Source organism: Rana temporaria, chromosome 12 (genome assembly GCF_905171775.1).
Source record: "Rana temporaria chromosome 12, aRanTem1.1, whole genome shotgun sequence".
NCBI lineage: Eukaryota > Metazoa > Chordata > Amphibia > Anura > Ranidae > Rana > Rana temporaria.
This window is the reverse complement of record NC_053500.1, coordinates 15413245-15557423: the sequence shown is the minus strand read 5'-3', so window position 1 is coordinate 15557423 and position 144179 is coordinate 15413245. Positions and strand designations below refer to the sequence as shown.

The 144179-nt window shown below is 46.6% G+C and overlaps 1 protein-coding gene across 1 annotated transcript; it reads right to left on the bottom strand.

Annotated features, from left to right (window-relative positions):
• Window positions 1-35709: 35709 nt before the first annotated feature.
• On the bottom strand, window positions 35710-117750 carry OPRL1 (opioid related nociceptin receptor 1). The gene is made up of 4 exons (XM_040330336.1): window positions 117479-117750; window positions 98788-99000; window positions 53960-54315; window positions 35710-37713 (listed from the first exon to the last, which is right to left on the bottom strand). Exons 1-4 carry the CDS (start codon window positions 117703-117705, stop codon window positions 37190-37192), a joined length of 1320 nt encoding a protein of 439 aa, XP_040186270.1. The 5' UTR covers window positions 117706-117750; the 3' UTR covers window positions 35710-37189.
• Between the last annotated feature and the right edge of the window lie 26429 nt (window positions 117751-144179).

The following is a 144179-nucleotide window of genomic DNA, read 5'->3' as shown; positions in this document are numbered from 1 at the left end:
TGGGTAAAAGGTCTTTCAAAGGACCACTTACTACTCTCCTCTCCATCTTCTCATAGAAGAAGCCTATGCTCAAAGAGAACACTCCCTTGGTGATCTCCAGTATATTGCTTCCCCAAAAAAATGGCTTGCCTAACACTGACCCGCCTCTCAGCCAATCAGGTGTACGGGTCTGGTTACCCTGTCACCTGATTGTTTGAAGCGACAGGTGCTGTGATTGGACGCCTATCAGGAGGGAAGAGGACGGGAGAAGACATGGAGGACTCGGAGAGTGGAGGACAGCGCCAAGACAGGTAAGTGCCAGGCGGGGGGGGCACACTGGCAGCATTTGATGGGGCACAGTAGCGGCAATTGATGGGGCACACTGGCGGTATTTGATGGGGCACACTTGCGGCAATTGGTGGGGCACACTGGCGGCAATTGATGGGGCCCACTGGCGGCAATTGTGGGGGACACTGGCAGCAATTGATGGGCACAGTGGCGGCAATTGATAGGCACAGTGGCAGCAATTGATGGGTACAGTAGCTGCGTTTGATGGCACAGTGACGGCAATTTATGGGTACAGTGGCTGCGTTTGATGGGCACAGTGGCTGCGCTTGATGTGGTTTTTTTTTCAGTTTGTTATGGGGGGTTTTTTTCAGTTTGGTAGCGCCCCCCCCCAAAATAAATTGAGCACCAGCCGCCACTGCTTTTGGGATAAAGGTTTGACATTAATAAATGAAAGCTGATCGTTGTAAGCACCCCCTGTGTCAGTGGTAAGTGATTTATCTCAACCTTCTAGCTGCCACTTTTGCTGGACAGCTTGGTCTGTTACAGGAAAAAATAAAGGAAAAAAAAGCCTAAAAACGAATGCAACCACCACATCTAGGAATTGGTAAGCGGCAATGTAATAAATGTTTGTTTTTGGGTTTAATACTGCTTTCAACTGTAAACTCCTTTAAGGGCAATGATTAATGCAAACAATTCAGTGTTCTTCTGATCTGCAGGGGCTCTAATAGAGTACAGTAACATGGAAATAAAGCAGAGATTTTACAGGCAGGAAAGGATATAAAGGGGAACTTTTACTTCATACAAAGCCTTTACGTGCAGCGTGGGCTAAGTCAATACCATCAGCATGTGATTAATCAACTAAGGCTGGAACATTGTCCTTTTATGATCAATTTCTTCAAGCCTTGCTCTGACAGTCAATGGCGCTCCACCCGCTGGGGAATGCGGGCAACTTGGACGCATTGCAGTAATGAAACACAATAGGGTAATGTATCTGTGATGGTAATGGTTAGGGAGGGGGAGGAGGACTCTGATTAAAGACCAAGGCACATAGGAAAGTATTGTTTCCAGCAAAATGCACAGGTCTGTAACCAAAAGAAACGTAACAACATTTGTTACCCTCGTTCGCTTTAAATCCTGTCAATAAAGCTATGTGCTTGAAGGTTTGCATGGTTATTAAAGAAGTTCAATTCATTTATTTTTTTACAGTATTCAGTTCCCATTGGGACAAAGTTTATATAGTACGGGGAGACTGCTGCTTTGCTAGCGAGCACCTGACGATTCACCACGTTCTGCATTCCTCTTGCTGATGCCTGCCTTTGCATTCCTCTTGCTGATGCTTGCCTCGGCATTCCTCTTGCTGATGCTTGCCTCTGCATTCCTCTTGCTGATGTTTGCCTCTGCATTCCTCTTGCTGATGATTGCCTTTGCATTCCTCTTGCTGATGCTTGCCTCTGCATTCCTCTTGCTGATGCTTGCCTCTGCATTCCTCTTGCTGATGCTTGCCTCTGCATTCCTCTTCCTGATGCTTGCCTCTGCATTCCTCTTCCTGATGCTTGCCTCTGCATTCCTCTTGCCTCTGCATTCATCTTGCTGATGCTTGCCTCTGCATTCCTCTTCCTGATGCTAGCCTCTACATTCCTCGTGCCGATGTTTGCCTCTGCATTCCTCTTGCCGATGCTTGCTGGGAGCCTGGCTCCATGCTCCCAGCTGACACGATTCACCACGTTCTGCATTCCTCTTGCTGATGCTTGCCTCTGAATTATTCTTGACTCTGCATTCCTCTTGCCGATGCTTACTTTTGCATTCCTCTTGCTGATGCTTGCCTTTGCATTCCTCTTGCTGATGCTTGCCTCGGCATTCCTCTTGCTGATGTTTGCCTCTGCATTCCTCTTGCTGATGCATTCCTCTTGCTGATGCTTGCTGATGCATTCCTCTTGCTGATGTTTGCCTTTGCATTCCTCTTGCTGATGCTTGCCTCTGCATTCCTCTTGCTGATGCTTGCCTCTGCATTCCTCTTGCTGATGCTTGCCTCTGCATTCCTCTTGCTGATGCTTGCCTCTGCATTCCTCTTGCTGATGCTTGCCTCTGCATTCCTCTTGCTGATGCTTGCCTCTGCATTCCTCTTCCTGATGCTTGCCTCTGCATTCCTCTTGCCTCTGCATTCATCTTGCTGATGCTAGCCTCTGCATTCCTCTTCCTGATGCTTGCCTCTGCATTCCTCTTGCCTCTGCATTCATCTTGCTGATGCTTGCCTCTGCATTCCTCTTCCTGATGCTAGCCTCTGCATTCCTCGTGCCGATGTTTGCCTCTGCATTCCTCTTGCCAATGCTTTCTGGGATGTGGAGACAGTCGAATACTATCAAAACAGCCATCTCTTTGTTAGCTGCAGTGTTGGGAGACCCTACTCCAAGGACAGGCCCCCCTGTCCAACATGGCAGTTACCATTACAGGTCCCCCGGAGAGATTAGATAAAGTACTAAATGCACTTATTCCCAATGGGAACTGAATGTCGTAAGAAAAAATGATAGTGGGTGATAGTGGTTCTTCTCCGTTGAATTTCAGCAACTAAGAAGACAACATGGGAAGAATTGGAGCCCACCCCAATAGGGAAGGTGACATGAATAAAAGAAACAAAAAAACAAACAATTGGTTCATAGTCCTTGTAAATGTACTTAGTCCCAATGGAAACTGAATGCCCTAAAAAAGTGATAGTGGTTCTTCTCTGTTGGATTTTGGCCACTCAGAAGACAACATGGGAGATGGTCTCACAGAACTGGAGCCCACCCCACTTGGGAAGGTGTTGTGAACAAAATAAATAGAAAACCAAAGTCCATGTAAATATACTTAGCCCCAATGGAAACTGAATTCCGTAAAAAGAAAAAAAAAGTGATAGTGGTTCTTCTAACTTGGGAAGGTGTTGTGAACAAAAAATACTGGAGCCCACCCCACTTGGGAAGGTGTTGTGAACAACAAAAAATAGAAGACCAAACGATTGCTTTAAAGTCCATATATTTTTGACAATGTAATTACAACCAATGGTAAAATGGTGACCAATGCACGTTGGTAGGCAAAGGGTCTCCCTTCATCAGAGTTTAGAAATGGTTGCTGAATTCCTAAAATGTACTGTAATTGAACCTCCTGGTATACTGTGGAGTTCCTTTGAACACCACTACACAGCTGTTATGCTCCACATAGCCTCGGTTTCCATTTATGATACCCGTTCAGCAAGTTTGATCACGGAACATTTTGGAACTCTAGCAACCATTTCTGAGCTGTGATGTCGTTTGGCTACCCTTTTCCCATTGGTTGGGATTTTACTGACAAGAATTAAAAATACATGGACTTTTGAACCAATTATTTGGCACTTTGTTTCTTCTACTCATGTTATTGTAATCTAATGTGGCCTTAGATCTGCTTGAAAGAAAGAACATACACCTACCTTCACGAGACAAAGTAAATCTTAACAACCAAATGAGAATTTTGATTTTCCAGGTTTAATGGAACCAAATTGATACGATAGTCAGCTTTTCAACGTTTTCATAAACCTGATATAGTTAGCAAAGTGGTTGTTATGATCACATTGTGCCTAACTCCTAGCATTTGCAAAATCGTAAAATTGTACCCCCAACCCCCTTCAAATGATAAAGGGTCTATTTCTCCTTCTGCCTAGGTATGAGATAAGGTAAGAGCAATACAAACCTTAACCCGCAGTCCTGCAACAGCTGGCAGTCCAGTCCTCTTCACCCCAGTGCTGGAATTTGGATGAGCACTCCTGTGTTACCATGTACAATCCAGGACCGGTGTTGGCCTCTTGTCCAGCCTTGTAAATTATGACATCAGAGAGAGGATCAGTAACAATACCAGTCAGAGACAGACATGGGGAGGAAGAGTCATGGGACTGTTCTTTTATTACTCTGTGTATCCCACCCCCAAAAAGAAGAAATAGCCCCTTTATCAGCTAAGAGGGGCCATGTCAGTACCTGGATCACCTGCTGGTGGCACTATGGTTCACAGAGCAGAAGGTTGTAGTTTTGGTGTCCACCAGCAGGTGTCTTCCAGCAGATCCTAGTAATCAGTCTCCACCTGATGCTGGCTGCTGGAAGGGTATTTAGTCCCTCCTCTACGTTTCCCTCTGGTTTATGGTTCACTTATATCTTCATGTTGGCTGTGTATTCTGTTTGCTGATGTTTGTATGTATTTTATTTTACAGTGGATAAACTTATTTTAGTTATACACAGTCTGGTTTCAGTTTCCAGGCCTGGTCATCTCTGCTGCTGGATATCTTGGTATCCCGGACAGGCCGGGCTAATGAATTTGGAACTGTGCAAAGATGGGCTTTATTCGGCTGTTACCATTACTGCCTATATACACTGGGCAGCGTAGTCTGATGTCTGTTGGATTGCAGTCGTATTTACAATCAGTGTAGCTGAGGAAATGGAGGTAAGAATTTTAGAAATACCACTTGTCTGAATGAATATCTATTTCTGTGACTTCAATGGGGCTTTAAATTACATTGTGAACAAATTCATTTTGGGGGGGTTGCCCTCAGCAACCAGCCATCCTTATTCTTGAATTTATTCATTAATGTATAGAGTTTGTTCTGAAGTTCAAGTTACAGAGGATGCAGCTGGAGGAATAATAGAAACGCACAGTCTCCAATACGCATCATCTGCAGCTGCAGTCCATTGTCACCGCTGCCCCCCCTGCTCTCCAGTTTGTTAGAGACACATCCTGAAACTGGAGGAGACTCCAGAGGATCAACAGGAGGTTGGAGCTTATGGGGTGTTCGGTGTGAGTTTCATAGCCGCAATACTCTCTGGTATCTTTGTCAAGGTCAGGCTGGAGGCTTTAGCGCACAGCATGAAGAATATGAGTTTTATGTTTGAAAGGATGATGCAAAAAATCCCAACCTCAGCTGCTTAAAAGGTACATCGCCCAAGAAGACCTTTCCTGTACCCAAGCTGGTCACGTTGCCTAACTGCCAACACTTGGGCCCGGATTCGCGTACAGCGGCGTATCTTTGAGCGGGCATAACGTATCCTATTTACGTTACGCCTCCGCAACTTAGACGGGTAAGTGCAGTATTCTCAAAGCACTTGCTCCGTAAGTTGCGGCGGCGTAGCGCAAATAGGCCGGCGTAAGCCCGCCTAATTCAAATGTGGAACAGGGGGGCGTGTTTTATGTAAATAACTTGTGACCCGACGTGATTGACGTTTTTAACGAACGGCGCATGCGCCGTCCGTGGACATATCCCAGTGTGCATTGCTCCAAAGTACGCCGCAAGGACGTATTGGTTTCGACGTGAACGTAAATTACGTCCAGCCCCATTCACGGACGACATACGCAAACAACGTAAATTTTTTAAATTTCGACGCGGGAACGACGTCCATACTTAACATTGGTACGCCGCATGTACGCCTCATATAGCAGGGGTAACTTTACGCCGGGAAAAGTCTAACGTAAACGGCGTATCTGTACTGCGTCGGCCGGGCGTACGTTCGTGAATTCGCGTATATAGCTGATTTACATATTTCTAGGCGTAAATCAGCGTACATGCCCCTAGCGGCCAGCGTAAATATGCAGTTAAGATCCGACAGCGTAAGAGACTTACGCCGGTCGGATCTATTACAAATCTATGCGTAACTGATTCTAAGAATCAGGCGCATAGATACGACGGCTCAGACTCAGAGATACGACGGCGTATCTGGAGATACGCCGTCGTATCTCCTTTGAGAATCTGGGCCAAGGACTTTAAATTCTTTATACTTTCTCATTGCTCCCCAAACCCAGGGAGCCATGTTTTTCAGGCACTGCACTGATGATGGCCAACCAGCTTCGGTGCTGGAAGCCAGTGGTTCTGGATGCACCAGGGGAAAAAATAAATGGACCCATCCACTATCCTAAAATAAGGAGTTTGTGATGGAAACACCACCCACTGATCTAAGAATTCTCCATTGTGCTTCAAAGTCTTTGTGATAAATGCAAGTCCTAAGGACAGTGGAACTTTCATAGGGGACCATGAAGTCAAATGTGCTGGTACCCTCCCTTAGCTAATCCATACCAACAAAGTGTGTCCCATGCAGGGCTGCTGTTAGAAACCGTGGGGTCCCATCAGGGCCGCCATCAGGGGGGTACAGGCAGTACACCTGTAAGGGGTCCCCCTTTTTTTTTTTAGGGATCCATAGGTTCCCAGAGGTTCCACTCCCCCCCCCCCAAAAAAAAATGATGTGGCATGTAAGGGGGCGAGGAGTGGATTAAGCGGAACTTCCACTTTTGGGTGGAACTCCGCTTTAAGGCCTGGCTAGTAGCCCAGGACTTGAACTTTTGAGCCCTACTTTAATGATTTTTTTTTTTTCAACTAGATTTCTGTAAGTTAGGTCTTTGCAGGAGTTGATCGTCATCAAAATAGTCTTTACAATCTAGGAATGAACATTGCCCATGTATACTTATCCTAAGCACACGTGACTGTTTAGATGAAAATCATCCATGGGCCTAAAATTCAGGTAGCTTGCTGCAATCCTCAGAAGCCCAGGGATCCAGGATACACTTCCCAGAGTCATTTGCAAAGTTATTGGGGTAGATTCACGTAGATCGGCGTTTCTTTGTGCGGGCGTAACGTATCCTATTTACCTTACGCCTCCGCAACTTTTACAGGCAAGTGCCGTATGCTTAAAAGAAAGTTGCGGCGGCGTAGCGTAAATAGGCCGGCGTAAGCCTGCCTAATTCAAATTGTGAAGAGGTGGGCGTGTGTTATGTAAATCAGGCTTGACCCGACGTGATTGACGTTTTCCCGAATGGCGCATGCGCCATCCGTGGAATTTCCCAGTGTGCATTGCTCCAAAGTACGCCGCAAGGACGTCATTGGTTTCGACGTGAACGTAAACGACGTCCAGCCCCATTCACGGACGAATTACGCAAACGACGTCAAAAATTCAAAATTCAACACTGGAACGACGGCCATACTTAACATTGGTACGCCGCACTTACGCCACCATATAGCAGGGGTAACTTTACGCCGGGAAAAGCCTAACGTAAACAGCGTAAATGTACTGCGTCGGACGGGCGTACGTTCGTGAATTTGCGTATCTAGCTGATTTACATATTCTAGGCGTAAATCAGCGTACACGCCCCTAGCGGCCAGCGTAAATATGCAGTTAAGATCCGACGGCGTAAGAGACTTACGCCGGTCGGATCTAATAGAAATCTATGCGTAACTGATTCCATGAATCAGGCGCATAGATACGACCGGCCGGACTCAGAGATACACCGTTGTATCTTGTCTGTGAATCTACCCCATTCTGTAAATACCATTTATTTTTGCACTGTATTGTTTGGAGCAAAGTGACAGCGATAAAATAAAAGACGGTTTATGCAAAAAAAAAAACATAAAAGTTCAGTGTATTTTTTTGGCATATTTTGAGTGCAATTTACAATGACTGTAAAAAAAAAACAACACGACTTTAATGCGGCGTAATTACAGTATAAATTAAAAGCTGCCACTTGCTGTCGCTACACATATTTAATCCATGTTCCTATTATTTACCGTCCCCCTGGGCTTGACGGCTAAATAAATAAACAGGAGCCGGATGATTTATATTCTCCAATGGCATATTAGTTTGATGCACGAGCTTGTTTATGAGGCTTCATTCCCTCGGATCAGACAGCTCTCGCTTGTCTCCTGCGTCTGCCGCACTACAAGTACCAGCAAGCCCCTCAGATGGCCTCCTGGATTACAACAAGGAGCTCGTAAAAAAAAAAAAATCAGACAGTTAAATCTCCAGGCAGATCTAAAGCCCCGTACACACGGCCCCGTACACACGGTCGGATTTTCGGCCAACCAACTTCAAAATCCGGCACTTTTCAAATTTCTCCGACCTTGTGTACGTTCCATCGGACCAACTTTTTTGGCTTACATCGGACAAAAAGTTGGGTCTGTGAACGGACCATAAGAAAGATTTTTCTTTTCTCTTGGGGGCACCTCAGGGGACTATAAGTGGACCCTTAACGGGGGACCCCATTGGTGGTGTTTGTTCAAGCTGGTGACCCCGCAAAAAGATGTGTGTTATCCCTTTCACGCCGACAGGAACGCATATATGCGTCCTCGGCTTTCTGGGGTTATACCGGGATGATGACTGCAGCCGCAGGCATCATCCCGGTACCGTTTAGAGCCGGCGATCGGCTATCCAAACATAACAACCGGTTGTTATGCCGGAGGAGCGGGAGGGGACATCCCCCCCTCCCGTCGCTTCTCGCCGCTCTGACCGGGCCTCCCGTCCCACCGGGAGAGCCGATCCATGATCCTGAGCCTCCATCGTACAGGCGTGCTCTGAAGTTCAGAGAACTTTTGTGTGACCGTCAGGACCGTCTTTAAGGCAGGGCAAAAGTGTCATTGTTGTGGGGCTCAAAGCAGCTGCCTCATACTTGCCAACTATCCCAGTTTAAATTCCCTTGTCCCTTGAAGTTTTATGCCGCGTACACACGACCGTTTTTCGGGTTGTAAAAAATTACGTTTTTTTAAAATGTCATTAAAAACGATGGTGTGTGGGCTCCAGAGCATTTTTCACGATGTAAAAAATGGGCATTACAAATTCGAACATGCTCAAATTTTTCACGTCGTTTTTAACGTCGTAAAAAATGGTCGTGTGTGGGCTTTAACCAACGTGAAAAAAACGCACATGCTCAGAAGCAAGTTATGAGACGGGAGCGCTCGTTCTGGTAAAACTAGCGTTTGTAATGGAGATAGCACATTCATCACGTTGTAACAGACAGAAAAGCGTGAATCATCTTTTACTAACACAAAATCAGCTAAAGCAGCCCCAAGGGTGGCGCCATCCGCATGGAACTTCCCCTTTATAGTGCCGTTGTGCGTGTTGTACGTCACCACGCTTTGCTAGAGCATTTTTTTTTTCACGATCGTGTGTGGGCAAGGCCGGTTTAACGGTCGGGTTGAAAAAAACAACGTTTTTTCTAGACCAGTGTCTCTCAACCTTTCTAGTGCCGTGACCCCTTGATAAAACTTCCCAGGTTGTGGGGACCCCTAACAGTACAATTATTTTTGTAGCGTGGGTTGTCGGCACCCAAGGCAAGACAAGTGATTTGCACCCCAAACCCACGGACATTTAGCGCTCCCTGAGTCCCTTCACAGTATTAAAACCCCTTATGGTACACTTTAGGGTGTACCACTCTTTCTTTGTTCTTCTTTTATCTCTCTCTGTTCTAATTTCTTGTCCCCCCCCCCCCCCCCCCATCCATCCCTCTTTCTAGTTCTTTCTCTCCCTTTTTCTTTGAGATCGGTGTGGGCTTCAGGAACAGCCCAGGATTCAGTGACCCCTGGCAAATAGTCATTTGACCCCCGAGTGGGTCCCGACCCCCAGGTTGAGAACCACTGTTCTAGACCATTAAACATTTCATATTTTACATCCCGAAAAAACGTTTGTGTGTACGCGGCATTAGTCCTGTGCAGTGTCCTGATATCTCAGTGTGAAGTGCTGCTACTAATGCTGCCCAGCTCTGCCCTATTGTTGTGTACAGATGACTCACCTGCAGACCCTGTGTTTACATGTAAATAACCGTCATTCATATGTAAATAATAGGAGCATTCATATGTAAATAAAGGCGGCATTCATATGTATATCATGCCCCTCTGCAGTGAAGAGATGATGTGCTGTAACCTCTAGCAACCAATCAGTGATCAGTATTACTGTACAGTAATCTCTAGCAACCAATCAACAAAATCATGTGCTGTAACCTCTAGCAACTAATCAGTGAGCCGTAATGTGTGCTGTAACCTCTGGCATCCAATCGCAATCACCGCCTGATCTGATACAGTAAACACATTTTAAGTCTAGCTGATATTTATTGTATGTCTCAGAGCAGGTGGAGAGCAAAATTGCATGGGGGGGCCCAAGAACATGTTTGCCCCGGGTCCAATCAACATTAAAGATGGCCCTGGTGACCATGGCCTGGATTCACGTAGCACTTACGCCGACGTATCTCGAGATACGCCGCGTAAGTGTAAATGTGTGCGCCGTGCCCACAGAACTAGATACGCCTGAAAATAGGCTTCCTCCGACCGACGTAACTTTCCTACGCCGGTGTTTCTTGGGCGCATATTTACGCTGGCTGCAAGGGGCTCTCCCATTGAGTTACGCGTCGAATATGCAAATGGCTGAGATACGCCGATTCACGAACGTACTTGCGCCCGTCGCAGTAATATACGCCGTTTACGTAAGGCGTATGTCCGGCGTAAAGTTATTCCACATATAGGGAGGCGCAACCCATGCAAAGGTATGGACCACGTATTTCACGTCGTTTACGTAGTCCTACGTGAATAGGGCTGGGCGTAGGATTCAACGTATCTTAGGCGTTCTTTCCGACGTGATTCTGAGCATGCGCACTGGGAAGCGTCCACGGGACGGCGCATGCGCCGTTCGTTCGGCCCATCATTTGCATGGGGTCACGGTTCATTTAAATGTATCACGCCCACTTCCACCTACTTTGAATTAGGCCAGCGTACGCCTAGGAATTTACGTTACGCCGGCGCAACGTTGGGAGCAAGTGCTTTGTGAATACTGTGCTTGCCTCTCTGTGTTACTTCGGCGTAGCGTATATGAGATGCGCTACGTCAGCATAAAGATGCGCTCAGGTATGTGAATCCGGGCCATTGTGTATGCAAGCCAAGCTTGAGCGGAATTTGTCGGAAAAACCATCCAAGTTTTTTCCGACGGAAAATCCGATTGTGTGTACGTGGCATTAGAACGTTGTTGTCCAGCAATGGTCCCACGCGGCAGACTGGCCGTCCTATAACTGTTACATTTTTTCCTCCTTGAGTTCTAATCATTCCAGGGTGTTTGTATCTGTGTAATATGGTGTGAATGTTATGCAGCATGCTAAGACACTTTATAAATAAATCATCACAACCAGAAGAGTGTTTCGGAGCGACATTTCTTGGAAGCCACGTGCCGTTTCCTCATCACTCTAGAAGCGGCGAAATGTCATGGTGCCTATGTGCCCCTGCATTAGGGCCCCCCGTTAATTGCGTTATTCAGTCACGTGGCTGCGAGAGACGGGAGACAGAAAAGGTCAGAGAAAATCGCACGGCTGTACAATTCGTCCAGAACCATTACATGTTTATTACATATTTAACAGAACGATACAGGAGGGTGCCCCCCGACTGGCACAGCCAGTGGCACCCCCATATTCATCCACGTACAGAACAATGCACCTGCATAGCAAGGAGAAAATAAGACAGCCCTTAGAATCACATAAGTGCAGTTTAGTAGATGTAGGATGAGCGAGAGATGGGATCTGCTTCCAGACTGAAGGGGTTATAAGGACCCTTTGGATACAAAGGTTGAAGAGAGGGCATTGATCTTTAAAGGTCATCCCATTCAAAACGAATAATGCAATTAGGAATGGATGCAGCGTAGCACCAATCACCACCCGATCCTTATATTTCTTGATGAATTTTGTCCCTCCTAGTTTTTTTTTTTCTACCAGATTGAAGAGTAAATGGAAAATCCAAAGGACAGTTGGTGTTTAAATGGGCAAGCTATGTGGGAGGAGCATGGGACTGAAATGCAGAGATGTCGGGCCAGATTCACGTAGGTCGCCGCATCTTTGAGGCGGCGTAGCGTATCCTATTTACGCTGCCTTAAGTCAGAGAGGCAAGTGCTGTATTCTCAAAGCACTTGCCTCCTAAGTTACGGCGGCGTATCAAAAAAGGGGGCCGGCGTAAGCGCGTAATTCAAATGAGGATGTTTTATTTAAATGAATGGTGACCCGACGTGATTGACATTTTTTACGAACGGCGCATGCGCCGTCCGTGTACATATCCTACTGTGCATTGCGGCAAAGTACACCGCAAGGACGTATTGGTTTCGACAAATACGTCCAGCCCCATTCACGGACGACTTACGCAAACGGCGTAAAATTTCAAAATTTCGACGGCCATACTTAACATTGGCTACGCCACCTAGGGGGCCGCTTTATCTTTACGCCGGCATACCTCTTACGGAAACGGCGTATCTTTACTGCGATGGGCAAGCGTACGTTCGTGAATCGGCGTATCTACTCATTTGCTTATTCTACGCTGAACTCAATTGAAGCACCACATATCGGCCAGCGGAAATATTGCACCCTAAGATACGACGACGCAGGCCGTCGTATCTTAGGTAGGTTTAAGTGTATCTCAGTTTGAGCATACACTTAAACATACGACGGGCTTAGATTCCGAGTTACGTCGGCGTATCTACTGATACGCCGGCGTAACTCTTTGTGAATCTGGCCCGTCATTTCCAGGGTTCCCACAAGTTGGTGGATGGTTTAACCGGCAAAAAACATTTTGGGGGTCAACTGACCTCAACTAACCTCGTCTCAGTCATGCATTATTGCAGCCTTTCTCAACTTTTTTACCCCAGAGGAACCCTTGAAATAATTTTCAGACCTTGAGGATCCCTGTTAATACTAATTCATTGTTGTTCTGTGGGCCACAGGCCCCTTGCATTGGTGGTTAATGGGAAGAATGCCTCCCTTACAGTGGTGGTCAGAATGCAACCTCTACAGACAGCTAAAAGGATCATTAGTCTCATGCAGTTGGATCTGCCAAGTGGCATCGGCCCCCAGAACTATAATGGCACCATCAAATGGGAGGTCAATCAACCACAGCACAAGGAACCCCTGGAGAAGTCTAGGGTTCCACAGAACCCCATTTGAGAATGGCTGTATTATTGGATTCACTACCATGTCGAAAAAAATGGTCTTCAGTCCTATAATAGTATGTATCCAGTCCTTTAAGTGCAGTCAGGCAAATTACAGCCACACTTTGGTCAGGATCATTATACTGACCATAGTCTTCAAATACAGTCATGGCAAGTACAGTCACACCAGTCAGAACAGTCATTCAGCCCTGCAACTATAATCAGTCTCAGTATATCTACACTATATGATTATTACAGGCAGGCCTCTAACAGTCGTAAAATTCTACAATTGTAGCCAGGCACAGTAGTCACACAGCCCCCTCACACACTGTGGGCCAGATTCACGTAGGGCAGCGGCGGCGTAACGTATCGTAATTTTTCATCGCAAGTGCCTGATTCACCAAGCACTTGCGATGAAAACCTACGCCGGCGGCCTCCGGCGCAAGGCGGGCCAATTTAAATGGGCGTGTGCCATTTAAATTAAGCGCGCTCCCGCGCCTGACCTACCACGCATGCTCCGTTTCCGAACTCCCGCCTTGGTTTGCGCGCCGTGACGTCATTTTTTCGAACGGCGACGCTTGTAGCGTAATTCCGTATTCCCGGACGACTTACGCAAACAACGTTATTTTTTAAATTTCGACGCGGGAACGACGGCCATACTTTATACAGCAATACGATTGCTGTGTAAAGTTAAGGCACCAAAAAAAAGACTAACTTTGCGACGGGAAACTAGACTAGCGGCGACGTAGCGAACGCGAAAAATCGTCGGGAATCGCCGTAACTCCTAATTTGCATTCCCGACGCTGGTTTACGACGCAAACTCCCCCCAGCGGCGGCCGCGGTATTGCATCTTAAGATCCGACAGTGTAAAACACTGTCGGATCTTATGGCTATCTATGCGTAACTGATTCTATGAATCAGCCGCATAGATAGAAACAGAGATACGACGGCGTATCAGGAGATACGCCGTTGTATCTGCTCTGTGAATCTGGCCCTTTGTGTGTTCCAGTAACTGCGTCGGAATCAGAAAAAAAGTCCTATAAATACCAAAAGTACTTTTAAGTACTACAGTCGCATAGCCCTTTGTCAACTGTGATTGTAGTAAGAAACCAATACTTGTATACAGTACAGTGATTGAGTCAGTACAGTTCTACAAGTCAGGCACCCTGACTACAGCCAATCACGCAGTCCTGTGATTACAGTTAGAATTAGTACAGTCACAGAGCAGTTTATCTGTAGTCAGTGTCAGGAAACTAACACATTCGTGTCCGCAGATGCAGTGACCTGAGGCTGGCCACTGGCCTGTGGCCAGAATGCAGGTGCATGAGCGCAAGCACATGTGAAAACGCACATTGGCACCAGAAGGGGTATTTAAACTGCACTAGTGCATTGTGTCAGTGCTGTTTGGTCTACTACATTTCCGTGTTCTTGTTACCAGTGCCTGTTTATCTTCTGTTGTCGACCTTCTGTTGAAAAAGACAGTCTGCATAGTCCTGAAACTACAGTCGTACTCAGTACAGGACGAGTATAACCACACAGACCTATAACTACAATCAGGCTCAGGAAAAGGTCAGTAAAGTCGCACAGTCCTACAACTTCAGTCAGAGTAGGTTCAGTCACACAGCCCTTTGACAAGTATGATAGCGGCATTTAAACTCAAACCACACAGCCTAACAACTACAGCCAGGTATAGAACAATTATACAGTCCTGTGACCACTATCTGCAGTCAGGCTCAGCACAGTCCATAAATTACAGTCAGCGTCAGTACAGTCACATAGCATGAAAACTACAGTCTTGAAACTACAGTCGTATCTTAGTACAGGATGAATATAATCACACAGTCCTGAGACTGCAATTATGATTATTTTAGTCATAGAGCCCTTTATCGGCAGTCAGGCTCAGCACAGTCCACCAATTGCAGTCAACGTCAGTACAGTCACATAGCATGAAAACGACAGTCTGGATAGTCCTAAAACTACAGTCATACTCAGTACAGGACGAGTATAACCACACAGACCTAAAACTACAATCAGGCTCAGTAAAAGGTCAGTAAAGCCACACAGTCCTAGAACTTAGGCCAGAGCAGGTTCAATCACACAGCCCTTTGACAAGTATGATAGCAGTATTTGAGCTCACCCCGCACAGCCCAACAACTACAGTCAGTTATAGAACAATCACACAGTCCTAAAACTACAATCAGGCTCAGTAAAAGGTCAGTAAAGCCACACAGTCCTAGAACTTCAGGCAAAGTAAGTAGAGTCATACAGTCCTGAAACTACAGTCACACAGCCCTTTGACAAGTTATGATAGCGGCATTTAAGCTCAAACCACACAGCCCAACAACTACAGCCAGGTATAAAACAACTATACAGTCCTGTGACCACTATCTGCAGTCAGGCTCAGCACAGTCCACAAATTACAGTCAGCGTCTGTACAGTCACATAGCATGAAAATGACAGTCTGGATAGTCCTAAAATTACAGTTGTACTCAGTACAGGACGAGTATAACCACAAAGACCTATAACTACAATCAGGCTCAGTAAAAGGTCAGTAAAGCCACACAGTCCTAGAACTTAGGCCAGAGCAGGTTCAATCACACAGCCCTTTGACAAGTATGATAGCGGTATTTGAGCTCACCCCGCACAGCCCAGCAACTACAGTCAGTTATAGAACAATCACACAGTCCTAAAACTACAATCAGGCTCAGTAAAAGGTCAGTAAAGCCACACCGTCCTAGAACTTCAGGCAAAGTAAGTAGAGTCATACAGTCCTGAAACTACAGTCACACAGCCCTTTGACAAGTTATGATAGCGGCATTTAAGCTCAAACCACACAGCCCAACAAATATAGCCAAGTTCAGAGCAATTATACAGTCCTGTGACCACTATCTGCAGTCAGGCTCAGCACAGTCCACAAACTACAGTCAGCATCAGTACAGTCACATAGCATAAAAAAACAGTCTGAATTGTCCTAAAACTACAGTCGTACTCAGTACAGGACAAGTATAACCACACAGACCTAAAACTACAACAGGCTCAGTAAAAGGTCAGTAAAGCCGCACAGTCCTACAACTTCAGTCAGAGTAGGTTCAGTCACATAGTCCTAGAACTACAGTCACACAGCTCTTTGACAAGAATGAAAGTGGCATTTGAGCTCAAGCCACACAGACCTAAAACTGCAATCAGGCTCAGAAAAAGGTCAGTAAAGCCACACAGTCCTAGAACTTCAGCCAAAGTAAGTAGAGTCACACAATCCTGTAACTACAGTCACACAGCCCTTTGACAAATATGATAGCGGCATTTGAGCTCAAACTGCACAGCCCAACAACTACAGCCAGGTATAAAACAACTATACAGTCCTGTGACCACTATCTGCAGTCAGGCTCAGCACAGTCCACAAATTACAGTCAGCGTCAGTACAGTCACATAGCATGAAAATGACAGTCTGGATAGTCCTAAAACTCCAGTCGTACTCAGTACAGGACAAGCATGACCACACAGACCTAAAACTACAATCAGGCTCAGTAAAAGGTCAGTAAAGACCACACAGTCCTAGAACTTAGGCCAGAGCAGGTTCAATCACACAGCCCTTTGACAAGTATGATAGCGGCATTTGAGCTCAAACTGCACAGCCCAACAACTACAGCCAGGTATAAAACAACTATACAGTCCTGTGACCACTATCTGCAGTCAGGCTCAGCACAGTCCACAAATTACAGTCAGCATCAGTACAGTCACATAGCATTTAAACGACAGTCTGGATAATCCTAAAACTACAGTCGTAATCAGTACAGGACGAGCATGACCACACAGACCTAAAACTGCAATCAGGCTCAGTAAAAGGTCAGTAAAACCACACAGTCCTAGAACTTAGGCCAGAGCAGGTTCAATCACACAGCCCTTTGACAAGTATGATAGCGGTATTTGAGCTCACCCCACCCAGCCCAACAACTACAGTCAGTTATAGAACAATCACACAGTCAAGTGAACAAAAGTTGGGATTATTACGGTCACAGAACCCCTTATCTGCAGTCAGGCTCAACACAGTCCACAAATTACAGTCAGCATTAATACAGTCATATAGCATTACAATGAATGTCTGGATAGTCCTAAAACAACAGTCGTACTCAGTACAGGAGAAGTTTAATCACACAGACCTAAAACTACAATCAGGCTCAGTAAAAGGTCAGTAAAGCTGCTCAAAACTAAAACTTCAGCCAAAGTAACAGCAGTCACACAGTCATATAACTACAGTCACACAGCCCTACAACTACAGTCACACAGCCCTATAACTACAGTCACACAGACCTATAACTACAGTCACACAGCCCTATAACTACAGTCACACAGCCCTATAACTACAGTCACACAGCCCTATAACTACAGTCACACAGCCCTATAGCTACAGTCACACAGCCCTATAACTACAGTCACACAGCCCTATAACTACAGTCACACAGCCCTACAACTACAGTCACACAGACCTATAGCTACAGTCACACAGCCCTACAACTACAGTCACACAGACCTATAGCTACAGTCACACAGCCCTATAACTACAGTCCCACAGCCCTATAACTACAGTCACACAGTCCTATAACTACAGTCACACAGCCCTACAACTACAGTCACACAGCCCTATAACTACAGTCACACAGCCCTATAACTACAGTCACACAGACCTATAACTACAGTCACACAGCCCTATAACTACAGTCACACAGCCCTATAGCTACAGTCACACAGTCCTATAAATACAGTCACACAGCCCTATAACTACAGTCACACAGTCCTATAAATACAGTCACACAGCCCTATAACTACAGTCACACAGCCCTATAACTACAGCCACACAGCCCTATAACTACAGTCACACAGACCTATAACTACAGTCACACAGCCCTATAACTACAGTCACACAGCCCTATAACTACAGTCACACAGCCCTATAACTACAGTCACACAGCCCTATAACTACAGTCACACAGCCCTATAGCTACGGTCACACAGCCCTATAACTACAGTGACACAGCCCTATAACTACAGTCACACAGACCTATAACTACAGTGACACAGCCCTATAACTACAGTCACACAGCCCTATAACTACAGTCACACAGCCCTATAGCTACGGTCACACAGCCCTATAACTACAGTCACACAGCCCTATAACTACAGTCACACAGTCCTATAACTACAGTCACACATCCCTATAACTACAGTCACACATCCCTATAACTACAGTCACACAGCCCTACAACTACAGTCACACAGACCTATAACTACAGTCACACAGTCCTATAACTACAGTCACACAGCCCTATAACTACAGTCACACAGCCCTATAACTACAGTCACACAGTCCTATAACTACAGCCACACAGACCTATAACTACAGTCACACATCCCTATAACTACAGTCACACATCCCTATAACTACAGTCACACAGCCCTACAACTACAGTCACACAGACCTACAACTACAGTCACACAGTCCTATAACTACAGTCACACATCCCTATAACTACAGTCACACAGCCCTTTGACCAGACTGAGAACATTCATACCTGTATAGTGATATAACGACAGTCCCCATTTTAGATCATCAGCAGGTTTAATTTAATATGGTCTAATTGAATTTTTTAGGACTGGATTGTATAATGCCTCTGGTGATAAGAAAATTGATTGAATAAGAGGCTGAATTAGCAACTTCAAATTCATTTTATTAACTTGCCTATATGGGAGCAGATTTGTGCAGTCTGCAGATAAATGGTTTAGGAATCTCAATGGTCTGGATTGTCTAATTATCTGCGGATCGAATCACAATGGTCTGGATTGTCCAATTATCAAGGCCAACAGATACATTTTATTAAATGCATGAATCTGCAATTAATAGATTGATTTGGTCATGCATGACTACACCTCACACCATTTTTTTTTTCGGGGGGGGGGGGGGGTGTGGAAATTTTCCATCCTCTACTAAAGTGCATTTATGGCAGCAGGGCACACGTGCAGCATACACCTCCACCCCCCACAGACCCAGCATGCGTGGGGAGTGCAACCACGGCACCAAGACTTGCCGTCGGACCCACAATCTTACAATCTTCCCCACCTGAAGCGAGTAGAAAAAAAGTGCCATGTTAAGATGTACAAGTTTAAAAATGTTTTTTCAAAGTTCACAACAATAGTTTAGAGATCGGCTCTGTGCCGCCACTTTCACCAACCAGGACTTGCTTGGATCTCGACTGTCGGACGCGCTTGTGGTGATACAGCTGGGCCTTTAGCGATGTGGAATGACGGGTTTACAATATAACTAATTTCACAGCTGGTTTTGGCTTTGGAACTTTTTGAAACCTGAACTCAACAAATTCATTTGTGCCAACTCTAATATAGTAAATGTAGAAAGGCGTAACCACCAATGTACCAGTTTCACAGAATGGACTAGGATATCCTTCTTCAACTTTAGATGGAGAGTTCAAAATGTGATTGGAAATGTGAGTTATCTACTGAAGCTGCACCCCCAAACCCCACCCAAAAAATCCATCCTGTCCTTTAACAACTTGAGCCCTGGAAGGATTTGCCCCCTTAATGAGCAGGCCATTTTTTGCGATACGGCACGGCGTCACTTTAACAGAGAATTGTGCGGTCGTGCTACAATATACCCAAACTACTTTTTTTTCCCACAAATGTAGCTTTATATTGGTGGTATTTGATCACCTCTGCATTTTTTTTGTTGCACTATAAACAAAAAAAGAGCGACAATTTTGAAAAAAAAAACAATATTTTTTTCTTTTTTCTATAATAAATATCCCAATTTTTTTTTAGACAAAAAAAATTTCCTCAGTTTATGCCGATATGTATTCTTCAACATGTTTTTGGTAAAAAAAAGTTATAACGTGTACAAAATAGGGGATAGATTTATGGCCTTTTTATAATTATTTTTTTTACTATTAATGGCGGTGATCTGCGATTTTTAGTGGGACATTGCAGTCCCGCTAAAAATTTCATGGGAGCATGAAATTGTCCAAAATGTCTTGGTATGCTGACTTCCCTTCACTGGAACTAAGAGGCCAAGCCACACCCCTGAAAAACAACCCCACACCATAATCGGTTGGAGGTAAACCACTTGGCCTTCAGGAGAAAGATCAAAACCCATCTCTTCTGAGGGCCCAGGGCAGGGCCCAGAGGCGATTCAGTTCGCATGTGTTGCGCTATATATTTTTCACTCACTCACTCACTCAATCCCCCCTCCACCAAATGATTTGATGGGGGGACCTGATTCTTTTGAAAATATAGTGTGGATGGGCGAGTTTGGGGTGTAGGAACTGGCTGGCCTGCAGTGAGTCCTGACTTCAACCCGATAGAACACCTTTGGGATGAATTCAAGCGGAGACTACGAGCCAGGCCTTCTTGTCCACATCAGTGCCTGACCTCACAAATGCTCTTCTGGAAGAATGGTCAAACATTCCCATAGACACCCTCCTATACCTTGTGGACGGCCTTCCCAGAAGAGTTGATGCCGTTATAGCTGCAAAGGGCGGGGCCAACTCTATGTTGAACCCTACTTACCAAGACTGGGATACCATTAAAGTTCATGTGCGTGTAAAGGCAGGCGTCCCAATACTTTTGGTAATATAATGTGTGTATTTCATCCCTGTATTAGATGTTTTCCTGGAGCTCAGCTTGATATCTGTGGCCCAGATTCACAAAGACTTACGACGGCGTATCTCCAGATACGCCGTCGTAAGTCCAAATGGCCGCCGTCGTATCTATGCGCCTGATTCATAGAATCAGTTACACATAGATTTGGCCAAGATACGAGCGGCGTAAGTCTCCTACACCGTCGTATCTTGGGGTGCATATTTACGCTGGCCGCTAGGTGGCGCTTCCGTTGATTTCCGCGTCGAATATGTAAATGAGCAAGATACGCCGATTCATGAACGCCCGTCGCAATTAGTTACGCCGTTTACGTAAGACATACGCTGGCGTAAAGATAAAGCAGGTCTCTAGGTGGCGCAGCCCATGCAAGGTATGGACGTTGGAAAAAGTGTATCTTTTTACGTCGTTTACGTAAGTCGTACGTGAATGAGGCTGTGCGTAGGTTACTTTCACTTCACAGGCATTGAGCCGGCGTATCTTTGGACGTAAATACGACTTGATACTGAGCATGCGCGCGCATGCGCCGTCCGTTCACGCTTAATTTAAATGAAACACGCCCACGACCTGCCTACTTTGAATTACACGCGCTTACGCCGGCCGATTTACGCTACGCCGCCGTAACTTAGGACGCAAGTGCTTTGTGAATACAGCACTTGCCTCTCTAAGTAGCGGCGGCGTAGCTTAAATAAGATACGCTGCGCCCGCACAACGTAAAGCCGCCCTACGTGAATCTAGGCCTAAGTGTCTGGAAGGTCTGGCTCTCATGAAGTACGAAGACGTTTCTGCCTCTTCCCTTCGCTGAACCTCATTTATCATTTATTTTGTTGCTGCTTTTTATTGCGTAAACAAGTGGCAAAACAATTGCCTACGCAAACTGTCCAACCCAAAAACCCGCGACCGCTGTCTCCGCGGTAGGACTAATTGGCCACTGACGTGCGAGTAATTCGAGGACCCGCGGGAAACTGGCACAGATCGCTGGTCGTCATCGGGAGCTGGCACCGCACACTCCAAGGAAACGTGGTCTATCAATTTAAAGAAAATAACTTTTAATTAAGCCCTTAGCCTAATTGGGTTAATAATGTATGATTATCGCGGCATGTAGACCTGTTACCGCCGAATGTCTACAGATGTATCTCTTGACGGCGGAGAGGAAGAGACTACATGACAAGGTGAGCAGGCGGGAGCAGGGAGGACTAATCAGCGCAAGGTAATACGGGTCGAGGGGCTAGTGAGCAGCGATCGGGTTCGATCTCACAGTCAGCGCTCCGTTTCCGGCCTTAATTAGCAAGAACAACATTATCTGGCTCATCTGCCACGCTGTACAGCTAAGAAATCTGACATTCTTCTCCTAAAACCAGCGCTCAAGGTGAAATTAGCATCTACCCAGATGTTCAGGGGTCAGCACCTACTCAGGGGCTTTCCATCACTACGGCTGCTCTGACTTAATTAACAGTCGTCAACTTATAGAGCTATTCCTGGCAACAAGTAAAAATGATTCAGTGTAACGCTATCTAGCAAATTAGTTCCACTATAACAAGGGCCCGTTCACACCACGGGGAGCCATTGCTGTACATGTAAGCAGGTTTTTACATGTGATAATGTGCTTTGTATTAAGGCAGCCCAGTCATTATGAATGAACTGTCATAAATTGGCTGCCGATATGAATGAGATGCTGATAAGAATGGGCTGCCGATACAATGGGCTGTTGATATGAAGAGGATGCCAATATGAAGGGGCTGTCGACATGAATGTTCTGCCATTATGAATGGGCTATCGACATGAGTGGGCTGCCGTTATGAATGACCTGCGGTTATGAATGGGCTGTCAATTTGAATGGGCTGTCATTATAAATTGGATGCCGCTATGAATGGGCTGCCGTTATGAATGAGATGCCGATATGAATGGGCTGCCTATATGAATGGGCTGCCGATACAATGGGCAGTTGATATAAAGAGGATGCCAATATGAAGGGGTTGCCAACATGAATGGGCTGCCATTATGAATGGGCTATTGACATGAGTGGGCTGCCGTTATGAATGGGCTGTCAATATGAATGGGCTGTTATTATAAATTGGATGCCGCTATGAATGGGCTGCCGTTATGAATGAGATGCCGATACAATGGGCTGTTGATATGAAGAGGATGCCAATTTAAATGGGCTGCCGACATGAATGGGCTGTTGGTATGAATGGGCTGTTGACATGAATGGGCTGTTGGTATGAATGGGCTGTTGACGTGAATGGGCTGCCGACATGAATGGGCTGTTGATATGAATGGGCTGCCAATTTGAATGGGCTGTCGATATAAATGGGCTGCCCATATGAATGGGATGCCGATATAATGGGCCGTTGATATGAATGAGCTGCTGATATAAATGGGCTGTTGACATAAGGGGTTGTTGATATGAAGGGGCTGCCGACAGGGATGGACTGGCCATTGGGACTACAGGGAGTTTCCCGGTGGGCCGATGGCTCAGTGGACCGGCTTCAGTGACAGCGGACCACCCCCCCCCTTCTGCCCCTCTGTCTCTCCTTTCCAGCAGCACTCACCTCCTCTCCCTCCCCGCAGCGCTCACCTGGGGGGGGGGGAACTAAGAAGCAGGGGGAGGATCAGAGGAGCAGGGGGGGCGACAGAGGAGCATGGGGGAGGGGACAGACAGCTGAGTCAACAGCTGTGGTCTGGGAGTTTCTCACTTCTGTCTAATCTTTTCCCATAAGGGGGGGCACCAAACTGATTCTTTGCCCCGGGTGAAATAATGTCTAGCTTCCCCACTGGTACTGCCTATCAGAGTACCAGTACCAACCGTTCTACTCTAATAAAGTAGAACGGCTAGTGGCTAGTGAAGGGGGAGAGGGGGTGCGGGTGGCCGGGGGGGTACGGGAGTTGTCCGGCCACCATTGGGAGAGACCTGTCAAAGTGGGCCATTCTGGATGAAGTCCAGGGCCAAATTTTTGTCCCAGTCCAGCCCTGGCTGCCGATATATGTGGGCTGTCGACATGAATGGGCTGCCAACATGAATGGGCTGCCGTTATAAAGTGACCACAATGAATAACAAAGCACATGACCCTTTACTAAAACATAACAAGTGCACTTCACACTACTGTACAGTGCGTTGGGGTCTCATTCACAAGGAATGGCAATGCAACATATCCCACATAAAACAGGTGCGTTGGCATGCACTGTGTTATGCCAAGGGCCGGGCGTACGTTCGTGAATTGGCGTATCTAGCTGATTTACATATTCTAGGCGTAAATCAGCGTACACGCCCCTAGCGGCCAGCGTAAATATGCAGTTAAGATACAACGGCGTAGGCGACTTACGCCGGTCGTATCTTATACAAATTCTGGCGTATCTGATTCTTTGAATCAGGCGCCAAGATACGACGCCTCAGACCCAGAGATACGCCGTCTTATCTGGAGATACGCCGTCGTATCTCCTACGTGAATCTGGGCCATTGTTTTTTTTGTTTTGTTTTTTACTCAAAACATGTAGCAGAATACATATTGGCCTAAATTGATGAAGAAAATTGATTTTTTACAAATTTTTTATTGGATATGTTTTATAGCAGAAAGTAAAGTATATATATATATATATATATATATATATATATATATATATATATATATTTTAATTGTCTGCTTTTTTCTTGTTTATAGTGCAAAAAAAAATGCAGAGGTAATCAAATACCATCAAAAGAAAATGCTATTTGTGAGAAAAAAAAGGACATAAATGTTATTTGTGTGCAACGTCGCACGACCGCGCAGTTGTCATTTAAAATAACGCAGTGCCGTATCACAAAAAATTGCCTGGTCACGAAGAGGGTAAATCTTCCAGCGGGCACGTGGTTAAAAATAAATAAAAAATGTTGACATTAGATACACTTTATTCTCCAAGACTGAAATAAATGTTGTCTGGCTGATCCTTTAAAAAAAAAAAAAAAACAAGAAATGTAATTGGCTACGAAACATGCTTGGAGGGTCTCCTGCGGCTCCTGCCATAGTGGTCGGAGAAGTCTCTGCAAGCTCTGAACTGTAAACTGCCGTCAATCAGGAGGAAGCCGAAGTCCCCGAGCTGCGGAGAACGCACTTAGCGGCGGCAGGGGAAAAGAAGCCCTTCCAGATAGAAGGGCAGCTTTCCTCCAGAAGACTATCCCATTTCACTGAAAGTCCTGCGATTGAATTTTTCAGCAGAGATTGTCAGCTAATGGGATTAGGGAGACCTGCCGGGGCGGTTTATGAAGAGCGGCAGTGGAAATCAAAAAAAAAAAGGAAGTGATTATTATTATATCTCCTACGTGCCTGTTGGTGTTCCCTGCGCTCTATTCTTTTATTATAATTATAATTATTTTATTCTATATATTTAGTTGGTCATTAAATGCCTCCTATGGTCACCTGCAGTCCTTGGCTCGCTGTGGTGTGTGTAGAATCTCTGAATCTCCATTGATTGTGTTTTAATATATTCATTTCAGATGTTGGGGTGAGTAGGGATACTTGAGCTGAACACGCACATGTATAATTATTATTTGTACAACCCACTGTTTTTTGCTCCATGCTACATACTGATATTATTGTATATCATAGGTGTGCGCAAGGGGTGTGCAATCCTGGGGTTGGCAACACGTCAATCGCGACCCACCTTTAGATCCGCGTAACCTATCCGATTTAAGATCCGCCGCCGCAAGTTTTTGAGGCAAGTGGTTAATTCGCAAAGCACTTACCTCAAAACTTGCGGCGGCGTATCGTAAATCCCCCGGCGGAATTCAAATTCCGCGGCTAGGGGGGGGGTGTACTATTCAAATCAGGCGCGTCCCCGCGCATGCGCCGTCCAAAAATTTTCCCAGCGTGCATTGCTCCAAATAACGTCGCAAGGACGTCATTGGTTTCGTCGTGAACGTAACTTACGTCCAGCTCTTTTCTGAATGGACTTACACAAACGACGTAAAATTTCAAAAATCGACGCGGGAACGACGGCCGTACTTAACATTGGCTGTGCCCCATAGACCCAGGGGTAACTATAGGCCGGAAAAAGCCGAACGCAAACGACGTAAACAAAAAAAGCGCCGGGCGGTCGTTCGTTTCTGAATCGGCGTAACTCCTCATTTGCATAATCGTCGCGTAAAAGATATGGAAGCGCCACCTAGCGGCCGGCCTGGAATTGCAGCCTAAGATCCAACGGTATAACGCAGTTACACCTGTCGGATCTTAGGGATATCTATGCGTAACTGATTCTATGTATCATTCGCATAGATACGACCGGCAGAACTCAGAGATATGACGGCGTATCAGGAGATACACCGTCGTATCTCTTTGTGAATCTGGCCCTAAGTATCCATTTAGCTCTATCTACTATTTAAAACTCTTCCCTGCGCTCTACGTCTCTCTTACCCTGACCACAATCACCGAACCAGCACTTTGTTCTCTTCAACTCACCCCATACCTGAACTTCGAGAAGTAACCCACTAAAATCTCAGAAAAGCTTAAATTTGTTTCCAAAGTCATTTGCAATATTATTAAACCTGCTACAATTATTGGAATTATCCCTAGTGATCCTGCCATGAAGGTACCTATCAGACACTTCCTGTTATAGGGTGACAACACAGTGCTCCTGTGTTGTCACTCAGGCTCCTAATGGAAACTTAAAGGGCCAGATCCACGTAGCCTGGCGCATTGTTGCGTCTGGCGTAGCGTATCTCTGATACACTACGCCGCCACAGCTTACAGCGTATTTTCCTTATCCTGAAATAATTTGCGCCGTAAGTTACGGCGGCGTAGTGTAACTTTGGCGGCGTAAGGGCACGCAATTCAAATGGATGAGATGGGGGCGTGTTTTATGTAAATACGTCTTGAACCAACTTTAATTACGTTTTTTTTAACGGCGCATGCGCCGTCCGTGGGGGTATCCCAGTGCGCATGCTCGAAATTAACCCGCAACAAGCCAATGCTTACGACGTGAACGTCATTCTACGCAAAGCCCTATTCACGAACGACTTACGCAAACGACGTAAAAAATTCAAAATTCGACGCGGGAACGACGGCCATACTTAACATAGGATACGCCTCATATAGCAGGGGTAACTATACGCCGAAAAAAGCCTTACGGAAACGACGTAAAAAAATGAGCCGGCCGGATGTACGTTTGTGGATTGCTGTATCTTGCTAATTTGCATACCCGACACGGAAATCGACGGAAATGCCACCTAGCGGCCAGCGTAAATATGCACCTTAGATCCGACAGCGTACTAAGACGTACGCCAGTCGGATCTAGCACAGCTTCAGGCGTATCTTGTTTTGTGGATACAAAACAAAGATACGCCGGAGCAAACTAGAAGTTACGCGGCGTATCAATAGATACGCCAGCGTAACTTCTTTGTGGATCTGCCCCAAAGTATGCAATGGGGGGAGATTTGCTAAAACTGGAGCACTCAGAACCTGGTGCACCTGTGCTTGGTGGCCAATCAGTAAGCCCCCCTCTCTGTAATAATATAGTAATGTATAATTCAATTTTTACCCGCATCTACTAAGGACCTACAATCCACAACCCAGCCTGTGCCTTGAAGGTGAGCGTCCTTCACTTCCCATCCCTAACCACGCTAAAGTCTACACGCAGGATTTTACCGCTGTGCATAATCCGTTGAACGGCGGCGGAGGGGGGAGTAAGGGTGGGGGTGGGGGGATTCGAAGACGGCGAGGGGGAACAAGACAAGATTAATGGCTTCTGTGAATTTTACACATGAAGCATCAGTAATTCTATTAACAAGAAAACAGCATAATTGCATTCATTTGTTCTGCATAACATTTGCTTGATACATGTGCTTGATAATTGGAGGGAAATTATTCCGGCGAGAGCCCAGCGCTTTAAAGCGTTATTGTGGAAAGGGTGACCTTGGTGGGTGAATGGAGTGGAAGGCGGAGGATGGGTACAAAAAAAATAATCTAATTTTATCTGTACAAAAGGCTTATGTAATATAAGATATATTGATGATGTGGGCTGCAATCACCTACACATACCCGATAGCAGCCCTTTTCAGTGTTTTCAACACAGAGGAACCCTTGAAATAACTTTCCAGTCTCTGGGAACTCATTATAAAAATGACCATATCTCCAACTCTTGATACATTAGTGTGATGGTCAGTGGGAAGAATGCTCCTTACACTTGTGGTCATTGGGAAAAATTACCCCCAGATGTCTAAAAATGCCAATGGTGTCAGTGGGAACTTATCTGAGAGCTAGAAATTGCTCATTACTCAAGGAACCCCGAGCAACCTCTGGAGGAACTCTGGTTGAGAAACACTGCCTTAGTGTGATGGTCAGTGGGAAGAAGGTTTCTTGCACTTGTGGTCATTGGGGAGAATTCTCCCCTTACAGATAACTAAAAAGATCAATAGTTTCAGCGGGGACCTATCTGAGAGGTAGAAATTACTCATTGCTCAACCTCTAGCAACCTCTGGAGGATCCCAAGTTGAGAAACCCTTCTCTGTGGGGTTCTGAGCTCTGCATGAAGTTCCCTTCATTCCATTCTAGCGCAGCTTCCTCCAGGCTCCCTCACTGCGTGTTCTACAGGTGAGATATCAAATGTGCCTCTCAGTCTACTAATTAATGCAGATGTGCCTCTACCTGGCAATGGGGAAAACATACATTGGACTGATGTCCACACAGGAAGCACATTTATAACAACTGTGAGGCTTTAAATTCGTTTTCTACAGCAGCAAGCTTCCAACGTGACCTAATGGTGCAGAATACAGTACCAGGAAATCTATTTATGTTTCTGATTTATAATGCATGTCAGGAGAAAAGCAAATGCAGTACATCTTAGAAATACATGCATTTCCCCGTGTTTTAGGTCTCATATGACGTCGCTAGGTCTCACCGCGATTGCGCACCCTGGGTGCGAGCAGTGCGGAATTCATGGGTGCTCTGTGTCCTTCGGGCACGACATGACCCCGATCTAGGTAAAGAGCTGATGACGAGGCTCTTTACCCATGTGATCAGATGTGTCCAATCACAGCCGGTCACATGTAAACACGGAAGTGCCGATCAGTGGCATCTCCACACAGGGGAGACTGCACAGATAATCAGGGCAGTGATCATCAGTGGCCTAATTATCATTGCAGCCCCATCGGTGACACCAATCTGTGCCCATCAGTGATGTCAATGGGTGCCCATTAGTAAGGCCATTCTGTGCCCATCAGTGATGCAAGTCAGTGCTGCCTTTCAGTGCTCATCAGTGCTGCCTATCCGTACCACCTATCAGTGCCCATCAGTGCTACATATCAGTGCCACCTACCAGTGTCCATCAGTGCCGCATATCAGTGCCACCTATCAGTGCTGCATATCAGTGCCGCCCATTGGTGCTGCATATCAATGCCGCCTATCACTGCACATCAGTGTCGCCTATCACTGCCCATCAGTGCTGCATATCAGTGCCAGCTATCAGTGCTGTATATCAGTGCCAATACTTATATTGGCAAGGGATGGGGTCACCGCAGGCCCTCCTCTTATGACTTCACCACCCACCATGGCCTGTGCAGTGATGTCATTAGGGGTGGGGCATTCGAATGAAGTCACATGGTGACCCTGCTCCATGCCAATATAAGTAGTGGCACACCGCGCACCAGAGCGCGATAGAGCGTCGTGTTGACATCGGAAGAAGAGCAGAGGGAAGAGGACAGTGGAGAAGACCGGGCAAAAGCGAGCAAAAAAACACGCAAAAGAGCAGAAGATAGCGAACTTAAACGAATATCTTGCATTTGGGGTGGATAAATACAAGTATTTATATGGCACAAGAAAGGAGCTAACAATTCAAGGTCACTATCTCAAATACTTTGGCCAATTAACCTATTAACATATCTTTGGGATGTGGGAGAAAAGTACCCAGATGAGCACATGCAAACTCCTTGCGGGTAATGTCCTGGTTGGGAATCAAACCATGGGCCCTACAACTGCAAGGCATGAGTGCTAACCACAAAGCCACCGTTCTTCCCCACAATAGATGTCTGCATTACCCTCCAACTCATTACATCTCAAGCAGGGGTCAAGTCCTGGAGAAAAAAGTGTGGGAACTCCCACCCAAGATCCACTCCCCCACCAAAAAATAAATAAATGATACGCGCATATGCATAATTACTAAACCACATGTTTTTTCTAAATCCCGCGATAACTCGCGGCAGACCTCCGCAATGTCTCCTGGGAACAATGACAAAAGCTCCCAGGAGACATTGCGGCATCGAGGAAGTGACGGAATACCCACACACTACCCGATGAATCCATATACAGGAAGCGGGCAGTAACATAAAGGATCACTAAGGTTCGCCTGCCCCTGACAGTGACTCGAGCTGGGCATTGCCGCTTAGTGAAGGATTGGCTCGGCTGCTCTAGTCCTGCAAAGGGAACTGCGTTCCTGCTGTGAAAAAAGTGCAGGAACTCCGTTCCCATGCGTTCCCGCAGGACTTGAGCCCTGATCTCAAGGAGAGACATTCCTTCATCTGAGTTTTACAAAGGGTTCACCTCCGCCATGATGGATTTAGGAGGAAATGGAGTAGGACTCTACTGACCTGATCTGTGTGCAAATCACAGGGAAACCACAGCAGGTAGACCACCATGTGCTGTAGTCAAAAATAAGAACGTTATATCAAACGATTGGTTGATATAGGTCAGTTCACTTAGCACAGGTCAAGTGACCATGTAAAGTTCACTAGCCTACATCAGCCAACCAAAGTTCAACTTTATAAAAAAGGGAGTCCATGTAGTGAAAGTGGAGGGTGAAGTTGGCCTTTAAAGTTTTAGGAATCTGTAACTGTCACCTGTTTCCAGAGCCAACATAGCACACTAGGAACATAGCCCTTGCTGCATTGACAAACACGACGACAGTGTAGACCCAAGCAGACCGGCATAGATGAGTGACAACACCAAGAACCTCCCAGTGCGGGGCAGACATTCAGCGAGTCGTGATTACAGGAAACACATGAGACAAGAGCCTGCGTCCCGCAAAGCAGCATGTTACAGTCACAGAACACTGGAGCAAGCAGAAAAAGGTCTGTACAGAAGTTGGAAGGTCACAACATTTCCAGTAAGAGCCACTGACGTCCAAAGCTGACCAAAGAGGTATCTCCGCAGTAGGGTCCTTCCGTCCAACTCCTTCTTCATACGAGAGTCCACAAAATTGTCCATACTAGTCCAACTAATTAGAAAACAAATGTAGTTTGCAGTAAGGCACTACTGCACGCAGATTGCACTGTTCCCCTTAGGATAAAGACAAGTTTCTCCAAAAGAAAAATGTAAGATTATTTCCATCGAAAATAAACAATTGCCATCACTTCTTGGTTTTATTTCGATATTCCCCCAGCCAGAAATGAAGGAAAACAACTGAAAACTGACATTTAGAAAATTTCTACGTAGAATTGGGTTGCTCACGGGTGGGGTTTGTACATTTCTAGGTGGGGTTTGGCTGCTAGTGGGCAGAGTTTAGATGGGTCAATTCCATCACAGGATGGCTGTTGATAACAGTATTAAATATAGATGGTGTTCATCTCCACCATTATGTGGTACTAACTAAAGGTAATGGACACCTCAGTATTAAAATCCTGCAATGTTTCTCAACTCCAGTCCTCAAGTACCTCCAGCGGGTCATTTTTTCAGGATTTCCCTTTGGATGAAACGGTTGTGGTAATTACTAAGGCAGTGAAACTGATCAAATCACCTGTGCAAAATAATGGAAAGCCTGAAAACATGACCTGGGGGTACTTGAGGACTGGAGTTGAGAAACATTGTTTTTAGAGGATACCTGTCATAAAGGAATTACTTGGTTTGTCTACATCTGGAAATGTTAGTTGCTTGACTATCATGCTGATCCTCTATCTCAGGGATCCTCAAACTATGGCCCTCCAGCTGTTGCGGGACTACACAACCCATGAGGCATTGTAAAACTCTGACATTCACAGACATAACTAGGCATGATGGGAATTGTAGTTCCTGAACACCTGGAAGGCCATAGTTTGAAGACCCCTGCTCTAGCTGTAAGACTTTCTGAGCCACGGACATGTATGCAACAAGGGAATTCAGATCTCCTGATCTACACCAAGGTTAGTCATACAGAAGGCACTCAATCACCAGGATAAGCACGACAACCAGGCAACTAGTTGTTTCAGAAGTGCCAACCTACGTATTTTTCTTCAATGTCATCATGGGCAGGGAGAACCGCATGACTAAATGTGACCCATGGACTGTGCCACGTGACCAGTTTCTATCTAATCACATGCCAAGCTTCCCATCTAAGACTAACATGCAGACATTTCCACATGGCCAACCCCGATGGGTGTAAAATGCAACCCTTCAAATCAGCTCCATGCCTTTCTGATTACACTCACATGTACTTGGTCAACAAACTCTTGCATGGGGTTTTCCATAAAGCTCATCATACACATTACAATCTGACTATAGACTCACCAAAATCTGTGGAAGGGCCTTCCTCATTGGACATTATTGTCAGACTTTAACGTGTATGGCCAGTTTTAATGTCCGGTGAGTATTAGAATGGATGAAAGTTGAACAAAAGTAGAGTATTTTGAATCTACCGGAATGAGTCCTGCTGTAGGGTTCAAGACTTTGAAGTTAAACTATGACTAGCCTATGAGCGTTCAACACTTTACTTTTTCTTTAGAAGCAGCAAATAAACAAGTCCTTTCTGATCTCAGTAGCTGCAGGCATTGTGGAGCAATTTATCCTCGAAGTTCACAAGAGGAACATTGAAGTCGTCCAAATCGCTACTAATAAAAGTGTCTCGGAACTTTGGGGATGAGTTACCCCATGGTTCGTGCAGCTACATGGTCGGTAAAGTGACTAATAAAAGTATTATTTTCTCAGAAATTTAAGGATGAATTACTCCATGTTGCCTGCAGCTACATAGGCCAAAAAAGTATTGTTGTAAAGCATATGTACTGCTTGTTTAGAACCTGTAAACAATTGAATCCCCATTAGCTCTTGCAATAGCACAGGATCTTCTGTGGCAAGTGCAGTTTTATATGCTTACCATTTCATGTAAACCTCAAAAGGAGACCTCTGTGGCTTGGGTACTACAAATGTCTAAAAAAAAAACTTCTCTCATTATGCATATACTGTACAGATTAAGAACATACGCCCACAATCTCCAATTAGATCACCTCCCACACGTGTGAATAAACATAATCGATTATGTTTATTCTCTCATGTGGGAGGTGGTGTAATTGAAAACCGTGGGAGTATGTTCATACTATACATTTTAATTCACAGAAAGCTTCCTCTCCTTCTAGTAAAGGCTTTGAAATTAAAACAGAATGGAGACATTGCTTGCCCTAAGACCTACTTAATCTTCAAGCGGTGTGATGACATGAATACCCACTTCTCATCCAGTCAGCTGTTCAACAAAAGTCCAAGGGGCATAAACTGAGCATTAGTCCATCCTTGAAGGGGTTTTCAGCTTTTTACCTGACAGTGGACAATGGGTAGGGATGGACCTTTGAAAGGCTTAGTCACGGCTAATAAGTGACCAATGCACTCCGTACACACCGTGGCAAAACCAATTAACTACACATTTGCAGTTAAAAGGTATGTCCAAATGGAAAGTATCATTGCATCTGTGGTATGATTTTGATATGTTAGGATTGGCAGGTATCAATATCACAGTTGCAATGAGTTCCTTATATCACAAGGCAATACACTCAAGAGCTCTCGGTAAAGCTTGAAAGGATTTTCTACCCTACCAATAAGATTTACCCAAATGACTTACGGTTGAAAAAACACCACTTTGGCTGCAGATCTGGCATAATGTACATAACTGCTACACATAAATCTAATTTTCTGCTGTGATTGGTTTTCCGTTATTCCCAGGAGGTCTACAGAGAACCTGAGGTTAAATTACCCAACGGCCTAACTTTTTTTTTTTTCATTTTAGAAGAAACCCATTTGTATCTCATTAAGAGGATTTTCTTTCACTTCCTGTCCAGTAGACTCAACAGGATGAAGCGGACATCTTTCCAAAATTAGAAAAATCACCTCTTAGATATCTTTTCAAATGTTTTAACTTGTGCTCACTATCATTCCTGGTGACATGGTCATCAGGGCAATTTCGCTAACTCAGATAAAGACAGCGATAGTTATAACCCGTTACCACCACAGCCCAATCTAAAAAAAAAAAAGTCTTGCCTTTAGCTATGCTACTGTATTGTTAGCCTTAGTGGCAAAAAGGAGATAGCCTTGGTGGCAACTCAAGCCATCTCACTGGACAACAGAATGGCAATTGAGGAAGCTTTGCCTTCAAATCAGTGAAAACTCCAACCCGGTAACACCGATGAACTAAATCAGAAAGGGCACAGAAGGCATCAGTTGTTATCTTGCATTGCCTGTTCTTCAGCAGGACCTTTATATTTTGAAAGTCAAGCTACATGGAACTTTGCCCACTTCTTCCAATTTTAAGCAAGCTACATGGAACTTTGCCCACTTCCTCCAATTTTAAGCAAGCTACATGGAACTTTGCCCACTTCCTACAATATTAAGTAAGCTACTGTACATGGAACTTTGTCCACTTCCTCCAATTTTAAGCAAGCTTGATGCAAATTTACCCACTCCTTCCAATTTTAAGCAAGCTACTTGCAACTTTGCTCACTTCCTCCATTTTTAAGCAAGCTACGTGGAACTTTGCCCACTTCCTCCAATTTTAAGCAAGTAACATGGAACTTTTGCCAACTTCTCCCAATTTTAAGCAAGCTACATGGAACTTTGCCCACTTCCTCCAATTTTAAGCGAGCTACATGGAACTTTTGCCAACTTCCCCCAATTTTAAGCAAGCTACATGGAACTTTGCCCACTTCCTCCAATATTAAGCAAGCTACATGGAACTTTGTCCACTTCCTCCAATTTTAAGCAAGCTTCATGCAACTTTGCCCACTCCTTCCAATTTTAAGCAAGCTACTTGCAACTTTGCCCACTTCCTCCATTTTTAAGCAAGCTACTTGCAACTTTGCCCACTTCCTCCATTTTTAAGCAAGCTACGTGGAACTTTGTCTACTTCCTCTAATTTTATGCAAGCTACATGGAACTTTGCCCACTGCCTCTAATTTTAGGCAAGCTACATCAAGTTTTGTGCACTTTGTATAATTTTAAGCAAGCTACATGGAACTTTGTCTACTTCCTCCAATTTTAAGCAAGCTACGTGAAACTTTGCCACTCCCTCTAATTTTAGACAAGCTACATAAAGCTTTGTGCACTTCGTACAATTTTAAGCAAGCTACATGGAACTTTGTCTACTTCCTCCAATTTTAAGCAAGCTACGTGAAACTTTGCCCACTCCCTCCAATTTTAGGCAAGCTACATCAAGCTTTGTCTACTTCCTCCAATTTTAAGCAAGCTACATGGAACTTTGCCAGCTTCCTCCAATTTTAAGCAATCTACATGGAACTTTGCCCACTGCCTCCTTTTCAGTTACCATCCAGAAGTGCTTTTGTGTGTATTGCCATCAGTTTTTATACAAGCCTTAAAGGGCAGTGCCCACCAATGTCCAGTCCCAGAGTAAGATCTAAATGGCTGGCTGGCATAGTTCTGATTGAGTCATTTATCATTTGTAGTTCTAATCAAAAAAAGTGACCACAAGCATCTACTAACCTCCATTCGACACCAAATGTGATTTTTGCAGCGTATTCTCTGTATACGATATGCCTAAGTGCGCTCTCAAACGCATTTTTTTACATTCCCAATCACTAAACCCCGATTCCTTCAACAGATAAGCTGGTGGCCATCCCTAATGGTGACCCTTTCAGCATTTGAACACCTACTAAAGACCAGTAGTACTGTAGATAAGTCAACGCTACAAATGCCCCCTGGGACACCATTATGGCATTCACATCTAGTGCTGTATTGTGGTCCATACAGCAATTCATAGGGTAGGGATACATTGAAAACCCCCAGAGCTCCCCAGCAACAATTTGCTGTTTTTCAGGCTGAATCATATCCTCTTCAACGGATTCCATTATGTTCATGTTGGCCAAAATGCTGGCCGATACAAGATTCTCTAAACCTGGGTTACCTCCAGGTTCAGCCATGACTTTGCCGCTTATATACCCCCCCCCCCCTTTTTCCTTAAAGTCACAATTTGCCTTTGGCTGCTGAATGTGTTTGATTCCTCACTTGCTGGAGCAAAGCTTAGCATATCCCCAGTGAAGAAAGGCTTTATTTTGTTTTCTCTTTTTTGAGGCTTCAATAACATGTGCGTGTGAATATATATATATAAATATATAATATATATGTCTATATACACTGTATATACATAACAGGGTCTCTTTTTGTAAAGGTCAGAAGGCTTTAAAAAAGGAGTGATGCCAGGGAGAAAAGAAATAAGGCTGCATAAGTATTTTCTTATCAGTAACAGCCGTGCCGAAAATGGGCAGAACCTATCGAGGGCCATTCATCGAGAAAATGGGCAGAACAGAGCTGTTTGATAGTTTTTGGACTCATTACTACAGAAAAAGAGGCTTCTTGGGAATACAGATTGGCTTTCTGTGATCCTTTGTGTTTTCTTCTAACATTTGTTGGACAGTAACCCCCCAAAAAAAGTTTGAGGTTCATAATATTGAACAGTTTTTGAATCTTTTTAGGTGAGTTCAATTTGTGGAACAGAAGCCAAAAATAAAGTTTGAGGACTAAAACTAGAACTACCCATACTTCTGAACTTTTGAGGTGGGTCGACACTTTTACTGGAACGGCATCACCACAATGTAGCTGAAGTGAAATCGGCAGGAGGGAGCTCCATCTCTAAAAAGGCTGTTTTGGGTGGCACCAGAGTTCGTGATTGAGGCTTTTAATACTAGCCATGACTAATCAATTTCACATTCAACTTTTCTGTTAAGGTTCACAAGTTCCACCTGTCACTGGCCCCTTGTGTGCATGTGGCCGCAGCAGAAAAGACTTGCCGGCAATGCCCATCAGCGTAGAAAGGCCCCTGGACTGGCAAGTAATTAATATGGTTTTGGTCATAAATCCTGAATAATTGTTTTCCTGTCTTAAATAATTAGATCTCTCCATGTGTACTAGTTTAAAAAATATCAATGCACACATAGATACGTGTCTCTCAGATATGCTCAAGTCATGTAATTTCTTGGTGGGACAGTATGTAGAGTTTAGCCACTATAAGTTTTGCTCCTATGGAGCAAATAGCTTTAAGACTGTATAAAAATTGTATTATTCCTGTACAAATTCAATATACTTGTAGTGAGTGAACGAAATCTTCACTTTGCCAAGGAGCACAAGAAGCTTTCAAAGAAGATGCGGGCCTCTTGTTGGGTCTTTAGTAACTTGAGCCGAGATGGCAAGAAACCTTTTAATTTCTCTAGCTCTAAAGAAGTTGGTGGGTTCCATTTGAAACAACCAATGGAATTAAGTAGTAATTTCCATTACGCGCATAAATTCCTGCATTGTAAGGAGGTGTCTGTTCCGACACCCCTGTCATCTTGGTCACAAAGCTGTTATTTGCGTCAGCTCTGCTTGCGGGTTAGTCCCTACTTGCTCTTCATCCCCGCCCATCATGGGCAGTTCCATGCCTAGTCATGCTGGATTGTTCGGACCGTCCGAGTTTTTGCAGGCATAGGCAACATCTTTGGCAATGCTGCACATGCGGTTGGACATCTGTAGCTCGGGACGGAAGGCGGCGGGGAAGCAGAACTTTTTGAAGCAGGCCTTGAAGTTCTCATCTAAGAAGGCATAGAGCACTGGATTAAGGCTGCTGTTGATGTAGCCCAGGGCAATGCAGAAGAGAAGGATGGCTACCTTGACGTCGCTGTCAGGCTTGGCTCCAAGGTTCTGCACCAACACGAAGATCTGGACGGGGGTCCAGCAGATAATAAACACGGCAACGACCACCAACACCAGACGGGTGATCCTTCTCAGGTTTCGGTCCTTCTCCCTTGACCCGGACAAAACACGAACTTTCTTCAGGCGTCTAATCATCAGGCTGTAGCAGATGGTGATAATCAAGACAGGAATGACAAAGGAAAACATGAACACACAGGTGCCGAAGACTGGTTCCCAATAATGTTCAGGATCAGGCAACTGAACCATACACTCAATACCTGCAAGAACAAAGAAAACAATATTAAAGGGTTTTATATTTTTACCCATACATCATCCAATCTGTCAACTAAAATATAAAGTTGCACATTTTCTTGAACTGACCAACCATAAACTGGTTGTCTGATGCAGTCACCCTTAATGTGCCCTCTTTCATGTATTTCCTCCATGGGCAGACAGATTTAGCCAGGTACATAATGGCTTTTGGCTATTAAATAAATAACTCTAGACAAAACATATTTTATTGCCCAGTTAGAATGCGTCTCCCTTACTTCCTGTCCCAGTGATGCGGTTTTCCCCAAACAGGAAGTGAAGTAAAAGCCCCAGCTGGGACACATACAGTCAAGAAAAGCTGCTAGAGCTCTAGCCTTCTCCCACTCTATTGAGAACAATGGGCCAGATTCACATAGAATTGCCCAGGCGCAGCGTATCAGCGATACGCTACGCCGCCGTACCTTACCTTGCGTAATTTGAAATCCTCAAAGATTTTGCTCCATAAGTTACGGCAGCGTAGTGTATTTCTCGGGCGCGTATTTCAAATTGGGCGGGTAGGGGGCTTGATTCATTTAAATGAAGCGCGTCCCCGCGACGATTGAACTGCGCATGCTCCGTTTTGGAATTTCCCACCGTGCTTCGCGCGAAATGACTTTGCACCGACGTCATGTTTTGAACTTAGACGTGAGTTACGTTCTTTCCTTTTCACGGACGACTTACGCAAAAAAAAATGTAAAATTTGATGCGGGAACGACGGCCATACTTTAACATGGCAAGTCTATCTATACGCCACATAATAGCAGCTTTAACTATACGCCGGGAAAAGCCGACTAGCGACGACGTAAGAGAATGCGATGGCCGAGCGTACCTTCGTGGATCGCTGGAAAAAGCTAATTAGCATACCCGATGCGGAAAACGACGCGAACTCCACCCAGCGGGCCCCTAAGTATTGCACCTACGATCCAAAGGCGTACGAAGTCGTACGCCTGTCGGATCGAAGCCCAATGCCGTCGTATCTTGGTTTGAGGATTCAAACTAAAGATACGACGCGGCAAATTTGAAAGTACGCCGGTGTATCAGTAGATACGCCGGCGTACTTTCACTGTGAATCTGGCCCAATGTGTTTTTTTATAGCTACCTGTTTCCCCATTGCAGATGTTCCACCACTTTCTGTCCTAGTAACACACTGTCTAGGCCAAGAAGTAAAAGAAAATGTCCCCAATGGGCTATCAAAAAGTCGACATTGAACCCATCCCCATTCTGTCCAAAAACAAAAAGTGGGGATGCAATTCAAGAGACCTGCCTCTCCCAGCTTCCAGAAAACTCAGACAGGTGCCTGGATGCAAGTGACTTATAAGCTGTAGAGCAGTGGTCTCCAAACTGTGGCCCAGGGGCCAGATGCAGCGATTTGCTTGCCTTGAAACCTCAGCTGGGACCTCCAGAGATCCTGCCTCAGGGACAGAGCCCCTGCACAGGGGTCTCCTCCAGGAGAACTGGACCCTGGAACTCTGTTGCTCCTGTCTCAGGCCCCAGACTAGTTATGTAGAAAGAATTGCCGGCTACTCAATTGCTTCTTCTTAAATCTTTATTGAGCACAGCAGTTCAACATCTAAAGTGCTAACATGTTTCGGCCGGAGCCTTCCTCATAGCATGCTCCGGCCGAAACCTGTTAACACTTTAGATGTCACACTGCTGTTAGTGCTCAATAAAGATTTAAGAAGAAGCAATCGAGTTGCTGGAATTTCTTGCTATTTAGATGTTTATGGGACACAGCAAGCCTGAGCACCGTTATGCAGCTCATCATTTTACAATCATGTGGTAGAGCTTGGGTGAGTCTTAGATTAATTATTTAATATTAATTCATCTTTTATTAACATTTTCTCTTTTACAAAAATGACAAACAAGAAAGAAAACAGACAAATATCAAGAGATAAAAGCATAGACATATCCCTCAATATTTCAACATTTACATACACATCTATTGCCAGTATATGATAGTGCGGGGGTGGGGCAGGAGAGGAGGAGAGAAACACTGCATTAGTGATAAATTAGGGTGATCTATTACCACGTTTGTTTGGCACCATCATCCCTTTGTAAGTAGGATAAAAAAAAAAAACAATTGGGGGGTATGGGATTTTGTGGGTGCTACTAGACAGTGAAGCTATGTCACAACTCATATAGTATAAAAATTTGTTTTATTACAAAATTGAAAAAAGCAAAGAAAAAAAATACATAAAGCTTGCACGTATAGAGAAATAAATAAATTTTCTTAGTTTTATTTTTGAACTGAATTTTATCTGTATCTATCCACTTGAGAAAAATATCCACGCATGTTCCTGTGGAAGCCGTAAGGCGAAACATGTAAAACATGCCCTCTCCCATGCTCGCCTCCAGGATTTCTCCAGAGCTTCTCCCATGCTTTGGAACTCCCTACCCCAATCTGTTCGGCTGTGCCCTAATCTATCCATCTTTAGACGATGCCTGAAAACCCATCTCTTTAAAGAATAATTTTTTAAAAAGAAGAACAACATAAAATATAAGATTTAAGATATTAAAAAAAAAAAAAAATGATGTTCTTTTTAAAAAATTATTCCAATCAACTTGTCTAGCGACTATCCGTGATCGTTTCTTGCGCTATAGATTGTATGCACTTTTTATATGAATTTTATATGAATTTTTCTATATGAATCGTTATATGAATTTTTATATGAATCCTTTATATACATGATTTTATTTTTACATATATTTGTTTTTTAACAATAATTGTATAAAATCTCAATAAGGCCATATTCCCAGTCAGGTCTAGCTATCCTTTGCTGAGGTTTGTATAACAAATTTCCATACCAAACGGTAGAGCCAATAAGATAACGTCCAGCTAGCTATATCTACCCTGGTCCAAGATGGCCCCCATAGAGCCTGATGAAGAAGCATGCATGCTTCGAATGCTTCGAATGCGTGCACCTCCCTGTGACCTTGTACCCGGAAGCAGGGATGGACTGGCCATTGGGACTACATGGAGTTTCCTGGTGGGCCGATGGCTCAGTGGGCCGGCTTCAGTGACAGCGGACCGCCACCCCCTCCACTCCTCTGTCTCTCCCTCCCCACAGCACTCACCTCCTCTCCCTCCCCACAGCACTCATCTGGGGGGAACAAAGAAGCAGGGGGAGGACCAGAGGAGCAGGAGGGACGACAGAGTAGAATGGGGGAGGGGACAGACTTCTGACTCAACAGCTATGGCCTGGGAGTTTCTCACTTCTGCCTAATCTTGTCCCATAAGGGGGGGCACCAAACTGATTCTTTGCCCCGGGTGAAATAATGTCTAGCTTGCCCACTGGTACTGCCTATAAGAGTACCAGTACCAGCCGTTCTACTCTAATAAAGTAGAACGGCTAGTGGCTAGTGAAGGGGGAGAGGGGGCTTGGGTGGCCGGGGGGGGTGCGGGAGTTGTCCGGCCGCCATGGGAGAGACCTGTCAAAGTGGGCCAGTCTGGATGGGGCAAAATTTTTGTCCCAGTCCAGCCCTGCCCGGAAGTGACGTCATCCCACGGGTGTGCTCCATGGAACGCCATCCTCCTTCTCCCTTCACTGAGAGTGTGTGGTTCCCTCACCGCTGCCGACAGAAGCATGGAGCAACGGGGATTCCGCCCTACAAGATCTTAGGCAGACAAAGCATCTACCACATCCGGGGACATAGCGGACGAAAAAAACCTACAGATAAGCCCTACGTTTTAACTCCTTTGTGAGTGTTACTTTTACATTATTAACTTTTGAATTACTACGCTTCGAAGGAGCTGCTTTTTTCCTTTTTTTCACTGTTTTAGATCCATCTTCTATCTGCAAGCTGGCAGCCTTCTCTGTGCTAGTATAGTTTGTTTCTTACATGGACATCCTGTAATGGACTAATACATGCAGCTTCCCCCCCCCCCCTCCAATATCCTACTAACTCCACCTCCATTGTACTTGTCTTTTTTAACCCCATCCGGAGTGCGCTTGATTAACCCCACAAAATCCAATACCCCCCAATTGTTTTTTTTTTCTATCTTGGGTGAGTTTTTGTCGACATTACCCAGACTATTTATTGGCTCTTCCTCCACCTTCTGGGCACACCTTCCCAGGGATTGGCTAGAGTACCATAAATATTCAGGCTTCTTCCTGCCACAATACTTTTAGAATCCTCTAGAAGCAATTCGAGCAGCACTTTGTGAGATACTGAGAAGGCGTGAATAATCAACCCCTGCTCCACTGATTACAGAGGAGCTGACTAAATGTACCTAATAATATACACTACTTTAGGAGGATGTTATATAAACATGTTTAGGTTGGTTTTCGGGTGGGCTAAATCACCCGTTGCGAGGATTCCAAAATTCCCGACTTCAGTCACTTTGGTGTCCCACTCCTCCATTAGTTGCTGGAGTTCCTATCAGATATAATATTCTTGTGGGTGATTCAGCACACCAACATCCACCCAAAGCTTAAACACGGACCTTTGGGTGGATTGACCTTCTTTTTTTAATTTTACCATGCACATCCTAAGCTGGATTCACGTAGGGCGGCATATGTTTCAGCCAGCGTAGCGTATCGTATTTACGCTACGCCGCCGTAAGTTAGAGAGGCAAGTGCTGTATTCACAAAGCACTTGCGTCCTAAGTTACGGCGGCGTATCGTAAATGTGCCGGCCTAAGCGCGCCTAATTCAAATGAGGAACAGGGGGGCGTGTTTTATGTTAATGAATCGTGACCCAACATGATTGACGTTTTTAATGAACGGCGCATGCGCCGTCCGTGGACATATCCCAGTGTGCATTGCTCCAAAGTATGCCGCAAGGACTTATTGGTTTCGACGTGAACGTAAATTACGTCCAGCCCCATTCACGGACGACTTACGCAAACGACGTACATTTTTCAAAATTCGATGCGGGAACGACGTCCATACTTAACTTTGGCTAGGTCAGCTGAAAACGCCTTACGTAAACGGCGTATCTTTACTGCGACGGGCAAGCGTACTTTCGTGAATAGGCGTATCTCGCTGATTTATGCATTCTAGGCGTAAATCAGCGTTCACGCCCCTAGCGGCCGGCGGAACTAGACAGCTAAGATACGACGGCGCAGGCAGTCGTATCTTAGCTACATTTAAGTGTATCTCAATTTGAGAATACACCTAAATGTACGAAGGCGCAGATTCAGAGTTACGACGGCGTATCTACTGATACGCCGGCTTAACTCTTTCTGAATCTAGCTACCTGTGATAGTTTTGACCCTTTTGTATTGTTGGATAACAACACGGTATAAGTGAGAATTCCCCTTCAACTACACATCAGGCAAGGTTTCCGTTACAGGAAACTGCCTAGCTACACAGAACTTGCAAATAATCCAATCACATCGGGAGCAGGAAAATTATAGGTTCATTCCTACACCGCCACACAAACACAATGTATCTAACATGTCACTATAATTTGCTTCTTTACAAATAGTGTTTCTGTAGAAAGTCCCAGAGCTTGCTTGATTTATACGCTCAAAGGAACGCAATATCCTTTGCAATTCTACCAGAACCTCGCGCATTCCAAATCACCCTTTTTATTTATTGGCCTGCCTTGTGACAGCCTGATATATACTCGAGATAAAACACGCTACGGAAAAAAGCAAGAAGACAAGCGTGGAAAATGCACAAGCCGCAAGCAATGCGTACTGATAAAACGCGTAGCTTTCTGTATAAAAGTGTGATTGGCCACCGTAAAAGGCATGGCCTCGTCATCCAACTCTCCTTCCCTCCAACGCTTCCCACACGTCTTTTCAACTCAATCATAATCAGTAGGGTTGCCTGATACCCTTTATTTATCGCCGATACCAACAAGTACCAATACTTGTTGGTTTATTTGCATCCATACAAATTGAATGGGCACAAAGAATTGCAGTGCGATTCCTGTCCGAGTCACAGGCGGTTTCCCGCACCGCCCCTGTGTGGACCCAGGCTTGTCATAGAGGTTTTGAGCCTGAGTTCACCCAGGAGCGATGCTGGAAAACTCCCTGCATGTCGGGTCCCACCAGCTCCGGCTCCCGATATGACTGTGGACATTGGGCTCCTCTTGCCTCTTCCATGGCTTTGTTCCCCGCATCTCTAACAGCTCTCTCCCCCCAGCCTCCAGCAGCTCTCTCTCCTCTCATAATGGGCACAGCAGGTGTACAGACCTGGGAACTCAGCACAGGGATGGTGGGAATTCCTCATAATGGGCACAGCATTGGGGAACAGACCTGGGAACTCAGCACAGGGATGGTGGGAGACCCTCATAATGGGTACAGCAGGTGTACAGACCTGGGAACTCAGCATAGGGATGACGAGAACCCCTCATAATGGGCACAGCAGGTGTACAGACCCAGGAACTCAGCACAGGGATGGTGGGAACCCCTCATAATGGGCACAGCAGGTGTACAGACCCGGGAACTCAGCACAGGGATGGTGGAGACCCCTTATAATGGGCACAGCAGGTGTACAGACCCGGGAACTCAGCACAGGGATACAGTTCCCATGTTGCATAGGTGTATACAGCCTATTACATATGGGTGTGCACCCCAAAGCTCAAACACTCACCACCGATCATATTCACCATGTTCATTCAGAAAGGGAAGAGGCTGATAAATACATATTCATCAGCCCCTTCCCTCACTCATCCTAAAACATCCCCGTAGCAACATCCGGCAGGAGAGGAGGGAAGCCGGTAGTGCTGCAGAGGGAAGGAGGGGGAAGCCAGGGGAGTAGGGGGAATCTGTGCTGCACAGGGTGATTAGGGTGTGCCTGGGCACATCCGGCACACCCTGTGCGCACGCCTATACATGTATGTAATTTAACTTTGTGCTTAGCTGTTTGTCGGGTGTTCATCTAAAGATATCAAGGCTCTGCCTGTAGAGCATAGTGACTGTGCTTTTGCTGCTCTTTCCTCTCAGTGCAAGTCTACCAGTTGAGGCTGACTGATTGGAAACAATGCACTCTCTATGTCAGGGGTGGCAAACACAAGGCACGCGGGCCGAATCCGGCCCGCCGGACCTTGTAATGTGGCCCGCACAGCAGCCACCTCATTTTGCCAGGTTTCAGCAAACAAGCAGCGCGGCCAGTCTGAGCAGGCATTACATATTCCCCTTACTCTGTGCCGCTCCGTCTCCGCCTCCGCCCCCACCTCCAACGCCAAGACGGCTTACAATGCCGCTCTGGTGCCCGCCTCCTCCACCCTGTCTCCGCCTCCACCGCCGCCTCCGCTCGTTCTGCAGCCATGACGGCTTACAATGCCGATCTGGTGCCCGCCTCCTTCTCCGCCTCCACCACCGCCCTGTCTCCACCTCCACCCCGTGCCCCCCAGTCCTTTCAGCCAGCCAGCGATGCCGTGCCGGCAGTTTTGCACTGTGTGCTGCTATTTTACAGTTATCGTAAAAAAAAAAAAAAAAAAAAAAAAAGTACTGATAACACAGGAGATCTGCCCACAGAGGGATGGTACCACTATAGCCCAATAAAAAAAGGTACTAAAGCCCAATACAAAGGGAGGGAGCCGCCTATAAAGGAAGGTACCAGAGCTGGTCCAGGTAGGAAGGTAGGAGAGAGTACAGATGTGAGGAATTATTAGGCGCAATCCTGACCCCTGCACTGTATATGTAGCGCACTCGGCCCTTTGAGGGTAACCATACTGCTGATGCGGCCCCCGATGAATTTGAGTTTGCCACCCCTGCTCTATGTGAATGACATTTTATCTCAGCAGGCGTCGATCAGGGATTCCAGCAAAATACAGGCAGTCATTAGACGAAGCGTCTGCCAGCCTGTGTTATAGAACATTCGTAAAGATATTTTTTTATAAGAATGTAGAAACATGAAGGCAGCGTTAAAAAAAAAAAACGAGCTAAACATTATAATAATAATATTTGCGAATATGTGTTCGCCGAGGCCTTTGCTTTGCGTGTGTCCCTGTCAGAACTCCAAGGCAGAAAGAGCTAGACATTAATTCTAAGGTAATTAAGCCCAGCGCTACTTATTCCCCTCTAAAAGGCAAAGCCGCTGGCGATCAGCGGAGATATATAACTTTAATAACATTCCCCAGTAGCAGTAGGTAAACCCCCCCCCAGAGAAGACAAGACTGAGAATACGGAAAAGAGCTGCCGAGGCAGAAGAGTCGGTAATCAGGAGAAAATCGCTGAGCTGGGTTACTAGGCCGGGCCGGCATGATCCGTCTGGGCAATTACCGGTACAAAAAGGACAGCTCAATCATGGCGGAAGAGCGGCAAGAGGTGGCTTTTTTTATTGGAGTCCCCTCCCCCCCCCCCCTGCCGTCTCCTTTGTGTTATGTTGATCTCAGCAGGATACAGCTTTACAACAACCACCACGACTTAATCAGATCTTATTTCTCCAGAGAGACCCTCCGCCTCCCCCACTCCTTGCCCACCAAAGGCTGCTGTAACTAAAAGACAAGTTCCCATGAATAATGGCCGCTCCAACCTTCCCGCAACATTATTTGTGTAGCGGAAAGTCATAAAAATTAAAAACAAGCAACGCTTTGCTGTCTTTATTGCAACCATGCAGGTTAAACCGTGTACAGAATTAAAGCAGAACTCCAAGCTGGCCAACAAACAATGACCAGCGACCGAAACCTCATCCCCCCCTCCCCTCACCCTATATGCGGGATATAATGCTTGAGTAATAGACAGAAATACTTACTTTAAAGTGGAGTTCCACCCATAAATATAACATTACATCAGTAGTTTTAAAAAAATGTCATTAGTCCTTTACAAATTTTTTTTTTTTTTTTAGATGCCTTCAAAGTGTTGTTGCTAGGCAGAATAGTTAATCTTCCCACTTCCTGCACCTAGGTGCTTAATGCTTCCTAACCTACACCGCACAGACTCCTGGGAATGTAGTGGGTGTAACTTTCCAGGAGTCTGTGCACTCCCCAGTCTCAAAGAATCATGTGACTTGGACAGCACAGGTGCTGAAACCTGATCTGACACTGCTTGTGCAGCACTGAGCATGTGCGAGATCTGCAAGGCTGAAATAAAGGAAGTCATACAGTCTGGCTTCATGATGCCCACACTTAAGATGGCCCCAGTCAATTTCTATTTTATTAAGTGTCTAAATGCTGTAACAACCTAACAAAACGGACCTTAGTTTACAGACTAACTTTACTAGAATACATTAAGCTTGTGTATTACAGGGGTATTTATATTTAAAAAGTGAAATTGTGGCCGGAACTCCGCTTTAAGGTCAGATTTACATTGTTGGATACTGAAACGTGCTGAACTGCATGTTATTTGCGTTGGCGCGCTGCAGCAACATTCTTTTCTTAAAGGCAATTTGGAGGCAAATAATTGTGGGTGATGCCCCATTTCCTACCATATGTAAGATCTAATGCTTGATCAGTCTTGGGGTGTGTGGGGGGGGGGGCGAATAGAGAGCAAAACTGGGGTAGATTCACATAGATTAGCGGATGTTTAGATCCGCGTAATCTATCTGATTTACGATCCGCCGGCGCAATTTTGTGAGGCTAGTGCAGTATTCACTTGCGCCGGCGGATCGTAAATCCCCCGGCGGAATTCAAATTCCGCGGCTAGGGGGAGTGTAGCATTTAAATCAGGCGCGTCCCCGCGCCGATTTAAATGCGCATGCGCCGCCGGGTTAATTTTCCCAGTGCGCATGCTCCAAATGACGTCGCTAGGACGTCATTGGTTTCGGCGTGAACGTAAATTACGTCCATCCGTATTTGCGACCGACTTACGCAAACGACGTAAAAAATTCAAAACTCGGCGCGGGAACGACGGCCATACTTAACATAGGATACGCCGCACTTACCCCTGCTATAGCAAGGGTAACTATCCGCCGGGAAAAAGCCGAACGCAAACGACGTAAAAAAAAAAAAGCGACGGGCGGGCGTTCGTTTCTGAATCGGCGGATCTCCTCATTTGCATATTCGTCGCGTATACAAATGGATGCGCCACCTAGCGGCCGGCCTGGAATTGCAGCCTAAGATCCGACGGTGTAAGTCACTTACACCTGTCGGATCTAAGGGAGATCTATGCGTAACTGATTCTTATGATTCAGTCGCATAGCTCCGACCGTCGAATCTCAGAGATACGACGGCGTATCTCTTTCTGAATCTCCCCCACTTACTTTAAGGTCAGATTTGCATTATTCTGTTGCAGCATTGCACAGGTTACCGCAACGTACAGCATTATGTGCTGCAACACTGTGGGTGAGGCTTTTCTTCATTTCTGTTATAACATTTTGAAAATAAGTAATTTTTCTTCTTCGCTGATGGGCACTGATGAGGCTGCACTGATGGGCACTGATGAGGCTGCACTGTGGGGCACTGATGAGCAGGCCTGTCGCGAAAAGGCAAGCAAACCAAGCAATTGCTTGGGGCCCCCGAGCTGGCCTGGGGCCCCAAGCAGGGCCCTTGCCGCGCTTCCTATAAATGCTGCAGCCGCCTGAGCGCTCTATAGAGAGCCTCAGGCAGCTGCAGCACTGCTGCCTCTCTCGTCACTTCTTCCCCTTCCTTGTAGCTTGGCCGAGCTCCTCTTCCTTCCTCCTGTCAGGCGGTACAGGAGATTCAGTTTCCTGTTCCCGGCCGGACTGACAGGAAGTGCACACTGAGTGCTCACGTCACTTCCTTTCAATCCCGCCGGGAACAGGAAACTGATTATACGGTGGGGTGGGGGTGTAAAAGAACATAGGGAGGGTGGCTTGGGGGGGCCTCCATATCCATTTTGCTTGGGGCCCCCAAATTCCTTCAAGCGGCTTTGCTGATGAGGCTGCACTGTGGGGCACTGATGAGGTTGCATTGATGGGCACTGATGAGGCTGCACTGATGGTTACTAATGAGGCTCCACTGATGGGCACTGAAGAGGTTGCATTGACGGGCACCAGTAAAAAAAAAAAACATATTGAAAGGTGGTGCAAATTGCGATGACAGTGCGAAATCAGAGGGCATCTGACAATAGTTGCTATGTGCCGGGTCTGGCATCTGATGTCTGTGGCCCTGGGGGGCACAGCAATGGAGGGCACTGCCCAAAACGAGCCCCACAGAATACAGAAATAAAGGACAGGTGGTCGGTATTACGTTCGGACGTTTGATCTTCCAGCGTCTCTCCAGTAACTGTGAAAATGATCCGGTAACTTTATAATGGCACATCTGTCCCTGTGATTGTAATATCACACAGCTTCCAGAGTGATCTATAATTCATGTTTTCTGCACACCCTGCGGGGTGATAGCTTGTAGGCAGTAATGGAAGAATACTAATGACAGGAGCTGCAGCTAGTAAGGAGATGCCATTTATACAACCACCAGCAAAAGAAAGAGATTGTGATGTCTGCAGAGACACAATCACAGCAAAACCCAAATACACTGGGCTAGATTCAGGTAGCTGTTACGGCGGCGTATCTCCAGATACACCGCCGTAATTTCAAATCTGCGCCGGCGTATCGTTACGCCGATTCTCGAAGGCAGATACGCTCAAAAAATTGGCTTCCTCCGCCAACGTAACTTGAATACGGCGGCGTATAATTGTGTGCAATTCTACGCTGGCCGCTAGGGGCGCTTCCGTTGTTTTCGGCGTAGAATATGCAAATGACCTAGATACGCCGATTCACAAACGTACGTACGCCCGGCGCAATTTATTTACGTTGTTTACGTTAGGCTTGTTCGACGTAAGGTTGCTTCTGCTATTAGGTGGCGCAGCCAATGTTAAGTATGGACGTCGTTCCCGCTTCGAAATTTGAATTTTTTACGTCGTTTGCGTAAGTCGTTCGCGAAAAGGGCTGGACGTAATTTACGTTCACGTCGAAAGCAATGGCGATTTGCGTCGGAATTTGGAGCATGCGCACAATACGCGGGGTCAACCTTAATTTAGATAAAACACGCCCCCCTCATCATATTTTGAATTACGCGCGCTTACGCCGGCCCCATTTACGCTACGCCGCCGTAAGTTAGGAGGCAAGTGCTTTGTGAATACAGCATTTGCCTCTCAAACTTACGGCGGCGCAGCATAAATACGATACGCTGCGCCGCCGTAAGAAGGGGCGCAGCAGCTACCTGAATCTAGCCCACTGTATATTAGCTTACCAGACCTCAGACGTGATGGTTGCCTTCGTTTTCTATTAAACACCCAGTGATCATGCCGGTGACACACTTCCTTTCCCACAGTGACAACGTTCACTCACCACCACACTATGGAGGAGCAGCAGCGTTGTCACCCTGGGCTTCTCATCTGCTCTGGACTACAAACATCTCCTCCTCTCCACATCTTCATTACATAGGGCCTTTACATACCACAGGAAGTTGGATTCACTTTTGATTTCAACTGCATAGACCCCTGGTGCCCAACCTGTGGCCCCTTGGCACTTTTTGTATGGCTCTCTGGGCCCCTGCAGGCACTAATCTGGGTTCCCCTAAAGCCCTATTATAGGGAGGGAGAATCGAGGGGGGAAAAGAGAGGGAAATGGGGGAGCGAAGGGGAAAATTAGAGGTAAGGTGGGAGAAGTGAGAGGGAGAAGGAGAGAGAAATGAGGGGGGAAAGGAAGGGGAGCGAAGAGGAAAAGGAGAGGAAACGAGGAGGAATGAGAGGGAAAAGGAGAGGCAAAGAAGGGGGAATGAAGGGGAAATGGAGAGGTAAGGTGGGGGAAGTGTGGGGGGAAATGAGAGGGAAGGAGAGGGAAATGAGGGGGGAGCGAAGAGAAAAGGGAAGGGAAGGAGGGGGAATGGGGGGTAGAAGAGCGAAGAGGGGGGGAAGTGAGGGGCAAAAGGAGAGAGAAGGAGGGGGAAGGAGGGGAAAGGCAAGGGGGAAGCGACAGGGAAGGAGGGGGAAGTGAGAGGAAAAGGTGAGGAAAGTAAGGGGAAGTGAGAGAGAAGGAAGAAGAAGCAAATGGGAAAAAGAAGGGAGGGGGGGAATGAGAGGGAAGGAGGGGGTAGCGAGGGGGAAAGGAGAGGGAAGGAGGGGAAAGGAAGGGGGAATTGGATAGAGAAAGGGGGAAGTGAGGGGGAAAAGGAGGGGGAAGCAAGAGGGAAGGAGGGGGAGGTGAGGGGGAAAAGTAGAGAAAAAGAAGGGAAGTGAGGGGGAAAAGAGATGGGGAGCAAAAAAGGAGGGGAAAGTCAGAGGGAAGGAGAGGGAAATGAGAGGGAAGGAGGGGGAAGTGAGGAGGAATAGTAGAGGGAAGGAGGGGGAAGTGAGGGGGGGGGGAAGTAGAGGAAAGGAGGGGGACATGAGGGGGAAAAGGAAAGAAAAGGAGGGGGAAGTGAGGGGCAAAAGGAGAGGTAAGAGGGGTAAAGTGAAGGTGAAATAGGGGGTAAGCGAGAGTGAAGGAGGGAGAAGCAAGAGGGAAGGATCGGGAAGTGAGGAGAAAAAGTAGAGGAAAGGAGGAGGAAAAGGAGAGGCAAGGAGGGGGAAGTGTGGGGCAAAAGGAGAGGAAAGGAGGGGGAAGCGAGGAGGAAAGGGAGGGGGAAGCGAGGAGGAAAGGGAGGGGGAAGCGAGGAGGAAAAGGAGAGGGAAGGAGGGGGAAGCGAGGAGGAAAGGGAGGGGGAAGCGAGGAGGAAAGGGAGGGGGAAGCGAGGAGGAAAAGGAGAGGGAAGGAGGGGGAAGCGAGAAGGAAAAGGAGAGAGAAGGAGTGGGAAACGAGGAGGAAATGGAGAGGGAAGGAGGGGGAAGCGAGGGGGGAAAGGAGAAGGAAGAAGGGGGAAGCAAGGGGGGAAAAGAAGAAGGAAGAAGGGGGAAGCGAGGGAGGAAAAGGAGATGGAAGGAGGGGGGAGTGAGGAGGGAAAATGAGGGGGGAGTGAGGAGGGAAAAGGAGAGGGAAGGCGGGGGAAGCGAGGGGGGAAAAGGAAAGGAAAGGCGGGGGAAGCGAGGGGAGAAAAGGAGAGGGAAAGAGGGGGAGGCAAGGAGGAAAAGGAGAGCGAAAGAGGGGGAGGCGAGGAGGAAAAGGAGAGCGAAGGAGGGGGAGGCGAGGAGGAAAAGGAGGGGGAGATGAGGAGGAAAGGGAAAGGTTCGGAAGTTTACAGAGGATATTACACAGAGGCAGAAAAACATAGTAAGAAACAATTTCATGACAAACAGATTATATTGCCACTAAATAGTAGATGTGTATAGATTATTTTAGGAGAATAATATGGTTTAGTGTCACTGTAGGACATTGTTACTCCTGACATACTGTACATTGATCCTTCCAGGGCTGGACTGGGACAGAAATTTGGCCCTGGACTTCATCCAGACTGGCCCACTTTGACAGGTCTCTCCCATGGCGGCCGGACAACTCCCGCACCCCGCCGGCCACCCAAGGCCCCTCTCCCCTTCACTAGCCACTAGCCGTTCTACTTTATTAGAGTAGAATGGCTGGTATTGGTACTCTTATAGGCAGTACCAGTGGGGAAGCTAGACATTATTTCACCCGGGGCAAAGAATCAAGTCAGTGCCCTCCCCCCTTATGGGACAAGATTAGGCAGAAGTGAGAAACTCCCAGGCCATAACTGTTGAGTCAGCTGTCTGTCCCCTCCCCCATGCTCCTCTGTCGTCCCCCAGCTCCTCTGGTCCTCCCCCTGCTTCTCTGTTCCCCCCAGGTGAGCGCTGCGGGGAGGGAGAGACAGAGACAGAGGAGCAGAGGGGGGCGGCAGTCCGCTGTCACTGAAGCCAGCCCACTGAGCCATCGGCCCACCGGGAAACTCCCTGTTGTCCCAATGGCCAATCCATCCCTGGATCCTTCCCTGATACTGAAAGGGGATAGAAGATATTCCTTTCCTCTTGCCTGTTGTTTTCCTCCATCCTTGGCCCTAATAGCCGGTCAGTAGTCTGGGGAGTCTACACATTATATACCCAGTAACCGCTTTAATTAACATCTCAGTACAGAATAAAATTGTGCCATTTGTTAAAAAAATAAATGTGATTATCTTTCTGGCCAACAAGGAAAACCAGGTCAGGAGATCACAAGTGCTCCATCCATCCTAAGCTTCATTATGTCAATAATCGCCATCAGCGGAGGTCAGAGTGCGCTGTATTGTGTGAGAAACATTCCGCCCTCGGCTGGACGTCACCGGAGAACTGAACAGTGGTTTGTTTCAAGACTCTTAACTGCTACATCTGCATAACAGCTTGTTCTGTTTTTCCTGTGCGTATTTTGAGCTTTACTGTCATTTCATATCTCTGATAAGACTTAAAGGATAACTCCACCTTTTGCACCATGTTGCGCCTGCACCGACCACACAGCTGCGCCATTCGTTCACTGAGGTCCGTAAGGGACTGAACCACAAATGCAATGGATCTATATAGCTAGATTCAGAATGGGCGTCCTAACTTTGCGGCGGCGTAGCGTATGGCATTTACACTACGCCGCCGTAAGTTAGCGAGGCAAGTACCTGATTCACAAAGTACTTGCCTGCTAAGTTACGGCGGCGTAGCGTAAATGCGGCGGGCGCAAGCACGCCTTTATTCAAAATAGGCTGAGGGGGGCGTGTTTTATGATAATTTGCTTTGACCTGACGTGATTGACGCTTTTTTGGAACGGCGCACGGTCCTATTGATTTCGACGTGGACGTAAATGACGTAAATCCCTATTCACGGACGACTTACGCAAACAACGTAAAATTTTCGAAATTCGACGCGGGAACGGCGGCCATACTTAACATTACTATTCCAGCTATTTGATGGAATAACTATAGGCCTGATAATGCGTTAGGTAAACAGCGTATCTGTACTGCGGCGGCCGGGCGTACTTTTGTGAATAGGCGTAAGTAGTGATTTACATATTCTACACCGACCGCAATGGAAGCGCCACCTAGCGGTCAGCCTAAAAATTACACTTTAGGATACGAGGGTGTAAGACACTTACGCCGCTCGTATCTGAGCCTAATTTAAGCGTATCTGGTTACCAGAATACGCTTAAATTAGCGCGGGCGCACATTCAGACTTAGGCTGGCGTATCTACTGATACGCCAGCCTAAGTCTCTCTGAATCTAGCTAATAGTTCTCAATGGAAGGCGAGCGCAGTGATGATCGCACTTGTACTCCATTGACACTTGCTCCAGCTCTCCAACTGAAAGCCCGTACCTTGGTACGGACAGAGAGCTGGAGGAGGAGTCTGATTGTGGTTGCAATGCTTTGCAGGCTGATTTGCAAAATCTATGCCTATCCATAATTGGATGCTATTCTTGGAAAAAAAAAAAAAAACCTCAGCTGACAAACATAACATATAGAAAAATGAAAGCATATGTATGGAATAAGTCAAATGTAAGAAATTGGCTACTGACCCTCACTGTCCATCTCAGCCGAGCCCATGACCATAACGGGAATACCGATGAAGGAGGCCAGGATCCAGATACAGACGTTGACCACTTTGGCCTTGTGCGGGGTGCGGATGTCCAGCGCCTTCACCGGGTGGCAGATGGCGATGTAGCGGTCGACACTCATCATGGTCAGGGTGAAGGTGCTGGTGAACATATTGTAGTAATCGATGGCGATGGCGATCTTACACAAGGCATTGCCGAAGGGCCAGATCCCCATGATGATGTCAGTACCCTGGAATGGAAGGGTCATCAGGACCAGCGCGTCAGCCAGGGCAAGGTTGAAGATGTAGATGTTGGTGGCGGTTTTCATCTTGGTGTATCTGAGGAAAAAAAAAGGCATCAATAAGTAGAAAACAACACATTACTAAATAAAAGACAGTCGGTCAACCCATTGCTCTCTAGGTTCTGCAGAAAATGTATCCATCACTACAAACACAGGTGACATCACTGAGAATGCAGCCTATCCATTCACTAGAGACCAGTGAAAACTATAATGACTTTGGGTCAATTTCTTTTTCCTTTTTTTAACTTATTTTATTTAAAGCGGGGGTTCACCCTGTTAAAAAAAAAAAAAATATGTTTTTTTTTATTAGACCATTACTTTCGGCATCGTAGCGCGAGCTACGGTATGCCGGTCTTAAATTTTTAATCCCCGTACTCACTGTGCTATCGATGATTGAAGAATCCGGGGAATGGGCGTTCCTATGGTGAGAGAAGGTGATTGACGGCCGGCCCTGGCACGTCACGCTTCTCCGGAAATAGCCGAAATAGGCTTGGCTATTCACGGCGCCTGCGCATAGCCTGTGCGCAGGTGCTGTGAATAGCCGAGACCTACTCCGGCTGTCTTCGGGGAGCGTGACGTGCCAGAGCCGGCCGTCAATCATCCTCCCTCTCCAAAGGCACGCCCATTCCCCGCGGGAGTCGGATTCTTCAATCATCGATAGCACAGTGAGTACGGGGATTAAAAATTTAAGACCGGCATACCGTAGCTCGCGCTACGATGCCGAAAGTAATGGAATAATGAGGTGAAGGAGGGTGAACCACCGCTTTAATGCTTTTGTGTAATTTTAGTAAATGTATACATTCTTTGCTTTAAAAGCAAACATTTATTATGTGACAAAGGATTCCCAGAGCACTATGGAGTAACTAAAAAGACAACACAGCAGTAGCAATCTTCCCTTCCCTTCCCTGAAACATGCGATTGATATCTGTCTGATAAGGAATACATCACTCCTATAACTCATTGTTTATTCATTCAGCTTGAGCTACTGATCACTGAGAATGCAGCCTATCCATTCACTAGAGATCGGTGACATCACTGTGAATACAGCCTATTTATTCACTAGAGACTAGTGACATCACTGAGAATGCAGCCTATCCATTCACTAGAGATCGGTGACATCACTGTGAATACAGCCTATTTATTCACTAGAGCATGGGTGCTCAATCTGTGGCTCTCCAGCTGTTGCAGAACTTCAAGTCCCATCATGCCTCTGCCTTTGGGAGTCATGCTTGTAACAGTCAGTAGCTTGCAATGCCTCATGGGAATTGTAGTTCTGAAACAGCTGGAGAGCCACAGGTTGAGCACCCATGCACTAGAGACTAGTGACATCACTGAGAATACAGCCTATTTATTCACTAGAGACCAGTGACATCACTGAGAATGCAGCCTACCCATTCACTAGAGACTGGTGACATCACTGAGAATACAACCTATCCATTCACTAGAGACTGGTGACATCACTGAGAATACAGCCTATCCATTCATGGAGACCAGTGACATCACTGAGAATACAGCCTATCCATTCATGGAGACCAGTGACATCACTGAGAATACAGCCTATCCATTCACTAGAGATCAGTGACATCCCTGAGAATACAGCCTATCCATTCACTAGAGACCGGTGACATTACTGAGAATACAGCCTATCCATTCACTAGAGATCAGTGACATCACTGAGAATACAGCCTATCCATTCACTAGAGACCAGTGACATTACTGAAACTATAAGGAAACTATGATGACTTTGGGTCAATTTTTTTAACTTATTTTATTTAATGCTTTTGTGTAATTTTAGTATATGTATACATTCTTTGCTTTACAAGCAAACATTTATTACGTGACAAAGGATTCACATAGCACTATGGAGTAACTAAAAAGACAGCACAGCAGTAGCAATCTTCCCTTCCCTGAAAAATGGGATTGATATCTGTCTGATAAGGAAAACATCACTCCTATAACTTATTGTTTATTCATTCAGCTTGAGCTACTAATCTCTGTAAAAAAACAAAAACAAAAAAAAACAGGTTACTGTGAGTGAAATACAGACTACAGCTTAAAGTGGATGTAAAGCCCCTCTCATCCTTTCTAATCTCCTGCCATAGTGCTGATCTATAAGGATATAGATGCCTCCTGCATGTATCCTTACCTGTCAAATGTCTCCCCTCTGCCTGTTATAAGAACTGAAAAACTGCAGATTCTGTCGGTGGGTCTGTTGTCTGGAGCTCGGTGGGTGGAGTCGTGATGTCAGTAGACTGCCCCGCCCTCCTCTACACTCCCCTTGTCAACATGCATTTTTTCCTGTGTATTCCTTAGGCCCCATACACACGATAGAATCCATCCGCAGATAAATCCCAGCAAATGGGTTTCTGCGGATAGATCCTATGGTGTGTACACGCCAGCGGATCTGTTTCCGCGGAGAAATCTCCTCTGGGATGGATTCCAGCAGATCGGATATTTGCTGACATGCACAACAAATCCATCTGCTGGAATCCATCCCAACGGATGGATCCGCTCGTCTGTACAGACTTACCGGATCCATCCGTCCAAAGGGATTCCCCGCACGCATCGTAATGATTTGACGCATGCGTGGAATTCCTTATATGACAGCGTCGCGCCGTCGCCGCGTCATAATATCGGCGACGGCGCGACACGTCATCGCCAGAGGATTTCAGCGCGGATTTCAATGCGATGGTGTGTACACGCCATCGCATAGAAATCTTCTGAAATCCTCGTGTGTATGGGGCCTTACACTAAATTCTGCTATGATCACTAACATCCAGTCAAAATCCAGAAAAGCAACCACATGACTTCAGAAAAGGAGTGGGGGTGGGAATTAGTGGCTAGTGCATGAGATATGTAAATAACCTGTCACTCACAGCAAGGGGGCGGAACGGACTAAGGTTTTTCTCTGTAAGTCCGTTTTATCTCACTGAACAATAAAAGAGGATTGCTCAGAGCTGGATTAACTCTATGGCCCAGATTCACGTAGAAGCGTGCATCTTTGTGCGGGCGTAACGTATCCTATTTACGTTACGCCTCCGCAACTTTGACAGGCAAGTGCCGTATTCTCAAACCAAAGTTGCGGCGGCGTAGCGTAAATAGGCCGGCGTAAGCCCGCCTAATTCAAATGTGGAAGATGTGGGTGTGTGTTATGTAAATTTAATGTGACCCCACGTAAATTACGCTTTTTACGAACGGTGCATGCGCCGTCCGTGAAAGTATCCCAGTGCGCATGCTCCAAATTAACCCGCAAGAAGCCAATGCTTTCGACGTGAACGTAAATGACGCCCAGCCCTATTCGTGAACGACTTACCCAAACAACGTAAAACGTGAAAAATTTGACGCTGTTCCGACGTCCATACTTAACATTGGTACGCCTCATCTACGCCTCATATAGCAGGGGTAACTTTACGCCGGGAAAAGCCTAACGTAAACGGCGTATCTGTATTGCGTCGGCCGGGCGTACGTTCGTGAATTGGCGTATCTAGCTGATTTACATATTTCTAGGCGTAAATCAGCGTACACGCCCCTAGCGGCCAGCGTAAATATGCAACTTAGATACGACGCAGATACACCGGCGTAACTCGTACGAGAATCTGGGTCTGTGTGGCAAGACTGGGCACAGATGGTAGGAAATCTTATACTCTACATTGTGACATAAAAAAAAAAAATTTCGGGTTTACATCCACTTTAATTTTCTGTCTGGATAACAGACTGCATAAAAAGGAAAGAAATATGTTTTTTTTATGTTTTCTTTAGCCCTGAATAGAAGATAAAATGTAATAAAACCACGGCATACGCCCTATACACATACACATCTGAAGTCATTGCAGACGGGTGCATATAATTTTCTCCTCCATGGTCAGAAAATAGCACAGAACGGGGATCCTGGTAGGCTGAGCGTACAAAATGATACAGCGCCGCGAGCACAGGCAAGCAAAACAACTCGATCAAGGTCAAAAAACGAGCCACCTATAAAGCCTTTCAATGTCAACCGTAACCGCGAGAGCGCTTATTTACCCCTTCTCTTCAACAGGATATATTAAATTCATAATTGACCGGCACAGGATGTCTCGTACGCAGATCGCTTTCCCGTAAAAGGTGATACGAGGTAATACAATAGGGAGAGCGAAAGACGCGCAGGAATAGTGATCAGAATATTGAAAGTATGAGCCAAAACATTAACCGCGCTGGCAGATCCTTTGCGTTCGCGGCGGGATTAGGTTGATCTGCCTTGGCAGCGAAGTCTGCCTCCTCTAGATAGAACGCGGCCAGGATTCTGCGGCGCAGCTTTGCATTTGATGAGCTTAGCGCAACGCAGAGCTACGTCTAGAAAGCGAAGGCTGGCAACGCTGCGGGCACATGTGTGTGCCCATCATTGCAATCGGGGCTGGCATTATTTTTCATTTTTGGGATGGAGAGATAAAGAACCTTAGATATCAAAAGGTGTCTAAAATGATTAATTGGCGCCATTCCCAGAGCAACCAACTACATTCAGCCTGTCAATCTCCAAAAAAATAAAAAAAATGACATAGGGCCAGATTCTTCAAGAATTTGCGGCGGCATTGCGTAAGCTATTTACACTACGCCGCCGCAACTTACTGGAGCAAGTGCCGTATTCCTCAAGCACTTGCTCCGTAGTTTGCGGCGGCGTAGTGTAAAAGGCCCGGCGTATACCCGCGTAGTTCAAAGGGGGTGGCTTGTATTTAAATTAAGCGCGCCACCGTGCCGATCGAACTGCGCATGCGCCGGGCTTAAAATAGCCCAGTGCGCATGCTCCAGTTCTCGACGGAAAACGTCAATGACGCCGACGTGTGCGTCATTGATGTAAAGTCGTATTCAAGAACGACTTAGTAAAACGACGTACCCGACGGGAAAACACGACGCGGACCCGACGCCATACTTTACATGGCCTACGTGGGACTGGCGTAAGGTTACCCCTCATATAGCAGGGGTAACCTTACGCCTACGCAAACGACGTAAGCGACGGTTACGCGACTCGAATTCGTTCGGGAATCGGCGTATCAGGCTCATTTGCATAAACAAATGAGACCTGAACGTAAACGCCACCTAGCGGCCGGCGGAGTAATTACATTTAAGATCCGACAGTGTAAGTGACTTACACATGTCGGATCTTCAGCGTATCTATGCGAAAATGATTCTAAGAATCACTCGCATAGATACACGGGCCAAAAAAGAGAGATACGATGGAGTATCCTGAGATACTCCATCGTGACTTTACTCAGAATATGGCCCTCTATGGCCCGAGATACGCAGCGTAAGTGTAAATATGCGCCGTCGTATCTATGCGACGTAACTTTCGTGGGCGCATATTTACGCTCGCCGCAAGTGGCGCTCCCATTGATTTCCTATTCAAATATGGAAATGAGGGAGATACACCGATTCACAAACGTACTTGCGCCCGGCGCATAATATACGCGATTTGCGTAAGTCGTACGTCCGGCGTAAAGTTAATTCTTCATATATGAGGCGCAACTCATGCTAAGGTATGGACCAGGGAACACAAGCCATCGTATTTTACGCTGTTTACGTAGTACGTGAATAGGGCTGGGCGTAGGTTACGTTCACGTCGTAGGCAGTGATCCGTCGTATCTTAGGGAGTAGTTCCGACGTGATTCTGAGCATGCGCACTGGGATGCGTCCACGGGACGGCGCATGCGCCGTTCATTATACGTATCTGTCTGAGACTCAGCCCATCATTTGCATGGGGTCACGCCTCATTTGCATGGCTCACGCCCACTTCCACCTACGCCGGCTTATGCTTAGGAAACCCAGCGCAGATTTGGCAGCACTGGCTTTGTAAACCCAGTGCTTTCCTCTCTGCGCTGCGTCGGCGTAGCGTAAAGAAGATACGCTACTGCGGCATTAATATGCGCCGCTGTTTGTGAATCCGGGCCTAAATGGCTGTGTGTTGAGTTATTTTGAGGGGACAGCAAATTTACCCTGTTATACAAGCTGTACACTCACTACACAACATTGTAGCAAAGTGTCATTTCTTCAGTGTTGTCACATGAAAAGATAGAAGAAAAGATTCACAGAAATGCGAGGGGTGTACTTACTTTTGTGATACACTGTATAAATCTTTTTTTTATTATGCAACATAAAATATTGCAACTACCACCATTTTATTCTCCAGGGTCTCTGCTTTCGGAGAATTTTTTTATTATAATTATTTTTTTTTGAGGGGTAATTTCTAGCAAAGAAATCTAAGGTTACCATGCGTGCAAAAGATGAAATTCTGGCCCCAGTAGGCAAGTGGTTATTGATGAGGGGGCAGATCCACAAAGATATTACGCGGGCGTATCTCTTGATACGCCGGCGTAATTTCAAATTTTGCGCGTCGTATCTTTGTTTTGTATCCACAAAACAAGATACGACGGCATCTCGGCTAGATCCGACAGGCGTACGTCTTAGTACGCCGTCGGATCTAAGCTGCAATTTTTCGGCGGCCGTTAGGTGGCGTTTCCGTTGAATTCCGCGTCGAGTATGCAAATTAGCTATTTACGGCGATCCACGAACGTAAGTCCGGCCGGCGCATTTTTTTACGTCGTTTCCGTAAGGCTTTTTTCGGCGTATAGTTACCCCTGCTTTATGAGGCGTACGCAATGTTAAGTATGGACGTCGGGCCAGCGTCAAATTTTCCGTCGTGTACGTCATTTGCGTAAAACGTTCGCGAATAGGGCTTTGCGTAGAATTCTGTTCACGTCAAAAGCATTAGCTTGTTGCGGGTTAATTTGGAGCATGCGCACTGGGATACCCCCATGGACGGCGCATGCGCCGTTAAAAAAAACGTCATTTACGTGGGGTCAAGACGTATTAACATAAAACACGCCCACAACTTAGTGATTTGAATTGCGCGCCCTTACGCCGACACATTTACACTACGCCGCTATAACTTACGGCGCAAATTCTTTGTGGGTACGGAAAATACGCTGTAAGTTACAGCGGCGTAGTGTATCTGAGATACGCTACGCCGGACGTAAAAATGCACCGCGCTACGTGGATCTGGCCCTTTGTGTATATTTCTGCATATATTGAGCGCAATTTACAATGGCTTTTTCCGGCGTATAGTTAAAGCTACTGTTATGAGGCGTACTCAATGTTAAGTATGGCCGGTGTTCCCGCGTACAATTTTGAATTTTTTACGTCGTTTGCGTAAGTCGTTCACGAATAGGGATTTGCGTAGAATGACGTCACCGTCGTGAGCATTGGCTTGTTCCGGGTTAATTTCGAGCATGCGCACTGGGATACCCCCACGGACGGCGTCGTTTACGTCGGGTCACGACGTATTAACATAAAACACGCCCCCATTACATCCATTTGAATTCCGCGCCATTACGCCGCCAAAGATACACTACGCCGCCGTAACTTACGGCGCAAATTCTTTCAGGATTCGGAAAAAAAAAATAAGTTGCGGCGGCGTAGTGTATCTTAGATACGCTGCGCCCAGCTTATTAATGCGCCAAGGTACGTGGATCTACCCCGAGATGTGTAAATCTGCGCCCTTCATCACATCAGTTTGGCGATTTCAGCGTTTCTACGGTCCTTCTATGATTTTCTCTATGGCAGGGGACTCGGGACTGTGAATTATTGACATGAGGAGGACTGTGGAGGGGGAAGATAGGAGGCAGCGGATCACACCGCCGCGCGATGATCTTCCCTGCCGAGCGGAACGCGGCACTGACATGTCGGAACACGAACAAGGAGAATACGGGATTGTTGCCGCAGAGCGGTGACACAGCGCCCAGCAAAGCTGCAGATGGGAGAATATAAATGTATCGTTCTGTGAAAGGACGTCGCTGAATACTAACACCCAGCTTTACTCACATGAAGTGACATTCCGAAACGCGTGCCTTAGCAATAAAGACCTAATGGGATACGCCAGCCACTGTGAGGTACACGGGCAACAAGAGTGCCTGCTCTGTATTTAACCACTTAAGACCCGGACCTTTAGGCAGCTAAAGGACCCGGCCAGTTTTTGCGATTCGGCACTGCGTCGCTTTAACAGACAATTGCGCGGTCGTGCGACGTGGCTCCCAAACAAATTTGGCGTCCTTTTTTTCCCACAAATAGAGCTTTCTTTTGGTGGTATTTGATCACCTCTGCGGTTTTTATTTTTTGCGCTATAAACAAAAATAGAGCGACAATTTTGAAAAAAAAACTATATTTTTTACTTTTTGCTATAATAAATATCCCCCAAAAATATATATCAAAAAAAATGTTTCCTCAGTTTAGGCCGATACGTATTCTTCTACATATTTTTGGTAAAAAAAATCGCAATAAGCGTTTATCGGTTGGTTTGCGCGAAATTTATTGCGTTTACAAAATAGGGGATAGTTTTATTGCATTTTTATTAATTTTTTTTTTTTTACTACTAATGACGGCGATCAGCGATTTTTTTCGTGACTGCGACATTATGGCGGACACTTCGGACAATTTTGACACATTTTTGGGACCATTGTCATTTTCACAGCAAGAAATGCATTTAAATTGCATTGTTTATTGTGAAAATGACAGTTGCAGTTTGGGAGTTAACCACAGGGGGCGCTGTAGGAGTTAGGGTTCACCTAGTGTGTGTCTACAACCGTAGGGGGGTGTGGCTGTAGGTCTGACGTCATCGATCGAGTCTCCCTATAAAAGGGATCCCGCGATCGATGCAGCCGCCACGGGGAGGCACGGGGAAGCCGTGTTTACATACGGGTCTCCCCGTTCTTCAGCTCCGGGCAGCGATCGCGAGGGGGTGGCTAGAAACGAATAGCCGCGCCGTCGTCCCGGATCGCTCCCAGAGCTACCGACCGCCGCATGTAACGCGGGGGGGTCCCGATCGGACCCCCAACCCGCAGAAAGGTACGCCCATCTGCCTGTACGTGCCATTCTGTGGACGTACATATACATGCGGCGGTCGTTAAGCGGTTAAACCACACATGCGAGGTATTGCCACAAACGTCAGAGTGAGAGCAATAATTCTAGCACTAGATCTCCTTTGTAACCCTAAACTGAAAACCTGTAGACATTTTTCAAGCATGGCCTATAGAGATTTTTAAGTACTGTAGTTTGCCGCCATTCCTCTGGTGTGCGCAATTTTAAAGCGTGACGAGTTGGGTATCTATTTACTCGGCATAACATAATATTTCATATTTTACAAAAAATTGGGTTATATATTGTGTTTTTTTTCTTAATTCGTTAAAGTGATATTAAAGTCTTTTATATATATATAAAAAAAAATAACAAACACGTTATACTTATCTGCTTTGTGCAGTTGGTTTTGCACAGAGCAGCCCGGATCCTCCTCTTCTTGGGTCCCACGCTGGTGCTCCTGGCTCCCTTCCTCCTAACCGGTGCCCCCATAGCAAGCTGAGCCGCTGCTCTGTGAGTCTATTCACACACAGACCCATGGCTTGCCCCGCCCCCCTCCATCTACAGATTGGCTCACTGGCTGTGACCGACAGCCAATGGCTGTCGGTGCTGTCAAAAGCCAATCAGGAGCGCGAGTTCCCGAAGAGGCAAGGCTCTCCTGGACATCGCTGGATCGAGAGGGGGCTCAGGTAAGTATTAGGGGGCAGCTGCTGCACACATACGTTTTTTTTACATTGATGCATAGAATGTTTGAAGGTAAAAAACCTTGGGCCTTTACAACCACTTTTAAAGTGTATTTTTTTTTCCAAAAAAACGCTGCGCAGATACAGTGTGACATAAAAAATGGCAATTATTGCTATTTTATTCTCTAGGGTCTCTGCTAAAAATAAAATATATTTCATGTTTGGTGGTTTTCAAGCAAGAAAACACAGGCCCGGATTCAGGTAGATTTGCCCCTTAGTTACGGAGGCGCAGGGCAGCGTTTTTGCCCTGCGCCCCCGCAAATTTCCTGCGCTACCCGCGATTCACGGAGCAGTAGCTCCGTAAATTGCGTGTGCGCTGTGTAAACTTGCCCTGTGTTAGGGCGCCTAATGTAAATGATCCCGTAGGGGGCGGGAATCATTTAAATTAGGCGCGCTCCCGCGCCGAGCGTAGAGCGCATGCTCCGTCGGGAAACTTTCCCGACGTGCATTGCGGCAAATGACGTCGCAAGGACGTCATTTGCTTCAAAGTGAATGGCGTCCAGCGCCATTCACGAATCACTTACGCAAATTACGTAAAATTCGAACGTCTCGACGCGGGAACGACGGGTACACTTTAGCATTGGCTGCCCCTGCTATTAGAAGGTGGCAGCCTTACGCTAAACACGCCGTACGGAAACAACGTAAATTGCGTACGCAGGGCTCGCGCAACATTGTGAATCGGTGTTAGTATGCAATTTGCATACTATACGCTGTCCACAATGGGAACGCCCCCTAGCGGCCATCGCAAGAATGCAGCCTAAGATATGCGGACATAAGAGCCTTATGCCACGCAGATTTTAGGCTGCAGTCGGCGTTACGATGTTCCTGAATCAGGAGCATTCGTAACGCCGGAGCAAGTAAGCAATTGCGCTGTGTAACCTATGGTTACACAGGCGCAATTGCTTCTTGAATCTGGGCCACAGACTTTTACATATATGAGAATTAGAATTGGCCCGGTTGGTCAATTGTAAAATGTAAAAATGTAAAATGTAAAATGGAAAATGGAAAATGGAAAATGGAACGCAACAAGCAGCAGCAGCAAAGCTTCCATATCACTTTATGTCCAAAAAAAATAAAAAAAGTATTCATTTAGAAAGTTTATGGCGAAAGGAAGGAAAAAATCCTATAAAGCACAAACAATAACACAAAGGCTTCTAATGAGCTCTCCGGAGTCTGCAGAAAATCCAGCCGGGGGACGCAGCTGGTCTGTCAGCGGGTCCTAAACAGGAGAGGCGACAAGGCGGAACGGAGCGCGCTATGCGTCAATACTTGTTTCTGCGATCGATACGCAACAACCAGACATAATCATGCCAATAGCTTGTATTGTCTGCCACCTTTTACATACTAATTTGTATCCAGAAACTTTGCCGAGGTTCTGGCGGCAGGCTGGATTTTAAAGAGGACCTGTGCTCTGTACAGGGAAAAGCAACCGGTGCTCGCCCCTCTGCACATACTCACCACTACTAAGGGGGAGCATGTGACCGATGTGGCAGCCGGGCCCTGCGGGTGTGCGCAGCCTATTGCATTACCCCACAGCACAAAACACATTGGTGTCCCTAGGGCAGTGGATGGTGTAGTTTTTATTTGTATTATTTTTTACAATTTAATTTTTTATCATTTTTTACAATATTACTTACTGTATTTACTTTATTATTATTATTATTATTATTATTATTATTATTTTTATTCAGAATAATTATCAATGGTAATGTTAATTATTATAATATTATTACCATATTTACTTTAGTATTAATATTATTAATAATAATATTAATACTAATAATATATTCCTTTCATATGCATTATTATATTATTACAATATTACATATTTACTTTATTATTAATAATAATAATACTAATAATATTAATTATTATAACATTATTACAATATTATTACACTTACTTATTTACTTTATTATTATTATTATTATTATTGTTATTATTATTATTATTAATAATAATAATAATAATAATAATAATAATAATAATAATAATAATAATATATAACATATTAATTATTTTATTATTACAATATTACTTGTTTCCTTTTTTATTATTATTATTATTATTATTATTATTATTATTATTATTATTAATAATAATAATAATAATAATAATAATAATAATAATAATAATAATGATGATAATAATAATAATTATTATAATATTATGTATTTACTTTTTTATTATTATTATTATTATTATTATTATTATTATTAATAATAAAAATAATAATTAATAATATATTAATTATTTTATTATTACAATATTACTTGTTTCCTTTATTATTAATAATAATAATGATGATAATAATAATAATTATAATATTATGTATTTACTTTATTATTGTATTATTATTGATGTCTTCTCACTGCAGCTTATGTTGATTAAACCTTACTGCGATTTATTCTACTACACTTGTGAGTAGGCTCTGTATATATTTTAATTTATTAAAATCTTTTAACGGTAATACACTAGTCTGGTGCGCCTTTGTTTTCTTTGTTTTGGTTGCCATCTTGGGCCCTGGAGACCTCCGGGCCCCTTACAAAAAAAAAGGGGGGTTGCCATCCGGGCCCCTGGGGACCTCCGGGCCCCTTACAAAAAAAAAAGGGGGTTGCCATCCGGGCCCCTGGGGACCTCCGGGCCCCTTTACAGGTGTACTGCCTGTACCCCCCTGATGGCGGCCCTGGCTCTAATCTTTGTACTCAGAATTCCAAAGGATGCCTTCTGTGCCTCCTGCGCTCATTCCTCCAGGGTTGTTTCTCACTAATACAGGCGATATGTTACTGGCCAGATCACCAGGTGAAAACAGAAAGATAAAAGCCTAAAAAAACGAATCTAATGATTGGTAAGCTGCAATATATTGTATTTTTGGTTCGGGTTTATCACTGCTTAACTATTATTGAAGAAGAAATGTGGCCTCCTTAGACTGAGGCTTTTCCCCAGACCCGAGGCTAGCCAATCAGTAGCCATTGTGGGCCAGATCCACGTAGGGCGGCGTAATTTTAGGCAGGCGTAGCGTATCGTAGTTACGCTACGCCGCCGCTACTTGCTGTATTCACAAAGCACTTGCCTCTAAAGTTATGGCGACGTAGCGTAAATCTCCCGGCGTAAGGGTGCGGAATTCAAATGATGAACAGGGGGGGGCGTGTTTTATGTAAAATAAGCTTGACCCTGCGTAAATGACGCTTTTTTTCGTACGGCGCATGCGCGCGCATGCTCAGTATCACGTCGAATTTTCAAATTAAATTACGCCCGCTCAACGCCTAGACGACGTGAACGTAATTTACGCAAAGCCCTATTCGCGAACGTTTTACGCAAACGACGGAAAATTCTACGCTGGCCCGACGTCCATACTTAACATTGCGTACGCCTCATAGAGCAGGGGTAACGTTACGCCGAAAAAAGCCTTTACGTAAACGACGTAAAAAATTCGCCGGGCGGACGTACGTTTGTGGATTGGCATATCTAGCTAATTTGCATACTCGACGCCAAAATCAACGGAAGCGCCACCTAGCGGCCAGCGTAAATATGCACCTTAGATCCGACGGCCTACAAAGACGTACGCCAGTCGGATCTAGCCCCCATTCAGGCGTATCTTTGTTTTGTGGATACAAAACAAAGATACGCCGGAGCATCCTAGAAGTTACGCGGCGTATCAATAGATACGCCGCGTAACTGCTTCGTGGATCTGGGCCTCTCTCTTTTATACTGCATGGCTCTCTGCGTTCACCTACACCTCCACATTTAGCGTAGAAGAGCCGCTCCGGGGACTATGAGGAAACCTTGACATTACCATTTATTATAGAGACGTCTGCGTGGCCAGCGACTGTGACCGACACATGTACTCATCAGTTGTGTATGGCTGAGCCCGCGCGGGGACGCCGTGTACAAGGCTGTCAGACATGTTGTCCTGGGGCTGAGGGGGCCGCGGTGTCGGTGACATGGTTATTCCGGGGTGTTAAGCATCGTCTTGTCAGGCGATTGACGAAGAGCGTAAGGCACCGGCAGCTCGCCCCTCTCCTTTACCCGCAGTGTATAAAGAAGCGATTACTGGAACTGCAGAGCGTTAGGCAAGAAAATAAAAAAAGGTCTCCCGTCACAAGTCAGGAAATCATTATTTCATCTGAAATCTTCTTTATACTGAGAATACATTGGGCTAGATTCAGAAAGATAAGCGTATCTCAGATACGTTACGCCGCCGTAAATTAGGGCGCAAGTTCCGTATTCAGAAAGAACTTGCGCCCTAAGTTACGGCGGCGTAACGTATGTGGGCCGGCGTAAGCCCGCCTAATTCAAATGGGGATGATGTGGGCGTGTTTTATTTAAATTAATGGCGACCCCGCGTTTTTTTTACGTTTTTTATGAACGGCGCATGCGCCGTTCGTGAAAGAATCCCAGTGCGCATGCTCGAAATTCTGGCGCAAATCGTCATTGCATTCGACGTGAACGTAAATTACGTCCAGCCCTATTCGCAAACGACTTACGCAAACGATGTAAAATTTTCAAAATTCGACGCGGAAACGATGTCCGTAGTTAACATAGGATACGCCTCATATAGCAGGGGTAACTATACGCCGGAAAAAGCCTAACGTAAACAACATAAAAAAATGCGCCGGGCAAACGTACGTTTCTGAATCGACGTATCTACCTAATTTGCATATTCAACGCGTAAATATACAGAAGCGCCATGTAGTGGTCAGCGTAAAATTGCGAGAGGCAAGAGACTTACGCCGGTCGGATCTTAGTCAAATCTATGCGTAACTGATTCTATGAATCAGACGCATAGATACGACGCCGCAACTCATAGATACGACGGCGTATCTGGAGATACGCCGTCCTATCTCGTACCTGAATCTAGCCCATTCCTGGTAAAACGACAGTCGGCGGTAGGTGGATTTTAGGTGGCCTTACAGGAGGGAGGATTCCCCAACGCGATGATGTTCAGTTGTATATCCTGCACAGGTAGGGCATTGGCACAGAGTCTATAAAATGATGCCAGCCTCTCAAAGGTATTCTCCCCCTTTCTTACCCTTTATGCTATGTAGACATACTGGCCCGGATTCACATACATCGGCGCATATTTTTGCCGCCGTAGCGCATCTCATATACGCTATGCCGAAGTAGCGCAGAGAGGCAAGACTGCAAGTACGTTCGTGAATAGGCGTATCTTCCTCATTTGCATATGTGCATAGAAAATCAATGGGAGCGGCAAATGCGCCCTGCGTAAATATGCGCCCACGATACGACGGCTTGCTGGGAGTGGAAGCAGGCGGAGCTCCATGTAAAACCGGAAGTTCGTTCACGAGGGTAAAAGTCCTTGCCTCAGAATTTTCATTTTGTTTTCGTTCGTTAACAGAATTGATGTTCATCATAGTTTTTGTCAGCGGAAAAAATTTTTTTTCGTTTTCACCGCTGTAAAAATGTCGCTGATGAAAATTTGGACGAAAACGTTTTCGATGACGAAATTAACGCTGCTGCCAAAACAGATGCTGACAAGGCATGTGCTTGAAATCACACTGGAAACAAATGACATTAAAGGTCCAATTCACATCTCTTCTATTCATATTATTGACAATCAAGCCCTGATGAAGAAGTATGCTCTTGGACGCTCGAAACGCGTTAGTCATTTTTGGATTGTCCTGCTGCAGACTTTTATTGGATTAAAGTTCTATTTGGTCCTCTTGGTAGTAGTGTGGTGCTTCAATCTCTGTTTTTGTTACCAAAAAAAGATAATTCACTTCTGTTTACAAAGTTACTGCCCAATCAATAGGCCGACGACGAATCTTGAAAACTGATCTGATCCAGCTGGAGCAACAAAAACATTTTGGGCCAGAATCTCGTAGATCCTGCGGCGGCGTCGCGTAAGCTATTTACACTACGCCGCCACAACTTACAGGAGCAAGTGCCGTATTCCCCAAACAATTGCTCCGTAAGTTGCGGCGGCGTAGTGTAAATGGCCCGGCGTATGGCCGCGTAATTCAAAGGGGGCGGCTAGTATTCAAATTAAGCGCGCCCCCGCGCCGATTAACTGCGCGTGCGACGGGCTGAAAAATAGCTCAGTGCGCATGCTCCAGCTCACGACGGAAAACGTCAATGACGCCGACGTGAGCGTCATTGACGTAAAGTCCTATTCGCGAACGACTTATATGGGCTCGTCCGGGATTACCAAGGACTGTCCAGTCACAGTATGGGGGCTCGTCCGGGATTACCAAGGACTGTCCAGTCACAGTATTGCGGCTCGTCCGGGATTACCAAGGACTGTCCAGTCACAGTATGGGGGCTCGTCCGGGATTACCAAGGACTGTCCAGTCACAGTATGGGGGCTCGTCCGGGATTACCAAGGACTGTCCAGTCACAGTATGGGGGCTCGTCCGGGATTACCAAGGACTGTCCAGTCACAGTATTGCGGCTCGTCCGGGATTACCAAGGACTGTCCAGTCACAGTATGGGGGCTCGTCCGGGATTACCAAGGACTGTCCAGTCACAGTATGGGGGCTCGTCCGGGATTACCAAGGACTGTCCAGTCACAGTATTGCGGCTCGTCCGGGATTACCAAGGACTGTCCAGTCACAGTATGGGGGCTCGTCCGGGATTACCAAGGACAACGTAACCGACGGAAAAAGCCGACGCGGACCCGACGCCATACTTAACATGGCATACGGCGGACTGGCGTAAGGTTACCCCTCATATAGCAGGGGTAACCTTACGCTTACGGAAACGACGTACGCGACGCAAATTTCTTTCGGGAATCGGCGTATCAGGCTCATTTGCATAGCCAAATGAGACCTGAACGTAAACGCCATCTAGCGGTCAGCGTTGTATTGCATTTAGGATCCGACGGTGTAAGTGACTTACACCAGTCGGATCCTAGCCTAATTCCGGCGTATCTTGTTTTGTGAATACAAAACAATGATACGCCGGCGGGAATTTCGAATTACGCCGGTGTATCAGTAGATACACCGGCGTAACTCTTTTGAGAATCTGGCCCTTTATTTTATTCCTTCCTATTGCACATAACATAATTTATTGCAGCCACATCATTGTGACCCCCAACAAAGATGACCCCCCCCCCCCATCAACAGAGTGCCTTCCAACTCCCCCTTTTAAGCTCTTTTATGTAAGCCGGTTTTTATTATTCCGTCTTATTCGTTCTTCAAGGATTCATCCAGCAAAAGTTCTACTACCAGAACAATACACACCACGCCACGGAGATCTATTGATCCCTGCACCATGCGGTTTACATACTCCATAAGGACGACAACCACCAGAACAAAAGGAAACTTCACATGAGACAAAGAACAGAGTCCGACAGCAGCAAAGAACAGAGGAAGAGAGTACGAGAACAAACAGAGACATGAAGAGAGCGCAGAGGCTCCGAGGGGCTTGGGGTGGAAGCAATCAAATATTTGTGCGGACATTGACATTATTCAGAACCAGATAAAAAAATAAAAATGAGGTCTATGTGAAGAGCAGAGGAACAGAAAGTCTTCTGCCAGGTGTGATGTGAAGTGGGCCTTTCATTACCCCTTTCCTCTGCGCCTCTGCGGGCTGCAGCGATTAAGCAGCAGGGCATGCTGGGAGCTCGGCGCTGCTAATTAATCCGTACAAACCATTATCGATCTACACTGTGCTCAATCGATATCTGGATTACATTAGAGAGTATCAGGGGGCCTGAAGATGTGTTTCCAATTCCTAAGTATTCTGTTCTATAGGACACCGACCAATGGGCCTACGGCAACTGGAGCAACGGGGGGCAACTGTGTTACAGCTGATGAGGCCAGGGGACCAAGTGTTCCCATAGATCATAAGTGTCTCTCTTTTAAGTCTGATATTTAGAGCTGTATGAATAAATGTGCTTTAAATGTGAAAAGTGTTTGCATCTTTCTTCAAGTGGAGCTAAACCCAACAGCAAAATGTTTAAACTATATAAACCCCCCCCCCCCCCTGCTACTCTATGAGCAAAGCTAGCTGGTGCACAAATAGAATACTTACCCTTTAGCAGGTCTTTAAGCTGCCTCTAGCTCTAGTAAGTACAGATGCGCACAGCAGGGGTGGGGTCTATGTTAATGAAGAGGCAGTGATTGGCTGCCTCTGCCTCACACGCATTCTAAGCCCTACCCTGGAGGAAGCCTAAAGCCAATAAAAGGGTGACATTTCCAGCAGTCTTTCTACCTTGGGTAGGTGAGAGGGTGCAAATAACTAAATCTTCTATAAGCAAGAACGACAATTTAGTTATTTATAATCTATGTGAATGCAGAGGATGTGATTGGCTGCCTCTGCCTCGCCCACCATCCTCAGTCCTGCCCTGGAGGAAGCCTAAAGCCAATAAAAGGGTGAAATTTCTAGAAGTCTTTCTACCTTGGGGAGAAGAGAAGGTGCAAATAACAAAAAATGTGCATGCAGGAATAAAAGTTTAGTTATTTATAATCTATGTGAATGCAGAGGAAGCGATTGGCTGCCTCTGCCTCACCCACCATCCTCAGTCCTGGAGGAGTCCTAAAGCCAATAAAAGGATGGAAATTCCAGCAGTCTTTCTACCTTGGGGAGGGGAGAGGGTGCAAATAACTAAACCTTCTATAAGCAAGAATTAAAGTTTAGTTATTTCTATGTGCATGCAAAGGAAGTGATTGGCTGCCTCTGCCTCAGAAAACACATCCTCAGTCCTGCCCTGGAGGAGGCCTAAAGCCAATAAATGGGGAGTATTCCAGCAGTCTTTCTATCTTGTGGAGAGGGGTGTAAATAACTAAACCTTTTTTTGTCCCGTAAGTGTTGGCGCCCTAGTTTGGCAGGCAGCACTATAGTCATATGAAACAATACGGCTACTGGATGCGCATTTATTCCTTTAGAATTAGAAACAGTGAATTTTCTATTTGTGCTTTGGTACTAAACTTTTTTACTCTAATATTTACTGTTGTAGGGGTCTGTATAATTTGGATTTTAGCAACAAAAATGCAATATCTGTGTTCTGTCTTTTTTTATTATAAATGATGGACAAAGACAAAAAGACAACAGTCATTGTAGTTGCTCCAGGAGGTCTAGGCAGGGCCAGCATCAGCATAAGGCTGCTTAGGGAGCCGCCCTAGGGCATCAGAATGGGGGGGTGGGGGGGAATCTGAATCCCAAGCCACAAGTGCCTGGGGATTCAGACAGGGCTGCTCATAAGGGGGCAGCACCTGTCATCCTGTACTGGGCCAGCAGGGGAGCCCGGGCAGCAGAGGAATCAGATGTAAGCAGGAGAGGGGGTGATCGGTGCAGCAGGAGGGCAAATACAGAAACAGATCCCATGTGTATCTTTTCCTGCAACAGCTGAAAGACAGTTTCTCCTACTCTCTGTCAGGAATCATAAACCAGATGGAGACAGAAAGTGCAGGTAAAGTCACAGATTTAAAGAAATTATAAAAATAACAGATCAAGAACATAGTCAAAAAACAGAGTTTGAATGCCAGTGTGGGTAATCAGATGAGCCGGGGTCAGGAAACCAGAAGTCAGCATAGTCAGGAGCAAAAATCAGGAACAGGAATCGGAAGGGAAGCCAGCCAGGCCAAGTCATACACTGAAGAACAGCAAGGAATGCACTTAGAGATCATAGACCACACAAGGGCAAGGAGGAAATGAGCAAAGCTAAATAGAAAAACGTGGCTGGCTGTAGGCTGGACAAATGAGGCAGGTAATGGTAACCAGCTGAGCAGCTTCTGTGCACTAAAAGAAAAGAGCTGCTCGCTGTAGCAGAAGCCCAGCCCTGACACTCTCCCTCCAACGGGGACTCTGAACAGGACCATAATGTAAGAGGGAACCCTGATGTAAAGGGGGGCTTTCATGAGTATCCTGATGTAAGTAGGGGCTCTGATGATGATCCTGATGTAAGGGGCCTCTAATGGGAGTAAGAAAGAGTTAAAGATTATTTTTTGTTGTCGATGTCCAATTCTTTCACATTCTATCCAAAACTGAGAAGAGGGATGTAACCCGCAGTCGGGAGGATGTAACCCGCAGTCGGGAGGATGAAACCTGCAGTGGGGATGATGTAACCCAGAGCCACGAGGATATGACCCGCAGCCAGAAAGATGTGACCCGCAGCCGGGAGGATGTAACCCGCAGTCGGAAGGTTGTAACCCGCAGACGGGAGGATGTGACCCGCAGTCGGAAGGTTGTAACCCGCAGACGGGAGGATGTGACCCGCAGTCGCGGGGTGTAACTCTCACTCGGGAGGATGTAACCCGCAGTCGGGAGGATGTAACCCGCACTCGGGAGGTTGTGACCCGCAGTCGGGAGGATGTAACCCGCACTCGGGAGGTTGTGACCCGCAGTCGGGAGGATGTAACCCGCAGATGGGAGGGTGTGACCCGCACTCGGGAGGATGTAACCCGCAGATGGGAGGATGTAACACCGCAGACGGGAGGATGTAACCCGCAGACGGGAGGATGTAACCCGCAGACGGGGGGATGTAACCCGCAGTCGGGAGGATGTAACCCGCAGTCGGTAGGGTGTAACCAGCAGTCGGGAGGGTGTAACCCGCAGTCGGGAGGATGTAACCCGCAGTCGGGAGGGTGTAACCCGCAGTCGGGAGGATGTGACCCGCAGTCGGGAGGATGTGACCCCACAGTCGGGAGGGTGTGACCCGCAGTCGGGAGGATGTGACCCGCAGTCGGGAGGATGTGACCCGCAGTCGGGAGGATGTGACCCACAGTCGGGGGGATGTAACCCGCAGTCGGGAGGATGTAACCCGCAGACGGGAGGATGTAACCCCACAGACGGGAGGATGTAACCCACAGTCGGGAGGGTGTAACCCGCAGTCGGGAGGGTGTAACCCGCAGTCGGGAGGGTGTAACCCGCAGTTGGGAGGATGTGACCCGCAGTCAGGAGGATGTAACCTGCGGTCGGGAGCAGATGCAATACACAAAGTCCAAGATAAGATTGGGCGGTTTTGCCCACTGAGTCACTTTAAATGAGAAAAGCTTACATATGACAGCAGAGCTCCTTCGGAGGACAGGTTTGCCTCACCACTCCATCATATTATTCCTGACCTGTGTCCCCCTGCCAGGATAAATCCAATTACTTTCCGATGAATTTGAAGCACATTTTTAATGCAAATACACCAGGAACATAAAGTTCAATCAATACGTGCATTAGCCCTGGAAACCCTGACAAGTCCTGATGGTTGTGTCAACCCCACCCCATCCCTCCCTTCCTCCTTCTCTCAGTTAATCAGAGTGTAAGCTCTTGGGGCCAGATTAGCCTGTAATTATAGTTGACTTATAGACATTCAGTGCAGGGATTGTGATTGGTATTTGCTCTGCGCTCTCTGTGGATATTAGAGCGTAAGCTCCTTCGAGGGACAGAGTTTAGTGTGAAAGGTTCACTGTTTTCTGTACAGTGCTGAGGAAAACATGTCATTGCTATAGAAGTTATAAGAAAATAATTCTCTGTAGAGACGCTATTCAGAGAAGAAAATCATTGTGGGGCTGCTTTCAAAGGGTGCAATGCTGTCTCCTCACCATAAGGTGGCACTGTAATCTAAAGCCTCACTCAAGTCTATGGTGACATACAACATTTTGCATGTAAAGTAAAAAGGACAAAACTAAGCAGCTGATATAAAATGGTCACAAGGGCCATTTTACAATTCAGCGTTATTTAAAAAATTAATAAAAAATAAATATAAAGGGCTAGATTCAGGTACATTTGCGTTTTTTTTACGGAGGCGCAGGGCAACGTTTTTGCCCTGCGCCCCCGCAAATTTTCTGCGCTACCCGCGCTTCACGGAGCAGTAGCTCTGTAAATTGCGTGGGCGCTCCGGCAAAATGCCCGGCGTAAGCGCACGCAATTTAAAATCATCCCGTAGGGGGCGGGAATCATTTAAATTAGGCGCGTTCCCGCGCCGATCGTAGAGCGCATGCTCCGTCGGGAAACTTTCCCCAAGTGCATTGCGGCAAATGATGTCGCAAGGACGTCATTTGCTTCAAAGTGAACGTGAATGGCGTCCAGCGCCATTCACGATTCACTTACGCAAACTACGTAAAGTTCAAATTTCGCGACGCGGGAACGACGGGTATACGTAACATTGGCTGCCCCTGCTAATAGCAGGGGCAGCCTTACGCGAAAACCGCCGTACGCAAATGATGTAAACTGCGTACGTAGGGCTCGCGTAACGTTGTGAATCGGCGTTAGTATGCAATTTGCATACTATTCGCTGAGCACAACGGGAACGCCACCTAGCGGCCATCGCAAGAATGCAGCCTAAGATATGCGGGCATAAGAGCCTTATGCCGCGCATATCTTAGGCTGCAGTCGGCGTAACAAGGTTCCTAAATCAGGAGCATTCGTTACGCCGGCGCAAGTAAGCAATTGCGCTGCGTAACTATGGTTACGCAGGTGCAATTGCTCTCTGAATCCGGGCCACTGTGTTTCTGAACCTGATGAAAAAAATGGATGTCCCTCTTTGCAGCCATGACAATGGCACTCTCTGTACAAAAAAAAAACCTCCCAGAATTCCCACCTTCCTGCTCCTGTAATTGGCTCACTGCTTGTCCCAGATACCTGAAAATAGCTTAAAGTGGTTGTAAATATCAGACATGAAAAATGAACAAAGCACATCCCTCTATAGTGTGTGCTTGTCTCAATCCAGAGCACTAAGTGTCATTTCTGTCTGCTGCCTCCTTCCTCTGCTATCAGCATTGGTCACTTCTGACAAGTTATCCTGACACCAAGAGAAAAATGGTGACATAGGGAAGGATCTCCAGGACACAGCCTGTGATTGACAGCCTCAGCTCTGTTCCTGTGCACTGTTTGAAGGGGGGGGGGTGTCCCTTCCATCCAATCAGCTCTCAAAGCTCTCCTCACTGAGCTCTGCAGAGTATAATTTCAGCTCTCTGCTTTTTTTTCTGACAGCTCAGACAAGCTGTATAAATTCTGCACTTTGAATGGCTGTATAGACGAGAAGACCTGCAAATAAACAGGTACAACTTATGTAGGAGGCTTTGTTTAATCTCTGTGTAGGCCAGTCACCTCGCTGGATATATGGAAGGGTTTACAACCACTTTAGGATCAGATAATAGTCATCCCTTGCAACAGGAATTTTAGCAATATGGTAAAAAAAATAACTTGGCAACAATATAGCAAATGACAATAAATCCATCAAGCAATAAAATATAATAAATCGAAAAAATAAAATTAAAATAATAAAAATTACGAAGAGATGCACCTTTTATCAGGGCATAGACTTAGCAAATAGAGCAATACAGCATATAAAAAGTTTATAAAATAAAAAATATAAAAAATAAAATTTTAATTATAAAAAATTACCAGGCGATCACCCTTCATCAGGGCGTGCAATTTAGCAATTAACAATAAAATAATAAATATCAAAATAAAATTAAAATAATAAAAATTACCAAGAGATGTACCTTTATCAGGGCATAGACTTGGCAAATAGTATACAAAACATTTATAAAATAAAAAATATAAAAAATAAAATTTAAATTATAAAAAATTACCAGGCGATCACCCTTCATCAGGGTTTGGTCTTAGCAAATAAAGCAATTTAGCAAATAACAATAAATCCAGCAAAGCAATAAAATACATAATAAATCTAAAAATAAAGTCAAAATAATAAAAATCACCAAAAGATGACCCTTCATGAGGCCGTGGACTTAGCAAATATAGCAATATATCAAAAAACAATAAATCAATCAATAAAATAAATAAAAAACATAAAAATAAAATTAAAATAATAAAAATCACGAAGAGATGCCCGTTTATCAGGGCATAGACATAGCAAATAGAGCAATATAGCATACAAAAAATAAAATAAAATAATAAATATATAAAATAAAATAAAAATTATAAAAAAAATTACCAGGCCATTACCCTTCACCAGCGTGTGGACTTAGCAAATAAAGCAATTTAGCAATTAACAATAAAATAATAAATATGAAAATAAAATTAAAATAATAAAAATTACCAATAGATGCCCCTTTATCAGGGCATAGACTTAGCAAATAGAGCAATATAGTATACAAAAAGTTTATAAAATAAAAAATATAAAAAATAAAATTTTAATTATAAAAAATTACCAGGCGATCACCCTTCATCAGGGCGTAGACTTAGCAAATGAAGCAATTTAGCAAATAACGATAAATCCAGCAAAGCAATAAAATAAATAATAAATCTAAAAATAAAATAAAAATAATAAAAATAACCAAAACATGCCCCTTCATGAGGTCGTGGACTTAGCAAATATAGCAATATATCAAAAAACAATAAATCAATAAAATAAATAATAAAAATAAAATTAAAATAATAAAAACCACCAAGAGATGCCCCTTTATCAGGGCATAGACTTGGCAAATAGAGCAATATAGTATATATAAAAAAAAAAGCCATCCACAGTGGATCCCTTTTTAGAGGCAATTGAGTGTCTGTTCAGGAGATGATACTGCTACTTCCTTAATGACTGTTTTTTTTTTACTGATCCCAAAGGGGATTTTGCGTCGCAATACAGCGATGGATTCTCGTGCCAAGCGGTTGGCACACAGCTCCAGTGATGTTCCATTGTCTTTATTGGAGGTGTTTGACAATGCCTTATAAATGTGACAAATATGTAGTGCTGAGAACCGAAGCTTCCCGGTCATGGCAATGTAAACAGGCCTGGGTGACCACCTTGTTATTTTGTAGGTGGGAGGTCAGAGGGTGGTAAAAACATAGATCATCCGCTTGTTTTTACTGCCCTTTTTAGCTGTCAATGTGAACTCAGCCTAAGGCTAGGTTCATACTTGAGCTTCTTCAAGCATATTAGAGTATAGTAGGACCAATCCTTCCACAAGTAGGACAAATCCTTCCACAAGAAGGACCAATCCTTCCACAATTAAGACAAATCATGGCTGTCTTAGATAGTGGGCAAACCTGGACACTGCCCAGGGGCCCCGGCTGCATGGGGGCCCCTGTACTTTCACCAAAGCAGCTGATCCTTGAGCCCACGCTGCCCCAAAATTGGGGGCCCCATGATGGCACTGAGAGTGATGGATACACAGTGGAGGCAGGCTGGCAGCGGTGCCCCATGCTGTGCAGAATGATACCTATTATTTCACAGCCAGCAGGGAGGGGCAGGGCCAGGGCACCAGCAATGCTCTGACCCCACCCCATGCAGCTTGAATGCTCAGGACTCGAAGGCTGAGGAGTAGGAGCTGGAGTGGGAGCTGCTGAGTCGGCAGCACTGAGAGCCCACCTGTGGAAGTAGCATTGTGGATGGTGTCATGGGGAGCCCAGCTGTCCAGCACTGTTTGCACCGAAGGGCTTGGAATGCCCGGAGGGATACTCCCTCCTTTGCCCCTCCTTCTGCCTGCTTGATTGGTATAGGTGTGTCCAGTGCTGGAGGTGGGCACAGAGCCAAAAGTTTACATGCACTGTATCTCCACTGGAAAAGGGGGTACTACATGAATGGAATAATGGTGCTGGGGGTTATCAAGGATGTATGGGGGAAAACAATGCTGAGGGGGGATCTGGGTGTGTAGGGGGTAGCAATGCTTGGGGTAGCTTAGGTGGCTAAAGTGCTAGAGGTATCAGGGATGTAGAGAGGCCACAGTGTAGGGGTATCAGGGATGTAGAGGGGCCATAATACAAGGGGTATCTTATGGTATATGGTAACAGTGCTGGGGGATATCTGGAGTGTAGAGGGGTCAGAGTGCTGGGGGGATATCTGGGGTGTAGAGGGGTCAGAGTGCTGAGGGGATATCTGGGGTGTAGAGGGGTCAGAGTGCTGGGGGATATCTGGGGTGTAGAGGGGTCAGAGTGCTGGGGGGATATCTGGGGTGTAGAGGGGTCAGAGTGCTGGGGAGATATCTGGGGTGTAGAGGGGTCAGAGTGCTGGGGGGATATCTGGGGTGTAGAGGGGTCAGAGTGCTGGGGGGATATCTGGGGTGTAGAGGGGTCAGAGTGCTGGGGGTATATCTGGGGTGTAGAGGGGTCAGAGTGCTGGGGGGATATCTGGGGTGTAGAGGGGTCAGAGTGCCGGGGATATATCTGGGGTGTAGAGGGGTCAGAGTGCTAGGGGGGTATCTGGGGTGTAGAGGGGTCAGAGTGCTAGGGGGGTATCTGGGGTGTAGAGGGGTCAGAGTGCTGGGGGGATATCTGGGGTGTAGAGGGAGTCAGAGTGTTGGGGTTATATCTGGGGTGTAGAGGGGTCAGAGTGCTGGGGGGATATCGGGGGTGTAGCGGGGTCAGAGTGCTGGGGGGATATCTGGGGTGTAGAGGGGTCAGAGTGCTGGGGGGGATATCTGGGGTGTAGAGGAGTCAGAGTGTTGGGGTTATATCTGGGGTGTAGAGGGGTCAGAGTGCTGGGGGGATATCGGGGGTGTAGCGGGGTCAGAGTGCTGGGGGGATATCTGGGGTGTAGAGGGGTCAGGGTGCTGGGGGGGATATCTGGGGTGTAGAGGAGTCAGAGTGCTGGGGAGATATCTGGGGTGTAGAGGGGTCAGAGTGCTGGGGGGATATCTGGGGTGTAGAGGGGTCAGAGTGCTGGGGGGATATCTGGGGTGTAGAGGGGTCAGAGTGCTGGGGGGATATCTGGGGTGTAGAGGGGTCAGAGTGCTGGGGGTATATCTGGGATGTAGAGGGGTCAGAGTGCTGGGGGGATATCTGGGGTGTAGAGGGGTCAGAGTGCTGGGGGGATATCTGGGGTGTAGAGGGGTCAGAGTGCTGGGGGGATATCTGGGGTGTAGAGGGGTCAGAGTTCTGGGGGGATATCTGGGGTGTAGAGGGGTCAGAGTGCTGGGGGGATATCTGGGGTGTAGAGGAGTCAGAGTGCTGGGGGGATATCTGGGGTGTAGAGGGGTCAGGGTGCTGGGGGGGATATCTAGGGTGTAGAGGAGTCAGAGTGCTGGGGGGATATCTGGGGTGTAGAGGGGTCAGAGTGCCGGGGGGATATCTGGGGTGTAGAGGGGTCAGAGTGCTGGGGGAATATCTGGGGTGTAGAGGGGTCAGAGTGCTGGGGAGATATCTGGGGTGTAGAGGGGTCAGAGTGCTGGGGGGATATCTGGGGTGTAGAGGGGTCAGAGTGCTGGGGGTATATCTGGGGTGTAGAGGGGTCAGAGTGCTGGGGGGATATCTGGGGTGTAGAGGGGTCAGAGTGCTGGGGGTATATCTGGGATGTAGAGGGGTCAGAGTGCTGGGGGGATATCTGGGATGTAGAGGGGTCAGAGTGCTGGGGGGATATCTGGGGTCTAGAGGGGTCAGAGTGCTGGGGGGATATCTGGGGTGTAGAGGGGTCAGAGTGCTGGGGGTATATCTGGGATGTAGAGGGGTCAGAGTGCTGGGGGGGGGATATCTGGGGTGTAGAGGGGTCAGAGTGCTGGGGGGATATCTGGGGTGTAGAGGGGTCAGGGTGCTGGGGGGGATATCTAGGGTGTAGAGGGGTCAGAGTGCTGGGGGGATATCTGGGGTGTAGAGGGGTCAGAGTGCCGGGGATATATCTGGGGTGTAGAGGGGTCAGAGTGCTAGGGGGGTATCTGGGGTGTAGAGGGGTCAGAGTGCTGGGGGGATATCTGGGGTGTAGAGGGAGTCAGAGTGTTGGGGTTATATCTGGGGTGTAGAGGGGTCAGAGTGCTGGGGGGATATCGGGGGTGTAGCGGGGTCAGAGTGCTGGGGGGATATCTGGGGTGTAGAGGGGTCAGGGTGCTGGGGGGGATATCTGGGGTGTAGAGGAGTCAGAGTGTTGGGGTTATATCTGGGGTGTAGAGGGGTCAGAGTGCTGGGGGGATATCTGGGGTGTAGCGGGGTCAGAGTGCTGGGGGGATATCTGGGGTGTAGAGGGGTCAGGGTGCTGGGGGGGATATCTGGGGTGTAGAGGAGTCAGAGTGCTGGGGAGATATCTGGGGTGTAGAGGGGTCAGAGTGCTGGGGGGATATCTGGGGTGTAGAGGGGTCAGAGTGCTGGGGGGATATCTGGGGTGTAGAGGGGTCAGAGTGCTGGGGAGATATCTGGGATGTAGAGGGGTCAGAGTGCTGGGGGAATATCTGGGGTGTAGAGGGGTCAGAGTGCTGGGGGAATATCTGGGGTGTAGAGGGGTCAGAGTGCTGGGGGGATATCTGGGGTGTAGAGGGGTCAGAGTGCTGGGGGGATATCTGGGGTGTAGAGGGGTCAGAGTGCTGGGGGTATATCTGGGATGTAGAGGGGTCAGAGTGCTGGGGGGGGGATATCTGGGGTGTAGAGGGGTCAGAGTGCTGGGGGGATATCTGGGGTGTAGAGGGGTCAGGGTGCTGGGGGGGATATCTAGGGTGTAGAGGGGTCAGAGTGCTGGGGGGATATCTGGGGTGTAGAGGGGTCAGAGTGCCGGGGATATATCTGGGGTGTAGAGGGGTCAGAGTGCTAGGGGGGTATCTGGGGTGTAGAGGGGTCAGAGTGCTGGGGGGATATCTGGGGTGTAGAGGGAGTCAGAGTGTTGGGGTTATATCTGGGGTGTAGAGGGGTCAGAGTGCTGGGGGGATATCGGGGGTGTAGCGGGGTCAGAGTGCTGGGGGGATATCTGGGGTGTAGAGGGGTCAGGGTGCTGGGGGGGATATCTGGGGTGTAGAGGAGTCAGAGTGTTGGGGTTATATCTGGGGTGTAGAGGGGTCAGAGTGCTGGGGGGATATCTGGGGTGTAGCGGGGTCAGAGTGCTGGGGGGATATCTGGGGTGTAGAGGGGTCAGAGTGCTGGGGGTATATCTGGGATGTAGAGGGGTCAGAGTGCTGGGGGGATATATGGGGTGTAGAGGGGTCAGAGTGCTGGGGGGATATCTGGGGTGTAGAGGGGTCAGAGTGCTGGGGGTATATCTGGGGTGTAGAGGGGTCAGAGTGCTGGGGGGATATCTGGGGTGTAGAGGGGTCAGAGTGCTGGGGGGATATCTGGGGTGTAGAGGGGTCAGAGTGCTGGGGGGATATCTGGGGTGTAGAGGGGTCAGAGTGCTGGGGGGATATCTGGGGTGTAGAGGGGTCAGAGTGCTGGGGAGATATCTGGGGTGTAGAGGGGTCAGAGTGCTGGGGGGATATCTGGGGTGTAGGGGGGTCAGAGTGCTGGGGGAAGATCTGGGACCCAGGGGCCCAACATGCTATTAAGAGGGCCCTGGGACAAATCCTTCCACAAGTAGGACAGCTCAATGATTTGTGGAAAAGGCCCCCCCCCCGATCAGAGAACCATCAGCAATCTGGCGCCCGGATCATGTGACGGAGATGCACACGGTCCCCAGACTGACGCGTTTGACTGCACGGTTCTGGAAACTGCAGGAATACAATACGTTTGGAAAACGCGGAGCCCGGAGCGTTGCGGGGATGGACTGGCAGACAGTTGGCAGTGAAGTGGTAAATCGGGTGCTGAGATTTCTGTGGGTCACTGGGTAAGATTTGTTTTGCTATCACACAATGTTTTTTTCTGGAGAAGTGATTTATGGCAGTGGGGGCGATTCCTGAGTCATCCCGTCCATATGATCTTTATGAGGAAAAGCGCCAACAGACGGTCTCTTGGAAGTGGGAGCGCTTTACGTTTTGGCACGTGAAGACGAGGGTGTTATTATAAAGGAACACTCCAGCCATGAAACGTTCCCTTGAAATACATTATATTACCAAAAGTATTGGGACGCCTGCCTTTACACACACATGAACTTTAATGGGATCCCAGTCTTAGTCCGTTGGGTTCAATATTGAGTTGGCCCCGCCCTTTGCAGCTATAACAGCTTCAACTCTTCTGGGAAAGACTGTCCACAAGGTTTAGGAGTGTCTATGGGAATGTTTGACCGTTCTTCCAGAAGAGCATTTGTGAGGTCAGGCACTGATATTGGACGAGAAGGCCTGGCTCGCAGTCTCCGCTCTAATTCATCCCAAAGGTGTTCTATCAGGTTGAGGTCAGGACTCTGTGCAGGCCAGTCAGTTCCTACACCCCAAACTCGCTCATCCATGTCTTTATCCACTTGCCGACCTCCTCATGTAAATATACGTCAGCAGAATGGCACGGACAGGCACATGCACGTACCTATACGTCCTCTGCTTGACGTGGGTCGGGGGTCAGATCAGGACCCCCCCGGTACATGCGGCGGTCGCTAAGCCTCGGGGAGCGATCCGGGACGACGGCGCGGCTATTCGTTTATAGCCGCCCCGGAGCTGAAGAACGGGGAGAGCCGTATGTAAACACGGCTTCCCCGTGCTTCACTATAGCGGCGCATCGATCGAGTGATCCCTTTTATTAGGGAGACTCGATCGATGACGTCACACCTACAGCCACACCCCCCTACAGTTGTAAACACATACAAAGTGAACCCTAAATGTTACAGCGCCCCCTGTGTTTAACTCCCAAACTGCAACTGTCATTTTCACAATAAACAATGCAATTTAAATGCATTTTTTGCTGTGAAAATGACAATGGTCCCAAAAATGTGTCAAAATTGTCCGAAGTGTCCGCCATAATGTCGCAGTCACGAAAAAAATCGCTGATCGCCGCCATTAGTAGTAAAAAAAAAAAAATGCAATAAAACTATCCCCTATTTTGTAAACGCTATAAATTTTGCGCAAACCAACCGATAAACGATTATTGCGATTTTTTTTTACCAAAAATAGGTAGAAGAATACGTATCGCCCTAAACTGAGGAAAAAAAAAAATGTTATATATGTTTTTGGGGGATATTTATTATAGCAAAAAGTAAAAAATATTGCATTTTTTTCAAAATTGTCGCTCTATTTTTGTTTATAGCGCAAAAAATAAAAACCGCAGAGGTGATCAAATACCACCAAAAGAAAGCTCTATTTGTGGGGAAAAAAGGACGCCAATTTTGTTTGGGAGCCACGTCGCACAACCGCGCAATTGTCTGTTAAAGCGACGCAGTCCCGAACTGTAAAAACCCCTTGGGTCTTTAGGCAGCATATTGGTCCGGGGCTTAAGTGGTTAAGGACCTTGCTTTGTGCACTGGTCTAAATCATTTGGTGGGGGGGGGGGGGATTATGGTGTGGGGATGTTTTTCAGGGGCTGGGCTTGGCCTCTTAGTTCCAGTGTGAAGGACATCAGCCCCTCAAACAGAGAGCCGTGGCTGCTTCAACTGTGCCACCTGCCAGTGTCACCTATCAGTTCCCACCAGTGCCACCTACCTTTGCCCAACAGTGCCATCTATCAATGCCCACCAGTGCCGTCAATTAATGCCAATCAGTGCCACCGATCAGTGCTGCCTATCAGTGTCACCTACCAGTGCCACCCATCAGTGCCTATCAGTGCCCTTCAGTGCTGCCCATTAGTGCCACCTCTCAGTGCCACCTACCTTTTCCCAACAGTGCCATCTACCAATGCCCCCCTCATCATCAGTGCCACTGATCATTGCTGCCTATTTGTGTCACCTACCAGTATCCATCAGTGCCCCTATCAGTGCCCTTCAGTAATGCCCATTAGTGCCAACCATCAGTGCCCATCATTACCATTCATCAGTGCTACCTCTCAGTGCCCATCAGTACCACCTATCAGTGCCTTTCAGGGCTGCCCATTAGTGCCAACCGTCAGTGTCCATCAGTGTCACCTCTCAGTGCTCATCCGTACTACCTATCAGTGCCACCTATCAGTGCCCTTTAGTGCCACCTATCAGTGCCCTTCAAGGCTACCCATTAGTGCCAACCATCAGTGCCCATCAGTGCCACCTCTCAGTGCCCATCAGTACCACCTATCAGTGCTGCCTTATCAGTGCAGTCCATCAGTGCAGCCTATCAGTGCCCATCAATGAAGGAGAAAAATTACCCGTTTTCACAATTTTTTAACAAACTATAAAACTGTTTTATTTTTTTCAAAATTTCCGGTCTTTTTTTTTTTTTAACAAAAAAAACAACAGTGATTATATACCACCAAACGAAAGCTCCATATGTGTGAAGAAAATGATAAAAATGTAATTTGGCTGCAACGTTGCATGACCGCGCAATTGTCATTCAAATGTGAAAGCTGAAAATTGTCCTGGGCAGGGAGGGGGTTTAAGTGCCCGGTGGGCAAGTGGGTAACCTCTTGACGCCGGCTGCATGCAAATATGTGGCCCTGTGTAAAGCCCTCACAGTAGCTGGCAGGGATCGGTGAGCTCCCGATGCTTTTCGATCATGTGACCACTGTGACAGCCAATCACAGCGGTCCCATGAGCCTAACACACGCCTTTTACAACTCTTAAAGGGCCGGAAGGTGATCGGCGTGAAAAGGGATAATAACCTATGAAAATCTGTGTCCTGCGCCCCTCCTCCACTACCTCTTGGTTTAGACAGCCTGCAAAGGTCAGACAGAGTTCAGTCACTTATGATGAGCCTCCCCATACAAGCTGAGCCGTCATATAACACGGGTGAAAATGCAAAGCCAATAGGCACAGAAAGAAGAAAAGGCGGTGCCCATTAGAATGGGTTGAATATAGTCGTATCTTCTTTTTGACATGGAATGTCCCTTTAAGTTTTTGCATGCCTTGCACCCACCATCCAATGTAACAAAAAAATAAAAAAACGTGGAAATTAGTCACCTGCAGCAAGTAAAGCCGTCACATTGCGTTCTGCTATTTTCTAGGCTGTCCTGCTGCCATCGCACCGGCGCGCGGAGGAAAAAATAAATTATAATGAATCTAGCTGTAATTACAGGCAATTTTTTCCAAACAGAGTGTTGATGATGAATCAGCCCGGCTTACAAGGCTGAGGCGACTTGGGCTGGCACGGCTGCTGCTGCTGAACTACACTGGCAAGAACAGCCGGGATCAAGACATCGGCTGATCCTGGCAAAATGGTGGCGCCCTGACAGCCGTGGCACTACAAGTATCAAGCAGAGAAGAGTAAAATACTTTGTGAAAAAAAAAATGTTTTGCCGTTAACCACTTGCCGACTGCCACACGCCGATTTACGTAACAGGGGCAGGCAAATGGGCATACCTGTATGGGGGCGTGCCCGCGGGTCGCGCAAACTCAATGTCCGCCGGCGGCCCGCGATCGTGACACGGAGCGGTAGAACGGGGAGATGGTATTGTACTGGAATTTTTATTTATTTATTCTTTACTAGTAATGGTGGCTATTAGCGGGGACAACGATGTTGCGGCGGACAAAATGGACACTAACTGACACTTTTCAGAAACCAGTGACACTAATATAGTGATCATCACTAAAAATATGCACTGTCACTGTACTAATGACACTGACTGGGAAGGGGTTAACATCAGGAGCGAAAAAAGGGTTAACTGTGTGCCTAGCCGGTGTTTTATTACTTTGGAGGAGGTGCTTTTACTCAATGCCTGCTTCCCAGCACAGTATCCAAGCTGTCATAGACAGTTTATAATTTGTAGGTGGCAGGACAGGCTACTGATCATGTGACCATTGTGACAGCCAATCACAGTAATCCTGTGATTGGGAGGCTCCAATCTAGGGTTGCCACCTCATCCCTTAAAAACCGAACACACAGGTTCTATTGCTGATTAAGGTGGTAATTAAACTCACTTGGTGCCTTACCTGCATTAAATTAGCCTCAAAACTTGTGCAATTCATATGTGTTCAGGTTTAAAGGGATGAGGTGGCAACCCTACCCCAACCCCTCACTCCCAGTGTTAAAACCCATTAAAGGGGTCGGTAGGGGTTGGGAAAAACCCCATAAAACATCTCTACTAAGGACTAGGTTTGGGTTTGCTGCTACCATGGGCTAGCAGTAGAACCCTTGGATTGCTAAATTTGAAAATTTTGGTAAAATTTGGGCTGGAATTCAGTAAAAAGATTTCCCCCCATAGACTTTGATTGGGTTCCCTTCAAAGTTGGTAAATGTCAAGCACGATTTGTAAAACTGTTTGTGAACTGAGCCCAGGCAGGTCACTCCTCCCCAGTCTCCAAGTTCCAATCATCTTCGTCCTACAAGCATAGTAGGGTTTGGATATTAGGTTTGGGTTTTCTGCTGACATGGGTTAGCAGAAGAACCCTTGGATTGCTAAATTTGAAAATGTTGGTAAAATTTTGGTGGGAATTCAGTAAAATATATCCCCCCATAGACTTTGATTGGGTTCCCTTCAAAGTTGGTAAATGTCAAGCACGATTTGTAAAACTGTTTGTGAACTGAGCCCAGGCAGGTCACTCCTCCCCAGTCTCTAAGTTCCAATCATCTTTGTCCTACAAGCATAGTAGGGTTTGGAGGTTAGGATTGGGTTTGCTGCTACCATGGGTGAGCAGTAGAACCCTTGGATTTCTAAATTTGAAAATTTTGGTAAAATTTTGGCTGGAATTCAGTAAAAAGATTTCCCCCCCATAGACTTTGATTAGGTTCTCTTCAAAGTTGGTGAATGTCAAGCAAGATTTGTTCGTGAACTGAGCCTAGGCAGGTCACTCCTCCCCAGCCTCCAAGTTCCAATCATCTTTGTCCTACAAGCATAGTAGGGTTTGGAGGATACTAGGTTTGGGTTTGCTGCTACCTTGGATTAGCAGTAGAACCCTTGGATTGGTACATTTGTAAATTTTGGTAAAATTTTGGCTGGAATTCAGTAAAAAAGATCCCCCCCCATAGACTTGGATTGGGTTCCCTTCAAAGTTGGCGAATGTCAAGCAAGATATGTAAAACGGTTTGTGAACCTGAGCCCAGGCTGGTCACGCCTCCCTAGTCTCCAAGTTCCAATCATCTTTGTCCTACAAACATAGTAGAGTTTGGAGGTTAGGTTTGGGTTTGCTGTTAACATGGGTTAGCAGTAGAACCCTTGGATTGCTAAATTTGAAAATTTTGGTAAAATTTTGTCTGGAATTTAGTAAAAACAAAATAATACCTTACAGATCTATAGGCTGCCCAAATTACGCTCACCTAAGGCTCTCTGCTCTGTAGTCACCCATTTGGCGGCAATTGCCTTTTAATTCTGTATTCCGCCTGATGGAAATTAGTACACCTGGCTGCAGATGTCGCCGTTGTGGAAATAATTGCAGCGCTCGTCATTCCCGTTCTATCGCTATGTCACCAAAACATATCATTCAGCATGGCTCCATTTCAAGAAAACAACGCTGATTGACATCTGTGCTGCTATTTATACATACATCACAAGCCAGAAGCATATCATAAACCCCTTACAGATGAATAATAAATGACGTCTTTCTTTACAGTTATCTGGAAAAAGAAGAAGGTGTGTTATCGTGTGTGGAAGATCTGCTAAAGGAGAACCAGCCACGATGAGGCTTATGCAGAAAAATTAAAGGGCCAGTCCACTCAAAAGACATATTTTAGGAGCCTGGCGGGCTGAGTCAGTCCCTGGCTTCTTATGGACACAGGGATGGTGGGAACCCCTCATAATGAGCACAGCAGGTGTACAGACCCGGGAACTCAGTACAGGGATGGGGGAAACCCCCATAATGGGCACAGCAGGTGTACAGACCCGGGAACTCAGTACAGGGATGGTGGGAACCCCCATAATGGGCACAGCAGGTGTAAAGACCCGGGAACTCAGTACAGGGATGGTGGGAACCCCTCATAATGGGCACAGCAAGTGTACAGACCCGGGAACTCGGTACAGGGATGGTGGGAACCCCTCATAATGGGCACAGCAGGTGTACAGACCCGGGAACTCAGTACAGGGATGGGGGAAACCCCCCATAATAGGCACAGCAGGTGTTCAGACCCGGGAACTCAGCACAGGGATGGTGGGAACCCCTCATAATGGGCACAGCAGGTGTACAGACCCGGGAACTCGGTACAGGGATGGGGGAAACCCCCCATAATGGACACAGCAGGTGTACAGACCCGGGAACTCGGTACAGGGATGGGGGAAACCCCTCATAATGGGCACAGCAGGTGTACAGACAATAGAACCACCACCGGTTAGTGAGGAGGCTTACCAGAGTGAGAGGACTCTGATGGGCAGTGAGTCAACAAGGCTTATGGTGCAACCACCAAAATATGGGACCTCCACGTCTGGGTTCCAGATCAAGCTGTAAGGCAATCCAATTGGTCAATAGATGTCACCAAGAAGCGGTCTTCAGAAGCAGCCAACTTGTCAGACCAAATCCTCTCAAGTGTTTAAAATAGCACGACCAAAAAAGAAAATACTCCACATAGTTTGAATCCGTATAAACGTAAAATTTACTAAAAGAAAATTGGAAACACTCACATTTAGAAAGTGGATGCTTGCGCTTGAAATTGAAGTTTGTGGGTAAAGCAATGACATCAGCAGGGCTCGTCCCAACGCGTTTCGTCTAAAGAGACATCATCTGGGGTATGAGCCTGCTGTAGTCACCGCCCAATAGTAAAACTACCAACCTGTGATCATAATTGATGCCTCACCTCAACATTTATGTCACGTGGAATCCCACTTCTAGGTACACAATTTGTTTTCACCGTTTATTTAAAGACTGAAAACACATATACCCTAAACATCAAACACCTTTTGGTGCTTGGGGATTTCAACCTCTGGGCCAACTCCTCGCTGGACCCCGTAGCCGACGCCTGCATCGACCATCTGGAAGGATTAGGTCTGCAGCAACTAATACAAGGCCCCACTCATGCCTCAGGCCATACGCTCGATCTAATTTTCAAACAAGATTTGGAAATTGACGTCCTGGGAAATGAGCCGCAACCATGGACCGATCACCATGCCATCAAATTCACAATCACCAAAAATGCCAGCCCAAAAAAAAACGACAAAACCGGTGACAACTCACTGGACTAGATCTCAGAAGAAGCTCTACTCGGAACTCTTCAAAACAACACTAGGGAACAAAATAAAAACAACCCAACAAAAACAAACAGCCACAGAAACACTTGATGCCATCAACAAGGCGCTACTACAATCAGCTGACTTAGTAGCGCCAAAACGCAAAACTTGCATCCGGAAAAACAACTCCAGCTGGTTTAATGACCAGCTGACGTTGCTAAAGCAAGAGCGTAGAAGAGCAGAAGCTGCGTGGAAAAGGTGCTCTTCAGATAAAAACCACACCATTTACAAGATAATAACAAAGAAATATCACAAAGAAATCTTCACGGCCAAAAAAAAACATTTCTCCAACATCATCGCAAATGCCCTTAACCGCCCCCGAGAACTCTTCAAGCTGGTCACTCAGACTATGAATCCTGCTTGTTTAGAGGCCCCCAACTCTGATTCACAAGAATTTTGCAACGAATTATCGGATTATTTCATTAATAAAATTGAAAAAATCCGTGAAAGTATTCAGCAAAATGGAACCGTCACCAACTCCCCCCCAAATCACAAACCTAATACCCACATAAATCCGTCGCAACCACCAAAGTTCACTCTAAAACCCATTTCCATCGATGCCACTAAAAACATCATCGGGACTCTGCGTAATAGCACAGCACCCAATGATATCATCCCCACTAAACTGCTGAAAGAAAGTGCCGATATACTGGCACCAGCTATCACGCAGCTCATTAACCAATCATTCAAGGAGGGCATGGTGCCCACCTTGCTAAAACAAGGTACAATAAAACCAATTCTAAAAAAAACTACCCTTGACCCCGAAGACCCAAACAACCGGAGGCCCATAACAGCTCTAAATGTCTTCTCCAAGGTAATGGAGAAAGTAGTTGTACAACAGCTGCAACTGCATTTAGACACCCATAAATTACTCGATCCGTTTCAATCAGGCTTCCGTCCGGGTCACGGAACAGAAACGGCGCTGCTTAAAATATCGGATGACGCTCTAGAGGCCACAGACGAAGGAGAATCTTGTCTCCTGATACTGCTGGACCTAAGCGCGGCTTTTGACACTGTAGACCATGGACTACTACTGGCTAGGCTAGCTGAAGTAGCCAGAGTCGCTGAATGTGTTTTACCCTGGTTCTCCTCCTTCTTGGAAAACCGATCACAAATAGTGAAACTGGGGTCTTTCACTTCTGAAAAACGTACGGTGTCATGCGGAGTCCCTCAGGGATCTCCCTTATCACCCGTATTGTTTAATATCTATCTTCGCCCTCTCTTTGAAATCATCAGTAACCAGAAGTTACTTTACCACTCCTATGCAGACGACACACAACTGTATTTACGCATCTGCAACAAAAAGGATCATTCTCTTGGACTAGAGAAATGCCTTACTCTAATAGATAACTGGATGACAAACAGTTATCTTAAACTCAATGGTTTGAAAACAGAACTTCTCCTGTTTCACGCTAACCGGAAAAATCATCCCGCGTCAACATGGACTCCCCCACCCATTCTGGGTAAAACTATCACCCCTAGCACCAAAGTCAAGTCGGAGTCATTTTCGATACCTACATGACAATGGATGCACAAATAGGGTCAGTAGTCAGCGGATCCCACCATCTGCTGCGCCTACGGCCCCGTACACACGACCAAACATGTATGCTGAAACTGGTCCGCGGGCCAGTTTCAGCATACATGTTCGGTCGTGTGTAGGCGCGAGCGGGCCGAATTCCAGCAAACATTTGCCCGCCGGGCCTTTTCCCAGCAGTGTTTTAAAACCGTCCGCTGGAATCCTGCCCGCTCGGACATGTACGGTCGTCAGTACAGACCTACCGTACATGTCCGAGCGCCCGCCGTCCCTCGCATGCGTCGAATGACTTTGACGCATGCGTGGAAGCCTTTAAATGGCAGGCCCGCCCACGTCGCCTCGTCATCGCCGCGTCATCATCGCGGCGACGACGCGGACACGCCCCGCGTAATGTTTACAGGCGGACTTCTGTACGATGGTTAGTACAACCATCGTACAGAAGCCCTCTGGCATGCATGTACGGTGAAAACGGTCCGGCGGACCGGTTTCACCGTACATGTTTGCTCGTTAGTACCCGGCCTACTACCAAGACTCACGCCCTTTATCCCGAAAGAGGACATTGCAGTCGTGGTGGGAACAATCATCAATTCCAGACTCGACTACGCAAATGCCCTCTATCTAGGACTCCCCAAATACCAAATCACTCGTCTGCAAGTCGTTCAAAATACGGCCGCTCGACTAGTGACTGGGAAAAAACCATGGGAATCAATCTCACCTTCACTGAGATCCCTTCATTGGTTGCCGGTAAAAGACAGAATAACTTTCAAGGCACTCTGTCTAACGCATAAGTGTATTCAAGGCAACGCCCCCCAATATCTATGCGAAAAAATAAAAGCCCATAACCCCAATCGCATTCTGCGATCCACCAATCAAAACCTCCTCCAGATACCCAAGGCCAGATACAAGTCCAAAGGAGATCGAAGATTTGCAGTCCAAGGACCCCGCCTGTGGAATGCACTACCAACCACCATCCGACTGGAGTCGGACCACTTGGCCTTCAGGAGAAAGATTAAAACCCATCTCTTCTGAGGTCAAGGGGTTCCTTACCCATGAAATGGATACAGCGCCCAGAGGCGATTCAGTTCGCATGTGTTGCGCTTTACAAGTCTCTCTCTCTGCTATGTTAATGTTTTAAAACAACTTTTGTATGACGGCACATGGACTTTAGTTTGGGTGTGAATTTCACATCTTATTTTCATTATTATTAGTTTTCGTGGTCATTGCACAGTGTACATTAGTTTGTATACATATGTTTATAACAACAGTTGCAGCTGGGACACAGAGAAAGAACGTTATTAACCTATAACTGGAAGTGCCTTAACAAGAACCATCCTGGCAGGATCGCCAGGCTTCAGTACCGGGGAAGGGTTGTCCAGCGCCCAGGGCAAGGATCCAGAATTTCACCCCTCTCCCTCCCTATTAATACATGCTGTAGAATAGTGTACTAACCTTCATCCATTTTTTGCCCCTTTGCTTCACTGCGCCCAGGGCAACTGTACCTTTTGCCCACCCCTTGCCCTGACTCTGGCCCTGCCAGGGGTTATCTTAATATAAGCTGCTAATTTAATTTTTAATTTTTTAAAGGTTAAATATGACTTTTGAAAGGACGTGTTAAAGCTTCTCTGAAATTTTAGTGATTGGGTTTTACTTTTACTCTCCAAAAATGGAGGAGATCTGGCCAAAATATGCTAAAACCATCCAAAGCTGGCATCCTCTCCGCCCTCTTCCTTGCCAACGCTATGATTAGAACTATAGCCCATGAGCACCTTAATGGTGTATTATACATTCCGATCACTTGTATGGCATGTTGTGTTAGAAGATTGGGCCCGGCATATATATGCATTATCCCACCCAGTTCCCCGCCGCAGGACGCCGGTCCTACCACATCTACATAATAATATATATTTTACAGCTAGCAAGCAATTTCATGCACTCCTATTCTCACTCACCCCCCCCCCTTTTTTTTTGTTACTATAGTAACTGGCCACTCTGACAAGTTATATTTCCTGCATTAATATATTACCTGGATCCATACATGCGTCTACACAGAAAACTGCAATCTGAACGAAGCACAGGTAACCTACTTCATACGGCAGCTAAGACCAACGACTGATGGGCACAACTTACCTCCTGTACAAAGTGCCCGAAAAAAAAGGCAGAATAAAAACTTTGGTCGGGTTGAGGTCGACGTATAATAAAAAAAAAGATTCCCGGCCTTGCTAAAGAGACCCTGTCACCGACTTTCAAATTTGCAGGAAACCAAACTGAGCATAAGGGGCGCACGGGCGCCCCCCTATCTCTCTTGGCACTGCTTTATCACCATAGATACATTCATGCATTGCATGAATCTATCTATGGTCGCCGCTGACACCCCCTTGGTCAGGTGTTGGGCCCCTTTTCGGGCGCCGGGCACCTGAATTACGGTGGCGGGAGTGTTTTTTTGGACGCACCTGATTAGAGCCTTTGGCTCTAATAGGCATCCAAAAAAGTGAGAAGCGGGCGCCATGCTGGGCGCTCGCTGTTCACTCAGCGTTGTGTTAGGAAAGCAAAGGAATTCGCTTTGCTAACACTGAACCACCTCTCAGCCAATCAGGTGCTTGGGTCTGTTACCTGTCACCTGATTGGCTGAAATGACAGGCGCTGTGATTGGATGCCTGATAGAGAAGACAGCGAGGAGCGTGGAGGACACCACCGTGACCCGCTGCGAGATAGGTAAGTGCTGGGCGATGCACACTGGTAGCATTTGATGGTGCATAGTAGCAGCAATGGATGGGCACACTGGCAGCATTTGATGGGGAACACTAGCGGCAATTGATGGGAACACTGGCGGCAGTTTATGGGTACAGTGGCTGCGTTTGATGGCACAGTGGTGGCAATTAATGGGCACAGTAGCTGCATTTTATGGGCACAGTAGCTGCATTTGATGGCACAGTAGCTGCATTTGATGGGCACAGTAGCTGCATTTGATGGGCACAATAGCTGCATTTTATGGGCACAGTAGCTGCATTTGATGGCACAGTAGCTGCATTTGATGGGCACAGTAGCTGCATTTGATGGGCACAGTAGCTGCATTTGATGCGCACAATAGCTGCATTTTATGGGCACAGTAGCTGCATTTGATGGGCACAGTAGCTGCATTTGATGGGCACAGTAGCTGCATTTGATGGCACAGTAGCTGCATTTGATGGCACAGTAGCTGCGTTACTTGGTTTGCGCCCCTCCCCCCCCCAATTTTTGAGCACCAGCCGCCACTGCCACTACTTTAACTGCAGTGATGCAACGCTGTACCCAAGCAAAATTGATACAATTGGAGTTTTCCTTTGGTGGTATTTGATCACCAATGGGTTTTTTAATTTTTTGCAATATAAACTAAAAAAAAAAGCGGAAAATTTCGGAAAAAAAAAATTCTGCTATAAAACATTAGAGGTGCACTGAATGGAAATTTTGGCGCCGAAACGGAAACTGAAAATGCAGGGTGCACTTGGCCGAAAACAAAAACTGAATTTTTTTTTTTAAATATATATATATTTTTATTTATTTATAGTTTTATATTTGACTTTTTAATTAAAGCGGATTTCCACCCGCATTTTGTCCTCACCATCCAGCAGTAATGTGCGCAGTAATTACAAATTTGCATATATATTTTTTTCTCTGGATCACTTGCTTTAGTAAATCTTTTCTCACTTCCTCCTTCACGGCCGCAGCCACGCGCATCATTTCCGGCTTTGCAATGTCTCCTGGGAGATGCGTGTCATCAATCCCAGGAGACAACAGATTATCTTCATAGCCATAACAACGGGGCGGGCACTTCCTCCGTCGCTGCCAGCAGGATAATCTTCCTGCGCTATGGCCTGTATATACTGCGCATGAGCGAGATCGCGAGGTGCATGCTGGGTAGCCAGCAGCACCATATCCTGGAACAGACTCCTAGCGGGCTTCACATGCCCACAGTGAAGATGGAATCTCTCTGCAAAGAAGAAAACAAACGTAGAAATTTTTTGGGTCTAAGGTCCCCGAACCAAAGAACCAAGGGGGGAAGAATGGGCCGATTAGGACTATCACGGTACTTGTACATAGGTGAAAAATGGGTCCCGGGACTGCTGCGACTTTATCCAGTCCACAGCATCAGATGCTAGCATCATTAGCCTGATGCTACCATGGGACCTCGAGTGACCCCTCCTATCCCATATATTTTCACCACCTTCACATGTTGTGCTGAACCCACATGCACTTCAACAGGTGCTACCATTGGGCTCCTGCTCCCGGGACCCCCCTACATATCACCACCTTTCTTGTTATCAAGACTAGCAGGACACTCCTTCCATGTGTCTCCCCTGGCTACCACACGGGACCCTGTAGGGTTACGCCCGCTGTTTTCATCTTGGCGGGACCTGTCTAGATTTTCTCCTGAGGAAGCGGAATATTCCGCGAAACTAGTTGAGACTGTCATAACCTTATACCCATCGTGTTTTTCTCCCTACCTGGGGACCTTCAGTATGGTGTTGTCATTGGTTATTATTTTAATTGTGTGATTATGTCTGTCCATGTTTTGAATAAAGTTTATTTTTTGTTTTAAATATGTACCCTCATTTTTCACCTATGTACAAGTACCGTGATAGTCCTAATCGGCCCATTCTTCCCCCCCTTAGTTCTTTGGTTTCGGGGACCTTAGACCTTAGAGATTTCTTTTGGTGGTATTTGATCACCTCTGCGTTTTTTATTTTTTGCGCTATGAACAAAAAAAGAGCGACAACTTTGAAAAAAATTCAATATTTTTTACTTTTTGCTATAATAAAAATCCACCAAAAATATATATAAAAACATATTTTTTCCCACAGTTTAGGCCGATACGCATTCTTCTACATATTTTTGGTAAAAAAAAAAAAATCGCAATAAGCGTTTGTTGATTGGTTTGCGCAAAAGTTATAGGGCTTGATTCAGAAAGATCAGCGGATCTTTCTGCTGGCGTATTGTATCTCAGGTACGTTACGCCGCCGTAAATTTGGGCGCAAGTTACGTATTCAGAAAGAACTTGCGCCCTAAGTTACGGCGGCGTAACGTATGTGGGCCGGCGTAAGCCTGCCTAATTCAAATGGGGATGTTGTGGGCATGTTTTATTTTAATTTAACATGACCCCGCGTATTTGACGTTTTTTACGAACGGCGCATGCTCGTAAAAGAATCCCAGTGCGCATGCTCGAAATTCCGCCGCAAATCGTCAATGCTTTAGACGTGAACGTAACTTACGTACAGCCCTATTCGCAAACGACTTACGCAAACGACGTAAAAATGTCAAAATTCAACGCGGGAACGGCGTCCATACTTAACATTGCGTACGCCTCATAAAAGCAGGAGCAACCTTACGCCGAAAAAGCCTAACGTAAACGACGTAACAAAAAACGGGCGTACGTACGTTTGTGAATCGGCGTATCTACCTAATTAGCATATTCCTCACGTAAATCAACGGAAGCGCCACCTAGCGGCCAGCGTAAATATGCAGCCTAAGATACGACGGTGTAAGACACTTACGCCAGTCGGATCTTAGGGAAATCTATGCGTAACTAATTCTCTGAATCAGGCGCATAGATACGACGCCGCAACTCAGAGATACGACGGCGTATCTCCTACCTGAATCCAGCCCATAGCTTCTACAAAATAGGGCAGGGATATGCAATTAGCGGACCTCCAGATGTTGCAAAACTACAATTCCCATCATGTCTCTGCCTTTGGGTGTCATGCTTGTGGCTGTCAGAGTCTTGCTATGCATCATGGGACTTGTAGATGCGACGGCCCGCACTCAGAGTTACGATATGTATCGGTATGTTTAAGAAACATCTCATGATGGGTAAAAGCAAAGAGCTCCCTCAAGACCTTTGCACCCTTATTTTTGCAAAACATGCTGATGGCGTTGGTTACAGAAGGATTTCTAAACTTCTGAATGTTCCAGTGAGCACTGTTGGGGCCATATTCCTGAAGTGTGGAAATTCATATTTATTTAAATACATGATATTAATTAAAAAGTTGAATATAATACAATTATATATAAAAACATACATACAGTTGAACCTCGGATTACGAGCATAACTCGTTCCAGGAGTATGCTTGTAATCCAAAGTACTCGCATATCAAAGCAAGTTTTCCTATCGAAGTCAATGGAAACGAAAATAATTTGTTAAGCATTGACTTCAATGGGATGCAATACCGAATGCGGCCAGAGGTGGGGGGTGCCAGAGAGCGCCGAAAATGGCTGAAAAGACCCGAGGATACTTCGGCTCGTTTCCTGTGCCCTCGTACCTTAGCCCAAATGAGGTACTGCAGGCCTATTTTCGGCTCTGCTTCTGCGCCCCCGTACCTCAGGCCAAATGAGGTACTGCAGGCCTATTTGGCTTGAATTCTGCTTGTCTTGCGAGTCAACACTCGCAAACCGAGTCAGAATTTTTTTTTAAAAGTTGCTCGCAAATCAAAACGCTCTCAAACCAAGTTACTCTTAAACCGAGGTTCCACTGTACTGTATTTTTTTAAAAGGCTGTCATTTTCGGTTGAATATTTCGGCATCCTGCATTACTAGTTTCACCAAAAAATGTCAATTGGGTGCACCTGTACAGGTAATGCAAGTTAACATTTGAGTACGGGTCCATGTGACTATGGCCAGCTTTAAAGTATACAAACCAGAACCTTACCTGACGATGACATACATGACAGCACAGTTCCCCACAAGCCCCACCACACAGACGATGAGGTACACCACCACTATGGTGACCTGGACACCGAACGGCAGGAAGCGGTCACCGGTGCTGTTGAACAGGCTGTCGTTGAAGCTGCCGTTGAGCAGGAGCTCTCGGAGGAGGTCCACCTGGAAGAATGCATCAGATAAAGGGAGATCCATCTTCTTCCTAGAGGACAGGACAAGACAAAATCAGGCAAGAATTATAAAGGGAACCGGTCATGACAGAAGCAAGGATGCTGCCGCTGTTCACCTCTCTTCTGAGAATGCTACAGGACAAGCATGAGAAGAAGGAATTCTAATTTTCACTTACAGCATGCTTATTCTGGCTTTGTGACCCCCAGAAGCATAAGAGCCAGACACGGCCAAGCAACATACATTTCCAGATGGAGAACAAAAACAGCACCCCCCCATATTTCTCTCATGACAGGGGTCCTTAAACCACTTGAAGACCAGGCCTTTTCTGGCACTTTTTGCTTAAATCTGTTTTTTTGCTAGAATTTTTTTTATAACCCCCGAACAGTATACATTTTTGGCTTAGAAGAGACCCTAGGGAATAAAATACTAGAGATGGTCAGAGAATGCAGACATGATACAAGAGATGGTGAGAGACTCCAGACATGATACAAGAGATGGTCAGAGACTGCAGACATGATACAAGAGATGGTGAGAGACTGCAGACATGATACAAGAGATGGTCAGAGTGTGCAGACATGATACAAGAGATGGTCAGAGACTGCAGACATGATACAAGAGATGGTCAGAGAATGCAGACATGATACAAGAGATGGTCAGAGACTCCAGACATGATACAAGAGATGGTCAGAGAATGCAGACATGATACAAGAGATGGTCAGAGACTGCAGACATGATACAACAGATGGTCAGAGACTGCAGACATGATACAGGAGATGGTCAGAGAATGCAGACATGATACAAGAGATGGTCAGAGACTGCAGATATGATACAAGAGATGGTCAGAGACTGCAGACATGATACAACAGATGGTCAGAGACTGCAGACATGATACAGGAGATGGTCAGAGAATAAAGACATGATAAAAGAGATGGTTAGAGAATGCAGACACAATTCAGGAGATGGTGAGAGACTGCAGACATGGTCAGAGAATGCAGACATGATACAAGAGATGGTCAGAGACTGCAGACATGATACAAGAGATGGTCAGAGAATGCAGACATGATACAAGAGATGGTGAGAGAATGCAGACATGATACAAGAGATGGTCAGAGAAAGCAGACATGATACAGGAGATGGTCAGAGAATGCAGACATGATACAAGAGATGGTCAGAGAATAAAGACATGATACAAAAGATGGTCAGAGAATGCAGACATGAAACAGGAGATGGTCAGAGACTGCAGACATGATACAAGAGATGGTCAGAGACTGCAGACATGATACAAGAGATGGTCAGAGAATGCAGACAGGATACAAGAGATTGTCAGAGAATGCAGACATGATACAGGAGATGGTCAGAGAATAAAGACATGATACAAGAGATGGTTAGAGAATGCAGACATGATACAAGAGATGGTCAGAGAATGCAGACATAATACAAGAGATGGTCAGAGACTGTAGACATGATACAAGAGATGGTCAGAGAATGCAGACATGATACAAGAGATGGTCAGAGAATGCAGACATAATACAAGAGATGATCAGAGAATGCAGACATGATACAAGAGATGGTCAGAGAATGCAGACATGATACAAGAGATGGTCAGAGAATGCAGACATGATACAAGAGATGGTCAGAGAATGCAGACAGGATACAAGAGATGGTCAGAGAATGCAGACATGATACAAGAGATGGTCAGAGACTGCAGACATGATACAAGAGATGGTCAGAGACTGCAGACATGATACAAGAGATGGTCAGAGAATGCAGACATGATACAAGAGATGGTCAGAGAATGCAGACATAATACAAGAGATGGTCAGAGACTGCAGACATGATACAAGAGATGGTCAGAGACTGCAGACATGATACAAGAGATGGTCAGAGAATGCAGACATGATACAATAGATTGTCAGAGACTGCAGACATGATACAGGAGATGATCAGAGAATGCAGACATGATACAGGAGATGGTGAGAGACTGCAGACATGATACAGGAGATGATCAGAGAATGCAGACATGATACAGGAGATGGTGAGAGACTGCAGACATGATACAAGAGATGGTCAGAGAATGCAGACATGATACAGGAGATGGTCAGAGAATAAAGACATGATACAAGAGATAGTCAGAGACTGCAGACATGATACAGGAGATGGTCAGAGAATAAAGACATGATACAAGAGATAGTCAGAGACTGCAGACATGATATTCACCCCCCGAGCTTTCTCTCTCAAATGTAACTCCATCTTTGAATCAGGCTTTCAATGACAGATTATCCATACATTCATCAATACTCCAAAAACACAGAAGACTTCCAGAACAATGTGTTAATTGTATAATTTATTATAAAAATTATATAAACCTAGAAAATCACGCACAGTATAAACTCACCACCATAAAAAAGATAGATCTGTCCTTAAAAACATGGCGGGTGCAGGCAACCCCCATATGAGTCTCCTTACACCACACCAACCAACATAAGTAATCACATATTTTGTCCCTGTACTTCTGGCTTGGTTCACAACTATGCGTGTGGACAACCTGTGCAAAGATTCACGCGTTCCCAACAAGCACAGAAACGCAACAGAAAATGTGTGGGGGTGCCAATAATTCTGAATTGCACCCCACGCATCGGCATCCACGCACATCGCCACACAGGCCAAACAGCGTGGCGCCACTTTTTTCCTGGTGCCGAATATCGATGATACCCCTGCAAGAGTGAGGGGAGGAGCCCCCTACAGTGTGTGGGGGGGTACTAGAGCCGACTGGGTGCTTCAGCATAATATGGCAATAAAAGTAAGAGACGTGGAAGATGGTGGAGTTTTAAGGATTGGCCGTGAAGATGAGGGCAGTGGGAGGGGATGTGCAGAGGTCAGAGCTGTAGAGTGAGGAAAGTAGGATGTCAATGGAGGATGTAGAGGTAAGCAACTGTGGAAAAGGGCTAAACTCTGCACTCTGTATGTAGAGCACCCCTGAATTCTACACCCTGTGTGTAGCGCACACCTGAACTCTGCACTCTGTATGTAGAGCACCCCTGAATTCTACACCCTGTGTGTAGCGCACCCATAAACTCTGCACTCTGTATGCAGCGCACCCCTGAACTTTACACCCTGTTTGTAGCACACCCATGAACTCTGCACTCTGTATGTAGAGCACCCCTGAATTCTACACCCTGGGCCAGATTCAGGTAGATCCGTGCAATATTTGCGTGGGCAAAGGGCAACGATTTTTGCTCTGCGCCCACGCAAATATTTTGAAATGCCCGCGATTCACGGAGCAGTAGCTCCGTAAATTGCGCGGGCGATATGCTAAATAGCCCGGCGTAAGGGCGCCTAATGCAAATGAGACCGCCGGGGGCGGGAATCATTTAAATTAGGCGCGCTCCCGCGCCGAGCGAACAGCGCATGCTCCGTCGGGAAACTTTCCCGACGTGCATTGCGGCAAATGACGTCGCAAGGACGTCATTTGCTTCGAAGTGAACGTGAATGGCGTCCAGCGCCATTCACGAATCACTTACGTAAACGACGTGAAATTTAAATTTCACGAGCGGGAAGGGCGGCTATACTTTAGCATAGGTTGCCCCTGCTATAGCAGGAGCAGCCTTGCGCTAAAGTCGCCGTACGGAAACTCCGTACCTTGCGTGCGCAGGGCCCGCGCAACTTTTGTGAATCGGTGGTAGTATGCAATTTGCATACTATACGCCGATCACAATGGCCGCGCCCCCTAGCGGCCAACGCAAGAATGCAGCCTGAGATATGAAGGCATAAGGAGGCTTATGTCTGTCATATCCTAGGCTGCAGTCCGCGTAGCGATGTTCCTGAATCAGGGGCATTCGCTACGCGGGAGCAAAACAGCTATTGCACCGCGCGCAACCATAGCTTCTTGAATCTGGCCCCCTGTGTGTAGCGCACCCCTGAACTCTGCACTCTGTATGTAGCGCATCACCAAACTCTACACTTTGTATGTAGCGCACCCATGAACTCTATACCCTGTGTGCACCCCTGATTTCTGCACTCTGTGTGTAGAGCACCCCTGAACTCTGCACTCTGTATGTAGCGCATCACCAAACTGTACACTTTGTATGTAGCGCACCCATGAACTCTGTATGTAGCACACCCCTGAACTCTATACCCTGTGTGCACCCCTGATTTCTGCACTCTGTGTGTAGAGCACCCCTGAACTCTGCACTCTGTATGTAGCGCATCACCAAACTCTACACTTTGTATGTAGCGCACCCATGAACTCTGTATGCAGCACACCCCTGAACTCTATACCCTGTGTGCACCCCTGATTTCTGCTCTCTGTGTGTAGTGCATCCCTGAACTCTGCACTCTGTATGTAGAGCACAGCTGAACTCTGCACTATGTATGTAGCACACCCCTGAACTCTATACCCTGTGTGCACCCCTGATTTCTGCACTCTGTGTGTAGTGCTTCCCTGAACTCTGCACTCTGTATGTAGAGCACCCCTGAACTCTGCACTATGTATGTAGCACACTGGTGAACTCTGCACTCTATGTAGAGCACCCCTGAACTCAGCACGATGTACATAGCGCACTGCTGAACTCTGCACTCTGTACATTATGTACCCTTGAACTCTGCACTTTGTGTGTAGTGCATTCCTGAACTCTGCATTCTGTATGTAGAGCACCCCAGAACTCTGCACTCTGTATGTAGAGCACCCCTGAACTCTGCACTATGTATGTAGCACACTGCTGAACTCTGCACTCTATGTAGAGCACCCCTGAACTCAGCACGATGTACATAGCGCACTGCTGAACTCTGCACTCTGTACATTATGTACCCTTGAACTCTGCACTCTGTGTGTAGTGCATTCCTGAACTCTGCACTCTGTATGTAGAGCACCCCAGAACTCTGCACTCTGTACATAGTGCACTCCTGAATTCTGCGCTTCATGTGTAATGCACTCCTAAATTATGCACTATGGACGTAATGCACAACTGGTATTTATTGCCCCTTTAAGACCCTCCCATTATTAGTGAAATTTGGCCACACCTACTATTTGACGCTGCTTGGCGTGTGTGCGTGTGGGGGGAGGAGGGTTGTTTTGTGGGGGGGGGGGTAACACATTGAGTTCCTGTACCTATTCTCTGAGAAAAAAAGCCCTGCAGGTCAGGGACTTCTTTCTCATGAAATGAATGGGCTGCCCTACACACCATGCACAAGAACACGCGCAGTCACGCACGCACCTGTTCACAAACAAAGTCTGGTCTGCTCGATACAGAATAGGTCTAGAACAAGTCTAGAATAAAACAATTAATTTTTCTTTTTCTCCAATCAATAGGCTCAAGGAGTGAGATTGCTGTTGATTGGAGCAGTGTGCAGGGGGTTGTTTTGGATTGGTGCTCCACCACACTAGCAGCAGCCAAGGTCTCCAGAGGTGTGACACTTAGCACTCCGCTCTAATGAAGAACGGCATTTTTTTATCGCATGACTGCGATAAAGACTCACTTAACACCTAGGAAGAGAGAATGTGTAGATGTACTTTGCCCTTGGGGATAGAAACACATAAAAAAAAAATCAAACTGAACCTTTTCTATGTATTCCTTACTCTCATGACAACTGAAAAATGTAAGATTTCCATTTCAACTTGTGTGGTCACCAGAAAAATAAAGGGGTGAATCTGACCAGTGGGACACAGACCACAAAAAACAGGACTAATTCACTTTACATACACTCAGAGGCGTTGCTAGGAGGGTGCGGGGGGTGCGGTTCGCACCGGGTTACACCCGCTAGAGGGGTGACACCATCCCGTTTTTTTTATTTAGCTGACATGCCCAGCCTGCCCTGTGCAATCCCAGCCTGCCCTGTACCACCCTAGCCTGCTCTGTGCCACCCCAGCCTGCCCTGTACCACCCCAGCCTGCCCTGTACCACCCCAAACAGCCCTATACCACCCCAGCCTGCCCTGTACCCCCCCAAACAGCCCTGTACCACCCCAGCCTGCCCTGTACCACCCCAGCCTGCCCTGTGCCACCACAGTCTGCCCTGTACCACACCAGCCTGCCCTGTACCATCCCAAACTTTCCCATGCCACCCCAACTTGCCCTGTGCCACCCTAACTTGCCCTGTACCACCCCAATCTGCCCTATGCCACTATAACTTGCCCTATACCAACCCAACCTGCCCAATGCCACCCTAACTTGCTCTGTACCACCCCAACCTTTGCCATGCCATCCTAACTTGCACTATACCACCCCAACCTGCCCTGTACCACCCTAACTTGCCCTATACCACCCCAACCTTCCCTATGCAACCCTAACTTACCCTATACCACCCCAAACTACCCTATATCACCCCAACATCCCCTATACCACCTTAACCTGTCCTATACCACCCCACTACACCAACCTGCCACTATACCACTCTATACTACCCTAACCTGCCACTATACTGCCCTATACTATCATTTACAGGGGCTGGTTTGGGGTGCGCTGCCTGCTTGGTGCTGGGCAGCCTAGACAGAGGGGGGGTGACACCATGTTTTACCGCACCGGGTGACACCAACCCTAGTAAAGCCACTGCATACACTTCAGTTGCCACAAACTGCTCCAAAAACGATCGTGTGGTGGGCTCCAGAGCATTTTTCACGATGTAAAAAATGGCCATTAAAAATTTCAAACATGCTCTAATTTTTCACGTCGTTTTTAACGTTGCCGTTTTTTTTACGTCGCAAAAAATGGTCGTGTGTGGGCTTTAATGACGTGAAAAAACGCGCATGCTCAGAAGCAAGTTATGAGACGGGAGCGCTCGTTCTGGTAAAACTAGCGTTCGTAATGGAGTAAGCACATTCATCACGCTGTAACAGACTGAAAAGCGCGAATCATCTTTTACTAACACGGAATCAGCTAAAGCAGCCCAAAGGGTGGCGCCATCCGCATTGAACTTCCCCTTTATAGTGCCGTCGTACGTGTTGTACGTCACCGCGCTTTGCTAGAGCATTTTTTTTCACGATCGTTTGTGGGCAAGGCCGTTTTAATGATCGAGTTGAAAAAAACGTAGTTTTTTCTAGACCATTAAAAATGTCATTTTTTACAACCCGAAAAACGGTTGTGTGTACGCGGCATCAGGCTGCATGCACAGAAAAAAAAATGCTGTTCTTGATTAGAGCAGTGTGCTGGGGAAAGTGTCACACCTCTGAAGACTAGGGATGCTCCTGGCGTTTTAGAGTAGCAGTGTGACGCCCCAAGCGGTGTGCGCTGCACCAATCACCAGCACTTTCCCTGAGCGGTGTGCACTGCACCAATCACCAGCATTCTCACTCCCTGAGTGGTGTGCACTGCACCAATCACCACCATTCTCACTCCCTGAGTGGTGTGCACTGCACCAATCACCACCATTCTCACGCCCTGAGTGGTGTGCACTGCTCCTCCAATCACCAGCATTCTCATGCCCTGAGTGGTGTGCACTGCTCCAATCACCAGCATTCTCATGCCCTGAGTGGTGTGCACTGCTCCTCCAATCACCAGCATTCTCATGCCCTGAGTGGTGTGCACTGCTCCAATCGCCAGCATTCTCACGCCCTGAGTGGGGTGCACTGCTCCAATCGCCAGCACTTTCCCTAAGTGGTGTGCACTGCTCCTCCAATCACCAGCACTCTTACTTCCTGAGTGATGTGCACTGCTCCAATCGCCAGCATTCTCATGCCCTGAGTGGTGTGCACTGCTCCTTCAATCACCAGCATTCTCATGCCCTGAGCGGTGTGCACTGCTCCTCCAATCGCCAGCATTCTCATGCCCTGAGTGGTGTGCACTGCTCCTTCAATCACCAGCATTCTCATGCCCTGAGTGGTGTGCACTGCTCCTCCAATCGCCAGCATTCTCATGCCCTGAGCGGTGTGCACTGCTCCTCCAATCGTTAGCATTCTCATGCCCTGAGTGGTGTGCACTGCTCCTCCAATCACCAGCACTCTTACTTCCTGAGTGGTGTGCACTGCTCCTCCAATCACCAGCACTTTCCCTGAGCGGTGTGCACTGCTCCTCCAATCACCAGCATTCTCACTCCCTGAGTGGTGTGCACTGCTCCAATCACCAGCATTCTCACTCCCTGAGTGGTGTGCACTGCTCCAATCACCAGCATTCTCACTCCCTGAGTGGTGTGCACTGCTCCAATCACCAGCATTCTCATGCCCTGAGTGGTGTGCACTGCTCCAATCACCAGCATTCTCACTCCCTGAGTGGTGTGCACTGCTCCTCCAATCACCAGCATTCTCATGCCCTGAGTGGTGTGCACTGCTCCAATCACCAGCATTCTCACGCCCTGAGTGGTGTGCACTGCTCCAATGACCAGAATTCTCATGCCCTGAGTGGTGTGCACTGCTCCTCCAATCACCAGCATTCTCACTCCCTGAGTGGTGTGCACTGCTCCTCCAATCACCAGCATTCTCATGCCCTGAGTGGTGTGCACTGCTCCAATCACCAGCATTCTCACGCCCTGAGTGGTGTGCACTGCTCCAATGACCAGAATTCTCATGCCCTGAGTGGTGTGCACTGCTCCAATGACCAGAATTCTCATGCCCTGAGTGGTGTGCACTGCTCCTCCAATCACCAGCATTCTCATGCCCTGAGTGGTGTGCACTGCTCCAATCACCAGCATTCTCATGCCCTGAGTGGTGTGCACTGCTCCAATCACCAGCATTCTCACTCCCTGAGTGGTGTGCACTGCTCCAATGACCAGAATTCTCATGCCCTGAGTGGTGTGCACTGCTCCTCCAATCACTGACATTTTACACTCAAAGTTTTTTTTTTTGCTGCAGCACTTAGCAATTGAATAAAAAAAAACAAAAAAAAAAACAAAACAAGAGCAGCATATTTATTACTGTACAGCAAATGCAAGCTGACTGCATTACAGCAATCAATACAGAGAGTTCCATTGGTCTCCAAGCCTCAGGAGAGGCACCAGAGAATAATGAGGTGTACCCGCCGGGTCCCGCTCTGCCAGGCAAGCCTCAGGAAGAACACCAGAGAATAATGAGGTGTACCCGCCGGGTCCCGCTCTGCCAGGCAAGCCTCAGGAAGAACACCAGAGAATAATGAGGTGTACCCGCCGGGTCCCGCTCTGCCAGGCAAGCCTCAGAAAGAACACCAGAGAATAATGAGGTGTACCCGCCGGGTCCCGCTCTGCCAGGCAAGCCTCAGGAAGAACACCGGAGAATAATGAGGTGTACCCGCCGGGTCCCGCTCTGCCAGGCAAGCCTCAGGAAGAACACCGGAGAATAATGAGGTGTACCCGCCGGGTCCCGCTCTGCCAGGCAAGCCTCAGGAAGAACACCGGAGAATAATGAGGTGTACCCGCCGGGTCCCGCTCTGCCAGGCAAGCCTCAGGAAGAACACCGGAGAATAATGAGGTGTACCCGCCGGGTCCCGCTCTGCCAGGCAAGCCTCAGGAAGAACACCAGAGAATAATGAGGTGTACCCGCCGGGTCCCGCTCTGCCAGGCAAGCCTCAGGAAGAACACCGGAGAATAATGAGGTGTACCCGCCGGGTCCCGCTCTGCCAGGCAAGCCTCAGGAAGAACACCAGAGAATAATGAGGTGTACCCGCCGGGTCCCGCTCTGCCAGGCAAGCCTCAGGAAGAACACCAGAGAATAATGAGGTGTACCCGCCGGGTCCCGCTCTGCCAGGCACCACCATTGTGTTTCTCCTTCTAGCTGAATGTTTAATGCATTTAGCATAAAGGATGCAATAAACCATCACACCTGGGAAAGCATGGGGCCATAAAATCAACTGTCACTAAGCAGCCGGGAGATCCATTTCCCCCACTCCTATCTTCTAAATCACTTTATTCCCAGAAGGATTAAAGGCCTGCTACAAAGAAAGGACACCCTGTTCATAAACATTTCCATCAAAAACTAGATTAGTAACAAAGAGCACCTGTCATCAGGGCCGCCATCAGGGGGGTACAGGCAGTACACCTGTAAGGGGCCCGGAGGTCCCCAGGGCCCCGGATGGCAACCCCCTTTAAAAAAAAAAAAAAGAAGGGGGTCCGGAGGTCCCCAGGGGCCCGGAGGCCCCCAGATGGCAACCCCCCTTTTTTTATTTATTTTTAAATAAAAAAAATATATTTTTTTTTAATATATTTGTATTTTATTTTTTATTAATGGGTCAATTTTTTTTTTTTCTTTTAGGGGTCCGGAGGTCCCCAAGGTCCCAGATATCCCTTTTTTTTGTAATTTCTTTTTATAAAAAAAAAATATTAAAGGGCCCCAATTTCCCTTTTCTCTCGCTTTTCATCTGTTAAAAATCATTTTCTTATGTCTGTTTGATAAGTGCAAAAATATATTCCTGTTAATCCTGCCAGAAATCTCGGCTGATAACTTCCTGCGCTGGGCATATCTAAAGCCTCGCACACACGATGGGACTTCCATCGGACTTTCCCGTGGATTTTTGTCTGAAGGGCGTGGCCCGTGAACTTGTTCTGCATACAGACGGCAGAACTTTTTCAGCCAACATTCACCAAGTCACGTGGTTTTTCAGCTCTTTACCGCCACCCTTTGGGCAACTTCTGCTATTGTTGTCTAATGTTTAGCATTGGTTCTGAGCATGCGTGTTTGTACTTTGGGCTTTAGTCCGATGGACTTGTGTACACACAATCGGATTATCCTCCATCGGACATTCGTTGTCGGAAAGTTTGAGAGCATTCACAGCAAACATTTGTCCATTGATGGAGCGCACAGGCGTTCGGATTGTCCGACATAACACGTCCGTCAGACCGTTGTTGTCGGAAAGTCCGATCATGTGTATGGGCCATAACAGTGGTTTCTCCGCTGGACTTTAGAACCCCTCCTCCTATGATATAGGGATGAGGAGAGGGGGCGGTATTCTGTGGTTCTGTCCTAGGGTAAAAACGCTGCTGGACAGTTATGCCGCGCACACACGGTTGGAATTTCCGACAGCTAATGTGAGCTTGTTGTCGGAAAATCCGTCCGTGTGTAGGCTCCATCGGACATTTGCTGTCGGAATTTCCGACAACAAAAAATTTGAGAGCTGGTTCTCAAATTTTCCAACAACAAAAGTTGCTGTCGGAAATTCCGACCGTGTGTGGACAATTCAACGCACAAAAATCCTACACATGCTCGGAATCAATTCGATGCATGCTTGGAATCAGTGAACTTCATTTTCCTCTGGATCGCCGTACGTGTTGTACGTCATCGCGTTCTTAATTTCCGACAACATTTGTGTGACCGTGTGTATGCAAGACAAGTTTGAACGAACATCTGTCGGAAAAAAAAAAATCCACGGTTTTGTTGTCAGAATGTCCGATCGTGCGTACGCGGCATGAGTGTTGTTACCTAGGACAGGAAGTTTGTTACTGGCAGGATCACCAGGTGATAAAAACCCTGGTAATATAAAAAAAGTAATGCAGCCACTACATATAAGGACTGGTAAGTTGCAATTTATAAAACATTTTTGCTCTTGGGTTTAGATACTTGTTAACACTCAAAACCCATGCTATCACCTTAAAGTAGAACAACAGCCAAAAACAACAAGATACAAATTAAGAGTCTATTGAATGTCCATTAAAACCAGCTATTTCTGCAATATTCAGCTCCAAATCAGAGATTTGTTCCTCCAAAACGTTTTTACTGCTACTAGACATCCACAGTCTAATGATCAGCATCTTTCAACCTTGGTAATCCCGGACGAGCCCCCATACTGTGACTGGACAGTCCTTGGTAATCCCGGACGAGCCCCCATACTGTGACTGGACAGTTCTTGGTAATCCCAGACGAGCCCCCATACTGTGACTGGACAGTTCTTGGTAATCCCGGACGAGCCCCCATACTGTGACTGGACAGTTCTTGGTAATCCCGGACGAGCCCCCATACTGTGACTGGACAGCCCTTGGTAATCCCGGACGAGCCCCCATACTGTGACTGGACAGCCCTTGGTAATCCCGGACGAGCCCCCATACTGTGACTGGACAGTCCTTGGTAATCCCGGACGAGCCCCCATACTGTGACTGGACAGTCCTTGGTAATCCCGGACGAGCCCCCATAATGTGACTGGACAGCCCTTGGTAATCCCGGACGAGCCCCTATACTGTGACTGGACAGTCCTTGGTAATCCCGGACGAGCCCCCATACTGTGACTGGACAGTCCTTGGTAATCCCGGACGAGCCGCAATACTGTGACTGGACAGTCCTTGGTAATCCCGGACGAGCCCCCATACTGTGACTGGACAGTCCTTGGTAAGCCCGGACGAGCCCCCATACTGTGACTGGTCAGCCCTTGGTAATCCCGGACGAGCCCCCATACTGTGACTGGTCAGCCCTTGGTAAGCCCGGACGAGCCCCCATACTGTGACTGGACAGTCCTTGGTAAGCCCGGACGAGCCCCCATACTGTGACTGGACAGTCCTTGGTAATCCCGGCTGCACTGATGGGGCTGCACTGGTGAGGCTGCACTAATGGGCATTGGTGAGATGTCGCTGATGGGGCTGCACTGATGAGCACTGGTGAGGCTGCACTGATGGGCATTGGTGAGGAATAACTGATGGGGACTGATGGACACAGCTGATCTCATGGTAAAGGGTCGCTGTGATTGGCTCTTTACCTTGATCTGTAATCAGCAGAGTCCGAAGTACACAGCGATCACAGAGCGCACCCGATGCGCACCCCAGGAGGAGCGCTGGAGGCATGTTCAGGAAGGACATAGTTATTTTGTTATCAAATTTTGCAAATGAATAACTTTTCTTCTTTACTGATAAGCACTGATGAGACTGCACTGGTGAGCACTGGTGATGCTGCACTGATGGGCACTGGTATGTCTGCACTAATGGACATTGGTGAGGCGGCACTGATGAGCACTGGTGAGGCTGCACTGATAAGCACTGATGAGACTGCGCTGGTGAGGCTGCACTGATGGGCACTGGTATGGCTGCACTAATGGACATTGGTGAGGCGGCACTGGTGAGGCTGCACTGATGAGCATTGCTGAGGCTGCACTGATGGGCAGTGATTGACACAGCTGATCACATGGTAAACAGGCGCTGTGATTGGCCCTTTACCTTGATCTGTGATCAGCAGAGTCGGAAGTACACAGCGATCGATCACAGAGCATGCCCGATGCACACCCCAGGGGGAGCGCTGGAGGTATGTTCAGGGAAAACATCCATAGACGCCCTCCTAGAACAACAGAGCCGCTCAGTAACCATGCGCAGAAATGTTTTTATTTGAATACATTCCTCAATAGCCACATAGGATAGAAATTCACTATTTTTGGTGCCAGATACCTTTGCAAACCCAGATATTAAATAAGTGGAAACGAAAAAGTCTGGATAGCCGCACTCCAAAATAATATCTTTATTGTCTAAAAACAGTCCACACAGCAAACGCCACAGAATAGAATAACTAACGCGTTTCACACCCCTTTACCGATTCCTAATATAGCTGTGGGAGGGGCTAAGCAGGCCCCACCCACTACAGGATGCCTGGGGAGAAATACAGGAGGGGCAGAGACAAGACCAGTCAGAGTTCCTACACGGAGGAAGGTTTCACAGTGGATTACTCCATTGGAAGATTACTCCATTGCTTCTTGCTCTGGGGACAACTAGATTTCCTGGCGCCAACATGGCAGCGTACATATGTTAGTGTGTTGCCATGGACTGGCAATAGGAAAGAACATTTTTAATAAGTAATTGATACTATTTTCTGTATTCCTGGAGCCAACATGAAAGCACACTTACCATATGTATGCTGCACAGGATTGGCCCCAGGAAAGGAAAATTATGATCATTTTTATTTATTTTTTCATAATTGTGAGTATTTTAGAGTATGATAAAGTATAATAAAATAAGATATAAAATAGGAATAAAATAAAAACAAAAAAATAAAAATAAAAAACAAAAAATATAAAAATAAAAAACAAAAAATGTAAAAAATAAAAAGGGAAGGAAAAGTAATGACTTAAACTGTTTTACCTACAATTTTCTGGTGCCAACATGGCAGCACACTTACCTGCACGGGATTGGCCCCAGGAAAAGGAAATTATGATAAGTATATATTTTTGAGTATTTTAGAGTATGATAAAGTATAATAAAATAAGATATAAAATAGGAATAAAATAAAAACAAAAAATATAAAAATAAAGAATACAAAACAAAAATATATAAAAAATAAAAAGCAAAGGAAAAGTAGAGTATGATAAAGTATAATAAAATAAGATATAAAATAAAAACAAAAATATAAAATTAAAAACAAAAAATATAAAACAATAAAAGGGAAGGAAAAGTAATGACTGAAACTGTTGTACCTACAATTTTTTGTATTTCTGTTGCCAACATGGCAGCACACTACCATATGTATGCTGCAAGGGATTGGGCCCAGGAAAGGAAAATTATGATAAGTATTTTTTTTTCCATAATTTTGAGTATTTTAGAGTATGATAAAGTATAATAAAATAAGATATAAAATAGGAATAGAATAAAAACAAAAATATAACATGTTGTACCTACAATATTTCTGGTGCCAACATGAAAGCAGACTTACCCTATGTATGCTGCAATGGATTGGCTCCAGGAAAGGAAAATTCCGATAAGTATTTGATACAATTATCAGTTTTCCTGGTGCCAACATGGCGGCCTACTACCATATGTATGTTGCCATGGATTGACTGAAACTGTTGTACCGACAATTTTCTGTATTCCTGGAGCCAACATGGTAGCACATCACCATATATAGACTGCAATGGATTAGTATGGAGTAGACTGCAATGATAAGTATTTGTTACAATTTTCCATTTTCGTGGTGCCACCATGGCAGCATACTACCATTAGTATAGTATGCTGCAATGGATTGGCTCCAGGAAAGGAAAATTACGGTAAGTATTTGATACAGTTTTCCTGATACCAACATGGCGGCCTACTACCATTAGTATTCTGCAATGGATTGGCTGCAGAAAGGAAAATTACGGTAAGTATTTGATACAGTTTTCCTGATGCCAACATGGCGGCCTACTTCCATATGTATGTTGCCATGGATTGGCTCCAGGAAAGGAAAATTACGGTACGTATTTGATACAGTTTCCCATTTTCCTGATGCCAACATGGCGGCCTACTACAATATGTATGCAGCCATGGACTGGCTCCAGAAAAGTACAATTATTTATGTATTTGATAACATTTTGTGTTTTCCCATCACTTTCTGCCTTGGAGACATGGGTCAGAAGAAAAATAGAGAGGATTCATTTACCGAGCAGGAACATAGATAGCAATAAAAACTTGACCAAGAACCTAACACCCAACAACTCCATTCAAAACTAAAAGAAAAAAAAAGTTTTGCCAGTTTGTAAGAGATAACACAGAAGATGGATAGATAGATGGACACCTCTATCATTCCTTTGTATTTAATGCCCCATATGGACACCTCTACCATTCCTTAGAATGTCATGCCACCTATGGACACCTCTACCCTTTCATAATATCCCTTGCCACCCTTTGATACCTCTACCATTCATTTGTATTTCATGTCATCTATAAAAACCTCTACCATTCATTTGAATTTGATGCCACCTATAAACACCTCTACCATTCCTTAAAATCCCATTCCACCTATGGACACACCTATGAACACCTCTACCATTTCTTAGTATTCCATGACACCTGTGGACATCTCTACCATTCCTTACATTTCAATGCCACCTTTGGACACCTCTACCATTCCTTAATATTCCATGCCACCTGTGGATACCTCTACCATTTCTTTGTATTAAAATGCCCCATATGGACTCCTCTACCATTCCTTAGAATTCCATGCCAACTATGGACTCCTCTACCCTTTCTTAATATCCCTTGCCACCCTTTGATACCTCGACCATTCATTTGTATTTCATGCCACCTATAAACACCTCTACCATTCATTTGTATTTCATGCCACCTATGAACACCTCTACCATTCATTTGTATTTCATGCCACCTATGAACACCTCTGCCATTCCTTAACATCCCATTCCACCTATGGACACACCTATGAACACCTCTACCATTCATTTGTATTTCATGCCACCTATGAACACCTCTATTATTCATTAACATCCCATTCCACCTATGGACACACCTATGAACACCTCTACCATTTCTTAGTATTCCATGACACCTGTGGACATCTCTACCATTCCTTAGAGTTCAATGCCACCTTTGGACACCTCTACCATTCCTTAATATTCCATGCCACCTGTGGACATCTCTACCATTCCTTAGCATACTGTGCCACCTACGAAAACATCCACCATTCCTTAGTATTCCATGCCATCTATGGATACCTCTACTTTTCCTTAGTATTACATGCCACCTGTGGACATCTTGAACAAATTCCGTAGTATTCAATACCACCTTTGGACACCTCTACCACTCCTTAATATTCCATGCCACCTGTGGACATCTCTACCATTCCTTTGTATTTGATGCCACCTATAGACACCTCTACCATTCCTTAGCATTCCATGCCACTTATGAACACCTCTACCATTCCTTAGTATTGCATGCCACCTATGAACACCTCTACCATTCCTTAGTATTCCATTACACCCAGGACTGGGGCAAGGGGTGGGCAGGAGGAAAAGTTGTCCTGGGCAGTATTCCATGCCACCTATGGAAACCTCTACCATTTCTTAATATTCCATGCCACCTGTGAAAATCTCTACCATTCCTTAGTATACTGTGCCACCTGTGAACACATCCACCATTCCTTAGTATTCCATGCCACCAATGACACCTCTACTATTTATTAATATTCCATGCCACCTGTGGACATCTCTACCATTCCTTAGTATTCTACGCCACCTATGAACACACCTCTACCATTTCTTATTATTCCATGCCACCTGTGGACACCTCGACAATTCCTTAGTATTCCCTGCCACCTATGGATATCTTTAACATTCCTTAGTATTCCATGCCACCTATGGATATCTCTAACTTTCCTTAGTATTCCATGCCACCTATGGATATCTCTAACTTTCCTTAGTATTCCATGCCACCTATGAACACCTCTACCATTCCTTAGCATTCCATACCACCTACTACAGTACAGCACCACAGAACATATCAGTTTATAGGAAGAAGTGTCAGTGGCCTTCAAGGGACCACAAACACCATGGCTAAACAGGTCCATCACACGAGAACCGTTGGTGATGTTTGATCCCATCCAGACATGGTTTACATAGCCTTAGAATGCCTCCACATCCATCAGTGTGCTAACCTTTTACAGAGATGGGGGGTTGGGAAAAAATGTCATGGCCTTGTGTCGAAAGTGTGACATCACTTGTGTGACCATGGCAGAACTGCAGCGGTTATATGGTGCCCTATGTGCATGTGCCTTTACTATGCAGTCATATTTGTAATAAATACACAGACCCATGTCCCCAAATCTCCAGCAAGCTTCACAGACAGACAGTTGTCACCTAATAGGCGGTGGCCTTCGATAATAAAGATCATACCCCCCCTTGCCCCCCTTCCCCCCTAGTATACCCTGTCGCAGGCATTCACCTGGGCAACATGCACCGACCTGAAGTCTAATGATGCAGACAAGACGCTGCCTGAAACACAATAGGCAGACACTCCGCTGAACCCATCGCACACACACCTCCTATACATACCCTGCGGGGCCAAACAAGACATAAAGGTTGTCATCAGGCACAAAAAAAAAAAAGGAAATAAAAGCCACATACAAAGTGCAGAAAGTCAGGTCGGCCAATCAGCAATGATCTTTCATTAGTTCCGCCTGCTGTAACCTAAAGAAAGGTGACAACTCTTTGGTGTCTTTGCAGCTACGGTACTACACACGTCATCAGTGCTCTGCTCATTAAACAAGTCCGGCTTCGGTATAAGCTGCAAGCAACCCATTGCTTTTCAGGACTACAAGTCCCAGCATGACCAGAGAAGCAAAAAAAAAAAAAAAAGGAATAGGGTATGCATGCCACTAATATTCTAATGGTGGATTCAAGCAAGCTATGAGCCTGGGGGGGGGGGGGGGAGGTTGTTCTTTGGCAGTCGTAGAACTACAAATCCCAGCATGCCTAGTGCTCAGCCACAGGTTGATTCCTCTGCAGTAATAATGTGCCTGGCCATTGCAACCTGTCGCAAGCATCATTTACCAATCCTTGGCTATGCATGCAATATAACCCCCCCATAGCATGCACACTTAAGGTCACCACTGCAAAGCCCTATAAGTGACTGGGGCTTCCTATGCAATTCCCAAAAGTTAGTAGACAGTTAGTGTCGCTGGATTTGAATTAAGGGGGGGGGGGGGGTAGAATGTCAATGCTGCAGAGTATCTTGTCCACACTGCAGTCACCAGACATTGCACTGCACCAGCTCATAGCAACAGGGTAAGCGGAACGACTGCAGAGAATCCCCCCCCCACAACGGTGGCTAGCGGAGGCCTTGGGAGGGAAAAGGTGGGGGGGGGGGGTTGGGTGGAGGGGTACCCCAGGATAACACAACCTCAGAGGTGACGCAGCTATCATTGGGGAGGAGGATGGGACTTACCCTGATACACTCAGGATGCTGCGAGTGGTGCTGATGCTGCTGTCGGTGATGCTGGATGCTGATTCCACCTTTCCCCAGTATAGAGACAGCTGCAGAGCCCTGGCCGGGGAGGGAAGGAAAGAGATGGGGGGGGGGGGGGAGACAATCACATCGATACTCCGGAGGGGTGCAGAGACACAGGGAGGGAGGGAGAGCTGGCTGCAGAGAGCAGGGCTGGGATTCTGCATTAACTCAATGTGCTGTATAGACAATGGGAGGGGAGGAAAGCACCGGCTCAGCCTCAGACCTGGGCTGGAAGGGGAGGAGAAGAGACACATCTCATGCACACACACACTTGTTAAGCCAAGGTGTGAAAGGGGTCTGCTATTGCAAGCAGGACCAAGGGCCCCCCCCCCCCCCTTATGGTCAACGACGCTAACGTTAGCGACACCGTAGTGGCCCTTGAAGGGGTTAATGCTCTTCGACGCAGATTTTTTTTTTCCCCTCCAAGGGCAGCTGGGAATATTGGTTCAGACTCTTCTCTAGCGACAAACCAATACCTACAGAACCCAGCCTGGCGGTTTCTTGGTGGTTTCCCAGCTTTGGGAGACCAAAGGGTTAATGTAAACTTTCACCCCTATACCCCCCAAGGGCATCTGAGAAGTTGCCCTTGGGGGGGTATAGGGGTGAAAGTTTGCATTAACGCTTTGGTTCCGGAACCGCCAAGAAACCGACATCTGGGAAGTTGCCCTCTGGGAGGGGGTATAGGGGTGAAAGTTTGCATTAACCCTTTGGCTCCCCAAAGCTGGGGAACCACCAAGACACCAACATCTGAGAAGTTGCCCTTGGGGGGGGGGGGTATAGGGGTGAAAGTTTACATTAACCCTTTGGTTCCGGGAACCGCCAAGAAACCGACATCTGGGAAGTTGCCCTTGGGGGGGGGGGGTGTATAGGGGGTAAAAGTTTGCATTAACGCTTTGGTTCCCCAAATTTCGGGAACCACCAAGAAACCAAAATCTGAGAAGTTGCCCTTGGGGGGGGGGGGGGTATAGGGGTGAAAGTTTACATTAACCCTTTGGTTCCCCAAATTTCGGGAACCACCAAGACACCAACATCTGAGAAGTTGCCCTTGGGGAGGGGGTATAGGGGTGAAAGTTTGCATTAACCCTTTGGTTCCCCAAAGCTGGGGAACCACCAAGACACCAACATCTGAGAAGTTGCCCTTGGGGGGGTGGGGGGTATAGGGGTGAAAGATTGCATTAACGCTTTGGTTCCGGAACCGCCAAGAAACCAACATCTGAGAAGTTGCCCTTGGGGGGGGTATAGGGGGTAAAAGTTTGCATTAACCCTTTGGTTCCCCAAATTTCGGGAACCACCAAGAAACCGACATCTGAGAAGTTGCCCTTTGGGGGGGGTGGAATAGGGGTGAAAGTTTGCATTGACCTTTTGGTTCCAGGAACCGCCAAGAAACCAACATCTGAGAAGTTGCCCTTGGGGGGTATAGGGGTGAAAGTTTACATTAACCCTTTGGTTCCCCAAAGCTGGGGAATCGCCAAGAAACCAACATCTGGGAAGTTGCCTTTTGGGGGGGGGGGAATAGGGGTGAAAGTTTGCATTAACCCTTTGGTTCCAGGAACCTCCAAGAAACCAACATCTGAGAAGTTGCCCTTGGGGGGTATAGGGGTGAAAGTTTACATTAACCCTTTGGTTCCCCAAAGCTGGGGAACCGCCAAGAAACCGACATCTGGGAAGTTGCCCTTGGGGGGGTATAGGGGTGAAAGTTTGCATTAACCCTTTGGTTCCCCAAATTTCGGGAATCACCAAGAAACCAACATCTGAGAAGTTGCCCTTGGGGAGAGGGTATAGGGGTAAAAGTTTGCATTAACCCTTTGGTTCCCCAAAGCTGGGGAACCACCAAGACACCAACATCTGAGAAGTTGCCCTTGGGGGGGTGGGGGGTATAGGGGTGAAAGATTGCATTAACGCTTTGGTTCCGGAACCGCCAACAAACCAACATCTGAGAAGTTGCCCTTGGGGGGGTATAGGGGGTAAAAGTTTGCATTAACCCTTTGGTTCCCCAAATTTCGGGAACCACCAAGAAACCAACATCTGAGAAGTTGCCCCTAGGGCATGGGTGCTCAACCTGTGGTCCTTCAGCTGTTATAGAACTACAACCCCCATCATGCCTCTGCTTTTGGGAGTTATGCTTGTAACTGAGCAGCTTGCATTGCCTTATGGGGCTTGTAGTTCTGCAACAGCTGGAGGGCCACAGGTTGAGCACCCATGCCTTAGGGGGGGGTATAGGGGTGAAAGTTTTCATTAACCCTTTGGTTCCCCAAAGCTAGGGAACTGACAAGAAACCAACATCTGAGAAGTTGCCTTTTGGGGGGGGGTATAGGGGTGAAAGTTTGCATTAACCCTTTGGTTCCCCAAATTTCAGGAACCACCAAGAAACCAACATCTGAGAAGTTGCCCTCTGGGAGGGGGTATAGGGGTGAAAGTTTGCATTAACCCTTTGGTTTCCCAAAGCTGGGGAACCACCAAGACACCAACATCTGAGAAGTTTCCCTTGGGGGGGTGGGGGGTATAGGGGTGAAAGATTGCATTAACGCTTTGGTTCCGGAACCGCCAAGAAACCAACATCTGAGAGGTTGCCCTTGGGGGAGTATAGGGGTAAAAGTTTGCATTAACCCTTTGGTTTCCCAAATTTCGGGAACCACCAAGAAATCTGAGAAGTTGCCCTTGGCATGGGTGCTCAACCTGTGGTCCTCCAGCTGTTATGGAACTACAACCCCCATCATGCCTCTGCTTTTGGGAGTTATGCTTGTAACTGAGCAGCTTGCATTGCCTTATGGGGCTTGTAGTTCTGCAACAGCTGGAGGGCCACAGGTTGAGCACCCATGCCGGGCGGACGTACGTTTCTGAATCGGCGTATCTACCTAATTTGCATATTCGACGCGGAAGTCTAGGGAAGCGCCCCTAGCGGTCATCGTAAATATTGCACCCTAAGATAAGACTTACGCCGCTCGTATCTAGGCAACATTGAGGCGTATCTGATTCTATGAATCAGACGCCGAGATGCGACGGCCCGCACTCGACGGTGTATCTGGAGATACGCCGTCGTCGTAACTGCTTTCTGAATCCGGGCCTATAACTTTTGCGCAAACCAATCAATATACACTTATTGCGATTTTTTTTTTACCAAAAATATGTAGAACAATACGTATCGGCCTAAACTGAGGAAAAAAATATTTTTTTATATATTTTTGGGGGATATTTAAAAAAAAAAAGTTTAAAAAGTGATTAAATACCACCAAAAGAAGCTCTATTTGTGGGGAAAAAAAGGACGTCAATTTTGTTTGGGTACAGCATCGCACGACCGCTCAATTGTCAGTTAAAGCGACACAGTGCCGTATCGCAAAAAAATTGCCTGGTCATTAAGGGGGGGAAATCTTCCAGTCTGTAAGTGGTTAATAGCCAGATCACCAGGTTTTAGGAACATCACATCTAGGGACTGGTAGCTGCACACTGTTACATTTGTTTTGTTTTTGGGTTCAGAAATACTTCAAATCCCCCATTATGGGCACGTTGGGTTCATTTAAGATGTATTTTTAGCACTCCCAGCCTGGAGCTGATGGTTGCCTTAAGGGCTTCAAGAAAGCTACTCGAAGCTCATTAAATGCTCTGCAAATACTCAGTGAAGCTGATGCTCTCCAGACTAGAATTTACAAGCGAGGATTAAACATTGCCCGCGTGTTTATGGCCCTAAAGTGAACCTGTGTCAGCGGCACACAACATTAGACAACAGCTGCACAAGAAAGCAACTTCCATAAGGTGCAAGGATATAGCAATGCTCTTACTGGCCATATTTAGAGCTCCCCCCCACAGCACCCCTGAATTCATCAAGCAGGACCCAACTTCCTTGCACTGGGAGCCATGGGCGTCTGCAGGTAGGGGCAAGGGGGGTCAAGTGCCCCTCCCTGGAATCAGGGATGGGATGGGAGTGCGGGCAGCCCGCACCCGGGTGGCACCCGCCAGAGAGAGCCACGCAGCTCAGTGCCACCAGAGAGCCGCCCTGCCCAGCGTCACCAGAGAGAGAAAAACTGAGCCACTGCCAGGGTACAGACATGCTACACTACTGACCAGAGTCACCCCTGGGGAACCCAGAGTGCTGTAGTTTTGCTGGGTCTGGTAAGAGGGCCTGTCGGCCCTTATCCATTACTTATCAGAGGGACTGTACTATGTCTGCAGTCTATGACCGTGATAACGTGATAATGAATGTCGAAAAGGGGTGGCACATGGGTGATAGGGTGACCACATTTCCAAACTACCCCCCCCCCCCTTCCCAAAAATCAGCTTGTGCTGTAACGAATCACAGCACAGTGATTGGACACAAGAGGCGGGATTTATGATTTCTCCAATCACAAGCAGGGGGCAGGGATTGTGCTTTCCCAGGCATTCCCGGCCAGGGAAAGTACTGTCAGTGAGTAAAGCGGTGACATGGCAGCCTTTTTTGGGGGGTATCAGATCGGCTCAGGGGGTGGGGGGGGGGGGGGGCTGTGTCAGTTTCATTCCAGGACACTGTATTGTCCTGGCATAAAGGTACCCGGGACAAACCTACAAAATGTGGGACTGTCCCGGGCAATCCGGGACACGTGGTCACCCTACCCGGGACAGACATGTCAATTGCGGGACAGTCCCGGGCAATCCGGGACACGTGGGCACCCTACCAGGGACCCAGGACAGACATGTCAATTGCTGGACAGTAACGGGCAATCTGGGACACGTGGTCACCCTACCCGGGACTCGGGACAGACATGTCAATTGCAGGACAGTCCTGGGCAAACCGGGTCAGGTGGTCACCCTACCCGGGACCCAGGACAGACATGTCAATTGCTGGACAGTAACGGGCAATCTGGGACACGTGGTCACCCTACCCGGGACTCGGGACAGACATGTCAATTGCAGGACAGTCCTGGGCAATCCGGGACAGGTGGTCACCCTACCCGGGACCCAGGAGTCAGGACAGACATGTCAATTGCGGGACAGTCCCGGGCAATCCGGGACACGTGGTCACCCTAATGGGTGACCCTAAAATAGTTCTGCGGATGCCTATGCTGGGAGCATAGTTACATAGTTACATAGTTACATAGTTAGTCAGGTTGAAAAAAGACACAAGTCCATCCAGTTCAACCACAAAAAATAAAAAAACAAAAATAAAAAACACAGTAAAATCCTATACACCCAACTCCATTCCCACAGTTGATCCAGAGGAAGGCAAAAAACCCCAGCAGAGCATGAGATCCAATTTGCTACAGCAGATCCTGATCCCCCGAGAGGCAATCGGATTTACCCTGGATCAACTTTACCTACAAATCTTAATACTCAAGTTATATTATGTACATTTAGGAAAGAATCCAGGCCTTTCTTAAAGCAATCTACTGAGCTGGCCAGAACCACCTCTGGAGGGAGTCTGTTCCACATTTTCACAGCTCTTACTGTTAAAAAACCTTTCCGTATTTGGAGGTGAAATCTCTTTTTCATAGACATGATACAATGCTAAGTGTCTGTGGGGCTGACCTAGGCATTGCTTTGGCAAGGGCCAGATTTATTCCTTTGTGGTCCCTAGGTCCTTCCCACACCTGGACCACCAGAGCAATCAACCATATTCCATTCCAGCCCACCTGGTCATAATTACCGTCACTGTTGCATTTTGGAGCCAATCAATCTCAGCTGTGTGAACTGATAACAGAAGGGGCCTACAGCTGTGGTAGTAATTTAACGGAAGCCTCCATCCCAATATAATGCTGAATTTTTACAACACGATTCAGGCTGGGTTCACACTGGTGCGCCAAACGCTCCGACATTGGGAGCTCATGTCCAATGACGTGTGAAAATCAATGTTTCCCTATGGGAGCCGTCCTAACTGGTCTGACACAAGTCGGTCCGACTTTGAAAAGCACTGCTTTGGTCCGACTTTGATCCTACTTCAGCCCATTAAATATCACTGAAGTTAAATATCAGTCGGATCTAGGGTTGCTACCTCATCCCTTTAAACCCGAACACATAGTAATTACACAGGTTCTGGGGCTAATTTAATGCAGATAAGGCACCAAGTGAGTTTAATTACCACCTTAATCAGCCAGAGAACCTGTGTAATTAATATGTTTTCGGTTTTAAAGGGATGAGGTGGCAACCCTAGTCGGATCACTGTCTTGCATGATCCGACTTCGGCATGCGACTTGTGCTCTTATGATCTTAAGGGGGAAGCCACGCCAAATTTTAAATGAAAAAAAACAGCATGGGTTCCCCCCTCCAAGCGCATCAAAATACCGATGTATAAGGACGACGTGCGGACTATGGGGGGCGCCCGAGCCGAGTCACAGCTCCCTGTGTCCATTTAGACACGGAGCCCCGACCCCGCTCACCCTGCCTCCCCTGATTGGCTAGCTGACTTTGATTGACAACAGCGGAAAACCAATGGCGCTGCTGCTGTGTCTCAGACAATCAGGAAGAGGAACCTCAGAAAACTGAGACACTCGTGCACATCACTGGATCGAGATGGGGCTCAGGTAAGTGTTAGGGGGCTGCTGCACACAGAAAGCTTTTTATATTAATGCATCTACTTTCAGTGCTTTGAATTGATCTACAGGAACTCAGGCAAATGGCATTTTCAGAAGGGGGTTGGCAATGGCAGCCTTCATGTATCCTTGATTGCAGGTGTAAAGGGCACCTGTCCTGTTAGGGTGGCTTGCCATGGGCTACCTATGGGTGGCCTGTACTAGGAAGAGGGGACGGCGTAGTCTTTCATACATGCACAACTCACAACTGCACGACGCTTGCAGGACTTTTACATCTGTGCAAGATGAGATCGCAATAATGAGGACAGCAGCAGGGACTTTAATTGTCTCATGAGCCAGTGTGTAGGGTCACATGTCAGAAAATGCGTGAAAGTATGGAGGAGTATATTTATATCGTTTTATACATTTTATAACAATATTTTATTTTTACATATATATATATATATATATATATCAGGGGTTGACAAATTTGCTTGGAATGTAGGAGCCAGCTAAAAAAGTTAGGAGCCAGAAAACGCGCCCCGTCCCGCCGAGCTTGCGCGCAGAAGCGAACACATACGTGAGCAGCGCCCGTATATGTAAACGGTGTTCAAACCACACATGTGAGGTATCGCCGCGATCGTTAGAGCGAGAGCAATAATTCTAGCCCTAGACCTCCTCTGTAACTCAAAACATGCAACCTGTAGAATTTTTTAAACGTCGCCTATGGAGATTTTAAAGGGTAAAAGTTTGTCGCCATTCCACGAGCGGACGTAATTTTGAAGCGTGACATGTTGGGTATCAATTTACTCGGCGTAACATTGTCTTTCATAATATTAAAAAAAATGGGGATAACTTTACCGTTGTCTTATTTTTTAATTAAAAAAAGTGTATTTTTTTCCCCCAAAAAAGTGCGCTTGTAAGGCCGCTGCGCAAATACGGCGTGACAGAAAGTATTGCAACGATCGCCATTTTATTCTCTAGGGTGTTAGGATAAAAAATATATATAATGTTTGGGGGTTCTAATTAGAGGGAAGAAGATGGCAGTGAAAATAGTGAAAAATGACATTAGAATTGCTGTTTAACTTGTAATGCTTAACTTGTAATACCAACGGCCACCACCAGATGGCGCCAGCTCACATCTGGTGGTAATAACTTGTAATACCAACGGCCACCACCAGATGGCGCCAGCTCACACATCTGGTGGTAATAACCTGTAATACCAACGGCTCACCACCAGATGGCGCCAGCTCACAAAAAAAAAAAACATTTTTTTTTTTTGCCCCTCCTTCCAAGCCAAGTCGCCAGGACCCTATTTCTAGTCGCCCTGGCGACCAGGATTTGTCGAGCCCTGATATATATATACATATACACACACTCACCAGCCACTTTATTAGGTACACCTTGCTAGTACAGGTTGGACCCCCTTTTGACTCCATTCTTCGTGGCTTAGATTTAACAAGGTGCTGGAAACGTTCCTCAGAGATTTTGCTCCATAGTGACATGATAACATCACACAGTTGCTGCAGATTTGTCGGCTGCACATCCCGGTGACATGACGGTATGGTTCCTCTATCGAGATGGTTCCTGTAAGGACTGCGCAGGCGCATTCCTTGCCGATGGAAATCTCCGAACCTCGGCCGGCATCCAGGCTCATTCCTTAACATCCCCGTGGATTGGAGGATGTTAAAAAAAGAGCCAGCGAGCACCGAGCGAGCGTAGCGAGCACGTGAGGCCGACTGGCCACTTACCTCAAATTCCACGTCGCCCTGGAGGTTCGGTGATTTCCGTCGGCAAGGATTGCGCCTGCGCAGTCCTTACAGGAACCATATCGTCAGATCACCGGATGAGAATCTTACACCACATCCCAAAGGTCCTCTATTGGATGAGATGTGGTGAGTGTGGAGGCCATTGGAGGACAGTGACCTCATTGTCCAGTGGTGAGATGATTGGAGGACAGTGACCTCATTGTCCCGTGGTGAGATGATTGGAGGACAGGGACCTCATTGTCCCGTGGTGAGATGATTGGAGGACAGTGACCTCATTGTCCAGTGGTGAGATGATTGGAGGACAGTGACCTCATTGTCCAGTGGTGAGATGATTGGAGGACAGTGACCTCATTGTCCCGTGGTGAGATGATTGGAGGACAGGGACCTCATTGTCCCGTGGTGAGATGATTGGAGGACAGGGACCTCATTGTCCAGTGGTGAGATGATTGGAGGACAGTGACCTCATTGTCCAGTGGTGAGATGATTGGAGGACAGGGACCTCATTGTCCCGTGGTGAGATGATTGGAGATTTATGACAAGGCAGGATGGATCCATGTTTTCATGTTGTTTACACCAAATTCTGACCCCACCATCTGAATGTCGCGGCTGAAATCGAGACTCATCAGATCAGACAACGTTTTTCCAATCTTCTATTCTGTGTGAATCGTAGCCTAATGCCGCGTACACACGACCGTTTTTCATGATGAGAACAACGCCATTTTTTTAATTGGTCGTTAAAAACGTGTGTAGGTTCCAGAGCATTTTTCTCGTCGAGAAAAATGGCCATTAACATTTTTAGAACCTGCTCTATTTTTTCTCGTTGTTTTTCACGTCGTCGTTTTTCTCGTCGTGAAAAGCGGTCGTGTGTAGGCTTTAACGACGGGAAAAAAACACGCATGCTCAGAAGCAAGTTATGAGACGGGAAATTAGCATAATCAGCTCAAAGGGTGGCGCTATTTGAATGGAACTTCCCCTTTATCGTGCCGTTGTACTTCGCCGCGCTTTGCGCTAGCATTTTTTATCACAACCGTGTGTATGCAAGGCAGGCTTGAGAAGAATCACGTAGAGAAAAACTTCGTTTTTTTCCATGACATGAAAAACGGTCGTGTGTACGCGGCATCAGTTTCCTTTTTTAGCTGACAGGAGTGGCACCCGGTGTGGTCTTCTGCTGCTGTAGTCCATCTGCTTCAAGGTTTGCTGTATTGTGCATTCAGAGATGGTATTCTGCATACCTTGGATGTAACTAGTGTTATTTGAGTTACTGTTCCCTTTCTATCATCTCCAACCAGTCTGCCCATTCTCCTCTGACATCAACAAGGCATTTTCCTCCACACAACTGCCACTCACTGGATATTTTCTCTTTTTCCCACCATTCTCTGTAAACCCGAGAGATGGTTGTGTGTGAAAATCTCAGTAGATCAGCAGTTTTTGAAATACTCAGACAAACCAGAATATTCACAGTGGCAGTATTTCATGGGCACAGTGGCTGCGTTTGATGGGCACAGTGGCTGCGTTTGATGGGCACAGTGGCTGCGTTTGATGGTCACATTGGCTGCGTTTGATGGTCACAGTGGCTGCGTTTGATGGGCACAGTGGCTGCGTTTGATGGGCACAGTGGCTGCGTTTGATGGGCACAGTGGCTGCGTTTGATGGGCATAGTGGCTGCGTTTGATGGGCACAATGGCTGCAAGTGATGGGCACATTGACTGCGTTTGATGGGAACAGTGGCAGCATCTGGCCACATTGGCTGCATTTGATGGCACAGTGGCTGCAAGCGATGAGCACAGTGGCTGCATTTGATGGAACAGTGGCTGAAAGTGATGGGCACATTGACTGCATTTGATGGGCACAGTGACTGCATTTGATGGGCAAAGTGGCTGCGTTTGATGGGCACAGTGGCTGCGTTTGATGGGCACAGTGGCTGGGTTTGATGGGCATAGTGGCTGCGTTTGATGGGCACAGTGGCTGCGTTTGATGGGCACAGTGGCTGCGTTTGATGGGCATAGTGGCTGCGTTTGATGGGCACAATGGCTGCAAGTGATGGGCACATTGACTGCGTTTGATGGGAACAGTGGCAGCATCTGGCCACATTGGCTGCATTTGATGGCACAGTGGCTGCAAGCGATGGGCACAGTGGCTGCATTTGATGGAACAGTGGCTGAAAGTGATGGGCACATTGACTGCATTTGATGGGCACAGTGACTGCGTTTGATGGGCACAGTGGCTGCGTTTGATGGGCACAGTGGCTGCGTTTGATGGGCATAGTGGCTGCGTTTGATGGGCACAGTGGCTGCGTTTGATGGGCACAGTGGCTGCGTTTGATGGGCATAGTGGCTGCGTTTGATGGGCACAATGGCTGCAAGTGATGGGCATAGTGGCTGCGTTTGATGGCACAGTGGCTGCAAGCGATGGGCACAGTGGCTGCATTTTTCCCACCATTCTCTGTAAACCCAAGAGATGGTTGTGTGTGAAAAACTCAGTAGATCAGCAGTTTTTGAAATACTCAGACAAACCAGAATATTCACAGTGGCAGCATTTCATGGGCACAGTGGCTGCGTTTGATGGGCACAGTGACTGCGTTTGATGGGCACAGTGGCTGCGTTTGATGGGCACAGTGGCTGCGTTTGATGGGCATAGTGGCTGCGTTTGATGGGCACAGTGGCTGCGTTTGATGGTCACATTGGCTGCGTTTGATGGTCACAGTGGCTGCGTTTGATGGGCACAGTGGCTGCAAGTGATGGGCATAGTGGCTGCAAGTGATGGGCATAGTGGCTGCGTTTGATGGGCACAGTGGCTGCAAGTGATGTTTTTTTCCCAAATTTTTCAGTTTGTTTGCGCCCCACCAAAAATTATGAGAACCAGCCACCCCCGCCGCCCCCCTTTATCCATGCGTCTGGCCCCGGATCTACATACAGGACGTCGGACCATGGATTCCAATAGGAGGGGCATTTTTTTTTTAAAGCTCTAATAGGCTTCAAAAAAGGGTGGCCTCGGGGCGCAGAGCACTGCGCTCCGAGCCCACCCAGTTGTGCGATAATTGCGAATGAATATTCACTATACTCACACTGATTCTCCTCCCAGCCAATCAGGAAGCGGGTTGTGATGTTGTTCGCCATGGGGGGGGAGGAGGAGGAGGGTGGAGACGCACGACCGGGGGGCGAAGTAACGGGAAGGCCGATGGACCCACCAGCCGCCACTCCAGCAATGTCACACCATCTGGCCCAGCCTTGCAGCACTCCCCGACTCCAGGAGGGGAAATCGGAGTCTGGGAAGGCTAGAGGTAAGGAGGCCCTCCGTCTCCGGTGGGGGGGGGGGGGGTGGTTTATGTGTATCCCGTGCTAATGTCCGTCTCCTGCCCCCCCCCCCGAATTATCAAGCACCAGCTGCCACTGGTTAAAAGCCACCACACATATGTGTTGCCTAGGCAGCAACAGGTTAAGGTTGACCATACACTATACAATCTTATTGTACAATCCCCGAAGGCTGCATTCGCACCTCAGCATTTCGAATGGCGGCCAGATTTGCCGCAATTCTGCCCGCGATTTCAAAGCGCCAAGGTGTGAATGACGAATTGCAGAACGCACATTTGAGATGGCACCTAAAATCACGGCGCGGTTCTGCCCCCGATTGTCACGTGATAAATTGCGCTCCATAAAAGTGGCTCCTGAGCTTTTTCGGGGCGACGAGCTTCACAAGGCGTTGCGCTGATGTTGCTCAGCCGGGTCCGATGCCAACGGTGCCCAGTGGAATTCTATACATAGGTCTTGGCTGGAATTGTTGGAAGAGTGTTTCTTTTAGAGGTAAATAAAAAATAAATAAAAAACGGTAATAAAATGAATTTGCTGATTGCGCTTTCTGGCAAAGATTTGTTAATAGCGATGTTTGATTGTTTACAAGCTAATTACCGGCGGCAATTAGTCAGTTTGACGGAAGATTCTTGGAATTCAGTCGCTCAGAGGAACATATTGTAGATTTTTGTATGGATTTTACACAGGGGCCCCCTTCTGCCGCCGCGCTGTACGGTTCAGAGCAGGTGACGGGAGAGAGCGCGCGGCTGCTTGGGATCGTGTGGACCATTAAAGATCGAATCCACTAAAATCTCATATGGGCTTTAAAAAGTTGGATGCAGGATTCTGCGGGTTTCATTAACTACTTCAGCCCCGGAGGATTTGGCTGCCCAATGACCAGGACATTTTTTGCGATTCGGCACTGCGTCGCTTTAACTGACAATTGCGCGGTCGTGCGACGTGGCACCCAAACAAAATTGGTGTCCTTTTTCCCCCACAAATAGAGCTTTCTTTTGGTGATATTTGATTACCTCTGCGGTTTTTATTTTTTGCGCTATAAACAAAAAATAAGCGACAGTTTTGAAAAAAAAGCAATATTTTTTGCTATAATGAATACCCCCCAAAAATACTGTATTTTTCGTGGTATACCGTGCGCCGGCGTATAACGCGCACCCCAAGCTTAGAAGGGAAGTTTAGGAAAAAACTTAAATTTTGGATGCTCAGCCTTGTCGGCGTCCATCGGCGGCCTTGCGCGGGGTCCGCCCAGCCTTGTCGATGCCCGTCTGCTGTCGGCGTCCATCGGCGGCCTTCTCCGGCGTCCGTCTGCGGCCTTGCGTGGGGACCGTCCAGCCTTGTCGGTGTCTGTCTGCTGTCTTGCCCGGCGTCCATCGGCGGCCTTGTCCGGCGTCCATCTGCGGCCTTGCGCAGTCGGCCTTGTCGATGTCTGTCATTTCCGTCTGCCGGTCCGTCCAGCCTTGTCGGTGTCCGTTACGTCCGTCTGCCGGGGGTTGCAGCGTTGTGTGTTTGAATTTGGTGCCTCGGTCGAGCTGTGCAGAGCCGGATTTCCGGTGTGTTCGGCTCCTCTCGGCTTCTCTCGGCTCCTCTTGCGTGGCTGCGGGGGGAGCCGAGCGTGGCCGAGCCTAGCCGAGTGCGCAGTACACTCAGAGACAGCGAGGATCGGCGTATAACGCGCACCCACGATTTTCCCCTGATTTTAAGGGGGAAAAAAGTGCGTGTTATACACCGATAAATACGGTATTTAAAAAAAAAAAAACATACTTTTTCCTCAGTTTAGGCCGATATGTATTTTTCTACATATTTTTGGTAAAAAAAAAATCGCAATAATCGTATATATTAATTTGCGCAAAAGTTATAGCAGCTACAAAATATGGGATAGTTTTATGGCATTTTTATTATTATTATTGTTGTATTAGTAATGGCAGCGATCTGCGATTTTTTTTTTTTTTTTTTTTTATCGAGACTGCGACATTATGGCGGACACATCGGACACTTTTGATGCTATTTTGGGACCGTTGTCATTTATACAGCGAACAGTGCTATAAAAATGCACTGATTACTGTGTAAATGACACTGGCCGGGAAGGGGTTAAACACTAGGGGGCGATGAAGTGGTTAAATGTGTTCTAGGGAGTGATTCCAACTGTGGGCTAAAAGTGACATGACACTGATCACTTCTCCCCGATCACAGGGAACAGTAGATCAGTGTCCTGTGTCACTAGGCAGAACAGTTAAATGCCTTGTTTACAAAGGCATCTCCCTGGACATCAAGTACGCGGGTCCCGCAGGCACGGTCACGGAGCACGTGGCGGGCGCGTGCGCCCACAATGCTGCGATTAAAAGGGGACGTACCTGTACACCCATTTGCCCAGCCGAGCCATTGTGCTGACGTATATCGTTGTGCGCTGGGCTGGTCGGCATATGGTTAAAATAATCCCTGGTGGTCCCTTTGGTACCTAAAGTGTTTGTAAACCTCTGAAATAAAAAAAAAGAGCAAAGCATATCCAGGGGCGGACTGACCATTCGAGCACTCGGGCACTGCCCGAGGGCCCCATTCCTGACTAGGGGGCCCCATCAGGCCATCTTTTTGGTTAGAAACGCTGGACGTTTCTTTTGTTTGTTGCTTGCCTGCTATTATATTATATATTATATATTTTGGATGGCCGCTAGGTGGCGCTTCCATTGCTGTCGGCGTAGAATATGTAAACGAGGGGATACGCCGATTCACGAACGTACGCCAGGCCGACGCAGTACTTTTACGCCGTTTACGTAAGAGATAGGCCGCGTAAAGTTAGAGCTAGGCTCTAGTGGAATAGTAATGTCAAGTATGGCCGCCGTTCCCGCCGCGAAATTTGAATTTTTTACGTCGTTTGCGTAAGTCGTCCGCGAATCGGGGTTTACGTCCACGTCGAAATCAATAGGCCCGTACGGCGTACTTAGCCTCAATGCGCACTGGGAAATGTAGTCGCCCGGCGCATGCGCAGTGAAAAAAACTTCAAAAACGTGAGGTCAAGCCTCATTGCCATGAAACACGCCCCCCTCCAAGTCATTTGAATTAGGCGCCCTTACGCCCGTCGCATTTACACTACGCCGCCCTAAGTAAGGAGGCAAGTACATTGTGAATCATGTACTTGCCTCTCTTGCTTAAGGCGGCGTAGTGTAAACACGCTAGGCTACGCCGACCTAGTTTTGCGCGCCCCTACCTGAATCTACCCATTTGTGTTTTTTTCAATCACATGTAAATTTATGAGTGATTTAGTAATCATTTGAAGCGCTACGCCAATCTTTAAACAATCTATAAGTAACCGTTTGCACCTTTTAGTCTCTTTCTCTCTGCAATTCCACCCTCAGCCTTTCCGTAACCGTAGACGTCTGCCAGCGGTTTCGAACCGAATCTTTGATGTGCTGATATGCAGACAGGGATTTGTAAGCGGAGCTTTTATGACATTAAAGAGAATTTGAGAGCCGCACTCTGTTCAGTCCTGAAGCCGCTCAATCGCCTCTATGAAACACACCACACTGCGCGATCAGACGTGAGCATCTCTGGTCTATTATACTACCGCCACCACCCTGCCCGGACTGCCTTGGTGTCCAATATTTTTTTTTATCATGAAACGGACGTGCTCATATCAAATAATTTCAAGAAGAACTCACCTTAAAGCCCAAATCTGGGCAAATAAAAAAAAAATTATTCCTTGCACTGAAAAAGTTAATGTCCCGGATTCAGAAAGCAGTTTCGACGGCGTATCTCTGAGTGCGGGCCGTCGCATCTCGGCGTCTGATTCATAGAATCAGATACGCCTCAATGTTGCCTAGATACGAGCGGTGTAAGTCTCCTACGCCGTTGTATCTTAGAGGCAATATTTACACTGACTGCTAGGTGCGCTTCCCTAGACTTCCGCATCGAATATGCAAATTAGGTAGATACGCTGATTCAGAAACGTACTTCCGCCCGGCGCATTTTTTTACGTCGTTTACGTTAGGCTTTTTCTGGCGTATAGTTACCCCTGCTATATGAGGCGTATCCTATGTTAAGTATGGACGTCGTTCCCGCGTCGAATTTTGAAAATTTTACGTAGTTTGCGTAAGTCGTCCATGAATGGGGCTGGCCGTAATTTACGTTCACGTCAAAACCAATACGTCCTTGCGGCGTACTTTGGAGCAATGCACACTGGGATATGTCCACGGATGGCGCATGCGCCGTTCGTTAAAAACGTCAATCATGTCGGGTCACAAGTCATTAACATAAAACACGACCCCCTGTTCCTAATTTGAATTAGGCGCGCTTACGCCGGCCCATTTACACTATGCTGCCGTAACTTAGGAAGCAAGTGCTTTGTGAATACAGCACTTGCCTCTCTGACTTACGGCGGCGTAGCGTATATGCGATACGCTACGCCGCCTCAAAGTTAAGCCAGTCTATCTGAATCTGGCCCAATAGGTTGTTTTACCTAGAGGATAGGAAGATCAGTTTTACTTACCGCCTCTGGAGGATGGGACTCAATCTCTGTATTTGCGGACGATCAAGGCCGATCCTAGGGTCACAGGCGCCTGGGTGCAGAAATATTTCTAGCGCCCCCACATGGGCGTGGTCATTTTTACTAACTCCTCCCCTTTACAAATGTCAACGACTCAACCACAGAGATGCTCCCCCACAAAGTCTTCATTACCCTGGGATCCTTACATGATATCTTAACAATAAACAAAATACAGGAAAAGGAGCAGAGTACTTTATTGGGACCTGGAGGAGGCCTCTCTGATGGACACAGAGAGGCCCCACCTCTACAGGCGCCTGGGTGCAAAGCAGCCTGCGCACCCTGCCTAGGATCGGCCCTGCGGACGATACAAATTTAAGCAGGGCAATAACTTCTCCGCAGGGTGTGGAAACTTTGCAAGAAGATCTGAACAAATGAATGGGGTGGGCAACTACATGGCAAATGAGGTTTAATGTTGAAAAATGTAAAATAATGCATTTGGATGCCAAACATATGAATGCAATCTATGCACTGGGGGGAGAACCTCTGGGGGAATCTAGGATGGAAATGGACCTGGGGGTCCTTGTAGATGAGAGGCTCAGCAATGGCATGCAATGCCAAGCTGCTACAAGCGAAGACAACAGAATATTGTCATGCATTAAAAAAGAGATTGTAACAAGACCCTTGCTCGCTCGCTTCCGCTCTCCCGACACTCCTCTGCTACTATTGAGTCAGCTTGCAGATCGCAACGTCTGATGGTTCGGTCACCCAAGGCTACGGGATCCGAACTACAGCTATGTGCCGTTCGGGATCCATAAGAACAAAACACCAGGCAGGCTGTATGTAAGTTCAAACAGGAAGACCTTTATTGGAAGTACACAACACGCTTTTAAACAGAATTTGGAACATCCCGCCCCCAACAATCACTTTCCTATTGGTCAATTGTAAAGTATATCGAGTTCTCCTTCAGGTCCTCTTAGGCATGCAAATGAGGACTTGAACATGAGTCAGCCGGGATTGGTCCGATAGCTTGAATGGAGGGACTCTTATGTGTATTGAGACAGAAGCCCCAGGGGGCAATCAATGTACACAATAGCCAGACACAGAACAATGGAGCCGTCTGGCCTTAAGACAGAGCAGAAGACCCCCCACTGTGTAACAGATTTCAAAGAGATACCCTTCAGCATTCCAAGGTCCATGACAGAGATTAACTCCAGAGATAAAATGATAATTCTCCCCCACTCTACAAGACACTGGTCCGGCCGCATCTAGAGTATGCCATCCAGTTCTGGGCACCAGTCCTTAGGAAGGAAGTACTGGAACTGGAGAGAGTCTAGAGAAGGGCAACAAAACTAATAAAGGGGACTGGAGGATCTCAGCTTTGGGGAAAGGCTACAGGCATTGATTCTCTCTGGAGAGGAGACACTTGAGAGGTGATGTGATATAGATGTATAAATACTGTACTGGTGACTAGACATGTGCAATTCATTTAGGGCCAGATCCTCAAAAGAGATACGACGGAGTAACTGCTGTTACTCCGTCGTATACCTGGTTCTAACTTTGGAACTGATCCACAGAATCAGTTTTCCAAAGTTAGGCAGAAGATCCGGCAGGTGTAATTGAATTACACTGCCGGATCTTAGGATGCAGTACCGCATCCGCCGCTGGGGGCATTTCGAGTCAAAATGCCGCCTCGGGTATGCAAATTAGCACTTAGGGCGATCCACAAAGCTTTTCAGCTTAGTTTTTTCGCCGTAAGTTTTAGTTTGCAAGTGTAAAATTAGGGCTGCTTTTACAAAGTGTAAAGTTAGTAACACCATGTAAAAGCCCATTCAAGCGACGGCATTTGGTATGCATTCCTGAGAGGGAGAACTCCACGGCAATTTGTAAAATCAAAACCGGCATGGGTTCCCCCCCCAGGAGCATACCAGGCCCTCAGGTCTGGTATGGGTTGTAAGGAGACCCCCCCCTACGCCGAAAAATCGACGTAGGGGTCCCCCTACAATCCATACCAGACCCGTATCCAAAGCACGCTACCCGGCCGGCCAGGAATAGGAGTGGGGACGAGCGAGCGCCCCCCCCTCCTGGGCCGTACCAGGCCGCATGCCCTCAACATGGGGGGGGTTGGGTGCTCTGGGGCAGGGGGGCGCACTGCGGGCCCCCCCACCCCAGAGCACCCTGTCCCCATGTTGATGAGGACAGGACCTCTTCCCGACAACCCTGGCCGTTGGTTGTCGGGGTCTGCGGGCGGGGGCTTATCGGAATCTGGGAGTCCCCTCAAATAAGGGGGCCCCCAGATACCGGCCCCCCACCCTAAGTGAATGGATATGGGGTACATCGTACCCCTATCCATTCACCTGGAGGCAAAGTGATAGTTATTAAACACACAACACAAGGGTTTTTAAAATCATTTATTAGTCTGCTCCGGAGGCCCCCCCTGTCTTCTTTAGCTCTAATACCAGGGGGGCTTCTTCTTCCACTCTCCGGGGGTCTTCTCCGCTCGTATCTAGGCAACATTGAGGCGTATCTGATTCTATGAATCAGACGCCGAGATGCGACGGCCCGCACTCAGAGTTACGACGGCGTATCTGGAGATACGCCGTTGAAACTGCTTTCTGAATCCGGGCCATTAACTTTTTCAGTGCAAGGAATCATTTTTTTTTTATTTGCCCAGATTTGGGCTTTAAGGTGAGTTCTTCTTGAAATTATTTGATATGAGAACGTCTGTTTCATGATAAAAAAAATATTGGAATAACTAACTAATAATAACTTATAATACTAACTATTAAATTATAGATATTGGAATTTCAGTTCAAATTTGGCTGTTAGTAAATACGAATTTAACTGAAATTATGAATTATCCATAATAACGAATGCTGTAGCTAAACGAATGGAACGTAACAAATTAATAAAAATAAATAACAATAATAATAATGTTCTATTATTATTATTTATTATTTTTGATAACTCGTAACTTCATATAAATTTTGTATTCGTTACGTTCACTAACAGCCAAGTTTGAAAGGAAATTCCAATACCTATAAATGAATAGTTAGTTATTATTAGTTATTGTCTTGTTGAGTAGTAGTGTCAGGAAGCTAGTTGTTAGGTAATTTGGACAGGGTATAATCCCCAATCCTCTGAATTTATTCTCTCTGGAGAAGAGACACTTGAGAAGGGATATGATTTCAATTTACAAATACCGTACTGGTGACCCCACAATAGGGATAAAACTTTTCCGCAGGAGGGAGTTTAATGAGACACGTGGCCACTCAATAAAATTAGAAGAAAAGAGGCTTAACCTTAAACTACATAGAGGGTTCTTTACTGTAAGAGCGGCAAGGATGTGGAATTCCCTTCCACAGGCGGTGGTCTCAGCGGGAGCATCGATAATTTTCAAGAAGCTATTAGATAAGCACCTGACATATAATCACACACATAGGTTGGACTTGATGGATGTGTGTCTTTTTTCAACCTCACCTTCTATGTAACTATATATTATTTAGAATGTTTGGATTTTTGAGTTTTCGAATTTCCGAAAACAAAAAATGAATTAAATGAAAACGAACAAACTTTTCGGCAGTGCACATGTCTACTGGTGACCCTAGCTTTTCGGTGAAAGGGAATTTAATAAGACACACGACCATTCATTAAAAGTAGAAGAAGAAGCGGTTTACGCTTAATTTGCGCCAGAGCCGTAAGGATGTGGAATTCTCTTCCACAAGCAGTGGTATCAGCGGGAAGCATTGATAATTTCAAAAAAATATTCAATTGGCACCTTAACGACCACAACATACAGGGATGTACAATGTACTATTGACATAAATGCACAATCGCACACACATATCATGGGTTGAACTGGATGGACTTGTGTCTTTTTTCAACCTCACCAAACATTTATCTTTGTAACGTTGCCAACGTGAGCTGCTGGGTCACCGTCTAACATATAGATTCCAAGGCTTCCTGAACTTCCCAACCCCGCCTTTTACTGTCTTAAACACAAATGGTTCTTCAAGGATTTTTTATTAACCCATTGAAAATATTTAGCCGAGGCATTTAAAAGAAAATTGATCATTTCCAATCATGCAGAATTTGGGATAGATTGTTGCCTCAAATTTATTGAGGCGTGGTGGAAATAAACTGGCCTTGAAAAAAAATAAAAATATGGCACTTAATTCCTCTGTGTGAAACCGATTTATTGGAAGTGTTTGCATTCTCTATCATATCGCCGGTGATTGTGCTAAGTTGTGAAGGGCCACTTCATGCCATTATGTCTCTCAATATCGCTCAGTAGAGTGGGAAATCCTCTGAAAGGCAAAATAGTGTTTTTGTCTCTGCATGTCATCCTTCGAGAATGGGTCGGGTTGGCAGGCGAGGGATCGCGTGGAAGTCCCGTAATGGAGGAGCAGTTATGACAAACAGTTCTGATTTTCATGGATTTCTGCACTTTTTTCTTATGCCAAAGAGTTGATATGTAAATATCACAGTGGTGTTTAATTTTTTTTACCCCCCCCCCCCCTTATGGGGCCTGTGTAGCTCAGACTTTGATCTGACAGCTAGAAGGGAGCCCTACATTTTGGGTATAATCCTGTTCCAAAAAGTTCTGCACAGTACATAATATGGCCAAAAAGTTCTGCACAGTACATAATATGGCCAAAAAGTTCTGCGCAGTACAAAACATAGCCAAAGAGTTCTGTGCAATACACCAAATGGCCAAAGAGTTCTGTGCAATACACCAAATGGCCAAAGAGTTCTGTGCAATACACCAAATGGCCAAAGAGTTCTCTGCAGTACACCACATGGCCAAAGAGTTCTGCGCAGCACACCACATGGCCAAAGAGTTCTGCTCAGTACACAACATGACCAAAGAGTTCTCTGCAGTACACCACATGGCCAAAGAGTTCTGCGCAGTACACCACATGGCCAAAGAGTTCTGCGCAGTACACCATATGACCAAAGAGTTCTCTGCAGTACACCACATGGCCAAAGAGTTCTGCGCAGTACACCATATGGCCAAATAGTTCTGCACAGTACACCACATGGCCAAAGAGTTCTGCGCAGTACACCATATGGCCAAAGAGTTCTGCGCAGTACACAACATGGCCAAAGAGTTCTGTGCAGTACACAACATGGCCAAAGAGTTCTGTGCAGTACACAACATGGCCAAAGAGTTCTGTGCAGTATACCACATGGCCAAAGAGTTCTGCGCAGTACACCACATGGCCAAAGAGTTCTGCGCAGTACACCATATGACCAAAGAGTTCTCTGCAGTACACCACATGGCCAAAGAGTTCTGTGCAGTACACCACATGGCCAAAGAGTTCTGCGCAGTACACCACATGGCCAAAGAGTTCTGCGCAGTACACCACATGGCCAAAGAGTTCTCTGCAGTACACCACATGGCCAAAGAGTTCTGCGCAGTACACCACATGGCCAAAGAGTTCTGCGCAGTACACCATATGACCAAAGAGTTCTCTGCAGTACACCACATGGCCAAAGAGTTCTGCGCAGTACACCACATGGCCAAAGAGTTCTGCGCAGTACACCATATGGCCAAATAGTTCTGCACAGTACACCACATGGCCAAAGAGTTCTGCGCAGTACACCATATGGCCAAAGAGTTCTGCGCAGTACACAACATGGCCAAAGAGTTCTGTGCAGTACACAACATGGCCAAAGAGTTCTGTGCAGTACACAACATGGCCAAAGAGTTCTGTGCAGTATACCACATGGCCAAAGAGTTCTGCGCAGTACACCACATGGCCAAAGAGTTCTGCGCAGTACACCATATGACCAAAGAGTTCTCTGCAGTACACCACATGGCCAAAGAGTTCTGTGCAGTACACCACATGGCCAAAGAGTTCTGCGCAGTACACCACATGGCCAAAGAGTTCTGCGCAGTACACCACATGGCCAAAGAGTTCTGCGCAGTACACCATATGACCAAAGAGTTCTGCGCAGTACACCACATGGCCAAAGAGTTCTGCGCAGTACACCACATGGCCAAATAGTTCTGCGCAGTACACCACATGGCCGAAGAGTTCTGCGCAGTACACCATATGACCAAATAGTTCTGCGCAGTACACCACATGGCCAAAGAGTTCTGTGCAATACACCATATGGTCAAAGAGTTCTGCGCAGTATACCATATGGCCAAAAGTTTGTGAAAATCTGACCATCACACCTATATGAGCTTGTTGGACATCCCATTCCCAGATCATGATCATTAAAATAAAGCTGGCCCCTTCATGTGGCTTTTGCAATCTCCACTTTTCTGGTTCTTCTCAAGATTTTGTGAATTTGTGTACATTCAGCCAGAAGAGCATTTGTGAGGTTAGATGATGAGGTACTGATCGTGGATGAGAACACCTGACTCACAATTCTCATCCCAATCATGTCAGAGGTGTTCAGAAAGGTTGAGGTCAGAGCCACTTGAGTTCCTCCATACTAAACTGGTCAAACTATGTCTATATGGAACTAGCTTTATGTACACAGTGGCATAGCCATTTTGGAAAAAGGCCTTTGTCAAATTGTTGCCACAAGGTTGGAAGGTCTAAAATGTCTATGTAGGCCACAAGGTTGAAAGCTCTAAAATGTCTATGTAGGCCACAAGGTTGGAAGGTCTAAAATGTCTATGTAGGCCACAAGGTTGAAAGCTCTAAAATGTCTATGTAGGCCACAAGGTTGGAAGGTCTAAAATGTCTATGTAGGCCAAAAGGTTGAAAGGTCTAAAATGACTATGTATGCCACAAGGTTGGAAGGTCTGAAATGTCTGTGCATGCTGTTGCATCAACAGTACCCTTCACTGGAAACACTTGGACCCAAGTGTTGCCCACATTTGTTCGGCCATATGGATGGGTGTGGTTGTTGGGAGTCCAAAAACTCTTGACCATATTGTTCATGCACACACAACCCTCTAGATTTGTTGGTGATTTACTATAATTCGACCAAGCTTTGTTTTGTTATCAGCATTGACAAACCTCATTACTTCAACACACACACCCAGAGACACACAATTTGTTTGTCCCCCCAGGCTCCACCCGCTCCCTAGAACACACTGTGACAAAGTCCAAAGAACAATGTTTAAGGACCATGGACAAAAGTGGTTTTATTAGCACCTTTCTTATCATTCTCCGGTCATTACACATTGGATTGCTTCCGAGAATGGATCAACAGTACATGGACATCTGTTACAGACACCTAGCAATTCAGTCCTTAATGGGTTCTGCAATTACTGTTAACTACACTTAATAGACCCAGAGTGTGCTTGTTTACACTCCGGTGAGACATACAAAAACGGTCTCTGGTGAAAAATTGGAAGGACTTTATGACAGTTGACATCCTACAAAACTACCGAAAAAGCCCATCAGGTGGATTTAAAGTGATACTAAACACACAGGGCTAGATTCAGAAAGAATTTATGTCGGCGTATCTATTGATACGCCGCGTAAGTTCTAGGATGCGCCGGCGTATCTTTTTTCTGTATTCAGAAAGCAAGATACGCCGAAATTTGGCTAAGATACGACCGACGTAAGTCTCTTACGCCGTCGTATCTTAGTTGCATATTTACGCTGGCCGCTAGGTGGCGCTTCCGTAGATTTACGCGTCGAATATGGTAATGAGCTAGATACGTCGATTCACGAACGTAGTTGCGCCCGGCGTATCTATATACGTCATTTGCGTAAGGCGCCGGACCGGCGTAAAGCTACCCCTGCTATATGAGGCGCAGGCAATGTTAAGTATGGACGTCAGGACAGCGTCAAATTTTCCGTCGTTTACATCATTTGCGTAAGTCGTCCGTGAATGGGGCTGGGCGTAAGTTACGTTCACGTCGAAAGCATTGACTATTTGCGGCGTGATTTCGAGCATGCGCCGTTCGTTAGAAGCGTCAAATACGTGGGGTCACTAGTAATTAGCATACAACACGCCCCCTACCAGCCTATTTTAAATTAGGCGGGCTTACGCCGGCCCATATACGCTACCGTAACTTCGGGCGCAAAATCTTTCTGAATACGGGACTTGCCTGTCAAAGTTACGGCGGCGTAGCGTATATGCGATACGCTACGCCCGCCTAAAGATAGGCAAATCTCTCTGAATCTAGCCCACACTCTTTAACCACCTTCATGACCAGGCCATTTTTTAGCTTTTTGGCACTACGTTATTTTAACTGGTAATTGTGCGATCATGCAACACTGTACATAAATTACATTTATATCCTCCCCCCCCCCTGTCATAAAGTCCTTCCACTTTTTCACCAGAGACCGTTTTAAATACAACATTTGTACGTCTCACTGGAGTGTAAACAAGCACAAGATAATAGGACGGCGTATATGTTGTAAACTGTATGTTGAATAAACATGTTTTTTGCCTTTCTTTGCCGATTATTGCGCCTAACACCTGTCCAGCCTTCACGTGGCTGTAAAAGAAGAAGAGAGTGACATTTAGCCCTGGTTCACACTGGGTACGATTTGGAACGATTTGAGATGCGATTTGACATGTCAAATCGCATCTCAAATCGGCGCCAATTGTCGGCAATGGCACTGTCCTAATCAGTGCGACGCCGCATCTGCGATTTCAAAAAGTAGTTCCTGTACTACTTTTTGAGATTTCGGGCCGCGATTTACATTAAATTGCGGCCGAAATCGCGGCAAAATCGCGCATTTTACCGCGATTTTGAATTCGCAGCAGTGTGAACCTAGGCTAAAGCACATTAACTCTCCATTATATAGGAGCTGTTTGCTCTGCTGGCGGCAGTGAATCCTGACAGCTGAGGGGTTCTGTATGGCTCTTGATGTGGCGCCGTGGCGGGGCTAAACCAAAAAGGCAATTTACTAAATTGGTTCAAGGAATAAGGATATGCACTCTCTTATAGCAGGAAATTCAAATGTACCTTTCTGTTTATAGCAGGGGTCTAAAATTGGAAGCCCTACAGCTGTTGCAAAACTACAAGTCCCATGAGGCATTCCAAGCATGACTCCCACAGGCATGATGGGACTTGTAGTTCCGCAACAGCTAGAGGGCCACCAGTTTGAGACTCCTGGCTTAGAGGATCTCCCTCCGCCCAACAAAAAAACACTTTTAGGTAGATTCACACACAATAGCCTAAACTTGCGGCGGCGTATCTTAGCGTATTTAGGCTACGCCGCCGTAAGTTAGCTAGGCAAGTACATGATTCACAATGTACTCACCTGCTAAGTTACGGCGGCGTAGCCTAAATCGGCGGGCGTAAGGGCGCCGAATTCAAATGTGTGTTAGGGGGGCGTGTTGTATGCTAATTGTGCTTGACCTTACGTTTTTTAAGTTTTTTTTTTTAACTGCGCATGCGCCGGGCACCTACATTTCCCAGTGTGCATTGCAGCTAGGTATGCCACACGGGCCTATTGATTTTGACGTGGACGTAAACGACGTAAATACCGATTCACGGACGACTTACGCAAACAACGTAAAAAATTTGAATTTCGACGCGGGAACGGCGGCCATACTTGATATTACTATTCCAATAGGGCCTAGCTCTAACTTTACGTGGCCTATCTCTTACGTAAACGGCGTAAAAGTACTGCGTCGGGCGGGCGTACGTTCGTGAATCGGCGTATCTCCTCATTTACATATTCTACGCCGACCGCAATGGAAGCGCCACCTAGCGGCCATCCGAAATATTGCAATCTAAGATAGGACGGCGCAAGCCGTCGTATCTTAGATATGTTTAAGCGTATCTCTGTTTGAGCATACGCTTAAACATACGGCGGCGTAGATTCTGAGTTAGGTCGGCTTATCTATTGATAAGTCGGCCTAACTCTACCTGAATCTACCTACTTAACCAGTTCCCGACCTCCTCATGTACATTTACGTCGGCAGAATGGCACGGACAGGCACATCCACGTACCTGTACGTCCTCTGCTAGACGTGGGTGGGGGGTCCGATCGGGACCCCCCCCCCGGTACATGCGGAGGTCGGGTCCGCTCGGGGAGCGATCCGGGACGACGGCGCGGCTATTTGTTTTTAGCCGCTCTGTCGCGATCGCTCCCCGGAGCTGAAGAACGGGGAGAGCCGTATGTAAACACGGCTTCCCCGTGCTTCAGTGTGGCGGCGCATCGATCGAGTGATCCCTTTTATAGGGAAGACTCGATCGATGGTGTCAGTCCTACAGCCACACCCCCCTACACTAGTAAACACACACTAGGTGATCCCTAAATGTTACAGCGCCCCCCTGTGTTTAACTCCCAAACTGCAACTGTCATTTTCACAATAAAGAATGCAATTTAAATGCATTTTTTGCTGTGAAAATGACAATGGTCCCAAAAATGTGTCAAAATTGTCCGAAGTGTCCGCCATAATGTCGCAGTCACGAAAAAAATCGCTGATCACCGCCATTACTAGTAAAAAAAATAAAAATGCAAAAAAACTATCCCCTATTTTGTAAACACTATAAATTTTGCGCAAAACAACCGATAAACGATTATTGCGATTTTTTTACCAAAAATAGGTAGAAGAATACGTATCGGCCTAAACTGAGGAAAACATTTTTTTTTATATATGTTTTTGGGGGATATTTATTACAGCAAAAAGTAAAAAATATTGCATTTTTTTTAAAATTGACGCTTTATTTTTGTTTAT

Excerpts from the sequence above, each read along its gene's own strand:
- OPRL1 (XM_040330336.1), bottom strand. The coding sequence starts at position 117,705 with ATGCAGAATCCCAGCCCTGCTCTCTGCAGCCAGCTCTCCCTCCCTCCC. Across the intron at positions 99,001-117,478 it reads AGCATCCTGAGTGTATCAGG|GAAGAAGATGGATCTCCCTT; the intron begins GTAAGTCCCATC and ends CCTGTCCTCTAG. Across the intron at positions 37,714-53,959 it reads GGCTGAGATGGACAGTGAGG|GTATTGAGTGTATGGTTCAG; the intron begins GTCAGTAGCCAA and ends TTGTTCTTGCAG.